At 41.6% G+C, this 135554-nt stretch overlaps 5 protein-coding genes across 15 annotated transcripts; 3 read left to right on the top strand and 2 right to left on the bottom strand.

Moving 5' to 3' along the window:
* Nucleotides 1-7912: 7912 nt before the first annotated feature.
* On the bottom strand, nucleotides 7913-27668 carry ZMAT3 (zinc finger matrin-type 3). 3 transcript variants are annotated; one of them, XM_071566396.1, is made up of 6 exons: nucleotides 27579-27668; nucleotides 18066-18392; nucleotides 16403-16522; nucleotides 14495-14661; nucleotides 14285-14385; nucleotides 7913-13278 (listed from the first exon to the last, which is right to left on the bottom strand). In XM_071566396.1, exons 2-6 carry the CDS (start codon nucleotides 18333-18335, stop codon nucleotides 13067-13069), a joined length of 870 nt encoding a protein of 289 aa, XP_071422497.1. In that variant the 5' UTR covers nucleotides 18336-18392; nucleotides 27579-27668; the 3' UTR covers nucleotides 7913-13066. The 3 variants fall into 3 exon arrangements, with proteins under 3 accessions (XP_071422497.1, XP_071422496.1, XP_071422494.1); XM_071566395.1 differs by lacking the exon at nucleotides 27579-27668 and adding an exon at nucleotides 23376-23551; XM_071566393.1 differs by lacking the exon at nucleotides 27579-27668 and adding an exon at nucleotides 22121-22720.
* On the top strand, nucleotides 23233-62927 carry PIK3CA (phosphatidylinositol-4,5-bisphosphate 3-kinase catalytic subunit alpha). Of its 3 annotated transcripts, none has more exons than XM_071566392.1 (21): nucleotides 23233-23287; nucleotides 40338-40754; nucleotides 42258-42467; nucleotides 43138-43388; nucleotides 44994-45239; nucleotides 46103-46188; nucleotides 48061-48166; nucleotides 49212-49364; nucleotides 49469-49603; nucleotides 52190-52314; nucleotides 52702-52783; nucleotides 53206-53370; nucleotides 53930-54033; nucleotides 54821-54992; nucleotides 55352-55458; nucleotides 55953-56074; nucleotides 56593-56671; nucleotides 57511-57681; nucleotides 57911-58028; nucleotides 58195-58346; nucleotides 59538-62927. In XM_071566392.1, the coding sequence occupies exons 2-21, from the start codon at nucleotides 40403-40405 to the stop codon at nucleotides 59806-59808; spliced, it is 3207 nt and encodes a 1068-aa protein (XP_071422493.1). In that variant the 5' UTR covers nucleotides 23233-23287; nucleotides 40338-40402; the 3' UTR covers nucleotides 59809-62927. The 3 variants fall into 3 exon arrangements, with proteins under 3 accessions (XP_071422493.1, XP_071422491.1, XP_071422492.1); XM_071566390.1 differs by lacking the exon at nucleotides 23233-23287 and adding an exon at nucleotides 23562-23724; XM_071566391.1 differs by lacking the exon at nucleotides 23233-23287 and adding an exon at nucleotides 33394-33578.
* A 9701-nt stretch (nucleotides 62928-72628) lies between these two features.
* ZNF639 (zinc finger protein 639) lies at nucleotides 72629-80572 on the top strand. 6 transcript variants are annotated; one of them, XM_071566738.1, is made up of 6 exons: nucleotides 72629-72856; nucleotides 73835-73938; nucleotides 74267-74343; nucleotides 75214-75309; nucleotides 76136-76279; nucleotides 76533-80572. In XM_071566738.1, the coding sequence occupies exons 3-6, from the start codon at nucleotides 74286-74288 to the stop codon at nucleotides 77678-77680; spliced, it is 1446 nt and encodes a 481-aa protein (XP_071422839.1). In that variant the 5' UTR covers nucleotides 72629-72856; nucleotides 73835-73938; nucleotides 74267-74285; the 3' UTR covers nucleotides 77681-80572. The 6 variants fall into 6 exon arrangements, with proteins under 6 accessions (XP_071422839.1, XP_071422843.1, XP_071422842.1 ...); XM_071566742.1 differs by having other exon boundaries at nucleotides 72631-72856; nucleotides 76136-76273; XM_071566741.1 differs by lacking the exon at nucleotides 72629-72856 and adding an exon at nucleotides 72864-73313.
* A 345-nt stretch (nucleotides 80573-80917) lies between these two features.
* On the top strand, nucleotides 80918-103379 carry MFN1 (mitofusin 1). Of its 2 annotated transcripts, none has more exons than XM_071566305.1 (18): nucleotides 80918-81007; nucleotides 81452-81574; nucleotides 82700-82835; nucleotides 84071-84233; nucleotides 84860-84984; nucleotides 86460-86568; nucleotides 88946-89053; nucleotides 89704-89857; nucleotides 89987-90054; nucleotides 94461-94582; nucleotides 96018-96144; nucleotides 96403-96507; nucleotides 97340-97442; nucleotides 98384-98613; nucleotides 99104-99259; nucleotides 99748-99944; nucleotides 101167-101301; nucleotides 101944-103379. In XM_071566305.1, the coding sequence occupies exons 2-18, from the start codon at nucleotides 81460-81462 to the stop codon at nucleotides 102011-102013; spliced, it is 2223 nt and encodes a 740-aa protein (XP_071422406.1). In that variant the 5' UTR covers nucleotides 80918-81007; nucleotides 81452-81459; the 3' UTR covers nucleotides 102014-103379. The 2 variants fall into 2 exon arrangements, with proteins under 2 accessions (XP_071422406.1, XP_071422407.1); XM_071566306.1 differs by having other exon boundaries at nucleotides 80918-81046.
* Nucleotides 103380-103540: 161 nt separating this feature from the next.
* Nucleotides 103541-135340, bottom strand: GNB4 (G protein subunit beta 4). Its single transcript, XM_071566307.1, has 10 exons — nucleotides 135249-135340; nucleotides 118542-118641; nucleotides 114190-114228; nucleotides 113384-113490; nucleotides 112594-112657; nucleotides 111687-111849; nucleotides 111423-111489; nucleotides 111090-111291; nucleotides 109669-109885; nucleotides 103541-108331 (listed from the first exon to the last, which is right to left on the bottom strand). The coding sequence occupies exons 2-10, from the start codon at nucleotides 118596-118598 to the stop codon at nucleotides 108225-108227; spliced, it is 1023 nt and encodes a 340-aa protein (XP_071422408.1). The 5' UTR covers nucleotides 118599-118641; nucleotides 135249-135340; the 3' UTR covers nucleotides 103541-108224.
* Nucleotides 135341-135554: the final 214 nt, after the last annotated feature.

Raw genomic sequence — 135554 nt, 5'->3', positions numbered from 1 at the left:
CCAAAAAATGGGTGTACAGGCTTAGAGGGCAAGGCAAGCTGGGGCTGCTGCCAGAGCAGAGCTGTTCTGGGGCTAAAATTAGGGCTCAGGGCTCTGCAACAGAGCAGCTGCGGGGGGTTCAGATAAATATTTGCCAGGAAATAAAGATTTGGATGGACTTAACCTCATGGTAAACTCCTGTCAAACTCATGTAAATGTTTTCACTGGGAATTGAAGTTTGAAAAATTCAGATGCCTTATTTTGGATTATAAAAAAAAATCATTCCAGAAGGATGTTTTACCTTAGAATTTATGCATATGTTGTTTCATGCAAATTGAAAACATCTTTCAATTAAAAAAAATGCATTTGGAGGGTTGCATAACCTTTACTGAATCTTATTTATCCATATTTTTCCATACATACAGATAATTCAGAGCATTTTTTTTCCTTTGGGCAGTAAACAAAGAAACTGGCTCTTAATCCAGTGAGCTGCCGAATGCTTTTTACTCTGTCTGATGCCAAACATCTCTGATGACTGAATTCTCTATTCCCTTGGTTACTTTTTAATTACATTGCAATAAAATTGCACAGAATCTAATTTTGCCAGATGAAGCCCAGGGACTCTGTGGAAGGTGATGGGGGTCCAGCTATTTCACACACTAATTACATTCATACAGGCCCTGCAATACTGTGCTATTTTTATTCATTCATGAAAAAAAAAACCCTTTCTCATCTAGATCTGAGTGACTGCTTTTTCATTCTCAAAAATAGTCAACACACTCTTCCTTTCCCAAAAAACAGCTGCCCTCTTCCGTTTCCAGGGAATATTACCACCTTACAAAATCCTAATGGGTGTGCTGTTGAAATCAAAATAAAATACCATCACTCTGCCTGCCTCAAAACAACAACCCGATCTCAGTAAAGCACTGCCACCTTTCTTAAAACCTCTGAAAAGGGGGCAATATTAAATAAGAGCTTGATATATGGGTCTAAGGAGGGAATTGTTTGGGATTTCTAAAAGTATGTCTGCAGTGCCATCAGGAGGTGTGATCACAGCATAGGAAGGCTTGACTGAGCTGAGACCAAGCTGGCTGGGTTAGGCAGTACAACCATCAGGACAGATGGACACTGATGCATGGATGTGGGGACAGGCATCCCACACACATCCTTCCAGGGACAGCGGCGTCCTGATGGCTCCAGACACCTGTAAGGGCCACCATAACGTGCAGCCACTTCTGCCACCACCCTTCCTGCTGCAGCCAGAACTTCAGAGCTTTAACCCACCTGAGGACTGATGGGAATTCTGCATCCAGGAGGCTCAAACACATGGAAACATGTAGGCTTCCAAGGGGCTACAAGACTTTTGTATTTTCCCTTGATTTTTTTGGTAGTCAATTAGGAAACCATGGCCTGAATCTGCAACAGATGTGAGGCTGGCCAGTGCTGCCCAAGTAGCACAACACAGCCCACAGCAAAGCTACTGGACCTGCAGGGATGTGGCAAAAATGGAGCCTGGGAAGGTGAATACCACCTAATATGAGTTATTTTTGAGTTATGAATTACTGTGACCTATTTCCTCCAAAACTGGCTTCAGTTCTCTATTGTTCTCAATTTTGCACTTACTAAAGTCATTCAGGGAATAGAGATTAAACACTTGTTAGAGCATTTCAGGATGGTAACTCATCATCTCACACCATGATTGCTCACTTGTCTCCTCTATCCCATAAAATGCATCATAAAAATGCCTGAGCTGCCCTAGCAAAGCAAGATCAAACAGATGACTGCATTTACATGAACATTCAGCACAGTCAGATTTGCCACTCACATATTGCACCTTGAATATTATTTACTTCCTTGAAATAGTAACGAACTCAGTCACCTCACACCTGTTCTTTCCCTAGAGGGATAGAAAAATGCCCCTGAGACAGAGAAACGTTAGGGCTTCTCTAAGGTCCCATGAAAAAAAGCAGTGCCTCAAATTGGTGAAGATGGAGCAAACAGCTGCTCTCCATTCTCTGCTCCCAGGGAAGGTTGGGTGTAAGGATGCTGATAAAAAACTGGTCTCTAGTTGTGAATGTGCAAATCTTTGCCAAGTAATAGAGCCTGCCTGGACTTACAGTACCTGGTTTTGTACATGTCCTCCAAATGAACAAGATTGCCCTGCAAAATACTACATTTCACCACCAGTTTAACCTCAGAACCTCTACTGCACCTGGCTATTTGGGTTTCGAAAGGTAAAACCATAAAGGTGGAAAAAAGAGGAGTGAATCTAGATAGCTGTACCTCTCCTTAGGTCAGCTCTGGACTGGCACAGCCATGGCATCTCACAGATCCTGTTTTGCTTTTCCTTCCGTGGGCTTTCCACCTACACCTTTCAACACCTCCCGGCAGTCTCAGCAATAGATTTCCATGCTTTGAGGATGTAAAAGTTAAACTCTTTGGAAAGGGCCCCAAAGCACACAAAGCAGATGAAGAGCTAACACTCGTTTAGCCTTTCAAAGACTTAATTTCTGCAAGGTGACAGTTTTCTTTGGTCATATATCAAGTCCAGGGAAGCAAAATGCTGCAGACATGAATCTTCCACAGTACTGTAGGTACTGTAGGTGGAACAAGCTGTATTGGGTTAAAGGCAGCACTCTCAACATAGATAAGTAATTTCTAATAAACAGAAATTGGAAAATCCTCCAGCATCTAAACAATATTAAAGATTGAATCCTTCTGGGAAAGACATGTGATATTTGTCTGGCAAAACTGCTACCAGCCACCCAACACTATAATTGCAATTTCATCCCAAATGCCAAACATTAAGTGATGCTTCTGTGTGATGTGACACAGTTTCACTTCCTTCTGGAGGAAATCTAGATCATCTTCAGCAGCACCTGTTAAGCACAAGGTGACCTCAACCAGTCACTAGGAGACATTCAGATATTTGCCATTTGACTACAGCACTGCAGCATTGAGATGATGGGTTTCTATACAGAATATGTAGCTGAGACTGGAACCAGTAGTGCAACCCTGGGAGCTACAGGGGACTATAGTCTTTAATTTTGGTGTGGGCAGTTCAGGTAATCCCAGATCTGTGCAGGGAATTGCTCTGGATATTTCTAGCCAGGTTCAAAGGCTACAACTGCACTTGCTGCTGTTGCAAAACCACATGCTGATGACTGTCCTTACCGGGTTCAATTCTGTAAAAGACTAACTCACTTGGGGGTTTAAGCCTTGTTTTCAAAGATAACTTGCAATCAGATTTACAAACATGTATAACAATTTAAAATGTCTGCTGAGAGTATGAAAATACTCAAGAAGATTAAGGTGACAAATGTTTTTAAACGTTACTCATGACTGCTGCTTGTGTCTGAGGGTTGGCAGGATCACCCACAGGAACTTCACATTTTCTGTATCTTTGTTTCTATTCTTGTTTCTTTTGCTGATTATTACTTTGCCTTCTGCGATGTGTATATTCTCTTTTAAGTATCTCAGTCTATGATCTGGACCCAAGGTGTATCTTTGGGTCCTGAAGTTTTAGGGACACATGCTGTGATTTGGAAAACCCATGCTGCATTCACTATGGGAATATTATGCTATATGCCAATGACAATAAATACTGGCTGGCATTTTATAACCTCAAAGCTCTCATGAACCATTGCAGGGAGCTTGGCTGCTCATCCATTTACCATGCAGTTTGTTAAATGGGCAGCCTGACAGTCACAATAATACAGCTTCATTTTCTCCTAACAGCTTTAGGACATCATTTCTTAAATCAAGACAAAGCCTTTGAAGTTAGTGAGTGGAGAAGGCAATGCTGGCTTTGTTACCTCAATCAGAAAAGCAAGTTGAAAATATGCATGCTAATTGCCAGGACTGCTGTCATATAATTAGCATAAATAGTCTGTACCCAAATTAAGAACAACTCCCTTGGAAGCTTATTATGCCCTAATATACAGCCAGCACGTGTATACACAGGGCTGTGCTCTGCCCCACCTTTGCATCTCTCAGCAGCTGTGAGGAGCTGTGTGAAGATCAATGCTAATCTAGATTAACAAGGTGTCTGCAGAAATCTGAACCATGTGTTAGATACTGGGCAATGCATGAAAGGACTCCAGGCTGATTAAATGTCTGTCAAGAAAACTGTTAAGAGGAAAGATGCCATTCCATGCACCCACATCCATCCCGAACTCCCAATGCCTCTCTTCATGCTCTGTTCCCCCGCAGCCTCCGACACTTCCTTCAAAGCTTCAGGTACGTGGCTACATCTTACATTTTAAGAATGGTTGTCATGTCTGCTGTGCTGACACCAGGCTAACACACAGCCCACTCCAAGGACAAGGGCTCAACCCAGCCTGCTGCATTTCGCTTTTCTCGGAAGAGAGTGCAGCGGAAGACTCAGCCTGCTTGGCTGTGCAGAATGATCCCTGAGCCTCCTGCATCCTGCCTTTTGCCTGGAACTGCAGGAGATCAGCCTCGAGGGAAGGCTAATACAAGTGGTCAGCAGCACAACTCAGATTTAATCAGACATTATTTCAAGGGTATAATTGCAATACGGCAGCTGAACGTCCAGTGTGTATCTTGGGACCGTGGGATTGGCAAAAGACAGAATGCTGCTATCCACTGCTGCCTCCCACTTCTACCCCCTCAGTTTTGTGTGCCTGGGGACACCACAACCTTGAAACATCTCTCTCATTTTTATTTATATTCCTCTTCTGTTACCACTTTTCTTTGTACTTTTCAATAACATTCATTAGAAATTATTTGGGGGTTGCACAATAAAAATCTGTGCTTCACACAAGTAAACAGACTTTAAGTCAAACTGGTTAAACAAACATTATAAAAGGTGTCCTATTACACTTCTGTGACTGTGTGGTGAGGTAAACTAAAGACAGACTAGTCAGAAACAGACCCTCAAAGACATAGTCACTGAAAGCAGTCACAAGAAGAGGCAAGAGAAGCATCCAGCCTTTGTGCCTGGGTACCACAGACCAGTAGAAAGTACAGCAACCTGTAATCTCATCTGACATAAATAAATGCAATATCCTTGAGACAAATGGCATTGTTCCTCTGTCTGAATTCAGACCTGCTAATCCAAACATGCTATGAATATCACTGCTCTACAAGTAGCAAATGCTCACCAGCTTTTACAAACAGAACTTACTTGTCCAAGACTCCCACGTATTGGGTAGTTTGGCCATTTCCTAATTAAGTCCAGCATGCTGCTGCTGAGATGCTGCAAAATGTTAGAGGTAGTTGCAATAAGGAGCTACTGGAAAATTATCTCTGATAACTAATGGACAATACTAAGGAAGAAGAGTCCTTAAAGGGACATGCAAGTACATACATGGCAGGTGAGAGCAGAGAGGAATGAACCCCTCAAAGCTGCTGAGACCACAACCAGCCCTGCCTTGCACAGGAACCTCCCTCCTTGCTGAAGCAATTCCCACCTATACAAATTCACACAGACCAGAAGGAGCTAAAGTAATCAATGTCATCTTAGTCCTCAAACTCTCTAGTCAGCTGCAATCAGATATTTTTGGCATCATGTTGTTGTTTACACAAGTCCCTTAATTCTGAAACATTCTTTCCAGACTCCCTAAAATATCAGGTGTTAATCCATGTCATCATCTCTTCTGTTGCACATTTGACTTTCCAGAGTTTTATTCATACCTACATTTTAACTTTTGTGTTTTTTACATCATCAGTCTTATTGCATTTCATTAGATACATAGTCTGGCTTCTTCAGACAAACACTGAAATCCTGCACAGAATTTCAAAAACACACCAAATGCAGTATATTTTATTTATCACACAACTGTGTTCATTTTTTCTCATAACCCTGCACCTTCTTCTTTCCCTCACAGTACCCCTCTGTACCTTGATACCAAGAAACAAGCCTTAGATTAATATTTCTTTTAACATCTTTATATGTACTGCAAACACCTGCCACATTCTGTAGTCCCAGATAATACACTGTGGATAATCTTCCTCTCTCTCTTTACACTCATGTAATTCCACTGACTTTAAACAGCTCTGCTCCTGTTTCCCACAGGTAGAGAGGTGAAGGAAGCCCAGTGGAATAAGGCCAGTCGAGAGTGTGCCATTTGCTGAAGGATAGGCCAATGAATCCTTGGTATTACCTGTTACAGCAGCTCATTACTTTTCCAAACCAGAGATGTAGCATTCAATCCAAACACTCTAGAACGAGAAGTAAGAATAAAGAGAATTTATGTGAAGGGGACATAAATGAATACTGAAGAGCCTCCAAACCTGTACTTCGCAAACCTGCACCCTTTACAATCCTCCTAAAAGCTTGTTCTTCCACTTCTCTACTAAGGTTTAATAGCAGAGCAATATTGGAAGATCTCTCTGCCAGCATTCATTATTTAAACCACATGCTCAAGTCCATTTCCTAATGCATTATAAAGCCACTATATAAACAATGAAAGTCCAACCATTATTAATCAAATTTATTTTAAAATCCAGTCATTTTCATCATCCTGTGAACAGGGAGGCTGGATGGAGATGAAACAAGGTCAGCAGTCTGGTATTTAAAGGCCTTGAGTTCAATCTTCCTGTTCAGTCACAGACTTTCTGGGCAGTCACTTTTTTTCCTCCCCAAACTTTACTTCCTCAGCTGTAAAATGTTGCAAGACAATTAAATGAGATCCTCAGACAACAGGATAATTGTAGAAGCAGACAGAAGGCTATTTATGCTTTCAAATCCTACATTTAGTCTTAAGATTTTCATCTCTTTTTTATAATAATTCATTTGCTGCCTGATTTAAGCAAAAGCCTGTGACTCTGAATTGGGTTGCCCAGGTATCTCTGTGTGTCACTATGGTTTTTGGCTGTACCAAATTGTTATAGAATTGATAGAAAATAGAATTAACACATGTAAGGATTAAAGAGGCAGTGCTTTAACATGGGGGACATGCTGCTCTGCAGAGGTTTACTCTTCTCTCTTTCGTGGGATGACTGAACACAACACAGCCTGTATGGGCATAAGACAGTGAAGGGCTGGGCTCAGATTTAACACTAAACTGCATTTACAAGTTTTTACGACTCTATTTACTATAAGTGAGAACACAAAGCCTCCTGCTTTGTTAGAATAGACGTCACCTAAGCACTGATGCAGCTCTCATCCCAAATAGTAAATCAGGGTAATTCCACCAGTGTCAGTATTCTCTGTAATGGTCTGATGCCTTGAATAAGAGAGGACAGGGGAGTGCAGGGACATGTCCCTGTTCACAGCTGCTCATACACTCAGAGTTGTGCCTCAACAGCAGCCACATACCCCACATGTCACCAGGACGCTGCCCTTGAGGTCAACAGTTCACTGCACCAACAGCATGGCTGCAGCACCAAGGAAGGGCAATGCTTCTTTCTTACCTTAGCTGAACTCAAAACCACCAGATTTTCTCTGCTCCCAAGGCTCCAGTTCAGAATGTCCTTTCTGTTTGGAAAGTCATCTATGCTGCATAAGCATACGCTCTTCTGGAGCCCTCAAGTAATGAAAGAGGGAAAGAGCACACTGGTAAAAAAATGTGCAAATGTAAGTATCAGGCTCAGCTTGTCTCCATCTTTTCACAGCAAAGAGTTGAAAGTCAGTCCGTGGTTCAGCCTGGGGCTATTGCAGAGCTTGTGATGTCTCCTCAAGGGGAGAGCACAGACGGAAACAAAACCTTTCCTGTACCTTCTGGCTCCCATCCTGCCAGATGCTGAGCACTTCCAACGCCTTCTGAAGCCAAGACAGCAATCAGCTGGCTTTCACTAACAGCAGAAAGTAAATGACCCTCCTCCAGAGCTATAAATTCCACCCTGAACTTTACCAGTTTATCAATGTGTTAAAACATATTCATGTAGTAGCACGCAATCCTAGGCTAAAATCAACTCTGTCATGCAGTCCAGCCACAAGCAGTAGCAATACCAAACATTAAGGCTGTACAATGGTAAGAGCAAGATGATTTATTATATAATGAAGAAGAAAAAAAAAATCATTTTCATCAAGTATTCCCTCACAAAGGTCAGTACAATATAAAGAAAATACAGAAAAATGTACAAAACAACAAAGCAACCTGACAAGAAGGCTCTAGATGAAACATGTTCAAAGCACTTGCAAATGTTGTTGCTGTACAGATGCAGAAGGAAATTTAATGAAGTAATTTTTCCCCTGCAAAACACAGACTGATTTTATTGTAAAAAAAGTCCACAGTCCTGCCTTTACCAGCAGATATTTCAGATAAAAAGACAGTTGTGATACATTTTTAAAAGGAGAGATCCCAGAACTACTGTTTGATCACATTTATTTCAGAGTGGATTTTATTTTCCCTTCCAATTTTATGCAGGTGGCAAAGAAGCCAGCCCGGCTCAAAATAATAGAAGCTTAGCCACTAACTTCAAAGAAGCCAGATCCCTATTTCTCTATTTTCTGTTACTCTTTGGCAACCATGCCATTTGTTTTTCCATAACCAGCAGCAGATGTTCATCTCATCCAGAGCATTCTTGTATACATGGTTGCAAAATATTTTAAAACAAAAAAAACACACATAAAATATCAGCAGTATGAAATTCCTGAAGGTTTTCAAGGCTTGCTCCTACTCAATTATTAAGTCAACGTACTTCAAACTATTTTAGTGGGAGCAAGACCAAATCCTTACAGAATCAGATACTCAGTCCTCAAAAAGCAAAACCTTTCAAGTGTTGTAATCCAAACACAGGAGTAAAAGACAAATTTTAGCAAAGTACCTTGCCTGGCCCTAGCCAACATAACATCTTTGGCTTGGGTATTTCATTTACTCCTGACCTGGGCAAAATTCCCAGTGGTTACAGTGACAGCATTACTTGAGTAATGTAGCAAAAGGACATCATGCATTAATAAGCTAAAATATGAATCCATGCTTATGGCAATAGCTTTCCCTTCTAATGCCCTATAATGGGCATCCAGGAAAAGGAAAAAGACAAGCAGCTTTACAGAAAAAAATCTGCATTTTGTTACATTGATGACCATCCTAAGCAACTCCACAGAAGTCTTCAGGGTTCCTTTCAATGTACAAGGAAGCAAAAGTCAAAAATAGACCAGTGTTAGGCAAGATTATAACACATTTGCTCATTAGTGCAGAATGCAAAACAACAGCTAATGCTTAATATAAACAAAACAGTATCGCTTTCGTACTCCTCACAAATTCATGGATTCCACACAGTTTACTTCCTTGCCTTAAAAGAAATGTTTAAATGAAGCATGAACTTCGTGTCTCTAAAAATACCATCCCAAGCTAGTAAAGGAACCATTGGAGGAAAAAGAAATTGGAAATAGACATTCAAAACAAGTTGCAAGGAAATCCCCATTTTGTTTGGTTTGAAAAGAAACAGAGATCCACTGGTTGGATTTGGTTCAGGGGTTTGGGGTGGGTTTTCCTGTTTGAGTTTGGCAGATTTTTTTGCATCAAGGGAAAGAAAACAATATTTATCTGGGAGAAAAATATTTTCACAAATATAATAAATAATTGTTCTGATCCAAAAGCAAAGTGCGATATAGAATTTTCCTACTTAAAAAAAACAACCTACAGCATAATGCCTTAAATATTAACAAATTAATTAGTGGTCAGTACAGTAAAATAAATATGAATACATTGATTTACATTTTATTTCTAGCAGCAAAGGTCATTAACCTACTGGCCAATGTGACAGCTTCACAGAAGTCCTGTTTCTTGGGTTTGGTACTTCGTTTAACATGAGAAAAAGACTAATTGGGTCTGGAAAATGGTACTTCAGCTGTACAGTGCTCTCCCCAGCCCACCTATGTCAAATAGGGTTTGCTCAGGACATGTTTTCAATCCATATTTTGAACACTGATTTGGAGAACACCTTCCACAAAAAATAATAAAATTAGGATCCCCTCAGTTTCTCAAGCTGTGACAAGTATGAGTTTGGATTGTCCTGAACCCTAATGATAATAGTGAGGTGGAATGTTTTCTCTTTGCAATCAAGAACTTCCCAAGCTGAACGGAGAGTGGGAAGATCACAAGCTGTTTAGCAATGCTGAAGAGGGAGAGGAAAGCCTTGGTCACTTGTAGGAAGGGCCACAACAGAGCACTGGGGCAAAGTGAGTCTCAGCTGCTTCTCCCAGCAAGACATCTTTCCTCCTACATAGGAAACCTGTCTTGCTCTTGCCACTTGAGTCCAACTATCTGCTTTATACCTGCTATATAACCCACCACTTTGAAATTCCCAGGATGATCACATTGTTGTACTCACTTGAACAAAACAAAGCAGACTGAGGCCTCTCAGTTCAGGGCAGACTGAACCCAAACCTCAAAACCACACTAAGCCCCACACAGAGAGGAGCCTGCAAGAACAGACCCCTGCACCTCCTTCCTACACCTTCCCAAAAGGACCAGTACACTGATGTGCTGTGGCACGTTTGCATCAGCTGGAACAAACTCAGTTTTGACACCTCTAGCAGTCTCTGGAAATGCCAAATGAGGAGCAGATGGTTGGGCTGGAAGCAGGAGCAGCAACCAAAGCGAAGTGGTGAAAGCTGACTTTTGGGACACATGAAACCAACTAAAAATGCCTCCTCGTCCCGAGCAATAAGCTACACAGCACCAGTACCTATAGCTCCTCCAGCTCCTATTTCACAAAGTGTTGTTTTTATGCTGCTAATTGCAGCCTGTGGGAAATGCCATGCTTTAATTTACAGCCAGAGGGATGTTTAACCATAATGCAAGGATCACCCTGGTAGAGCACATCGTGGTAAGGCTCATCTAACTCCTCCTGTCCCTCTGCACAGTGGTGTCAGACTGGCAACCCAAGGGAGAGAACACAAGGAGAAAACTGAAGCCCTTCTGTGACTGCAAACAATGAAGGGGGAAAGGCTGATGAGAGATTTTGCCAAGGGGAATAATCTTAAAGGCTACACAGAAGGTGAGGCAGGGGCAGGAAAGCACAGAAGAAATAGACTTACAGGCTGTCAAAACTGCTCAACGAGTGCTCCACAACCTGGGCACCTGAACCTTCTGGCGTGCTCCAGTGCACAAACCCCATTTAATTGAGTTTTGCACAAAAGAAGAGAGGAAATCCCACTCATGAGGACATCCATTGCTCTGTCTGTATCTGCAGGGCAAGGATCAGCAAGGAATGATCTAGGGGGTTGTTTCTGGCGACTGTGCAAGAGCTCATCGTGCCTGGATTTAGGAAGGTTGCATTAAGGTTGTATAACTGCCTGAGCTCAGTAGCCAAACAAAACAGTACTCAATTTCTGAGGAGCAGCCAACTGCAAGAAACCTTTTGAAGGTGGACTAGAAAGAGGAATAAAATCTATCTGGATTTTTTGTTAGTTTACTCATTTTTCATTTTTTAAGGCAAGCAGAAAGTCCTTCTGGAATGCAAGAGGCAGGATCAGAATGGCAAATAAAAGGAGGTGGGGGACTTACCTTCAAGATTATGCACTAGGTACAACTTATCCCTGGTAAAATGCTACTGAAACCAATGGAGCTGCACCTAATTCTCCGAAGAGGGGTGAGAGATGAGCCATGATGCTTCCTGTACCCTCTGTCTGTACCTGCCAGTGAAGTCATTGAAGCTACACCAGTGCACAGCTGAGGCAGAACAGTGAGGAATCAGGTCTAACAAAGGCCACCTACGGACTGCACTTGCCACTGGAGCCAGTGTTTTAGAAACACTGAACTGGATTCCAATCATAAGTCCTCACATCTACGCAAAAAAGCAGAAGAATAATAAATGTCAGCCCTACTTCTGCTCTTTATCCCTTTTCTACTTTTGCTAAGGAATATCAAAAAAACACACACGCTTTATCTACACTTAAAAAGTTGCTTAGCAAATTTCATGAATAATTCTATGTAACCAGAAAGCTGTTACTCAAACAATCATCACCCCTGCCATTTAAATCTTACCTAACTTTGGATTTTTTGATGGTCCCTAAAACAGTCAAAGTCACATCAAGGAATGGAATTAAAACCCATCCTGAGACAGAAAAATAAAGAGGTGGAGGGAAACTATCCAGTATTGGTAGTTCTAGTTCAAATGAGCATTTCAGCTTTGCTCTATAACACCCACTGGGCTTTATCCAGGGAATGGTATGGAAGTGGGACACACCAGTATCTGCTACCCATGGTCCAGGTAGCCCTGCTCTCCCAGAGCAAGAGCTGCAGGCCAGAAACCACTTGCTCTCTTCTACTTCAGTATGCAAAGAAATTACAGCTGACAGTCCCAGTCTATTTCCAACCCTGCTCAGTCTAAGGCAGAATCAGAGCAAAGCACATCCCACCTGAGCAGGTTTGCTTTCCAATTCACTTCATTAGCCACTGAGATCCCCAGACTCTCCTCAAGGAGATGAGCTACACCCATGGTGCATTAAGGTGTCCAGGCAACAACATTGAGAACCTTTTTTCACTGTTAACTGGTAGAAGACAGTATTTCTGAATGGGGCTAATCAGCTGAAATCAATGTCAGATATTCAGAATGAAATCTGCATTGCAGAGGAAGCGGTAAGAGACTAGACCCTCCAAGGAGGACAGGTATGCAGAGCCTTTCTACAAGGATGTGGAAAGAACCTACTCTGGGCTGTAATGGGGGCCAGAAGCAGCAATGTGCAGACAAGTACACCACCTAATTCACACATTCACAGGCCCTATTCCTGCCCCTCTTTTACAAGCTGCCCAGAGATTCAGTCTGCTGTAGGGAGGCATTCTGGAGCACTGCTCTGCGGTGTGCAAAGAGGGGACTGGGCTTTGCACATGGTCCACCTGTGTGGTTGAACCACAGAAGTTCCCAGCACTTCTTGGGCTTTGCATATTCATGCAGAAGGCTAGGGAGAAGACAAAGTCCTCCCTGGCACTCAATATAACAAAGAGCCATAGGTAATTAGCAAACAAACATCAAAAACACTTCATGTCCTGCACAGCGTCATCCTGCCAACTATGACAGAAAAAAAATCTAACCATACCATTAAGTTTGCAGGTGTTACATGTATAGCTCAAGAGCATACTCCTATCAAATGGAGCACAAAGCAGGGCATGTGGCAAACAGCAGGCGAGACAAGCTGCTCTAGTTGCAAACTACGGCCGAGGGTGGCGCGTCATTGTACATAGCCCAGGTTCTCCATCTCATTCCTGTACCGCTGCTCGGACACCTTGCTTTTATGCTGTTTGCTCTCCAAGTGCTGCCTGAACTCCATCTCCTCACTGGCGCCGGCGTTGCACATGGAGCAGTAGAACTGGCCACTGGGCGTGACACACATCGCCAGATCCCGAGGAATCCTCTGGCGCGAGCGGGGGTTGAAGTAGGGACCTGAGGAGTCAACAGAAAGCCTCCTTTATCTATTAGAAAGAAAAGCTTGAGGCAGCTCAGCGAAAATTTCCTAAGTCCAGTGAATGAATAAAAAGCAGAAAAAGATTTGCTTTTCTAACTGATTACTGAACCTTATTTTCCCACAACTTCTCCACTGATACCCAGATTTATCAGGGTGCAGCACACAGGGCAGCAGCACCTGATGAAATTTTATAAAGTAATAGAGTGGGCTTAGTGCCCCAGTTCTACAGAAAATCAATAGGGCTTGGAAAATTAGGACTCTAACCATTTAAGTAATGAATCAGTTCTTTTTTTTTCTTTAACCATTCAATTGCAGAATTAGAACTGTTTGATTAGAATAAGCTGCCTCAGTTTAAAACTCACAAAATGATTTTGAATAAAACTTTAAAAGATTTATCTTTTCCACATGACAGTAGTTAGAATGAAATTATTAAACCAAGCTTCAGTGGGTATCAGGGTTTCAGCTAATGTGTGCTCATAAAACAACTTAAAATGAAAAACAGAAATAGATGCTGGGCTGGAGACTATAACACACTCTTTAAATCATAGTAAAGAGGCAAAGTCAGTGTCTAACACCTGAGGAAGGACTCTAGGCTAGAACAGATGGTCTTAGAGGGAGGCTAACATGCTCTCTCATTCTGGTCATGGGAGTGCAAGTACAGGTTGATGTGCCTCAGTAGGAGTCAAAGCACCTGGCCACCTGCCAAGAAAATAAAGCAGGAAAATTGTCACCACTTAGAGCAGCCTTAGAGACCGGCAGATGGTAAATTAAGTTACAAACCGAGAAACAGAACTAACAAGCAGGCTGACAAAACAAAGCAACTTCAGCAGCTGGGAAAAAACATGCAGACATGAAGGATCAGCAGAGCTTGGACCAGTTCCTTTCACAACCTGTCTCTGCTAAAACAGACCTCGGAAGAAAAACAAGTCTTTTTTATTATTTGTTACTTATCCAATTATAGAACAGATGCAAGCTTCAAGTTACCTGTGTTGTTCTGAACTGTATACATATTTCTTCTATTCTGCATCATCTTATATTCATTCCCTTCTTTTCTTGCTCTTCTCTTGCCCAGCTCTGACGCATCCCTGAAGATTAAACAAATATGAATAGCTGCAATTCAGTTATCTGAGAAAAAGGCTTCCAGAGACACTGCCACATGCTTTGAGCCTGAGCATGAAGTTGAACAATACCTACGAGAATGAGTTATTCTGTGCTTCTGCAAGGCGCAGCCTTTTGGCATGATTTTTCCCTTGGTAGTGAGCCTGTGCCACGGCCGGAGAACTAAACGAGGCATCACAGAGCTTGCAGTAATCATTCTCTGTAGCCAAGATCACTCGGCCACCTGGTTTACTGGATCCCATCTAGCAGCAAAGGGAGAGACAGCATGTGAAACACAAGGTTAAATTGTTGAAATATTTCAATCACAGGGACTGAGACCAGCATCGTTGTCATCAGACAGCAAGAGAGCTGGAATTAAAGCATGTAGATTAGAACACTCAAGTTCTCTCTAAAGTGTTGTTAGAAGAACTTCACTTTTCCTGCTTCAGCCTCCAGGACAATCTGCAAATTCCTAGAGATGTGGGCAAATCCCTGGCCTCAGATGGAGGGGAAAGCAATTTGAACAAACACTCTGTATCTAGATCTGCAGTAGCCATAGAGACCTGTTTACATCACAGCAATGCTTTAACTCCTCTACTCCTGACTGCTGGGAGCTGATAAACAGTGACTCACACTGTGGAAGACCCAGAGAAAAGTAAAGTGCTCCTCCTGTCTTCTATTTACAGTGGACCTAATCTCTTCACAGTACCCTGTCTTTACACAGCTACCTGCGCACAGCAGGAGCTAAAAAAACCAGCAGAGCGGTCAAACCTCTGACCCTTACCCTTCAGGTAGGAGGACACCTGGATCCAGACTTCAAAGGAAGACCTCAGCCTCACATGAGTACCTTCTGCCACATGAAGGACACCTTGCCTATCGAGTCAGGTCACATACACTGATTGGGCCAACAATCTTAGCATGTAACATGCAGGGAAAATTGTTTTGTAAACAGTGCAGTGGCAGTGATTCATGCAGCCATGTCACTGCAGCACTTGCCAAATCGACTTACTTTCACATCTCCTTGGATTCTGTTCAAGCTTATAGACACACACAATTCTGACTTCTGTATTACAATATGGATCCTCACATGGCTGCACAGTGGTATTTTTATAGCCATGGAACGTTTAATCCATTAAAGAATGCATTATCAGAAACCCTGGCAAGTACAGTAGCCATGTCCCAGTACCTCGGACTGGACCCCACTGATCCCAGTGGAGATCTGAGAGCTGCAAGGCCAATTTACACAGGGCCAAGTCTCCTTCTGGAAGCTCCAGCAGCATCTGGAACAATCTGCCACTTTGTAAATGCTCTTTGCTTCCCTACAGACAACAGAGGTTTGGGAAGTGACAGGCCCAGCTGTGATTCCCTGCACAGTCACATGCAAAATCCAGGTTAGCTGTCATGTCCCATGACAACCCCATGGGATGAATTCTAGAAGAAAGCAAAAATCATCTCTTTTGCCTCTAATGTGACCAAAACAGAATTAATCTGGATCAGTGAGGGAACAATCCATTCATGCTACACACAGGAATGAGCACTTCAAAGGAACAACAAAAGAGGAATTAGCTAACAGCCCTGGGCAATGGGTGTAGAAGCACTAAAGCACTTTTTCCATGTAGGCTTCCCTCACACAACAGAGGGATGATTGTGTAGAGCTGATGCCACACCCTCACATCCAAATCCAGTTCCAACAGTGCTGTTTTATACCTGCCTTTAAACAACCATAATCAGCAGCACATCAGACTTACCTAAGAATCAAAGTATTTGCCAAGCAGAAATAGAACATTTGAAGTCCAATATTGTGCTGCAAGGGCAGATCAATATCTGCATTCTCAAAGAAAAGCAAATAGCTCACAACAGGCTATTTCCACCATCCTGTGCCATCAGAAGGAAAATACCTCCCCAATTCCTGCAGTAATCCTCAAAGTCTGAGATCTAATTACCCTTACTGGGGGTTAGGTGACAAGTAAGTAGCATGATCTCAGTCCCTTTCCCAGGCCTTACCTGAGTTGGAAGGGAGACAACCTGAGGTGGGGCAGGCTCAGCCACGTTACTCATCCGGGCAGGTGCTGGACAGCTGTTGGCAGCATAGTAATTTCGGAGTTTCTTACTGTGGTTTTTACCCTGTAAAGAGAACTCAGATTAATCACTGTCCTAATAATAGTACCTTACACAGAATGAAAAACAATAGAGAAACGAAAATGAGAAAGTAGTCATGAAGATGGCAACTCAAAGGAGCTGTCATTTAGAAAATAACACCATGAACTCGAGAGATGCTGGCATCCCTCCCTTTCTCATCACCTAGCATGACTGGACCCCACCTTCAACTGATTTTCTCATTAAGGTTACAATTACTTTCTCAATCTGTTTCTATTTCACTTAAACCCAGTATTTGGTATGTTAACCATGAAACATTAACTGCTTTGCATGTTTTTTTGACAAGCCTGAACACAGACACACACACACACACAGACACACACACATATTTCTGCATGAGATTGCAAACATGAGTTTGAACATGAGATTAAATGTAAAAAATCCCCTGTTTCATATTTTATTTTCTCTTGGAAAACATGTATCATAGTTTTTTTTGGTGTTCTGGAAACCTGATAGACCTACATAAGAGTATGTATATGCACTGTGGATGCATAGTAAGTTACATGCATAAATGCAAGTTTGTACTATAAATGCTCATCTGCACCCCCATGGCAGAAATCAGACATTTAAAGTGTAACACCAATTCAACCTACTCCTTCACTAGCAGGATAATACTTTCACAGGGCCAACAGCAAACCAGAGATCTGGGTCTGGTGTCCTGAGGATATGGACAATCACCCTTTTGGGTTCATTGGTGGAGAAAGCTACTATTTCCACATCTAACACAAATACTGCACTGGGCAGAGGGGGTGCTAATAAAATGGGGTAATGCAAGACTGACATATTCAATCTCTCAGCAAGAAGCATAGGCAGAGTCTCTATGCTGTTTCAGACAAGTCTACCAGATCGGCTCAAACAAATGAATTTAGTCTGAGCTGACCCAGCTGATGAGAACATTTGCATAAATGGCCCCACCAGATCAGTGTTGGGCATAGTCTCAGAAAGTAGACAGTGACAAACACATGGCAGCAGCCCCTTTCCTAATAACACAGCTGGATTCAGCAGAAAACACCAGTCCAAGCCTTACAAAATCATGCTTGCAATCAAGTACTAATGTAAACGTGAAATATAGGTCATATAAAACACAGGAAAAATCAGAAGTGTGTGCTTTTTCACCTAAGCCATCTCAGTACCTCTTCTCTGTCCCTGTGGACAAAGCTTTTGCAAAAAGCTCCAGTGATGACACCTTAAATGAAAGCACTGCAGCATGTCTGGACAATCAGAAAATCCAAGCAGGGTGAAGAGAGGTCTACAAAGCAGTTTGAGTCCATTAGATGATGCAGAGGTAGCTCCAGAGAAGTCAACTCAAATGCTGCTGGTGTGCAGTCACCCCAACGCAGCACTCAAAACCCCCTCAAGAAGCTGAGTTAGTCCTTGTGCATTAGCCCACACTTCCCTCTGTGCTGCCACAGCAACGCTGCTGGCAGTGCTCATGCTGGCACAGGAAAGTCTACACAAGCTGCAGATGCAGCAGAGCCCCAAAAGCTGTCCCTTCTGCTGCTCTGCTTACCTGGTAATGAGCCTGGGCTTGCTGGGCCGAATTCAGAGTGACATTGCAAAGCTTACAGCACAAGGGCTTACATAGTTCCTCCAGCATAGGGTCCTGCTCCACCACCTTGGCAAGTTCTCCTTCTTGTGTGTGATGGAAGGAAGGCCCCAGTCCGAGAGACTTTGGTGGGGACAGTGGTGAGCTGGCTCTTGGCCTTGTAGCCACTGACATAGGAAGAGATGAAGGCTTCTCAGGATGAGGAAGAAGTGCTGCTTGCTGTAGAAGAATCATTGGCCAGGAAGACTGTGGGCATGCTACTTCTGAAGGAGGAGGCAGTTGTCGTCAGACCTAGACCAGAGAGACACAAATGCTGAAACAAATGGCACTAACAGGATCACTGACAATCCAGGGGCAACTTCTGTAACTCTACTGCCCCCACTTTATGCCTTTTCACAATGCCAAGCAGGATAAGGTCAGTTTATAACACTTTATTTCACAGGAACAGCAGCATCTCAGGCAACCAGAGCCAGATTAAAAGATATTGTGTAACAAGTGGATCCCATGGCACCCTCCTGGCCAGGTGAAGATTCCTGACTGACAGTATACACCCCTCACAGCTCCATGACCATGAGAAGTGGTGAGACACAACATGCACAGCACATAAAGCTGTGCTAAAGGAGGGATACAACCACTGGCCACGTTCTCTTTTGGAAGCCTAAGGACAAACTCATACTTCAAGACCTAAACAAGTATTACAGTATATTACTGCAATGATGACTTACAAAGAATCCAAATAGTTCAAACACATTTTTTGTATATAGGTGGATACAAAATACATAAACATATCCACCCCACAAATACAAAAACTTTTCAGAGGAAAGATATTCTACATCTAACTTTTCTCCAGTAAGTCAGCAAAAGAGGAAGAGTGGGAATCACCTGGGGCACATCTTGGTGTACACAGTCCTCTCCCAAGGGCTCTCTTGCATTCTCGTTGAATGACCCTGAGCTATTTCTCACATTTCCTTTACTAACTACAACCAGTGCAGCATTTAAAGCTACATCTTCTGCTACAAAATGGAGAACTTATCTCATATTAACCTTTATTCAATTACTTCTCAGTTAATTCAAGTTATTAGAATTAGCCCTACATTTCTAACAAGAGGTTCTGAGAGATTTATTTAATTAATGTTTATAACTCACATCTAAAGCCTGGACGAACATCCCTATAATAATGCAGAACAGTTACATTATGAATCAAAGCACAGCTACTTTTGTTAATGTCTTATTAGCTTCTTATTATAACAAATTCTGTTCACTGCTACCCTGGGATCAAGGGAAGCATTATCTTGGCCTTTGCAGATCACTTCCAGCTAGGACTGCATTGGTAGCAACGATGTTTATGCTATGGACTTTGTTCATTTGTTTAAGCAAATAACGAGACCCGTGTGCCTTTTAAAACAACACTTCTAGAAAATTACAGAAAGGTAAACAAAATGCCACCTAGGAATTTTGTTCTTCAGTCACTTTCGAAAACAGAGTTCAAATTCAAAGGCATTTAGGAAACTGGAGAAGCAAATAGCATTTATCTGGGATAACTTCCGGGATTTTCAATCTAAAATTAGCTGGGCGTAAATACCTTGTACACTAAAGCTATGGAAAATCCCAGTTGATGCCTGCAATTTTAGGTACTGTACTCTCTTTGAAAGTCCGCCCAGAGAGGTCTATGTTCTATTAGGAAAAGGATAATAATAAAAAAAGATCAATGGGAGAAAGGCGCTCAAGTGAAAAAAAACATTTCTGAAATGTTCACCTCAAACCCAGACTTACACTGATACAAGACTGGAGGCAGTTGAATTAATACCAGTAACTACAGGTAAGGAAAAAATTTAGAATTAAAATTTTTAAAAAAGAGCAGCATGCAATGCCTTGGGGACAAGGTTTCAATAGAGTAACAGAACCAGCAGAAGTTTTCATGTTTATAATAGTCTTCTACCACCAAGGCTCTGTGAAATTCCAGGATAACTATAACTAACCTGATGTGACTATAAAAACAAAATCAAAATCAATGTAGTGAAAAATAGCTGGAATCTACTACAATGAAGGAAGAGGAGACACAGTAACTGTGTGCTGCAAATCATCCATCAGCAGTGTAAATTCTGGAGTGTTACCTAACTTCTCTCCTACTTTCAGCATACATGTTCCTGGTTAAACAGAACAGGAGACAACTTTTTTATCTTAAGTTTCCTCAACTCGTACTCTGTAGACAGTCTTAATTAATTTCAGTGTGACTACAGATGGACCAGGTTCATATTCTTGATGGTTTAATATACCATAACACAGGCCTATCAAGGCCATTTAGGACAACTGTGCAAGCAGGTAAGCATGCCAGCTAATTTCAGAGTTTTATTACACCAGTATAATGGGCCTCTTACTTTAAAATGGGAGTAAAGTACAGCCAAATACTTCATAAAGCAACATAAATAGATGTACAGTAAATGGCAATTGAGATTCACCTGCTCAATTTTGCATGAGCGTTTGTTGCATCACATCTTCTTGCAACGATTACGAATGGGATTTGTCATATACAAGACAGGACTCAGTGCTTACAGGATCTGTATCCACAGGGGAAAGGATATAATGCATTATTCTTAGAAAATCTTTAATTGTAAGGTCATTTACTGTTTCTTAAAGTCAGCAGTAGTCTGAAGACAAAATTAAGGCTGCATGGGCAATTTCAATATTTGAACTTCTTGACTTGGCATACGCAGCTCTATCTTCTGACAGTGCCCTTTGATTGTTGAAATTGCTTAAATTATGTCCATTTCTTTCTCTCCGGTATTATTGACAGAAAAAAAAATCACTAATTTAGCTTATTTACATGTCCCTTTAATTCTCCATTGTGGGTTGTTACAGACACCCTGTCCAGGAGAGGGTGAAGGGACGTTTATAACTCCTTTCCTTTCACATGAGAAGCCACAAATTCTTTACAGTACGACACAGCAAAGGAATGAGGAACCTCCATCACCAAGGACTCCTAACAGCACAGACCAAGGCAGGTAAGGACCTGCAGTTCTCCAGGGCAAGCTGAGGAGACATTCTGCCTCAAGACAGCATTTCTCAGGACTCAGCCATGCCTCCTCCAACACAGTTTGGGCCAGGACATCACTCCATGCAAGCTGTCCTTGGGTGGATGCAAGGGCAACAGATACACAGCCCTTCTCCCAGCTTTCAGGATGGGGCATCCCAAGGGCAGCACTGAAGGAGGAGACCCAGCCTTCATGTCCCAAGTACCACAGCCTGGCAGTGCACAGATAACAGAGAGCAGCCTCTGAGAACAGCACAGTACTGGGAAAGGAGCTGCTCTGCCCTCAAATCTGAGCACCACTTGAAGGGGAAGGCACAATGTGACCTTCCTTGGCCATAAGCGTAAACCACAGTGCAGAAACCTGTGTTCCCACCACAATAAGTTTTTAGATGCAGTGGAGGCAACTAACAACAGTAATGAAATCTATAGAAATGATGAACAAGCTGTAAATGTCACTGTTTATTTTCAGGACAGAGAAATGTTTCTTCTCAAAGAACACAAAACATGGGTATCACTTGTCACCGTGCCAGAAAGTTTCCTCTGGCCATGGGCTGGGCCTACAGACCTCACCCCAAAGGCAGGTTGTTTTATAATACTGCAGGGATTGAAGGCAGCACTACACACACAGACACAGACACACCATGCACAGCTCTACCTCAGGGTACACTGATGTTCGCTCTCATCTGCACGCATTCAGTAACCCAGAACCATCTCTTGCGTCAATGGGGTATCAGAAACCCCGGTGTAAATCCCGACTCCCAGCAGACATTCCAGCCAAGCTGCCTGCCTGCAGTCTGGGGGATGGAGAAAACGGGAAAAAACAAGCCCTGCTATCGACTGCCTTGGAAACAACCGCAGACCGAGCGAGCAGAGCTCACGACACCGCCGCACCAGTCTGGAAGCGCAGAGCCCAGCGCGGCTCCACACGCGCACTCCCGGGGGCACCGCGGCACGACCCGCCACCCGCCCGCGCTCACTCCGCACCTACCGCGGGTCGGGCCCCCCTCGGTGTCGGATCCCCGCTCGGCGTCCCGGGGCAGGGCCGGGGCCGGCGGACTCAGCGCCGGCAGCTGCGGGAAGTGACGGCGGGCGCGGGGCGGGCGCGGGGCGGGCCGAGCTCGGAACAGCCTCCCAGGAACACCCGCTTTATGGCGCTCCGGGCTGGAAGCGCCGTTGGAGAGTTGCTCCGAATATTCTGCGATGCTCAGCTGTGGTTGTGCATAAGGCCATTTAAATTTTTTTTTATTTTTTTAAATCCTGTTTTTCACAGCAGGAATTACAATTAGCCCGATTTGCATATATAAACATCTTCAGCTTATTCATGCTGCTCGTAGCCAAAGTGAGTAATAATTTCCCCTCGAGCCACCGAGCCTCACCCGTACAGCTACGCCACCCTGTTTCAAAGCATATGGAGTTTCTGCTGATTTTTCTCCCTTTTTGTTGGAGCAGGAAAGTGCTGAGAAGTCACTACGAGCTGAAACCATCACCCAGACTTCACAACAGACATCAGCCAACCTACCCGAAAATCCATCAGTTAGATGTACTCATTGTTACTAATTTTTGTGAGATCTTAATACCCTTTATCAGTCATAGAACCACAGATCATTGCAGATTTGGGTTGGAAAGTACTTTAAAGATGACCTCATTCAATCCCCTGCCATGAGCTGGACCACCTTACACTATCGCAGGCTGCTACAGCCCCACCCAGCCTGGCCTTGGACACTCCCAGGGATGGGACAGCCACAGCTTCTCTGGGCACCCTGTGCCAGGGTCTCACCAGCTTCACAGTAAAGAATTTCTTTCTAATATCCGATCTAATACCCTCTTTCAGTTTTAAGCCATTGCCCCTTGTTCTACCACTCCATGCCGTGTAAAATGTTCCTTTCCAGCTCTCCTGTTGCTCCCTTCAGATCAGCACAGGAAGATAATTCACCAACACCCTCACCATGTTCACACCTGGCTCCAAAACTTGCTTATGCCACCTCTGCTGATGAAAGGATAAATACCCCTTGAAAACAGAGCGATTAACCAAGAAGATGCCTTAGCGATTAATCACTCGGGTTATCCCCGTCCCTCCTTCCTGTCACCACCTCATCACCATCCTCACTTGCTGCGCCAGCTTGGCGCTCACCAAGGTGCCCCAAACCAGCTGGGAGTGAGTATTTCAAACGTTATTTTTCTTCGATCTCCACTTTGTACAGCACTCCCTTGGCAGGGCACTCCGACAACACAGACTCACGTACAGCGACTCGATCCCAGTGGCAGCTCAGAGCGTAAGGAAAGCTCGGGAGGGAGAAGGGTCAGGGCTGGATCAGACCCGCTCTGATGCGCACGGGGGTGTTTGCGCCGTGCCCGGGGCAGGCCGAGCCCCCGATCCACCTCCCCCCGCCGCGGTTCCCGTTCCGGCGGGCGGTGCCTTCCCCATCCGGGGTCAGCCCCGCTCCCTTCCTGTTATTCCTGTGCGGGAGGCGGCGGCTCTCGGGAGCGGCTCCGACGCCGCTGCCGCCCGCGCCCGGGGCACAGGCACGGGCCGAGCGGAGCGGAGCGGCCGGAGGGGCTGCGGGCGCTGCCCGGCGGGGCGGCGGGCCCGAGGTGAGTGAGCGGTGCGTGAGCGGTGCGTGCGGGGTCGGTGCGGGGCCACTCCCGGAGCGCCGCTGTCCGAGCGCTCCGCACCCGCGGGGGCAGCGCGGCCCGGGGCGCTGAGCTCGGCCCGGGGCTCCTCCGGCACAGCCCGAGCTCCCGGTGCTGCTCGGGACGCGAGCCGGGAGAGGAGGAATAGCGGGTGGTTGTTTTGCAGTGTGGGTCCCTCCACCCGTGAGACAGAGCTGCTCTCTGTCCGTGTGTTCCAGCAGCTCTTGGGATGGGCTCTGTGCGGGCTCCCGGTGGTTCGTGGGCGCAGAGCCTCTCCCGATGGGTGTGTGTGGATCCTGGCATGGAACCTCCCGCTCCAGAGGCTGTCAGGGGCAGTGTCTCATCTGTGCCACCTACAAAATCTTCTTTCCTAGTTCGTGCTATCCAGAGATCTGTTTTTACTGATGTTAAATATAAAACTGCTATTCCTTACCAGTAGTTGTGTGTTTTCCAGTAGGCTGAATATTAGCAAAACTTTGGCCAAACTGATACAAACTGCCTGGTTGTTCTTTGGGTGTTTCATGGCTGTTTTCAGTGGTCCTGAAGTTATTAAGGTATCAGGCTTGTTACATCTGATGCTGTTATGGGTATGTCTCTGATTTTCTGTTTGCCTGTAGTTCTTTTCTGGTTCACTAAAGATGTGATTGAATAGAGCTTACTTTATAAACACTGCTTATTCAGAGCAAATAAGAGTAAAGTATGTGTTTAAAAGTAAACGGTAGGGACTGTGATGCTTTTCTTGATTTAATTCTGCAGCAGAATTGTAAAAAAGTGCTAAACTGGATTCTGAATCTGGATTTTGTAGTACTTAGTAGATGAAATCGATTCTGTTGTGTTCGTTTTTTTGTACCCTCACATCCCTGCTTTGAGCTATAGCAGGCATTCAGATTGTTACACTGGATAAAGTTAGGAACTTTCCCATCATGATCTGAGTAATTGTTTTGCTTCCCCCACCTCACAGTTAATTTATAGAGATGTTCTCATCCTTGTTGCTTCCATGCTGTAATTCTGTATTGCAATGTAATAATCAAAGTCCAATTCTTGTGTGCAAACTTCATTACTTCCTAGGAATGTTCCAGTAGTGAAGGTGATGGGATTTAATGGTTAGTCTGCTATGAGGAACTGACTGGATAAGCTGTTCTAAAATAAAGTGCCGTGTGAAATTAAAGCTTCCCAATAAATAGCTTTATTCTCAAACAGCAGCATTGACCAGCTTTTTCAGAGTGGTCACTTGGAAGTGCAGACAAACTTGGAAGTGTAGACAAACCACTCATCAACCACACTCATAGTGTTCACAGAGGAATTTGTGAAACCACACAATTCCTTGTGGGATCTATGACATATTCTGCTTTTTCATTAAGATGATAAATACAGCAGCTTCAGGGCTGCAGTTGTAATTTGACTGCTCAGATGCCCTGCATTTCCTTAGCTGTTAACCTGGTGCCATTCTTAGCAACCTGGAGATGGCGTTTAGTGATTTTCCAGAGCAGGCAAAGCCCAGCCTACAAATCTGTGCCAAAGTGTTTTTATTGTTTGGCTGCTTCAAATTGTCATTCTGAGTTAATGGCAAGTTTTTTCCATTTCTTGTTACAGTTTACCACATGAATGATGACTCTGAGAGGGATATGGGGGTTTTGTTTAGGTTTTTTTTTCCTCTTTCTGGAGTATTCTTAGGGAAAGGTGGTGTAGCTGAGCTGTTTACAAAGCAATTGTGCTTTATTGGAAGTCATAAAGTAGGTCAATACTTAGTTAACTGTTTCTCTGATAATTAGGCCATTCCTGCTTTTTGGGAGCAAATGGACGATACTTTTTCCTGGATAATTCACTTTTTAAAAGTTGTCGAAAAAGCTTTAGAACATGAATTTCTGCAGCCAGCAAGGGTTTAATGCTTTATCATGACAAGATCAAATATATCACAAGAGGTTGCTAGTTATTGGAAGAAAATAACACCTTTAAAAGGTGTTACCACGTAAGGAATGGACTTCCTGCTCACAGTTGTTCCCTGGATTCTAGTGTGGGGTGTCCTTTTTAATGGCTTGCTCATGTGTAATACAACTTTGAACAACCTTGATGATCATCCTAGTTTTAACTCAGAAAGAAAGTTATATATAAATTCCCAGACAACAAGCCTAAGGCTGACATTCAGTCTGCAAAAAACTCCTTTCTTGAAAGTTTTGCACGTAAAAAGTCAACTCATTGTGTGGTCTTTGAGACTTCTGGTGAGGATTCTCTGGGTACCAGGAGTTCTCTAAGCACTTTGCAAATATCAGTCACTTCCAAATAGAAATATGTTCACACTGCTTTTGGATGCCTGTTTTGGGGGAAAGGACATTGGGATGATGATACTTAAATTCCAAATCATTCAAGAAATACCAGCACCTCTAGACTGGTATCATGTCGGTTTGCTTTGCCATGTTGAGTACATTAATGAAGGTTAAGAAAAGCTGTAGTTAATAGGATATTAGAGGAATGTTGTATTAGTGTGAGGGGAAGTTGTTTACTTTTTTTTTACTTCAGTACTGATGCAGAAACTGATTTTTTATATTTATAACTGGAATAATACAGCGAAACTCAACTTTCCAGTTTAGTCTTAAAATACCATTATAAAGCTAAGTTTTGCCTAGTTACTGGTATGTAATTACTAAAAACTGTGTGAGATCTAGTAAATCCTCCCTGTTGAGGAAAAAGTGGGTCATATGTGTGTTTTTTGTGTGCTTGATGGAGTTGGAGGGGGAGCATTAGGGAAAGAATAGGAGTTTGCATTTTGGCTGACTGAAGAACAGACTGGCTTCTAGTGTTAGCTAAAGTTTGGGGGTTTTGCAGCTTTTCATGCATTACATTCCATACTTGTGGGAGTTTTGTCTCATCCTTTTAAAAAGCCAGACATCCAGCTGCTCCAAGTGGATGATGCTCGTCTGAAATTGTAACTATGACTAGAACAGGCCACAAAAATATTTATGCTAAAACTGGTTGAGTATTTCCTTTTGCTGTTTAATGTGTCATAGCAAAGAATTGTGTTACAAGTGTCTCTTCCTCGTATCCTAATTCAAATGGTAGCAGTGGAGAAAGAAAATAGATTTGTTTCTCTCTATATTTAATTGGACAGCAAATGTATGTGAATTGTTTTGAGTGCATGGTTGGTCATGATAATCTCCAGTTTCCTCCCAGCTGGATTTGTTCTATAGATCTATTTCTGAATGGTTAATGAAGTGTTAAATGAACCAGAAATAATACTCTGAGTATTAACTGGTGGGGTTTTTTTGATCCTTGCAGCACTGGTATAGTATTAACTTTAACAAAATCAAAACAAACAACCCAACACAAAACCAGGCCCAGCAGGAGGAGGAGGGGTAGAGGGAATTAAACTGTTTTAAAAAAGGAAAAAAGGCATTTTTATAAATCCTGCATATTAACTTGTAGTTAAATGAAAATGCAGCAGGTTGAGCACAGTTTATGTAATTCTGAATCTGACTTCTCAGTCTAAGCAATACTTAATGATTTTGCAGCACATACGTTGTTTTATAGAGCATGTATTTACACTTGAAATCTAGAAAAGTAATTAATTCTAGGCACAAATTTTGTGAAAAGCAGTCTAAGAAGCCCACATGTTTTAAACAAGAAATGCGAGTAGACATCATCACTTTTTCTCTATTAAGAGTATTCTTAAAGCCATCAAAGCAGGGAATAAAAGCACTTGGTCAATTATCCCTGCTAAGTAAACTCCATGGGAATGTTTGTAGTCTCTCTTTGAAAAACTCTGCTCACATACCTGAGCTCCAGAAATGTAAAAATTAAAGTGTAAGAAGCCAGCTTACCTTTGTCATGTTGAAGGGGAGAAATGATGGAGTGCTGGAGAAGCTGCTGTCCCTCTGGCGTGTTGCTGACTTGCAGCAACAGAAGTAAATGACTCCTTCAGTCTAGTTTAAGAACAAACAGTTAGGTCAAACAGAACTTAAGGTTCAGTGATCTATGGTTTCATGCCCCATTGCTTTTTACCAGAAGAGGGTTAGGTAAACCTTAGAGAGACTGTTTTTCATTGTTTGTGTTTTTGTCTGCCAGTTAACACATTTCCTTAATTTACCTTCTTGGATTTTTATGTAGAAGAACTTTGGCAGTTTTGCCTACAACTTCTGATTAAAGAAACACAAATGTAGCTTTTGAGGGTTGTGAACCACAGAGCATATTTCTCGAACACAGGAGACTTACTGGATTGACTAAGACTGACTAAATTCCCTGAAATTTCAAGACAACTGAGTCACATTATTGACTGTACATTATGACCCTCTTCTAAGGCAGAAATGTAGAGAAACATCCCTTGGGTTATTTTCCCTCAAATGGTAAGGAAAGAAAACTGAAAGGTTGTCTCCCAGATTGTACAACATGTCAAAAACTTATCTGTCATTAAGACTTATCTGGATTTGTTTTTTCCATACTCATTACTCAGTCTTCTGTCAATACTTAAATAGCAGTTAATGGTGATGAATGACTCCAAGACTGTTCCTGATTTTTGAGTCTTGCTGTTAATTTGAGTCATGCTCCTTCCAGAAACATGGATTTTCTGCTGAGATTACATTTGTTGTCTTCAAAAAGTGTCTTAAACTGTTTAGCTGTGGATCCTTTCAGAGAATACTAAATTGATGAATAAAAAAATTAAACCTTTCTGCAGCCTTATTCCTGCTTTTAGCTATTAGCAATCAACAAAGAAACAAGTTCCTGAACATCCTCAAAATGCAAGGAACTTTGAAAATTACTGAAAACAAAATGATCAAGATTCAGCATTTCTTCTGAGACTAACCAGCCATAAGTAGAAATATCTGCCTGTTCTGTGATCTGAATCTATTGGACGAAAATTTCCTGTTCTTGGGACTTTCACATCTAACTTGCTGGAAGAGTGAGGAGACTGATCTCTGCAAAGATGTTGGTAAACTAAACACTGAGTGCTTGAAAATACAACACAAAATAGGGAGAATAAGCAGGAGGTAAAGGCTTATTTACCAAGCAAGCACAGTGGAGATTAGTTGTTTCTTTCTCAAACTCAATGTGCTTTCTGTGATGGCATCCAACTTTGCTGCTTGTGCCATTAAGTTACTTTTCATTAAAGCTGGAAAACACTAACTTGACTACAGGCATAATTTGAAAGATTGAAGTTAATAGTGCTGACATAAGAAGAAGTTTCTATATAGGGCTAACTTCCTTTGGGAAGAGGGAAGTCAAAATTATCATTCCAAATACCATAAAATATGCTTGTGGTGTCATTAAACTGCTTAGATTATAAAACATACCACTTACTCTTCATTTTTGTATTTACATTCCCAGCTCACAACAGAATAATCAGGAAATTCTGCAACTGGATTATAAAAGTGGAAGTGATACTAATAAAACTGAAAATTGCTCTTCTGTCTTTGTGGATGTTGTACAACCAGTTCCACTCACCAGCTTATCAAGGCAGTCTCCACTGGTGGGAGGAAAGTGATTAATATGTTGTATTTTATCTTCTTGCAGTTTCATGCTGTCTCCTCTGAAACCTTCAATTTTGATGTTAAGTACTGTAAAAGAGCACTTGTCCCAAAAAAGCCTCTAGTGTCTAAATGAAAGAGCTAATTTTTAAGCAACAACCAGACATCTTAGTCTTGATTGTGGTGTATAATTGAGGATGTGCCTGTGAGTGCCACTGTTAGTCTAGAAAGTTTGTTACAAAGATTGATTTATAATAAATTATCTTTGTACTTTGGTGTAAAATAGTAGTATGTGAAATTATAATGCTGTCATTGTAGATGAAAGACTCAACCAGTTACGTGAATTTTTGGATGTGTTTTCTAGGTAAAAAACATGCTTAAATCAATTTTAACACTTTATTTGAGAAAGTAAAGTTTAATGTTTTTTCTCATGTTTATCTTCTCACCCAGTTTGTAGTTAGTAAAATTCTAATAACTTGCCTTCCTCTTCAACTTGCTCTGAAATGGAGGATAAAGCACTGATGTTGTTATCACTGCTCAGCAGCACTCCCTTGATCTCAGATACCTCCAAGCTGGAAGGTTTTGACATGTTAGGGAGCAATGGCAAAACTACCACCAAGAGATAAAGATGGAAACTGAAAACAGAAGCCAACGAGCAATAAAACGGGAGAGTTGATACACAAAGAGAAGGATATTAAAACCTGGCTATGGAAACTCTTCTTAAATATGTTGTCAAGTTGTTTTGCAATCCAGTTCTTCAACTACTTTCATCACCTCTTTTCCAAGCTTTTCGTTGTTATATCAGCAGGTAGCCAGTATCACAAACAACTTCAGGATGATAAGAGAAGTGTAACTGTAATTATAGATTCCAATCTCTTGTTGTCCTGATATGTGAGCAGGTTATTTATTTAAACAACAAAGAGGATGATTTGCAAGATAGTTACCCTTCCCTAATTGATGTTTTTTATGGGTGGAAATTAAATCCAAAACACTTAAGCTTTTGTGATTTTCTATTCTATTCTGGGGTTAAACTCCACCAGGCTGAAAACTGCTTTGAGGTTTTTTTAATACACACACCTACAAAAACATTAACAAAATGTTTCCAATGAACTATCCATGTATTAAAAAAGTACTTCCTTATTTGTGCAGATGTGTAAAGTTCTCTTAATAGCCAGTATCTTTTTGGCTTTTTAAAAATAAAAGTCTTTCTATTTAATGTATCCTTCTTACATAGCTCTGACTGTAAGAGTGGGCTGCAATGTGCTTTAGTCTCAGAGCCTTTAATCTGGATATGAAAGTGACTTCCCAAACTGGGAATCTGGGAAATGTTTAAACCATTGCAGAGATGCGGGTGATAGTCACTGCCTAAATACCTTTGAGCTTATGTCACTTCTTTGGAAGCTCATGGTAACTACAAACATTATTTAGGCAAACATTACCCATGTCTTTCAGATGTATTGAACACAAATTGTTGGTACCCTGACTTCGTTAGAGAAACAGTTTGGGTTACAGCTTGAAGTAGAGGAAAAAGAGATGCCCAGCAAACAGCTTAATGACTCCACAGCCCCACACATGAATCTCATGCTTTTGTGTGGTTTGCAGAGGAGGGGGTAAGGAAGGGGTTAATAATGTTTACAGTATATGCCTTAAACATCAAGCTCAGTGGTGAAAGGTGTTAGAGAAACACCCCGGATGCCTCTGCACAGGCCCCAAGAAGGGACAGTTTCAGTTCTGGCCTTGCAGAGGCAGGACTGGACACTTTTCACACCAACACTCCATTGTGGTGTGTTATGCAATGAGTGCAAGAAGTGGGGTCACAAATAGGACACTTGATTTTGGGGGGTTGCCTCGTATGACCTCCAGAGCAGATCCCTGACCACTCCCGAGTTAAAACCTGAGCATGTACAGTAGTGAGACCACCTGCTCTTGCCTCTCACACTAATGAGGGAAAGCCACTCCCACTCTCGCCTCTCCTGCTAACGAGGGATGGTGTAAATGTGACTCTGAGAGTGAACTGGGAGGGATCCCATCACCACAAGGAAGCCCAGGGCCCTGAAGGACCAAGGGGAAGCCACTGGATCCTCGACAATGACTATCTTCTGCTTGCACTTTCTGTCTTCTCTTTGTTTCTCTTTCTCACTCTTCCTCTCTCTCTTTATTTTTCCCCCGTACACTTAATGTTGCAAAGCAAACTCAGTATTGTTGACCTGGCATTTGGTGTTGTTTGCATCTTAATTTGGGCTGAGGACTTTCAACATTGAATTGTAACAGATGTTTCCAACAGACATGTACAAGAATGATAAACATTTGGATAAAGTTGCTGAAGAACCATTTGTCACGGTTCACCAGAGCTGGTTTTGTACTTTAAGCGGAAGCTTGCAGGACCTAATGACATACACAGTCACAAGGAATCATGTTTGTTTGCACTTGTTGATCACAAATGCAAATGGATTAGTGTCTCAAGCATCGTGATTGTGGCATCCAACCTGTAAATGCAGAGAAAAACTGCTGTTCTACCAGGGTCAACAGCCAGAACAGGAATCAATGCTCCTTCAGAAACTTTGGTTTGTAACTTATATGACACAGTCATATACTCTTACAAAATCAGGAATTCAGTCTTCAGTGTTGTTTTACACAGAAGGCCCAGTTTTCTGAGGTGCTGTGACCTTTAGGGAGATGAAGTCTAATGGAACCAATTAGTGGTGCCAAATGCTTTGCAGCTGAACAGCCTCCCCACTTGGTGTGTGGGGTAGGCAGGACAGTCTCCATCTGTTGCTGGAGTAAATAAAGGTCTGTTGATAATATTCTATGGAAAAGTGTTGCTTACCTTTCAGCAGGGTTATCATCTACTGCTAAATAAATGTTTGGTTAATCACCATTGACCCTGTGTCACAAACAAGTTTACTAGGGAGTAGGACTCCAGTATTTCTAACCCACCCTTGGAAGAGCCGTAGTGTTTTCCAGTTGTGGTTGTAGCTTGTGTAGAATAGACAACAGCTTCTACAGGGCAGTGTTTGCAAGGAACCAGATTTGTTTGCTTGCTATTTTATTTCTTGTGTCTTTGTATAGGATCATTTACTAAGAACTGTCTTAATTTCAGCTCTTTATAGGGCAAGTGTATTTAGCTGCAGAATTGAATTTCGTTCATTACAGTGGCTGTGGCTTTGTGTTAACTCTGCCACAAACTTCCTTCTCTCAACAAACGGTTTTGAAAAGGGAGCTAAGAAATAGCTCAATGGAGAATGTATTGTTTCAGTTTTTCAGTTAAGGAGCTTAAACAAAGAGAAAAATAAAACAACCTACTTCCACAGCTTTTGCTGAGGCACGTGGTTCCTTACAAATGCTCTGACAGAAATGAAGTTGCATCCCATCCTCTGTTTGCCAGTAAATAAAAGATAATGATTTCTGCTAAGTGAATTCAGTAAGTCCATGTAGACTAAACTCATGCTTCTGTAAATACTGTTTGGCTGCAGAACTCAGTTAAGATACAATAAATGGAAAGCTAATTTTTGTTTGGATTACAGAACAGAAACTTCAGTCTTCTGGTTCACTGTTCTAGGCTTAATATTAAAAATCTGTGAAGATGCAAAAAACAGTGCAATCCACTGCCACTCCAGAAGTATTTGGTTTTACACATTAGTTGTTTTCAGGCTCTGGAGTAACTTAATACAGCAGAAAACCATTATCTCAATTTTAAGTTGCTGGCAGACTCCATCCTAAGAAATGTTACGTGGGAAGTACACAAGATACTGTAAGTTGGTCTGATGTCTTTCTCAGCTGTTTCTTAGTCAAGAAAGGGCTTACAGGGTAAATACTTTGTGTGAAGATGAATGTAAATTAATAAACAGAATTGGGCCTAATCTCAGTCACATTTCCTTGGGAACACAGTGCCCTCTGTGCCTTCCATCCAGAGAAGCTGGCCAGGTGAACCTTGTAGGTCGAACCCTCTTAATGCTGTTGCTTGTATTAGAGAGGTAAGTGTAGCTGTGTGAAGTCTGCAGAACCTCCGGAGTTTTACTGCAGTTCTGGATATGGACAGTGGGAGAGGAAATCTTTCCTCTTCCTCAATACAACTGGAGGTTTATCTTGCTGCAGCAGAACGTGTTCCTTCCAAAAGCCAAGGTGACGTGCCTGGGGCGGTCAGCACCTGTCCCAGTTCCAGGTCTGCTCCTCAGCTGCTCCCACCGGGTGGAGAGTCAGACTCTGCCAACACCTGGATTAACTCTGCTCTGGTTCCTTGTCTGTGTGCCAGCACTTCCTGTTTTTAAAGATCCTGTTTACTGTCTGCGGTCCAAATATCCCAGGAAGGTGGGAGGATGGGAAGAAACATGGAAAGAAAACTAAACAGCATTATTTAAGGTGGAGTTATTTTGTATTTTTAGTTATGTATTCAGCATTTGTTACTTCACAAGTATAGCTTAATGAATTATGTTCTAGAGTGATCTTTTGCTTGCATTGTTTTGCACTAACTTCCAAAAGCAGAACTGCCTGCAAAAGCTGATATTGAAGCCCTTAATATTTATAGCAACAAGCAGAGTATGGTTTGTGGTGTGCTTTTGCTTGCTGTTCTTTCTGATGTCCACATAAAACAGTGTTTGTCAGCCATATGAAATGGGGTATTAAAGAAAAATATGTAATCAGAGGAAAACCTTTCTATGGGTACAACATGGCACGTTGCTCTGATTTTGTTGCCAAACTTTAAGGCTTTTTATCTAATGAGCTTGAAAGAATTTGAGTGGTGCTCACTGAGCTCCAGAGCTCACACCTTGCTGTGGAGGAACAGCTTCACCCAGAACAGAGCCAGGTGGGAGAGAAATTCTCATCCTGCTACCGAGCAAGCCAAGCTAATTGCTGAAGTAATGAGTAAGCAAATATGTGAAGCATAAAAAGATGCATCGCTTTTCTAATTCGTTGTTGTCCTTTATGACTATTAGTCCTCTATAAATAACAAAATCCTGTCGTTTGAGGTGAATCTAGAAATGGAATTACTGAATGATTTTGGACTAAAAAGGAAGATTTAATTCTAGGCTTTCCTTTGTTTAACATGAGAAAAAATTCTGCCTTTAACTGGAAGAAAATGTTCTAGGACAGACATTCTGCCTTTGGAATGTCATGGGATCCCTGGGGAAAAAGCACAGTCGTAGTGGGAATTGTAGAGGTCACCAGCAACTTGCAAATGTTTCTTTCTCGTGATCCTGTTTTCATGGCTCCCAGACAGTGAGCGAAGCTATAAACACTATGAGGGAGGGTGAGCAAGGGGATTTGAATATAAGAATTCACAAAGCTCTTTTGGTTTTCTTGGAGAGAAAAAAAATATTCCAGCAATAGTAAATCTTTTTAAAATGTTCATCTTGGTTTTGTTTCAGCTTTTTGATCCTGTGTTTTATTCACTAACATAAAACACGTCTTGCCTCTTGGGCAGCACTTTACAGTGAGTTCTTTTTTTTTTCAGGATGACCTCACCATTAATTTTATTAATGGTATGTGAAAGTCACTATGAGAATATTGACTTCTGAAATTTAAAAAAAAAATTGGACATAATATAACTTTAAAGAAAACAGCTCTGAGATGTAGTTGACCCTCATATCTAACTAACCTGTGTTCTCATATCTAACCTGAAACTGCTTTTCACTAATTTCCAATGAGGTTTTACATTCTCAGGAAAGAGTGATCTTGTATTTCTTCTGCACTGTAATTCTATGGATGCTACCAATAATTTTAGAGTCTTTTTAGCTCTGCCTAGAACAAGGCAAATGTACTTGGCCTGTTTTTGGAGGGGGGAATAAGTAGGTAACTACAAATAAAATTGGTAACGTTTGGAACTATTAGCCTGTTTCAGGAAAAAACAAATTGCTACGATGTTTTTGACAGTGTTAAACCCTTCTGTTTGCTTCCCTTGAGCTGCTGTTTGTGATCAGATAAGCAATTCTGCGTATCCATGCGTTTTCTGGGAAACAAGCATGAAAGTAATACGTAAGAAATGAGACACGACTGCAATGCAACAGTCTTCTGTTTTCTGTTCTAAAAAAAGCAATATTTCTACCACTCAAATCTGTGTGTAATAGTGTTTTCATGGAGGACAGCTTCAGACATCTTTGTACTAGTCTTCCTGGATTTTGGAAAAGTGCCAGCTTGGCAAGCAGGAAGAACAAAAGGACAGTACTGAAAATACCAAGTCTGGGGCGGTCTTACTGTCACCACACAGCAGTTTGGACAGCAGCAAAATTAGACAACTCTGCCCAGTTTTCTTCATGTTTTGGAGTGCCTGATGTGTCTGAAGATGAGGATAAAACATTGTGGCATTTAGGAAGGTTGAAATGTCCCTTGCATTCTGAAAAGTGTTGTTCTTGTTCCAGGAACTTTTTTATCTGCACAAACCCTCTGTTTTGGGGATTCCACAGTACTTTATAAAAGTTTATTTGGGGGTCATATCTGTACTTGATAATTCTGTCAGGGTAATAGAGAATCAAGACTGTTTAATGAATAGAAGCCTTTTTCTTAAGGCAAAGCCAGGATTCTAGAGGAAACTTCTGCTTGGAAAAGAAATCAAATTAGACACAAATCCTAATGAGCTGCTCTCTGATACCGAAGATACCACAAATTATTATAAAACATTGCTACATCCTCTCTATAAAAACAGTGTAATGGGATTTGTCTTGTGACTGGAAAAACTAATGGTCTTCAATTAAAGTGTAGCAGTTTACTGAATGACTCATTCAGTTTCAAATATGGACTGATAAAATTATACTGAGTGTTTAGTCTGTCCTTTTGAATGGATTTTGAAACATTAGCTGATGTTTATAGCAATGCAAAATTACTCAGTTCTCAGTCACTGGAATGTGTGCACCTCTTTGCATAAGCATCCCATACTTTATACATTCCATACAATATTACAGCACAGTACACTTCTTGCTTCCTTCTGTGCTTGCTAGATTTCTGGCTAGTTGGTGTATCAGAGATGGAAACATTTCCTTGCAGAGCCTTAAGAGTAACTGCAGGTGCTTGTGCTGATGAAAGCGAGCTTTAACCATACGTCTCCTAGAGGGAGCAATAATTATTTTTCCCCATAAGTTGACCCACTTAAATGCACAGTGTGTTCTTACCTGTGGGGTGATTAAACTGTCATAGTTTACTTAAGCCAAACTTTCTAAACTTGGTATCTCTTAATAAGGGACTATATCAGCTATATCAGATGATGGCTAGTTTATATTAAGAAAACAAACTATATAAATTAGCATTAATATGGTAAGTGTATCTGGAATCAAGTAGGAATCTGTATTATAGTAGGTATGTTGTTTATCTTCTCATTTTCTCCCACCATGTATGTTTACTCTCTTTGAATGGAATCTCAAAACTTGATCACTTTTGGGTTGGGTACTCAGCAAGGTCAGTGGGCTACTCTCAATCCATTCTCCTCCCAGCCTGTGTTTGTGCTCGGGATTGCCCTGATCCAGGTGCAGGCCTTGTTGAAGTTCATGAGGTTTGCACAGTCTCACCTCTCCAGCCTGTCCAGCTCCCTCTGGATGGCATCCCTTCCCTCCAGCCTGGTGTCCCCACCACGCAGTCTGGTGTCACCAGCAAACCTTTCTGGGGGTGCCCTTGATCCCACTGTCCCTGTCACCAGCTGGTGGTAAACAGTGCCAGTCCCAACACCAACCCCTGAGGATACCACTTGTCACTGGGCTCCACCTGGACATGGAGTCATTGTCTGCAACTCTGAGTGCGACCATCCAGCCAATTCCTTATCCACTGAGCAGTCCATCTGTTGTATCCATGTCTTCAGTTTAGAGACAAGGATGCCATACAGGACACTGTCAAGTGTTTTGCACAAGTCCAAGTGTCCCAAAGCTTTTGGCAGGGGAAAAATGTTTAAGGTGCTTGTGGAAGGTCAGGGATTGCAGGTGTGATGCCGTGTTCGTTTGAAGTGTTTGCCTGTACCCTCAGTTTGACTCAAATAACATCTCTCTAGAATTCCCTTAAAATTATAGTCCTTTAACTGTCGAAGAACATAATTGATTCTATTTATTCCAGGCAGCCTTCCAGATTTGAAAGTGTACACAGAAACACAAGCTGCCAGCTATACTTCAGAACTGTTTCTGTTTACATTTTTGCTTTCCAAATCCAAACCCTGGAGGCGTGATTACATGTGTAAGTGAAATTAATGTGCACACAGAATGACTGCACCGTTCCAGCACGTCTGTATCCCAGTTTAAAACAAAAGCTGCTGTCTTTGTGCAGTTGTCTAAAAAGTGTAGATTTTGGGATGTCACTTTTGGACCGTTTGCAAGTTTTTGAAGAAATGGTATTGAGTTGTCATTTAACATTTGAATTATTTAAGAAGCCAAGGTTGATACTTATTTTGAAGAGATAAAAGACATTTACTTTGAAGAGGTAAAAGGATTTGATATTTATGTGTGTGTCCCTCACTCCTGCTTCTGTTTCTTAGCTGGCAATTGTTGGTGGGGAGGCAGGAAGATTTACAGTGGAACAAGCCCCTCTTGCAGTGAAAATGGGCTCTTATAGTTCAGAGGAGTCTCAACTGGATTGTGAACTGAAAGATTTCTGGTATAAACTCAGTCAGTGTTGTAAATATTTAATTTGATTGTGGTCCATCTACACTATCATTGTGGGGACAGGAAAAGTTCATATAACTGCATATTCTTGTTTATTTGGGGCTTTTGGGCCGGTTTATGCCATAACAGTGATGTGTTTGTCTGTGCTTGTAATTAAGGAATGTAAATAGGCACTCGATGCAGTGATGTGGGGAGGGAGTCTTGTTCATGCTTTCACAGATCAAAAAGATGCCATTTAACGTGTATGTTTCTTTTTATTTGTAAGCTGAGAATAGTTATCAGTAATGTGAAATCCTCCAAGTTACTCTGAATGGTGTTATTTGGGCTCACTGGTAATGTTTTGTCATTGGTAAGCTTCCCAAGTTTGCCTCTTTAAATACACTCTGTGTGCTTAGAACTTTCCATTTCAGCATCCGCTCACTGAGACTATCACAATGATGAGGGAAATGAAACAGCTTCTTTAAGCTCTCTTTGAAAAAGAAGTCAGTTGCAAAGCCTTTCTAAATATGCATGACGTGTTAGTGGGAAAGCATTTTTTCTAAATCTGCAGTGGCATTTCAATACTTCTGTGGATATTTTTAAAAGCCCAAACTACAACTACAAAGGAGGGATTAAAAAGCACAACCGAGTTGCTTAGGAAGCAGTGGATTTGGGGAAACATCATTTTCATTCTAATGCTTCTTTGTAAGAACTGAAGTGTGGCAAAAGCAGGTACTGGATGTACTTGGAAGAAAACTTTACAGAAAGTACCAAGACATAGAGGTGCAGAATTAAGGATCATTGTTTTATTTTTTAACTTATATTTAAAAATTTTACATAAGATTTATATATTTATAATTTTGTTTTTATATACACAAAATGTACATTTATATCAATATATTTTAAAAATTTGCTGAGCAAGGAGCAAGCATCATATTAATTGCTTTTCCAAGATCTTTAAGAAAGCTGGTCAAACAGAAGTGATGTGAAGCTGTTGGTTTGGGGGTTTCCCTTTCTTTCTGGTATTAAGAAAGCTAAGATAAAGGGAGAGCCCAAAGAGGGTTTGTGACTAGTGAGGGGACGAGGAGCAATGGGTGCAGACTGAAAGAGGGGAAATTTAGGCTAGGTAAATATTAGGAAATAATTCCTCCCTGTGAGGGTGTTGAGGCCCTGGCACAGGTTGCCCAGAGAAGCTGTGGCTGCCCTATCCCTGGGAGTGTCCAAGGCCAAGTCGGACAAAGCCTTGAGCAACCTGGTCTAGTGGGAGGTGCCCCTGCCCATGACACGGAGTTGGAACTAAATGATTTTAAAGTCCCTTCCAACCCCTAACATTTGATGGTGCTATGATGGATCTCTGTAAAATTAAAAGCAGAGAATGCAGAGATAAGGAACTTCATTTCATTACAGAAATCTGAGATATTGGGTGAAAGTAGCAGGCTTCAGAACAAAGCAGAGCAAATGTATTGCAACATGGAGCTTTCCTCCCTCTTGTCACAGGGTGCCAACAGTTTGTGTGCGAAAAACCCTGAGCAAACTCAGCAGCTCTTGATGGATTTCTTTTGCAAATACACAAATACGTGGTTAAGAAAATTAAAATTAAGTAAAAATTATGAGTGTTTGTTGTTGAAGTATCACCAGGTGCCTGCCTGGTGGTTCTCCTCTTTGTTGGCATCTGCCCTTGGCCCCTGGGTTGTGAGACATCTCTGCTTGGTCCAGACAATATTTTTCTTGTAGCTGCTCTAGGCTGTCATGAGCAGCACAGCTGGAAGGTCAGACGTGTGTTCCCCTCCTTTCCTTTGGCTTGGCAAAGACATTCATGCAGCTGCCAAAGGGAACTAGAACAGGGAATCAATGCTAAATAAAACAAGTCCAACTAAAAGGTGTTAATGGAGCTCTCAATTCTTCTGTCTCATTCGTGGCAAAAAGGTTGTGTTGCAAAAAGTAGCTTATACTGATCTACAAGAGCCACAGCCAATCTTGTGTGTACATGGATTCTTAGAATCAAACTTAGAAGTTTTAGTAAATATTTATAACTATTATGTTAGTGTTGCTTGAATACTTTAGAGATTTGAAATAAAAACATTTCTTTAAAAAAATATGAAAGCATTGGTTTTGGCTAAACTTCACAGCTGATGGTTTGTATCATCCAAATGATAATTTGTTTCTCTTTCCAAATTAAAATGTGAAGAACCAGGTTTGAGATTGGATTAAAATTTCTGTAATAATTTGAATAGTACATATTTTCATCTCCCATGCTATTGAAGTGTTCTAATAATGAATTATAAAGTTCAGGTAAAATAAAAATCCTCTATTTTTAAGACCATATGTATATTGGCATTTTTCCCCAACTAATGTGATTCTACTATTAACTGTTTTGCTTCAGTAGATATTTAGATCAAATGCTAGTCCTTAGGTGTCAGTTTTATCAAATCATTTTTAATGAATGTAAAATATAGCCATGAATATTCATCTGTAGTTATAAGTGGTGTATAAACAATTTTATCCAAAAGTCCTGGTACTGTTTGTATTTTAAATTTTAATATTTAAATTTCTGATTTTTACTCAGGCTTGCACGTACGAGTCACTGCTTGAAAAGCTTGGAGTACAAAGTTATTATCTCAAGCCTCAAAAATGCCTCCACGACCCTCATCTGGTGAACTATGGGGCATCCACTTGATGCCACCGAGGATCCTTGTGGAATGTCTTCTCCCAAATGGAATGATAGTGACACTAGAATGCCTCCGTGAGGCCACCTTACTGACTATTAAACATGAACTCTTCAAAGAAGCAAGAAAATACCCCCTCTCTCAGCTCCTTCAGGATGAATCTTCTTACATTTTTGTAAGTGTTACACAAGAAGCAGAAAGAGAAGAATTTTTTGATGAAACGCGGAGACTTTGTGACCTGCGACTATTTCAGCCTTTTCTAAAAGTTATTGAACCAGTAGGTAACAGAGAAGAAAAGATTCTGAATAGAGAAATAGGTGAGACCATCTTTTATTTAAACACAGTTAATATGTTTAATTAACTTCTCCTCTTCACAATGTAAAGAATTCAAACAGGTTGTTTTCATCACATTTGCATTTCATAACTGTCAGTTGTTCCATCAAATGTCCAAAGGTGCTGATCATAGTAAAGCCAGTATTTGTAAGCTGTGAGTTAAATTTATTTTGCTGTTCTGTTTGTTTCACATGTAAAGCCTTGGCTTTATAAAACTTAATTGCAGTTGCTTGAGAGTTAGACGATATCTTTTTGCTTGTCTCTTACTAGCAGGATGTCGTGTTTTTACAGAGCAAAGCCTGTTCTGTTTTTTGGGAAGACAATCATAATTTGCTTTGAAATTTACACAATTATAAATTCTGGATTTAACTACGAATCTTAAACCATATTTGTGGTGACATGTTTGCTCTAGCTTGCTTAGAAAGTGAAATTTCAAATATTAGGTGGTTTTTGCCTTCCCTTTTCCCCTTTGGACAAAAGAACATGGAAGAGGAGGGAAACAAACACCTTAGGCTGGAGAATCGGATGGAAGAGAAACTGTGATGTTTTGAATTATCTCTGAGTGGTATATTTTCCATGATCCATTGAGGAAGTATAGGGAGATTGGCATGTATTCCAGCATGTTGGTTAAGTATTACTATCAGGGAGTACAAACCTATACCCACTCCTGTTTTGTTGCTAACAAGTGCGTACTGCAGTGGCAGAGACTTGTCATCTGGAAATACTTGTTCTGGGGTGCTCCTAGTTGTTAAATTATTTAATTGTTATGGCTGCATCATAAGGAAACTCAACCTGCTCAGTACTAGGGGAGACTCGTGGTTGGGTAACCCTGCAACACGACAATTGAAAGTTTCCATTTGAACATTCATGCATAAATAATGATTTATCCAAGTAATCTCATTAAAGTAAATGGAATTACATCTGAGACTGAGGACCTGAGAGAAATGGACTGTTATTACATGAATCAGTGCCAAAGAGCTTAAGTTCAGTATCCCTTGGAATGCTTGTTGCATTTCTTAAATAATGTAAGTAATTAAAAAAAATTAATAGCTGTCATTCAATTGTAAGTTGATTCCGGTCCTGATAGCTCCCAATAATCCTGCCTGGGCTTTAGAAAAAATCAGGTGTCACAGCTCCTCTGGTTCCCTTTTAGGAAACTTTGTGCTGACTTTAAAGGAAGTTTAGTACTGGTCCTTTTCCTCCAGGAGGAATGTCAGCTGTAAGAGCAGTGACTTAAGTCTTCCAGGATCTTCAAGGAGCGTACACCTGTTTTCTAACCTTTTCTGTGTCTGTGAGTGCACTTTAGAACTGTGTGGTTCTTGAATGATATAAAACAATTATGTATACAAGTAGAAGCTCATGGTTAACACAAATATTTTAGGTTGTGTTTTGCTTAAAACATGCTTTTTTTGTGACCGATAGAAGAAATCTTTAGCTCTAATTGCCAGTTACAATTATTTCCTCCTCATGCTGCTTCCATGCTGTAGGTTTTGCTATTGGTATGCCTGTCTGTGAATTTGACATGGTCAAGGATCCAGAAGTACAGGACTTCAGAAGAAACATTCTTAATGTTTGTAAAGAAGCAGTGGATCTTCGAGATGCCAACGCACCGCACAGCAGAGCACTGTATGTGTATCCTCCCAATGTAGAGTCTTCAGCTGAACTACCCAAACACATATACAACAAACTAGACAAAGGTAAGATCAGTATTTACAGTAGAAACAGTGTTTGAAATCAAAGAGTGCAGCTGGTGACTTCGGTAAATCACTGTTTTATGTACTGTATTTTGTACACTCTAGCAATACCTTACACCTGAAGTTCTTCAGAATAATTTTCTTGATAGAGTGTAGGTTCAAAAGGATAATTAAAATCACACTTTTTATTATTGTGATAAATAAATTTTGAAATATAACTCAGTAAATAGAGGTGACCTTTTAATGAATAGGAACAACTTGTTGGTTTTACAGTTTTCTGTGACGTTCAGAAATTTGGAATTAAATGATGCTAAATCACTGAGTTACCTTGCAGTCCTGAAATATTAAAGAGTTACTGCTGTTTTCTTGAAGTCCAAATAGTCAGTAGTATTCAGTTAATAAAAATATTCTTAACCTCAGGGCTAAAAGTTGGAATTTACACTAGAGTCAAAAATAAACTCAGTGCACCCAGTTCCTTGAAGAAGTTATAAACCCTCTGTCAGTTTGGACTATGAATCTTGCTTACATCTGTTTTTTTAATACTGAAAGCAATTCCCTGTGTTGGGGAAGGGGTGGGAGTTGTTTGGTGTAGAGTTTTTTGCAGGGATTGTGCTTTTTGTTTTGCAGCTGCATTAAAAATAATAGACCTAACATGATTTTACATTTATTCTAGGGCAAATTATAGTGGTGATATGGGTAATAGTCTCACCAAACAATGATAAGCAGAAATACACCTTAAAAATCAATCATGACTGTGTACCTGAGCAAGTTATTGCTGAAGCAATTAGGAAGAAAACACGAAGTATGTTGCTGTCATCTGAACAACTGAAACTTTGTGTCTTGGAGTACCAGGGCAAATATATCTTAAAAGTGTGTGGCTGTGATGAATACTTGCTAGAAAAATGTCCACTGAGCCAGTACAAGGTAAGTAACACAAAGAAGGTATTTTGAACTCCACTAAAATAGTCCACATTTGTGGGGGGAAAAAGGGATCAATATTAGGTCTGGCTTTTTCATTAAATTAATCCAAGTCATTGGAAGTAACAGTGTATGCCCCTTGAAACAGATTGGCAAATGTGTGTAGTGTGCATATTTGTTGCCTCATGAGCTTCAAAAGAGTGGGGAGGAAGGATAATTTAAACTAGAATTTGTATCACTAGTGTGATTTTTTTCTTCCTCTTTCTTACATCTAATGTTAGTGATAAATCAGTTGCAGGTACTTTCAGAAATATTCTAGATTTTTGACGACAAGAGATTAGTTAGATTTGAATGGTGCTAGTGCAGTACAAAAGGAAATTTGATCGGATTGTAAATCATGAGACAACCATTGTTGCTGTAAATCTTGTTCTAAAGAGGTGGAAAAAGAGAAAACTCTTTTCCTGTTACTTAAAGCTTTATCCCTTCTTTAGTGAGATAAAAGATGTAAATTTCCAGCACCACAGAAAGCATTGCTAAGCCTTCCTTGTGTCTGTCTGTCCTTCACTGCCTGGGTTTTTGTTAGTACTGAGAGTGTGAGACAGAACATCTGACAGAAGAGCATCTGAGCAGCCCTCTCTGGAACAGACAACAATGTCACCCTGTAGATTTCCTGACAGATTGCTGCTGCTTCCTCTCTGAGGAATGAATTGTTGTAATAAACAGCTTCCATTTCTTCAGCTAAAATGGTTGACAGTCTGATCTTCAGAGCAGTGGAGGAGAGGAGGAGGGGTGGGGGATCCTGAGTAATGGGAAAAGCAGCTTTGTACTGTGGGAGCTGGGGAACAAGTGCAGGCATACATGAATAATTTTGTATAGTCATCCTAAGATCAAACACTAGACCTATTTGATCTAGCGTGGCTTCTTCAGAAGCATCTGGTTTGCCTTTGCTGTGCCACAGCAGAGCTTGCTCATTAACTCCAGGGCTGGACCTGTCTTAACACTGTATTTTGTGGTACAGTTGCCAGGCTAAATACTCTCAGCACTCAAGCCTGACTCAACACCAACAGCCTTACAGCTAAAGTCTGTGAGGATCAGTCTGTCAGGATCAGTGCTGAATGTAAGGTAATAAGCACAACTGAACCAAAACTGAGTCTGTTGTTTGCCTCATGCCCCTGTCTGTGCCCAGGAGTATCAGTCACCTGTGCCTGGGCTGCACAGCAGGCTGGTACAACACTTGCTTCTTCAAAAACAGCTCAGCTGCTTCCAGGAACAGCTCAAATCTGACTGCTTTGTGCTGGCAGAGCTAAGGAGCTGTGCAAGAAACCTGACCAGTCTTTTTGTTAGCTCCATTGTCTCGCTCCACTTCAACCTTCTGTTCTTGTAGACATTGTTCATATCTCAAAATCTGTACGAAGTGTGACTGTGTGACCCTACTCAATATGTATGGAAACTGTTGGATGCTGTAACTATATAAACACTGTAAAGGGTGTACATAGAGGAACATGACAAGCCCTTCAAATACTTTTTTTGATTCCTGAATATATTTAGGTTTAGATTACCAAGACTGCAGATTTTTGAAACACTCAGCATTTTGGATCTGTGTTGTTGCAGTATATAAGGAGCTGTATAATGCTTGGTCGCATGCCCAACCTGATGCTGATGGCGAAGGAAAGCCTGTACACGCAGCTGCCCCTGGACACCTTCACAATGCCGTCCTATTCCAGGCGTATCTCTACAGCCACACCCTACATGAATGGAGAAGCTACAACCAAATCCCTCTGGACTATAAATAGTGCTCTCAGAATCAGAATCCTCTGTGCAACCTATGTAAATGTAAATATTAGAGACATAGACAAGGTAAGGCAAGTGTTGTACAGCATCATGTGATTTCTGGCAAGTCATGGTTTCCCTCCTGAGTTTTCTGTTCTGTGTTGACTATGGAAAAGAAGTGCTACTTAACATGCTATAAAATTATACGATTTTTTTATTTAAGTTGAAGTACTCAATTCTAAAGAATTCATCCATATCTGGAAACTTGTATACTGCTTAAAAAGTGCAAGTTGTGGTAATTAGATGAATATTCTGCCTAGAAGGAGCAGGATTAAGTTTGCATAGTTCCCTTCAGCAGGGTATGTAATGGCTAGAAAAAGAAAACCCATGTTGCTACCTGTCTTCTAAATAATTCTGTTTAAGAGTAAGTAATTGACAGTAGTTTTGGTGAGGGGATGCTGGACAGTGTGCTGCTGCCTGTGTTTATGAGAAGAGAAGTGTGGGGTGATAACGGAGAAAAAGCAGGTGTAGCGTTAAGTCCTATTCATGACATATACAACCCTGGCTCTCCTTCCTCAGAATTTGTTGTCTTTCTTTTCACTGTACCTTGGCCCAGGAAGAATTGATAATAAATTCCAGGGTTTGGGGGTTTTTTTAGTGTTCAAGTTTGTTACTGCGTTTTTTAAGAAAGTTTTGCAATTAATGAGAAAAAGACCAGAACACTGTTTCTGGAAGGGTTTGCTTAAATACTGGGCTTCACACCTGACAGAACATGAATTAATTTGGACTGGGGAGTGTTGAGGCTGTTTAGTTTTCAGTTTTGTTTTTGTTTTTCACTAGCTGAAAATGAAAGGCTAATGGGTTGTAATCATGGTATGTGTTGATAGCAATTGAAAAATTTGTTTACAGTAACATGTCAGAGACAGTACTAATACCTCTGTTGTTTTCAGATCTATGTTAGAACAGGGATCTACCATGGAGGGGAACCTTTGTGTGACAACGTGAATACTCAGAGGGTACCATGTTCTAATCCCAGGTAAGTTAAATACCTGAGTGACTACAGAGAACCTGATTTCCAGGGCACCATAAATGGTAGCACTGAAGGAGTAAAGGCTCGACTTAGCCAATACTCAGGTAGAGCTCCTTGCTGGGAATCCTTGCCTCAAGTTGTGTAAAAATGTATTACATAACCCTATATATAAATAACAGTTTAATTCAAACACAAGCACTTTGTCTTGCAAATAATAGTATAGTTTCTTCACTGAACAGGTCTGTTTTACATGAGCACTTACAGTTGTCTCTGAAACAGCAATATCATTCTCACATATATATATATAAAATATTCATAATTCACTCCTTAATATTGTGAAATCAGCATAGCTCTAGAAAACTGAGCTCTGATTTCACCCCTAGATCAGCAGCAGGTGTTCCAGCTGCAGGCTCAGATTTCACTTTCAGCACGAGGCAGTGTGATGTCATGTAACCTGCCAGTTGGTTTTGATGAGGTTGCACAGTGTGTCCTAAAGGAGACCCATGGGGATGTGGAGAGATAAATATCACCTGCTAACATGGAAGTGACTGCCAGAGCTGGGCTGATTTTTCAAGATGTTTGATGTACTGTCAATTTCATCTGGAAAAATAAATCACCTGAACTTAGGAGGGCAAAAAGAAGTTTGATACATATAAATATGTAAACATTGGAGACATCTTTTAGCTGCCTGTTCTCATAACTCCAGCGAATGAGAAGGTGTGAAGTTCCAGCACCTGCATCTAAGATTAGATAATAAGTATGTGTACTGAAGTAATTCTTGCCTTTCATCTTCTGACTTCATGTCTTTATTAATACATTTTGAAACTTTTTTTTTTGTCTGTACATTTCCTAAGAATATGATTATGTTTTATAATTAGAGGGATAATAATACATGATTTTTATATAATTAGAGGGATAATAATACACATAGTTGTTGAAAAAGAGACTCTCCTTCTGAGTTGCCATGAATATAGCTGTACTTGAATTGGTAGTTTAAACTGTTTTAGAGAGAAAATCTTAGAAAGGTGGTGAAGGTTATGGCTTAAAACCATTAATCTAATCAGACAGATCTGTATTATATGAAATGAACACATAAGAAAAGCAAATTAAAGTTTATCTGCCAATTTCTTCATTCTTAGAGAAAGGCTTTCACAGTTATTTCTTTGTTAAACTGCTTCTAGTAGCTACAGACACATTGAAAAAATTAATGCTGTCCTTGGAAGCTGCTGCCTCTTTTAGCTGAGAAAATTCAACGTGACAATCTGCTTAGAAGAAGAAGCTGTATTCAGAAGTTTCTCTTCAAAAGCTCAATTCTACCAACTGAGAGCTAAATTCTACTTTAAAAAGTTCATGAAACCAAAACCAAGTTATTCCAATAGAACCAATCTGTTCCCTTATTACTATGGTAAATACGATAATACTTGAGTTAAGACTGTAGCTTTGAGTTTCCATGTTATATCCCCATCTTGCAATTATCTTTTCCAGCAGTTCAAGTTCAATTCAGTTCTGAAAGCTATGCCACATTTTCCAGTTTCTTTTTTTCCCTGAAGTGAAAAACATTTCACAAGCTAAACCTTACATCAGTGTAGCATATATGAAAATCCATTATGTTTAGGTTGCAGGAATTGAACTTGCTGTGATTTTTCAGACAGTGTTGATGCTAGAAGGCCACTGGGGAAGTTTCCATTTCCAAAAGGAGTGGATGTGGTCAAATGTGTTATATGAAAACCCTTTTTCAGTAAGAAACTGTATTCTTTATGCACATATACAGTGTAGGTAGGAATATAACAAATGCCTTTTCATATAACTGTTGATTGATTGCAGTTATCTCCATGCTGTCCTTTAACCTGGTTTCATTCTGCTTCCTGAACCTCACAGGTGGAACGAGTGGCTGTTGTATGACATGTACATTCCTGATCTCCCACGTGCTGCTCGGCTTTGCCTCTCTATCTGCTCTGTCAAAGGCCGGAAGGGAGCTAAAGAGGTAAAATACTTCATGGATTTAATGCACTAATGAGCAAAAGCTGCTTAAATCAATTTTGGGAAAATATTGGGTAAATGCTGTCCTGGCAATGAGTCTTAGTGCAATGTTTGATTTGAATCTGATTAAAATAGGGGGGTTTCTTTCCTTGTATCTTATTCAGACTGCCACTATTTTTCTGTTTGGAAATTCAACAACAGAGAAAATTATCAGTTGAGTACAGGAAGTCACGTCTATGCTACATTGCCAGACATTAAAACCAATGTTAGTGTTTTGAGGTGGAAGTGCATTTGGACAATTTTCTAAGCCCATGTAACTGACCTATTTATTTTTAAGGGACAATATTTATACTTTTAGTTCAAGTAAAGAAAATCTATGTTTCTTTAGCCTTTGATGCAAGATCTCCAAATAGTAATTTTTAAGAATCTACGTGCAGCATCTCATTGTAGCCCAGCATCCTTACATTCTGGGTTTGAGTGTGTGTCACAGGGACTATATCGGGGGGTTTTGTCTGCAGACAGGTTTATGAGTCTTGTAGAATGGTTTGGGCTAGAAGGGATCTTTAAAGATCATCTAGTCCAGCCCCCTGCCATGGGGAGGGACACCTTATACTATCCCAGGTTGCTCAGAGCCCCACCCAACTTGGCCTTGAACACTTTCAGGGATGGGGGGCAGCCGCAGCTTCTCTGGGCAGCCTGTGCCATTGTCTGACCACCCTTATAACTATTTGCTTTCAGTTTAAAACTGTTGCCCTTGTTCTGTCACTACAGGCCTTGGTAAAATGTCTCTGTGTCAAAAAAGCTTTCTCCATCATCTTGACTTACTCTGGTGTGAGGAAGGTGTTAGCATGTGTTTGCAATTCTTTTGATATCATTTTGTAAAGTGACTGCTTTGCCAGTCATTCACAGAAAAATATGGTACAGCTTCCTGCTTTCTGCTAATCTGGGAATGTAACAACTTGATCTGGGAGGAAAATGTTATTTTTCCTGAATCGCTCTGCAGAAATTCACGATGACACTGAAAAAAATCATATTTTAATCTCTTTAAGGAGCACTGTCCATTGGCTTGGGGAAATATAAACATGTTCGATTACACAGACACTCTTGTATCTGGGAAAATGGCTTTGAATCTTTGGGCAGTACCTCATGGGCTGGAGGATTTGTTGAATCCTATTGGTGTTACTGGATCAAATCCAAATAAGGTATTTGCATGCCAGCTTTCTCCTTAAGAGTGTATTTTCAAAATAAGCTGTATTCTACTGAGTATCATTCAACAGAAAAAGTAATTTGAATTCTCTTTACCCAGGAAACTCCATGTTTAGAGCTGGAATTTGATTGGTTTAGCAATCCTGTAAAGTTTCCAGATATGGCAGTGATAGAAGAACATGCCAATTGGAGTATATCACGTGAACTGGGATTCAACTACAGCTATGCAGGACAGGTGAGGCAAACCCCCTTCCAAGATTAGCTCTTCAAGTAGGAAAGTATTATTTACTGCTTTATTTTCCTCAGTATGTTAGTTATATCTTTTTTCATATATTTATTGTAAAATAAATGGTTTATTGTAAATCGTAATCATTTTTTTGTTGTGTGTTTAGTAAAGTGGGTAATACATTCTCCTTTCTTTATATTTACCAGTAAACTGACCTAATGCTTCACTGACCAACCAAAACACTTCAAAGGGAAGCTGTCTTACAGTGTAAACTGTTGGGGCATTGTTGACATTTTCGTGTGGCTAATTCAGGTGTCTGAACTATTTAGTTTAACTTTTCCAAAGCTCTCATTCTCTATCAGTGATAGTGGGTTTTTTTGTTGCAGTTTCATGTTTATAGGTGGGCTTTCCTGTGTAACCCAAAGACGCTTAAACTCTTTACTCTCTGTTTTATGGGCTAGTTATGACCATAAGTAGAGGGAATTTTAAGGGAATTGACTGGCATAGACATGGGTGTAGTCCTTTATCTCTTCTCTTCCAAGGAAAAGAGCTTGGGTGTTGATGGCTGGCTTTTTGGTGAGGTTTGGAGCTTTCTTCAAAGCACTTGTTGGATGATTAAAAGAAGTAAAAAAAGAAAAGCAGTAAAGCTAAAATTGCTCTGTATTTAAAGCCATGGCTGTGAAATTAGTTGTATGTTTTACATTTTCTTCTGGAGGCTGGTTCAAAGACTGGAGAGTTTCCCCAAGAGAGCTCTGCGGTCTGTGTGAAGAAGAGTCTCGTGGTGGAAAGTTTCACTGTGCCAGAAACTGCACAGGTGGTAGTGAGCTTCCAGTTTGGGAATTCTGGTGATATTTATAACACATCAACATACCTTGAACAACAGGCTGTAGGCATTTGATTTCTCTTGATACTCCAGGAAGTCCATTCGTAGAGTAGCAAATCTGCTCTGTTTTGTGCTGTGGCAGAGCAGTCCTGCAGGGCTTTGAATAAATGTCTATGGGCAGCTGGCTTCTTGGTAAATAACATTCCTTTGCTATAACACAGCCTGTTACCTGGGCTTCTATATGCTCAACGCGTTTTTTTCATCTGAAGGCAAAAATAAAAAATAGTGGGGATGATAAACTCACTTCACTGGAAAAGTAGTGAGCAACTTACACTTTACAATTAAGACAAAACAAAACAAGAGGTAGAATAATGTCTCAGATTATAATCTTGTCTTTTTTTGTGATAATCCATACAACACCATAGAAGAAGGTCATACTGGTTAAATAGGGAAAAGCATGTTTATATCACTGATGCAGTTGACAGAGAAACAAACTAACATTGCCTTGGTCTAACTTCCTCCTTGTTGGTGCTACTTTTCTTTCAGCCTCCCCTGCTTGTTGTCTGCCAAAATCCTCTTACTACTTACCATTTCTTAAATCATAGTTAATTAAATGCCTGATCAGTTTGAACATCACTAGTTATCTCTTAGTGTTGTATTTGTTCACTTTATCTGTCAGTGTGTGGTATCTTCAGGTCTGAAGCCAAATTCTCCATGTTCAGGTACCACACATATTATAACTATTCGTGACATTAGCTATATTTAGGGAGTTAAAAGGCAATGTGGTTTTACTAATTCAAAAATTGGATACCAAATTGCTGTATATTATTCACCATAGCTGAAAGAGTTAAACATTCCTTCTCTGAAATGGTCAAACCCAGCAAAGCAGTCACAGAGGTACAGTTTTATATAATGTGTTTGTTATGATACAAAACACGTAACTTGTTAGTTTAACCTCGAAAAGGATTACATTACATTTAAAATCAAGCAGAATCTAAGAGAGCATTTATGAGTCCATTCATATCTAAAGTATGAAAAAATTTTCAAATACTAAGTCTAATTTACTGTTCCACAATTAATAGAATTTCAAGTTTTTGTTGTTGACTGCAGCAGGTTATAAATGCATTTTCTTTCTGGGCTTGATCTAAACTGTGATCTTTCTGACCCACTACAGGTGCATGTTATATTTCCTTGATTTTCACTTACTATTTAGGATGACTTTTTCAGAGTAGAGATGAATAGGTACAATTCATCACTCATTCAGTATGAACTATTTGACCATATGTCAGGAGCAGGGTAATTATAAAATCATTTATCTATTAACTTCCTTACACAGTGACTCTGACTTTGCTGTTTGCACCATATCCATGGCCAAAATATCTAAGAAGGTGTTAAAAAAAAATTCTGTGCCACATGGACAGTAGTCGCTTTTTAAGGACTATCTTATACTAATTCTGCTTAATTTTTTTAGTCTTCCTGTTACTCAGGCTTTCCTACACTGTTCTGTTATTTACTTAGCTTCATCCCCCATGTACTGCTTTTTTAGTTCTGAATCTTTCTCACTCCTTTCAGCAGCTCTCAGCAATCTCAAGCTGGGAGTAGAAATGACTGGTTTCATTTTATGCTGCATTATGTTGCTCATCAGATATCAGTTGCTGCCATTTCTCCACACAGCTGACTTAGTTGAAATGTTAAAATACTGTGTTTCTTGTGTGCTGTATAGCAACAGAAGGAACTGTGTGGAGGGTTAATGTACCACTTTCTCTCTGCAGAGTAACAGAATAGCCAGAGACAGTGAATTAACAGAGAGTGACAAGGAGCAGTTGCGAGCCATATGTACACGAGACCCTTTGTCTGAAATCACTGAGCAAGAGAAGGACTTCCTCTGGAGACACAGGTATTGAAAATCAAAAACCAAACCTAAGAAAAACCCTTGTTGGCATAATCAAACTTCACCCAGTTCCTTCCAAATTTTTCGTGGCTGTCTTGGGTTTTCTCCATTTTCTTCCGTATTGTGGAGTTGGTGTTTTACACAAGGCTTGCAAAGCATTCTGCATTGGATGTCTTGGTTCATAAGCCCATGGAGAAAAGTAAGGTGCTGAATAAGTTCACATTTTCCCTGTTACTGCAGCCTTACCTGCATGCATGGATCATGACAGCCCCTCATGGTATCATGGGATTCTGCTGACAAAGGAATTAAAAGGTGCAAGACTGTGGGGACATAGTAGATGGTTATCAAAGCAGGAATTATGTTTTTTACATGCAACTCTTTTCTCTTTCACAGACACTATTGCGTGAATACTCCAGAGATTCTGCCCAAATTACTTTTGGCTGTAAAATGGAATTCTAGAGATGAAGTAGCCCAGGTAACGTAAAGCACTGGAGAAGTTTTAAGTTTTGAAGGAGCTTTAAAATATGCTATTTTAAAGAAAAGTCTTGGAAGTTAAAAACATGTTATGTGTGCATGATACATTGAATGATTCAAGTTGCCACTTTAATTGACAGATGTCTCTGCTCCATAGTTGTTCTTAATATTTTCTCTTGGTGGCATTACTTGAATACCTCCTATATTGCCAACTTACCAATCATGGTTATATGTGAGGGGTTTTTTTCTTTCGTTTTCTAGGGGGTAATCCAACAAAATCAACTGGCAACTAATATCAAAGTGTTGATTGAGAGGACTAGCAAGTAAATTGCTTCTACTCAGATGCGATTTATGTCTGACAATACCTGCTGATGGCTGTGTATTACAGCTTCTTCCTAATCAGTGCAAACTTCTTGCCCACAGATGTACTGTTTGGTAAAAGATTGGCCTTCAATCAAGCCAGAGCAAGCAATGGAGCTCTTGGACTGTAATTACCCAGATCCAATGGTGCGAGCGTTTGCAGTTCGGTGTCTGGAGAAATCCTTGACAGATGACAAACTGTCTCAGTATCTAATCCAGCTGGTGCAGGTATATAACATAGTTTGTTGTATTTGTTGTGTATATTCAGTGATCACAGAGGCTTAAAATATAAGTTAAGATGTTGTGAGAAAGGGATCAGCAAAAATACCTGTTTGCTTTGCGGATTATTTAGGAGGAGAAGATGAAATGTGGTTTGTTTTCTGTAGTGCTGTGGTTTTGCTTGTTGATACTAAATGCCAGAATTTTTCAGAGATGCAAAACTGTTCTACCAACTGGAATAGGCAACTATTTCAGCTGTCCTAACATATGGGAAAGTATAAGCAGAAGCATCTTCTCAAAATTTTCAGCAAGTTCAGGCTAAAATATTTGATAACAGTAAAGGAGGCATCAGATGGCAAGTTCCTGAAATAGAGGCAGCCAGTGCACAGTTAGCATATATTGTCCAAATCCTAGCACAAGCAAGTATTAATACCAAGATCAGTCATTCTCCAAAAATTAATGCAAAACATAGATTGCTTTTTATTTAACTGCCTTTAATCTGTATATTGTTCTTAGAAATAATAACTGCAGCTGATTTTTTTTTGATTTTCTCTTTATCCTTAACTAGGTTCTGAAATACGAACAGTATCTGGATAACCAGCTTGTGAGATTTCTACTCAAGAAAGCACTGACCAATCAAAGGATAGGACACTTCTTCTTTTGGCATCTAAAGTAAGCTTAATGTCATGCTAAGGGGTGGTGGGATTCCTATTAGCTATAAACAGTTGTTCTAAAGGCTTGATATACTAAATATCCTTTTTTAGGAAAATATTAAAATTTAAAATAAAGATTAGTTTGCATTGGTTAAGAGTTTGAATGCATAGTTTGGTGGTAGAAGTCATGCCTTGCAATTTCAAAAGCTAGTTAATAACAGATACTTACGCTTTATGTAATGATGATTATTGTAAAAAACACATAGTCTGACGCTGCACGAAGCCTCCCATAGTTTTTGCTGCCTGGTTCTCTCTAAGTTTTTTCCAGAAAATTTTACAAATATATGAGACCTAATGAAATCTACTCAATTTGACCAGATAAAACTTTGAAAAAACTTACTAGAACTGTTTTTCTTGCCTATTAAAGGCTTATTCTAGAGCTTGATAGCCCGAATAGCTCACTGTTCTTCCTTACTAAGTATAACATGGACTTTTATAATGCTTAGTGTTGAGAAGACTGAGTATAGATCAGTCTACACCATACAGGGTTGTAGCTGGGTCTCACCTAAAAGGGCTGCTCTGAGCTAGTGTGATCAGACACAGAAAGAGAAGCAACACATCTTTGTTGTGCTTTCAGTTTTCTACTTTCTTTGGTAACCAGCAAGGACAACGGAATAAGTTGCCTGATTAACTTGTTCAAGGGGATGTGTTTTAGTACTGTTGAAGATGTTGCAAGTGTAGCTTCATTTTTGGCACTTTTAAGTGGTCTTGTTTCTAAGCTGTAACTGTTCTTCCTCTCTGTGTAGGTCTGAAATGCACAATAAAACTGTCAGTCAGAGGTTTGGTTTACTTCTGGAGTCCTACTGTCGAGCGTGTGGAATGTACCTAAAGCATCTGAGCAGGCAGGTGGAGGCTATGGAGAAGCTGATTAACCTCACAGATATTCTCAAGCAGGAAAAGAAAGATGAGACCCAAAAGGTATAATATGTCCATAATTCAAATCTGTTGCTGTTTTGTTGTAGGAATTACTTAGAACTGTTCTCTCTTATTAACTAGGAAAGTGTTAATGCTAACTTCAGTAGATTTATGTTATCCTAGAATAAGATAACTAGGATGCTGCCCTGTGAGTTGTAATATTTTCTATGCAATGCCACTGTCTACCTGTTAAGGCAATAGAACTAAAGTTAAATGTTTCAACTTCTGTAATATGTGGCTGAGCAAGGTTATTTATATTAAAACTGGGCAAAGCCACTCTTGAAACCAAAGCTAAAATCTGATGCTTACCTTCATTCACATGTGATCAGTGCTCTCAAGACCTGAATGTGATTATTTATCAGGTACAGATGAAGTTTCTTGTTGAACAAATGAGACGACCAGATTATATGGATGCTTTGCAAGGTTTTATCTCTCCTCTTAATCCTGCGCATCAGCTGGGAAATCTTCGGTATTGTATCCAGTTTTACAGTTTGTCTGGATAATTAAGTAAATGTTTAGCAATTGTAACAGTGGCAGTGTTGAGGTTAAGTGGTAACACATTAAGGGTTAGTATCTTCAGAGTTCACTGAATAATCTCTCTAGCAGAGTAATGCATAGAGTACAGTCCTATCAATCTAATGGTTTAACAAATTAGGGAACAACATGACCCTTAGCTGTTCCTTTAAGGTGATGAGAACTGCAGTCTTTTCCAGTTGTAAGGAACACACAGTGCCAAAGGAATACTTGCAATATAGCCAGTCTTCTGTTGGTCTTAGCAAATGTTTAACATTACATTTTACTAATTTAAGTTTGAGTCTGAAAAAACTCACAGATTGTCAGTTACTTGTGCATCTTTAATTTGGTACTAGTTCAGATATTGGGGGAACAGAATTATACAGTATTACTGAAACATAGTATGAGAATGAAATTATGCCTATTTCATGGAAATCTTGTCTCTTTTAGGCTTGAGGAATGCAGGATAATGTCATCTGCAAAAAGGCCGCTGTGGTTGAACTGGGAAAACCCAGATATTATGTCTGAATTGTTATTTCAGAACAATGAGATAATATTTAAAAATGGAGATGGTAAGGAAAAATAAGTGTAATTCAAAAGCTACATATCTGTTTATTTTCTTAATCTATTGTTTAGTGGAGTTTTTAAGTATATAAAATACATATATATAAAAAAATAAAAATCAACTGAGCACAGTCATTTTCTTTTCCAGAAGAATTAAGCATGGACAAATACGTATTTATTTCATTCAAGTACAAATTTTGAATGTTCTAAGATGTTCTATCTGTCAAGGTGGAACATGATTCTATTTAATATTTGTTCTTTTTACTTGCAAATTGCTTCACAATACTACAGATGTGCAATCAATAATTCCATTTTCATGAGTTTAGTGTATATTTCTAAAATCACCACCACAGGTTTATAGTGATATTTAAAACATGCTCTTCTCCATTGAGAGGATAAACCCTACAGTAAACTATGCAAACATTGTTACTTTTAGACATATTGAGACATACTTTTGGGGGAAAAGTAAAGTAAGATCTAACCAAGTATTCTGGTGTTACAAAATTTGCAATCTTGACTATTTCAGACTTGCGTCAGGACATGCTGACACTTCAGATAATTAGAATTATGGAAAACATCTGGCAAAATCAGGGTCTTGATCTTCGGTAAGCATTAGAGGTCATTTCCAAGCAATACTGTTCTTAATGGATTTTGCACTGTTTTTTTTCCCAGAGATTGCTCCTGTTTTCCCAAGGGTAATAAATGAAATGCTGTAAATAGGCATATTTGTACATGTTGGAGCGATATTTAATTTTTTAATAACCTTCAGTTAACTAAACTGCTGGATTTTCTAAACTTTTGAGAAATACTTCAGTCTTATTCAAGTGGGTAAGAGTGATTTATGTACCAGGAGTGGATACAAGAGCTAATGCTCAGCAGCCACATGGTCAGCCGTGTCTGTGGGTTTGCCTTTGAACAAGTTGCCAAACCCACGGCCCTTTTGAGCGATGACTCTTTGTAGCTGGTATTGTCATTTCAGTACACACAGTAGATATTGCCCAGTGTGACCTGTGTGCAGCTTCTCCGCATGTAGAGAGCTGTGAGTGCAGCAGCTTCTGCAGGGCATTCAGTATAAACTATTCTGGTTCTGGGAGACTGATACTGGACAGGATACACCTTTAAACTTGTGTTGGCTGTGTGGTGGATTTTTAGGTGGGGGGGGGTAACAGCTGTCACTGCATTGTCAAGAAACCCTCAGTTTTCATTTTCTTATCTAGACAAAAGGGCCTATTGGTCTGCATCATTTCTCCTGGGACACACTTTTGTCTCCAGTACTGTAATGACTGACAGAATTATGGCTTTGTCCAAGAATGGTTTGCAGGGTTACAGTTGCCCGTGTCTTAAAGAGTAGCCAAATACAGAAATCAGCAAAAATATATCTTCTCTCACCTCTTGCCACCATTCTCTATAAAGGAAAAACAGAGAACTAATCTTTGTCTTTCAGGATGTTGCCTTATGGTTGTTTGTCAATTGGTGACTGTGTGGGACTCATCGAGGTCGTGAGGAGCTCTCACACGATCATGCAGATACAGTGTAAAGGAGGCTTAAAAGGAGCACTGCAGTTCAACAGCCATACATTGCACCAGTGGCTCAAGGACAAGAACAAAGGAGACATGTGAGATTTCCTGTTGCCTGTTTTTCTTGTCCACGTGCTTGTTTTTGATGGAAACTTCAAGAGAATTACAGTTCATCAAGTGGGAAATTATGTCCATAATTATGTCCATCTCGTTTTGGTTTTGTTTCCCTGGTATTCCTGCTTGTAGCTCTTTTAATGAAAAGGAAAATTTGCACTTCTGTATTATTACAATATCTGAGGACAGTGTCTCCTTTGATGTTTTGAATAGGTATGATGCAGCTATTGACTTGTTTACACGTTCTTGTGCTGGCTACTGTGTTGCCACCTTTATACTGGGCATTGGTGATCGCCACAACAGTAACATCATGGTCAAAGATGATGGACAGGTAAGATACGTTTTTCTAAAACCATACCCCAAGGTCCTCCTCACTTTGGTACAAGTTTGTTTTCCAAAAAGAAATCTATCAGAAATATGAGTAAATGATCAATTTTACTATGACTTCATTTAAAAAAGGAATTACTAATCTTAAAATACCTTTCTGTCTTCCCAAGCTGTTTCACATTGACTTTGGGCACTTCCTCGATCACAAGAAGAAAAAATTTGGTTATAAAAGAGAGCGTGTGCCATTTGTCTTAACACAAGACTTTCTAATAGTGATTAGTAAAGGAGCCCAAGAATGTACCAAAACAAGGGAGTTTGAAAGGTGAGCCTTCTTTTAAGCATTTAAACTCTAGAGTATTTTGTACCTAAAATTCACTTCACTATGGAGACATTTAATAATTAGACCTTTTAACTTAAAATCAGTATTTTAATTGGCTTGCAGTGGGAATGTTCTAATTCTTTAGTTGAAGATCAGCCACCACTTGTGAACCAGTAGGTCATCTTAGCACTTACGTGACCTTTTGTCCAAGAAATGTCACTGAGATTGGCAGGGTCAGCATACATGTGATTAAAAGTGGTAATTTTTTAAACATCTGAAATTTCTTTGACTTGGCACTTAAAATCCTCTTGAGATTGCAAAACTGCTAGTACTGAGAATTCTTAACCGTTGGGTGTTAATGTGCATCAGAGCCCTGCTGGTCACTCAGCCATACTTCTGTCTTCAGTAGCTGCTGTGATATCAGCTCTTCAGCTGGCCTCTGTAGTCTGTGACATTGCCCAGAACCTGCTGAGAAAGGAGAACTTTAAAAAAAAAAAAGTGTTGCTGTAGTCATTCTTAATACCTCTTTCCAGCAATCCAGCCTTTGAGAGGTTTCAATTTTAATCTTAATTTCATTATGTTGAGGGCAGGGGAAGACAGATTTGGAATTGCAGTGTCTGTCTGAATGCTGCAGTGAAGCCGTTTTTCAATTTTCCCCTTAACCTGACTTAAGTTAGTGATTTCAGCATAAATGTGTATTTCTCATCCAGTGTGATACAGCAAATGCTCCTGTTTTCAATGCATTCTTCAGAGTATCTAAGGAGCAACAACTACTGCCCTTGCAAAACTACAGGAGAAATGTGTCTCTGATGATAACCAGGAAAGCACTGTTTGCATCAGTGTATCTGGAAACATGTTTTGAAACCTGAAATGTCAGTAACAATCACTAAAATGGTTCTGTGAACTCCATAAATTTGTGCTGAACAGTTGGATGAGTGGCAAATGAGGTTTCAGGCTAGAAGGCCTGACTTTAGTTTGGCTTTTGTTAGTGTGATCACTACTAATTCTTACAGAAATGAAAATAAACTAAGTAGGAAGATGAGTGTATCTTCCCAGCAACATTATGGTGTTCTTAGTAGTCTAAAACTGTCCAATTTTTAGTGTCTGGTTACCTGAAAACTGTTTTGGCAGTGAAAAAATAATATTCATCTAGTAGGGAAATACACTGAGCTTTTTTCCCCCGGTCTCTTCCAGGTTTCAGGAGATGTGTTATAAGGCTTACCTAGCAATTCGGCAGCATGCCAATCTCTTCATCAATCTGTTCTCCATGATGCTTGGCTCAGGAATGCCAGAACTGCAGTCCTTTGACGATATCGCGTACATTCGAAAGACCCTTGCCTTGGACAAAACTGAGCAGGAAGCTCTTGAGTACTTCATGAAGCAAATGAATGATGCTCACCATGGTGGCTGGACAACAAAAATGGACTGGATCTTCCACACAATAAAGCAACATGCTTTGAACTGAACTGACAGTGAAGAAAGCAAGAACTGATACCCCGCTTTGTGGGTACTGCACTGTTAATACCCGTTCGCAGCAAAGGAATTGCATAGGAATTGCAAAGGAATTGCACAAACCATGAACAACACTAGAATTTATGGCAAGAAAAGAGACGAATTGTTCAGACAACTGTTGGAAAATAAAACAGGGTTTCAGATAGCACTAAAACTGTACAATTCAAAAATTGAGCTTTAGAATGATGTGTGCAGAGAGACCTCGACAAATTAGAGATGGGCAATCACCAACTGTATGAAGTTTAACAGGGGCAAGTGCTGGATTCTGCACCTGGGATGGGGCAACCCTGATTGTGTGTATAGACTGGGGAATGAGAGGCTGGAGAGCAGCTGTGGAAAGGGACTTAGGGGTCCTGGTCAGTAGCAAATTGGATGAGTCAGCAGTGCCCTGACAGCCAGGAGGGCAAAGCATCACCAGCCGGTCGAGGGAGAGGATTGTCCCACTCTGCTCTGCACTGGGGTGGCCTCACCTTGAGTTCTGTGGGCAGTTTTGGGCACAGCAATGTAAAAATGACATTAAGCCATTAGAGAGCATCCAAAGGAGGGCCACAAAGATGGTAAAGGGTCTGAAGGGGAAGCTGTGTGAGGAGCAGCTGAGGGCACTTGGTCTGTTCAGCCTGGAGGAGACTGAGGGGAGACCTCATTGCAATCACAACTTCCTTGTGAGGGGAAGAGGAGGGACAGGCACTGATCTCTTCTTGTTGGTGGCCAGTGACAAAGGCTCAAGGAAATGGCTTGAAGCTGAGTCAAGGGAGGTTTAGGCTGGAAATCAGGAAAAGATTTTTCACAGAAAGAGTGGTTAGGTACTGGAACAGGCTCCTCAGGAAAGTGGTTACAGCATCAAGTCTGACAGAGTTCCAGAAGCATTTGGACAAGGCTCTCCAGGCACATGCTGTGACTCCTGGACTGTCCTGTGCAAGGCTGGGAGTCGGACTCAGTGATCCTTGTAGGTCACTTCCAGTTCAGCATATTGTGTGATTCTGTGATTCATGTTATGCCTTAAGCCCAAAAAGGTAAACTTGGAAGATTTTTTCATTTGGTAGGATAAAGAAAATAGCTCTAGCATGAACATAGGAGTCCATCACATATTGTCTTAGATCTGGTACAGCAGGTAGACACTATGCTGGATTGAGGAGTGGAAAGAGATTTCAAATGGTAACAAATCTTTAATGCAGCATAGTTTAAAGAGGAGTTTTAAGCTCAAAAATCTAAAAATAATAGTGAGAGGACAGTGCCTTTTAAATGTGCTCAGAGGTGTTAACATTTGGGGGTTTAGGTGACCCTTTGATTTCTGGGTCCGTCATCTGCAGTTTCTGAAAGCAGTAGGAAATAGGCCCACTCAGTATGGTGTTTATTCTGCTCAGTGTTTCTAGGGGTGCAATTGATACCTTCACAAAGAAACTCCCTATCATCCTCCAAAACTGACTAACCTGGAAATTGAATGGTCAGAATTGGGTTTAGTGCAACAGAGAGCTGTAGTGTTCATCTTAGGTTTGCTTTAATCTAACTTGAACTGAATAGATTTTTTTCATACATGTTTTCCAGAACCTAAAGAAAGGTGAGTTATTAAAATTATTGAAAGATTATTTTTTTATAAAGGCTATTTATATAATAGGAACTGTTATTAATATATATTCTTGATTTACATGATTTGTCCCATATTCACTCTTTTAATTTTGCAGCCCAGTTCTATCTGTCCAAGACTCCCGTTTTCATTAATGTCACTTAAGGTGACCAGATATACTCCTAGGACCAAATTCAGCCCTAGTGAAGGAGGACACAAGTATCAGTGAAGTAGTGGGGAATATACCCACTAATGCCAGAGTGAACTTGGCCTAAGTCTCTTAAAAAAATTTTGGGAATCACTCTTCACGTTACTGAAGGGATATGCTGGCTATTCAAAGAAGATACATTTAAACCTTCCATTTTTGGGTCTACCATTTCTCCTCTTTCCTCCTCCTTTGGAAGTGGTCGTTGAATCCAGTAAGATACATCAGAAATAGCAATTTAGATTTTCAATATGATCAATAATAAGCAGTTCAACATGCAGCAGATATGTTGGCTAGCTCAAAGCATGTGGAGTTACCAAACATTTTAAAGCTTTGTCTGTTTTGTGCCTGTGTGTAATATATATTTGTAAATCTAGTTGTTGTCCTTTAACACAATTACGATGTGTGCAATCAGTGAAATTGGCACCACTTTTTGAAACTGTTCAGAGTACAGAGGATTTCAGATTGCCCTTAAGCACAACTTCAGGTAGGACTGTTTTTCTAATTATTAAACAGGGGTTTTTAATTAGTGAAGCCCATAATTCTGCAGGTGATGTTCACCCTAACATTTTAAACTTGCTAGATTGGCAGCACTTGGAGTGAATTCCAAAGGTTTGGGGCTTTCGGGGGTTCAGCTTTCTCACTTGCAAACACGCACCGAGGTGCCACTCAGAAAGTGCAATACCACATGTAATATAAAATATGCTGACAGTTGGTGTTAGATTAGAATTTAAGTATATAATAAACTGTACTTTGTGCAGGCTGTACTGATGAGGTAATGAGTGGTTGGCTTCATTTAGCAAATTGTAATATATTAAAAATGTGCAATCGATTACGTTATGAAAGACTTTGGGGATTGTAAAGCCAAGGCTTTGGTGTTTCAAGACACTTTCATGGTCAGGATCCTGCAGTTGATGACTGCACACATGGACTCTTGATGTTGTGGGGGAAAAACTGGTTTTGTGAACACTAAAGAAGCTCCAAGAACAGTATGGGAAATGTGAAGTTTTATTTCCTTAGTTCTACTAAATATTTTGGAGTAGCCCAATGGACTTCCCATTACTCTTTTTATTGACTGTTACATATTCCTTTTTGTTTATATGGATATTTTAACTCCTGCTAACCTTGGTTGTACTTTCTAGAGCAAAGTTTCCTTTGTATCTATGACTTGGCAGTCAACACACACTAATGGTTTAGCTCTTAAAACATGGTTTAGTTTCAGTTTAAGTTTAGTTCACAAAATCTGAAACCCTGTTGGCTCTATCTCTTATTTTAACTGAGTAAAACTGTTGCACAAACATCACATTAGGTGCTATTTTATCCTTATTTATCTGGTGTTAAAACAATGGTTTACCTCATTTATCTAAGAGATGGTCAGCTTTTTCCAGCCTGGATGAAAAGATCAACTCAAATTTATTGGATGTTATGAGCCCAATTTTCTTTGTACTTTGCCCCTTCCTAGCCCTTTACTGCTGTAAATATGAGTATAAATGTCTTTCACTTCAAGCACACAGTGTTCTGCACCCTTTTTGCCCAGACAGAGGTATGTTACTGCAATTAAATGTTGTGCATAAGCCGTAGAAGTTATTATGAAAATCCAGTAGTAAAAGAAAGGAAACTTCATAGTGATGCAGACTATACAATTCAGGATAATTACAGCCCTTAAATAAACTTTTTTTAAAAGTAGGAGGAGCTTATGAGCTTTAAGCAGTTCTTACCATAACCAGGATGGGCATTTGAAAAGCATTCTGCCCGTGTTTCAGGAAAAAACAAATCCTTTTGTCAGCTTCAAAGTGTTCAGCCCTAATTCCTGTATCCTGTTACGCCAGTTCTGTGCTGATGTAACTTCACTGCAGATGGTGGAGGTTATGTTTGCTTACATTGGTGTAAATAGGAGGATGTCACCTGCTCACAGTATCAGAAATAAGACCTGCTTACAGACCATGAAAGCACCTGTAACTGAGCTCTAGAGTTTCACAGAGATAGCTTGGAATTTGGCTTAACTTTATCTATTCCCATTTCATGGAGATTGGAAAATGTTCCCTTTGTTTTGAGAATCAGCTGCACAAAACACTAAAGTAGCTTATTTTGAGCCTGAATTGAATCTGAACACCTTGCTCCTGCAGAACTTGAAGAACACCAGAGCAAGGAGCCCAGGACTGGGCCGTGTGTTGTGTCACAAAGTATTAGGAAATGGAGGTTTAATGAAACACAAATTTAAAGCTAGTAACTTTTTCAACTGTGAAACTACATTTGATTTAATGACAGAACAGGCTGCTGCTGATTAGTTTTACTTAGAATTACATTCTTTGCTTTCTTAAAGGTAGCAGAAAAAGCACCTGTACTGACTTTATATATGCATACTTCTCTGTTCTGAAAGGGTGCATTGGTAGTTTTTTCATAGGTGAAACATTTTCAGTATGTTTTAAACTTTTTAAAAAGGCATTTAAATAAAGCCAAAATTGTAAGTGGTTTGGCACCTTGTGGAAAAGATATGAACCTGCATATTAAGGACAATGTAGAAATTACCATGTTGGTAAGAACTTTGTATGTTATGACCCTGCTGGTGGTGGTTTGGCAAGTTGTTTGTGGGGTTTTATGCCAACTTTCTTTTTTGTGTAAAATATTAAATGCCCTTCAGTGGTCAGTAGCCCACATTTGTTGACAATTTGAAGGTATTTTCTTTGCTTTGTCATTATATAACTGACATGCTCAACGTCTGTTCTCAATAGTAGTTATGAATTCCTCCTGTTTTGGATGTCTGTACGGGTTGCAGACTTGGGCTGGACCCATTCAAAAAACAAATATTAGAAAAGCCACTTGAAATTACTATTTTGTTGATGTCTTTGACATCTTGAAAATGCTTCAAGTTAATGAAAATGGTGTGATATTACAGAAAGAATTGTAACTTGCTGCTTCTGAGATTTTTTTTTAAACTTCTTTCTCTTGTTTTAGTTTTACTTGAATGGAAGAACCACACTTTTTTTTTAAAATACTATATAGCTGTGGATGTTGTTGCAGACTGTTGAATCCCAATTTAATTTTGCAATACATGTTTCATACAAATAATGATTTTGTATCCTTTTATTTTGTGCTGAAAGTTGTCTCAGTCTAGGTAAGGCTCTGTGTGTCCAGAATGATGTGTAGCTCACCACCCGTGCAGCTGGTGTTGGTTTGTTGGTTTTTTTAATTTTCTACTTTTTACATCTGTGTTAATGAAGAGAAGCCAACTGGAAACTGGCTATAGAAGTTCTCTATGTGCACACGTAACCAAACCTATAGGTGCTTTCCTCTTTGAGAAATTCTGATTTCACTTTATGCTGATACAACACTGACTTCATCAGAATCACTCTGGATTCACAACAGCATATGAAATCAGAATTAGACTATATGTGTATTAGAGTTCCAGATCTGTTGTTGCTATGATTCGGTATGAAAGGTGTTCTCATAATGAATGTTCACTAGCAGCCCAGTTAAGCACTCTACAATTTTACTTGGAAATACTGAATTTTATTAACTAGCCTTTTCCCTCCAAAACTACCATAATTTTGTCTGTAGTTTGTTTTATTCTTGAGACTTCCAGGATTTTAGTTGCTTGCCAGCTCAAATCTTTCCTCTTCCTACACTTTTATAGCATACAAACTTGTTGAACCCACACTCAGGAAAAATCATTGTTCTTAATTGTCAATAGGGTGTTCTTGACTTCTGAGCTTCATGTGTTAGACTCTGAAAAGTTTGAGATCTTAGTGTTTGTACTCCTGACTCTAAGCCAGAGGTGAATCCCTCTGTCTCTTCCCTCTCCGACAGCCCTCTCCCCTAAACAGGGACATGCCCATTTGTAAGAAAATCATACAATATTTGTAAGAGAAGAGCAGTTGAAACAATGCTCTACCTGTACTTTGAAGCTACTGTCCCCACTGGTTTGTAAGAGTGTGTCTTAAGTGTCCTTAGTGTCACTTCTGTATGTGATGCAATATTCCTTCGGCATAAGGAAGGCAAAAATACACGATTTTGTCTTGATTCTTTCTAAAATTCTGTTGCCCGATTCCCAGTAGTTATTTAACTGCTTCAGGAACCATTCAGTTCAATCTAACTGCACCAATTTTCTTAGGAACCTCTTCCTCCAGTCATAAGATTAATCACAGTTAAGGCTGGCTTAATTCTATTGCTGAAATTACCAAAAGCCTAATTCAGGCAGAAGCTATTTCTTTCTGTTGTAGTTTAGTTAATCCTTGAGAGCCAAAACACAGATATTCGTAGTTGCAATCTCATTCTGCCTTGTTTCTTTAACTACTTTTAATCCGTTTTCAAGCTCTATTAATAGTGTTCTATATCCTGAATTACCAACTGCCCCAGGCTGTCCAAAGTTGTCTTACTGTTTCATTTGGGGCTGGGAAAGAAAAGGAATGGATTAATCCTCTTGTCTTACAGTAGCTGGGGTCCAAATTCATCTTCTCTTGTAAATATAAACATGTAATTCATCATCTGGCAGTATCATCCTTTTCCCTTGCCCCCTCATACCTCTTGAAGTTTTATCTGTAAATATCCACATACAGTATCAAAATCTACTTCCCTGGTGGAGAAAAGGATTTAAAATATATATGGGTGTGTACTGATGTCCTGGATTCTCAGGCTTGAAATTTTGAAAGTATTGTCATTGTAAATAGCACCACAACTGCAGAATTTTCATAGAATTGTGGAGGTTGGCAAAGGGCTTTGGAGCTCATTTAGCCCAGGCACCCTGTTCAAGGCAGGGTCAGCAGCAGAGCAAGTTGCACAGGACATCACCCAGCTGGGTTTAGGGCCTGTCCGAGAAAGAAGAATCCACAGTCAAAATTTTGTCTTAATGTTTATATGAAATATCTTCTATTTCATTGCCTGATATCCTGTCAGTGGGCAGCACTGAGAGGAGTCTTGCCTGTCTTTACTCCTCCCTATGTCAAGTTGCCCCCTGAGCTTTCTCTTTGACAAACAGTCCCAGCTCTCTCAGCCTCCTTTTCTATCCATCATCTTTATAGCCCATCATGGACCCATTCCAGTACATCCATGTCAGGCTTCTGCTGGAGACCCCAGTACTCCAGGTGTGGCCTCACCAGTGCTGAGCAGAGGGGCAGGATGAAGGCTCACCTCCCTTAACCTGCTCCTCCAAAGGCAGCCTGAGATCTTGTTGGCATTTTGAGTAAATGGAGCCCAGGATGGTGTCACCTCTTGATGCTTCCATGTAACATCACTGAAGCTGGTAGCAGTTACATGTCTGCATCAAAAGGAGAGTATAAACACCTACCAGTGCTTGAAATACCTTTTAAAACTGATACAATTACCTTTGAAATAACCACTACTTGGGGTGGGAGGGGGGTGTTGCCATTTGTGTGTCATTCTGTGATAAAGGTCTGTGGTAAAGTAGGTAGAAAGCAAGACATTTTTAGTAATAATGGGCCAAAAAGTATTAAGATGCAGCAAGATGCATGTGTTGTCATACTGAGAATAGTCTTGCAGTACTTTAAATAAAAAAAAGAACCACAACCCCTTTTTTACCCCTTCTGCTGTGCTACTCAAGTAACAAAAGTTTGGCCTATGATACTTATTGTAGTTATGTTCATGGGAAACTGTAAAAAGTCTGCTTTTTATTTATCTTCGCGATCTGTATCATGCTGTTTATTAAAAAACTACTTTTGTTTGGTTTTTATCACACTTTTGAGTGTCAATGTATATACTAACAACTAAATTAAAATGATATGGTTGATACATTTGTGAATTCTGAAGTGAGAATTTAAGAAATCTTCAGCCATGGAGTGTGATTTGGTGTTGCAGCTCTGCCTTTGAAAAAGGCTGGAAGAAAGGAGATGGAAATTGCACACATTGGTTAATGATGGGGAACAGCAACAGAATTTGCATTATTTTGTGGGTGGGAAGTCCCAGATGCACATGGCATTTGTTCCTGCACACATTGATCCTCAAAATCAGTATTTTAGAGATGGGCTGTAAAAAGTTGCGATAAGAGAGCAGATACTATTGGAGTGTTTCAGCTGGATGGTTTTACAGCTCCTTCTGAATCAATCTTGTTTGGTTTTGAAAAATATCCTTCATGTTTTCTTTACCAAAATTTTATTTTAAACAAACAAACAGGGTTGTACTTTTGCATCCAATACTGATTTTGGAAGAGTGAGAAACATATTTAGGGAAATTACTCAGTGGCAAATATAAGAGCATGAGGCTGCAATAGAAGCGCTTTGTGGACATATTGGTCTACTTTGGATTTCAGTTGCTAACAAATTTATTGTGGAAGGGATTGGAGACCTCTTGCTGAGGATTTCAATTTTTTTGAAGGGATAAGGGAAGTGTCACAGTTTTTAGTCAGGCCTCTTCAACACATTGTCCCCAGTAAGTTGTAAACTTTGTATGCTGGCCAGTTCTGTTTCAGATCACACTAACCAGCTTTGCACTGAACCAACTCCATCATAAAAGGTGGGCATCATCATCCTTACATTTATTTTGAAGCTTCAGCTGAGCTCAAGCCTGGAGAGAGGAAATCCAACTGTGGCTAAGGGTTTGGAAGCAGCTACTTCAGTAACATGAACTAGCAGGTTAAACTGTTTATTATAGCATAAGGTGAATTTTACCTTTTCTAGTAACTGTGAAATGGTTATGAGTGGTTACTGCTGTGGGTTAAATGCACAGGATGATTCAGGGAAAGGGGATCGTCTGTTCTTGTTCAAATTTAAATTCTAGATTTTGCTACAATTACTGTGGTGGGATTTTCTGTGGCAGTTCTAAGTCTCAATACCTAAACATGAGAAGTTTATGGGAAACTTGCTGGTGAAACAGAAGAAAGATTTGCTATGGGGGCAGTTTACTTTAGCATAGGAATCTCAGTGAGCCCTCCTGATTGTATGCTCAGAAATTAGTCTGCTTTCTAATCTACCTTGGAAAGATTTGATCCAAAATCTGAGCCCATGTAACAAAAGAGCGAGCAACCTGATGCTATATACTGGATACCTCAGGTAACCTCCTATATCTCCTTTTAAACACTAAAAAATCTAACTCTAGCAAAGGTTATCATAATGAGCTATGCTTCTTGCTTTCATTGAAGAAGGGGCTTACTCCATTCTTATTTTGGAGAAGATACATTACTGCTAATTGAAATGAGCATCATTTGTGTTGCCCATTTACACAAGAATGTGAATATCACATGGACTTTTCTGTATTTCCAGTTGGAACTGGTTCTGAGTGATTAAAACCTGGCCGAGAGCTGTCTGAACATCCCAAGCACTTGATAGGTTAGAAAACAAGACTCATTTAGACTTTTCTGTCCTAAGCATTTGATAGCTCTGTTTGATGCCTGTGGCTTTGAACTGGATCTGCAGCTTCAAAGGGGATCCTCCTCAGATGTTGTTCTTTCACTTAAAGCCTTGTCTTTTTATCTGACATAAGTGATGTTGGGCCGTGCCGCTTTGGGTGGAGAAGAAATCAGCCAAAAGGGATAGAAGATGTGCTTTAGTTCACCAGAGTTTGCCTCATCAAACAGGACTGAATTCAAAGCAAAGGACTTGCGTTTGGGTTTTTTTTCTTTCCTTTCCTTTCATTTCCCTTGGCAAAGTATATGGTTTTTAAGTTCTCATCACTGCCCTCTTCTGGGAACTGGGGAAAGTGCTTTTTTGGAATATTTATATGGAAAACATTTTGGTAAATAGAGGGAGAGGTATGTGAGCTTCCACCCATTTGGGTGGCTATAGCCAATTTATGAGAGCTTTAACACAAGCTGTTCTGGAGAAACCTCAGCAACCGTGACTGGCATAAACAGCAGAGAACAAACCGAACTGGGATGCCAGGATCCTGTTCGTTTGGTAACTCAGCTAAGATCATAGATACAACACATTTATTTCATTTCTGAGGGCTCAGCAGTTTGCCAGTAAAAGGACACCTTCAGTTCTACTTGTGCTGCTTTACCACCAAAACTCCTGTGTGATCATAAGATGAAGCTCTTTTCCATGTGGCTCTAAGCAAATCACATCTCCCTAAAGACATGCTTCCATCTTCAGAACAAAGGCTAAAGGTAGGATTTTATAGGCAATAAGTCCAGTCTCACCTGATAGCTAATGAATAAAACCAAGGCCAGAAGCAGGGTATAAGTTTTTTTACTAATCCCTGGAACAACACCATTAGGGATGTTGTAGATTCTCTGCTGACTGAAAGCTTGTTCATAAAATCAGGTAAACTCAGCGTAAGTCACAGCAGAATAATTCCATGAATTAAATACTTGGGAAAATTCCATAAGCTGTTCTATGTCATGGAAATAAGTGGCCGTAATGGCCTCCCTTGTGTCTTCAACATAAATGAGTAATTTTTCAAAATAATAAGATGCTGTTTGAAATGTTCTGCTTTGTGGACAAACACAACTTGGTGCCTTGTGGTGTGATGGACCCTGATAAGGCCTGATGGGCTGAGGAATTCGCCTCAGCCCCTGGAGGGATGCTCCTGGCCGAGGACAAAGGCTTTCAAACTGGTAAGATTAACATAGGGTGGAGTGTTGTTTAAGGAATGACATGGCCCCCCTTTTCGATATCTTCTATGACTGCTCAAAGGAGCCACCTCCCCTCAGGCATCTGCATCACCATCACCCCCCCCCAATACATTGACTATTGGTCACAAAACCACACGAAGGGAAAAAAAGGTATAAAAAGTGTTTGGAGTTTAAACTCCAGCAGAGAGGAGTGGGAGAGGGGAAAATGCCAGCCTCTGTGAGGGTAACTGCTGCAACTTGTCCTGCCTTCTCCTCCTCCTGGAACAATGTAAGAGGGTGAGACCATATGCTTTCTATTTTTTTTCTAACTATATTTTCTTTACTTTCTTCCTTTCTTACTTTGATTCTTACTTTATAAGCATTTCTTTTACTAAATGTGTTTGATACCTTAATACTAATAACAGTAACTTGCTTCACACTTTGCTATTTTATAGTGGTTATTGCTTTTTGCTATTCTTGCTTTATAAGACCAGCTCTGTTTTGCAACTACAGTAACTTGCTTTACTTTCAATGTGCATTTTCTTTTTCAACACGTATGTTGATAAGAAGCAGCTCTGCTCTTCCCTTTTGTTTTGTGTCACAGAGAGAGTGGTGTGCAAGATATTGCATTGTCCTATGTTATTGGCAGAGTGTCTGGATAAGTGTTTTAGGTGGCTGTGTTTTAGTTAGTAGTTCTTTGTTGCTAGTTTCTGTCTGTTGTGAAAATGAGATACATTGCTGTATTGTAACTTGAGTTTAGTGTGTTTGTCTCTGTAGAATGTGTTTGTGCTGGTTTCTTTTGGGGTCTTTTATTATCAATTAAATACAATCTTGCAGCTGAACATTATCACCGGCAAAGCAGAACCCACAATAACTGTCACATAGTTGTATTAATAAATGTTATCTCGGGAGCTGTTGTGAGAAAAGTTCTTTTTTGGCTTAAGTGTGGCTTCATATTAGAAGTCAGAAAATCTTCCAACCTGTGGGCTGTCAGTTAAAAGACAGTGTTGAGGAACAAAAGGCTCTGATTGTCTAGAAGCGCTTATTGCTAATAATTTTCTCCCTGGCTTAATTGTGGTCCTCATATCAGGGGTTAGAATACCTTCCAGCCTGTGTTCTGTCCTAGTTCACCAGGCAGTGCTGGGTTCATAAGGCTCTAATTTTTCTGGAGGCACTTAGTGCTAATTTTTCTCCCTGGCTGAAGTGTGGCTGCATATCAGAGGTCAGAACCCCTTCCAACCTGTGGGCTGCCCGGTAGTTGGCAGACAGTGTTGGGGACATAAGGATCTGATTGTCTGGGAGCGCTTACAGCTAATAACTTTTAATTAGTGCAGTTAAGACTAGAAATCTTTGTATTTCTGTCTCCGTCCTCCCTTTCACTTGACAGTGCCTTTTTCTGTGGCATGATACAAAGTGAAGACAAAATGGGCAAAAAGGGGGATTCCTTTCTGAGTATCAAACTGGGAGAAGGGGACAGTTGCTTATTTTAATTTTCAAACCCTTATTTATACATGTATGATAGAATCACAGAGTTTTTAGGGTTGAAAGGGACCCCTGGGGATCATCCAGTCCAACTCTATAAGTACCTGAAGGGAAGTTCTAACCAGGTGGGGGTTGGTCTCTTCTCCCAGGCACTCAGCAATAGGACAAGAGGGCACGGGCTCAAGCTCTGCCAGGGGAAATTTAAGTTGGATATTGGAAAAAAATTCTTTAGAGAGAGAGTGCTCAGGCATTGGAATGGCCTGCCCAGAGAGGGGTTGGATTCCCCATCCCTGAAGGTTTTTAAACTGAGATTGGACGTGGCACTGAGTGCCATGATCTGGTAAAGGGACTGGAGTTGGACAAAGGGGTGGATTTGATGGTCTCTGAGGTCTTTTCCAACCCAATCAATTCTATGATTCTACGATAACCCCCCTGCCAAGGCAGGGTCACCTGGAGCAGGTTACACAGGAATGTGTCCAGGTGTGTTTGGAATGTCTCCAGACAGGGAGAATCCACACCCTCCCTGGGCAGCTGTTCCAGTGCTCTGACACTCTCAAGGTACAGAATTTGAGGTGGAACTTCTTGTGGTTTAGTTCATGGCCATTGATCTACATCCTGCCACTGGGCACCACTGAAGAGAGACTGGCACCATCCTCTTGGCATCCCCTTTGAGACATTTACGTGCATTAATGGGATCCTCTCGGACTCCTCTAACCATGCCCAGCTCCCACAGTCTCATGGCAGAGATGCTCCAGACCCTCCATCATCTCTGTGACCCTCTCCAGTAGCCCCTTGTCTTTCTTGCACTGTATATATCGCTTTCTTGTACTGTATTTGTTTATAATGCACTTTCTATTGATTCTCCTATTTTCCTATACTTTTTTTTGTTTTTATTCCCCTATACATTAGCTCTAAGGTACAGCTTATAAACTGACACAAAAAGCAAATTCGAGCTTTATGAGGCTCTGCCTCCCACACCACGCCCTCATTTATGTAAAACCTGAACATCTGACTTTGGGCACGGTATCGGACACAGATGGAAATATAAATCAAATATAAATTAAAGGCCGATTTTGTGCCCCCCCACCCCCCCCCGTTGCTATGGCGACGGGCGGGGTGAGGCGGCGCCTGAGCCGGCAGGGGGCGCTGTGGGCGGCGGGCGCGCGCCCTTCCCGCGGGAGCGGCGGGGCCGGGACAAGGACTGGGAGCAGCACCGGGAGCGGCGGGGTAGGGCCGGGCCCAGGCGGCAGGTGAGTCCCGCCTGCAGCGCCCGGGGAGCCGCCCGTGCGCCGTGACTCACGGACGGGTCCGCGGCGCTCCGGGGCGGCTCCGGGCCGGGAGCTGTCCCTCCGCCCCAGCCGGGCCGGGCGTTCTCCGTCCGCCCCAGCCGGGCCTCGCCCCCGCCCGCGGCTGCCCCGTGGCGGTCTCTCCGCGGTGCTGCGGGGCCCGAGCGCCGCCTTTGGCCGCTCCCGCACGGGGTCCCTGCGCGGCCTCCGCACAGGCCGCGGGCAGCGCGATCCCCTTCCCGGCGCCGGGATTCGCGGCCTCGGGGCCGGGCAGAGCCGCTGGGAGAGAACACCCCGCGCTGCTGCCTCGCGGCCCCATCCGGGGGCAAAGGTTGAGCTTTTCGGCTGCCTTACCTGGGGTGAGACTCGTCGTGCCAGGGCGCTGTCAGTGCCTCCCGTGCCATCGGAGAAAGCCATGAGGGTATACTTCTGGACCGTGATGTAATGTTAAAAACACGGTTTGTTTTGTGGTGTTTTTTCTTTCCCAGCCCTTAAAGTAAAATTTTAGTTCAGAGAAATTGTTTCATATCGTGAGAACAGAATTGATTAGATGAGGGCCCTTATCTCGCTGCTTTCTCCTCTGGTGCACGGCACTGACTTCAGAGGACCCTGGGCCCATAAGTGCTCTGGAATTACATGTTGTTTGCAACCTTTTCTTCTTCAAAACTGTTTGGTCCCATATATAGCTCAAATATTTTTGTGTCATTTTCAAATATATTTTTATTTCCAAGTGCAACAAAAGACAACTACCCTGAGACAAAAGGAAAAACACTCCTTATTAATTTTTATACTCTAAACCAAAATTAATATTGACTTATTACATTGCTTTCTAGCTTTAATTTCCATAGCTTCATTCTTTATATTACTTATATCACTTGTGTCTGATTATGAGTTATTTTGTGCTCGAGTTTTAAAGTGGTTTAAAATGCTCTCACCCCATAGGTGAAAATCATCGTGAGCTGATGGTTTCCCTACATTTGGAAGTTGTACAGCCATCAGCTTCTTAGCTGCTCACCTTCCTTGTACTGAAGACTCTCAGATTTTTGGTAAGACAGCATGACTTTGTTAGTATTTTAAACATTAAAACTTATTTCTGAAGGACTCAGAATATCCAGTCTCTGACAGATGACAGCAGGGTGCTGAAGAGCTGCCTTGTGGGTGACCCTGAGTGCCGGAGTGCCTGGACCTCAGCAGTTGGGTGCTCATTATGGGTTTTTAACTGTATCAAAATGGATGGGGGGCAAGAAGAGGGAGTAGGAAAAAAACTGTTGGATTTAATATGTAGGTTTTCAAGTTGCTCGTATTGTTCCATAAGGTCCTGAAATATAAATTAGATACAAAAAAGTCTAATTCTTGAATGTTGTTACTTTACAGTTACTTCAGACTGTTCAAAATGAATGAACATCCTAAAAAGAGGAAAAGAAAGACTCTACATCCTTCTCGATACTCAGGTCAGTCTAGAGCTTGAGTTATGTACACTTCAGTAAAGTTTATCTTTTTTCTCAGAATAATAACTTTATGAGAAGGGACCACATGCTAATACATGGAAAATCAGTGACACAAAGGGTGGGATGAGGTCGTGGCTCGAATGCACCAAGCACCGGCTCTGCGGGCCCCCTTGCTGGGTTACTGTGAGTCAGAGTCACAGAATATGCTGAGCTGGAAGGGACTCCCAGGATCATTGAGTCCAGCTCCTGGCCCTGCACAGGACAACCCCAAGGGTCCCACCCCGTGCATGAGAGTATCATCCAAATGCTTCTTGAACTCCGTCAGGGTTGGTGCTGTGACCACTGCCCTGGAGAGCCTGTTCCAGTGCCCAACCACGCTCTGGGTGAAGAACCTTTTTCTAATATGCAGCCTAAACACCCCAGACACAACTTGAGGCCATTCCCTCGGATCCTGTCACTGGTCACCCCAGAAAAGAGATCAGTGTCAATGCACCTGAACAGTTTTGTTCTGTACTCCCTTCAGATAAGGGTAACTGGCTCAAGCTACAAATGAAGGTGATTGTGCTTACACACAGGGGAGGAATTCGTAAAAGTTGAGATGGTGAATCCAGAAGTGTTCGGCACTGATGGACTCTGCTCCTGTCACTGTGCTCAGCAGGAGCAGAGTTTGAGAATGATTGTAACTGGTACTTGAAACATCAGGGGCGCTGCTGGAAGGTGTAAGTCACAACAGGAGTGTTGTCAGGTCAGCACAGAATTCTCCCAAAATAGGGGGAAATGGGAAGAGAATGTTGATGAATATTAAATATATCTTTAGCTACATCAATGTGTTAGTATTTAAACTTACTTTTTTTTTTGTTTGTTTTGCTCTAGATTCTTCGGGTGCAAGCAGATACATAGACAACAGTGGCATTTTTTCTGACCACTGCTACAGTGTCTGTTCTATGAGACAGCCAGATACAAACAGAGGTAACATTTTGCGGTCTTATTCTGCAATTCTTTAGTAAGTGTGTCGTGCTCCTTTTCACAGAAGTAAATAGAATGCACAGTATATAGTAGGTGATTTCTGAGCATCGTTGTGATCGGATAGGCCTTGGACTGGTGGAAGGTTGTTCCATCCTTATAATGGAAATACAGTTTTCAAAGTAGAAACAATGACAACAGAAAGATCCTTCAATTTTACATTTGTAATAGTGATTAAACTACTTCAAATACCCACTAGCTAGGTAATGTAAAGCTGATGAGTTCAGATGGAATTTACCAGCAGTTGCATTGAATTGTACTTGCACTTACGGAAAACAAAAGGACTTTTAATAAAACATCCAGTAGTGGATGGAAAGTTTAGCAGAGCAAATACTATGGTGGATTTTTATTAGATTTATTTTTTTCACTCTAATAACTTATTCAGTAAGTCTCCAGAAGTCTTAGAAATTATTATATTTTAAAATGCAATGTTCAGAAATATTTAAGGATAATTTTTTAATTGTGTCTCTTAAATGTAAAGTTTCATTTAAGAATTTTAAGAGTTTTTTCCATTATAATCAGCTGACTGCTGCTGAAATTTTAAAGACAGAGTTGCCAACTTTTGAATTCTTTTTTCCTCTGCATGTATGGAAATAATTTCTAAGCTATTTATTCTTACTTAATGTAGGTTATGATGTGCTTAGTATATTAAGATAAATTGATGCAAGTAGAATAATTAAACCGTAAATAAGATGTATGACTAAATCAAGGAATTACAACGATGCTCATATGAACAAATGATGACAAGAAAATCCTTCTGTGTCCTTTGCAGGCAGATTCCACAGTCCTGTGCAGAGCCTGGACACTGATGATGACGGGAGTCCGGTGCATGCCGGGAGTTCTCACTGGAGTGGGGCACATTCAAACTTTGTGGGGCTGCACTGTGCAGACCCTAAAAAGAAGGATAAAGGTAAAGGTCAGTGTGTTTGCAGCTGAGGTGCTGGGAAGGTGGAGAGCACGGCTGCTGGCTTTTGGTGTTACTGCTTTGCTTTGACAGAAGATGTGAGGGATATGTAGTTTCTGGTATTCCTTTGTTAGCTGAACATACAGCATAGTCTGGCAGGGGGAAAATAACTGCTTTTTGCATTTTTAAGCTGCAGTTGACTGAAAGGTTAAATATAGACTCAGGTGGGGTTTTTCAATGTTTTGTTATGTATTTTCTCCTGCAGATAAAGGTACTAACAATGGAATGTGCAGAGACTTCTGTGATTCACCAGTATTCAGTGACAGCCCTACGGAAGAAGAGAAACCTCTAGATATCCAAACTGTAGAAATTTCTACAACAGAAGTGAATGCTGTAGAAGTTCATGATATAGAAACACAAACTGTGTCACCTGAGAAGCTGGAAGCTGAAGACCTGGAGGAAATCCCTCTAGAGACCTGTAAAATCTTTGAGAAGAACCAGGCTTTGAATATCACAGCTCAACAGAAGTGGCCCCTGCTGAGAGCCAACAGCAGTGGCTTGTACAAGTGTGAGCTCTGTGAGTTCAACAGCAAGTACTTCTCTGATTTGAAGCAGCACATGATCCTGAAGCATAAGACATGCACAGACACTCACGTCTGCAAAGTTTGTAAAGAAAGCTTCTCCAGCAAAGTGCAGCTCATTGAACATGTCAAACTGCATGAGGAGGACCCATACATCTGTAAATACTGCAATTACAAAACGGTGATATTTGAGAATCTGAGTCAGCACATAGCAGACACTCACTTCAACGATCACCTGTACTGGTGTGAGCAGTGTGACGTGCAGTTCTCCTCCAGCAGCGAGCTGTACCTGCACTTCCAGGAGCACAGCTGTGACGAGCAGTACCTGTGCCAGTTCTGTGAGCACGAAACCAACGACCCAGAGGATCTGCACAGCCACGTGGTGAACGAACACGCCTGTCGGCTGATAGAGCTGAGCGACAGCTACAACAACAAGGAGCGGGGGCAGTACAGTCTCATAAACAAAATCAGTTTTGACAAATGCAAAAACTTCTTTGTGTGCCAAGTGTGCGGCTTTAGGAGCAGGCTGCACACAAATGTCAATAGGCACGTAGCTATTGAGCACACCAAAATACTCCCTCATGTTTGTGATGACTGTGGGAAGGGATTTTCAGGTATGTTGGAATATTGCAAGCACCTCAGCTCTCATTTATCTGAAGGGATTTACTTGTGTCAATACTGTGAATATTCAACAGGACAGATTGAAGACCTTAAAACTCATTTGGATTTCAGGCATTCAGCAGATTTGCCTCATAAGTGTACTGATTGTTTAATGAGGTTTGGGAATGAAAAAGATCTTTTAAGTCATCTTCAGATACATGAGACAGTGTGATTGCTTCCCTTCCCTGTAATCAATTTGTTAAATTGGAACTAACTTTTAGTCACTGAAATTAAATACAATTTTAACAGCAATTGTATAATTCTATTGTTTTCATCTTTGTATCAGCAAAGCATGTGTAACAACTTGGTGTTGTGGATTTCCTTGTCTAGGAGTTTCAGTGGGAATAATCACATTTACAGTGTGATGGATCAATATGTTGGGGGAGGGACACTGGGAGTAGTTGCATGCTGGGATAGCAGTTTTGATGGTCATCCCACTCTTTCATGTTTAATGTACAGGACCAGCTCTCCTGATAAAAGGGACAGAACCAAATCCAGTACCTAGTTCTATGCCCAAGTAAGACAATACAGATCCCAGTTCACATCCAGCTCACATTGCCCTGGGTGGCAGCAGGTCATTGCACTGATGTTCAGCAAATTGCACCAGCCTGCCCAAGATAAGGGTGTTCCAAAAATTCTCAGGCATGGACATCTCCAAATTCACATACCAGCCTTCAATTCCCACCTCATACTCTTGATAAGCTTTTAAAATTGTCCACTTGGGGTATGTATCCAACCTCCTTGTTTGTTTTGTTTGTTGAATGGTCCAAGTCCCATCTGTGGAACTATTCAACAACTCTCTCTTCCACACATTTACTACAGGGTTCCTTTTATTTACCTTCAGTTCTTGTCTTTTAATGCACTGAGGGGACACACATTGCTTGTGTGTGGATTGGATCACGTTCTAAAGAGTAACTGCAAAGGGAATTTGCAGTGACCCAGATGAGAATGCACAAAGTGAATTTCTTACATAAAATTCTAATTTACCTGTCACTGAAATTTTGTATGTCACCAGCCTCTGAATAGAGCAAACCTCTGGCAGTCTATGTTGCTACAACTCTGTATATTTATAAATAGCTTTCCACCACTGGTAATTTGAGGACTGTTTTTTTTAATTCTGTAAATTTTAAACTTCTGTATACTGGCTTAAAACACTGATACATTACAAAATTTTTACTAATCACTTACAAATTATTCCATGTATTTGTTTATATTAGATAGTGCTGTCCTGCCACTGTAATCACTGGAAGTGAATTTTTACAGTTCTTTCTGTAGCTGTATTTCCAAGGGGATACTCGGACAGATTAAAAAGAAGTCATGTAGACTGTGCGAGTTACTAGGGTGAAAATACCCATAAATTGCTGGTGAAGTTTACATTTCTTTCTGCATTGATTGTAAATTTGTAAGGTAAGATTGTCTAATGCAAGCTTTGTACAGAGATAATTAATGTATAAAACGTTTCTTGATCAGTGAGATTTGGCGTTATCAGCATCAAGGTGTGCAAAGGTCTTTGCGTTGGATTTTTAAAGCTCAGGATAAAAATTGGCTAAATGTTGTTAACTTACGGAAGTTCTGATTTCCAGGGAAGTACATCTGGAAAGTCTGTGGACCAGTTAGAGTATATTTCACTGGAGGAGGCAAGACCATTTGAAATGGTGATTTACTACTAAATCTTCCTTGTTGTCATGGAAAGGGCAACTTGAGAGTGTCCTGCTGTATTTTATTAGCCCCTTGTATAGAGAATTACAGTATCTGTGGTAGAATTGCTGATTTCCTATTTTGAGCACATTCTTCCTGCTGGCATATAATGGTAGAATGATATAGTTCACAAAATAATAAGAATTGTTTTCTAGATGAAAAGTTAATTTGGGTCATATATCTGAGAGAGGGAATGCTGCTTCTCTTGGAACCCTGCTCCTGATGGTGGCACACAGGTGGAATGGCACGGCTGAGCTGTGGAGAGAAGCTGCTTCAGGGGACAGTGACAAGAAGTGGAAAAAAAGGCATTTTAAAAACAGCCAAAAAATTAAAAAAAATGGGCTTAAAAAGTATGTATATTTCTGTAGACCAGGACTGTGTCCCCAACAGGAGAGGTGGTGTCTTGTACCAGCACAGAGCCCTGTGATACAGCAAACATGCTTGTTGATCCCTGAATAACCTCATGTCTATCTTGGAGCTGGTTTATTTCTAATCTCTAAACTGGGAATGAAAATAACACCCCATAGGAATGTCCTGAAGCCAAATCATTCCAAAAAACACAATGTCTAAATAGGAATTGTATCTGAGGTCATCTTAGATCAGATTTTATAAATGAGGGACTGATGTATTTTCTTTTTAATTCCTATCAGAGTGTAAAGGGAAGTGTTCAGGATTAGCTTGTCTCACTTTAGAGTTTTAAAAAGGAGCAGAAGTAGACAGGATCAGCATGTTAAAGGATGAAAGAAATTAAATAATAGGAAAAACAGGTAATGAGTCTGGAAGTTGGGAGGCTGGCAGGAATGTCTGCCCGCCAAGGACAGTGTGGTGTTCCCATCCAAGGGCAGTGGGTTATTTAGGGCGCTGTTCGGAGCCCCGATGGCTGTGCCGGGGTGAGTGGGGGCACCCGGGGGGGCTGCTGTGACACCGCCACACTCTGGCACCTGTGCCCATCCCATCCCTGGAGAGGTGAAATGAGCTGTGCCAGCCGGGAGCACGCTGGCAGTGATGGCTTTTCTCCAAGTCAAGAAGTGTAACAAATGCAGCTGCTCCAGAACAGCAGAACATGAGACTGGACTGAGAACTGTTTTGTGTGTGAGAGAAATTTGTATTTGATTCTTCGCTCTTCTTTAAACCTTTGGGTTTGATGTGGGTCCTGGTATTTTTAGGGGTAATTTCCAGCCTTCACAAGTCTAATTTCTGTATTTTCAGATTCCTGGATCATGTTTGTTACTGAGCAAACGAACCTTTTTATATGAAAGATTTTTGGTTCCAAAAACCAAAACTTACATCCCAGAAACTACTGCGAGAACTTAGACTATAGCGGATTAGCAACCCCCAAATGATGTGTTCTCTATAAAGCTTATTGTGGCCGATTTTCACTGTGGTTCTCATTTTCAAGTGCATGAATTGGTGCTCCTGAACTCTTGAAGGGTGGCACTTTGGCTGCCTTTGGTTAAGTCGTGGTGCTGCAGCCTCGCTCCGTGGGCGGGTATCCCGCTGTTTATCCCTTGGGTGGTTATCCCGCTGTTTATCCCTTGGGTGGTTATCCCGCTGTTTATCCCTTGCGTGGTTATCCCGGCGCTTCCCGACCTCTGCCCGGCTCCATTTCGCGACCCGCCCGCGCTCAAGATGGCGGCCTCCACCCTCAGCCCGCAGTAAAGATGGCGGAGCCTCGGGCGGGTCGCGAGCGGGTCAGAGAGGAGGAAGCGGAAGTGACGCCCGCCCGTCCCAGCGGCGGCGGCGGGTACCGCCGGGCCAGTGGGGCCCGTAAGGGAGCGGGGTCAGCGAGAGACCGGAGCCTGTAAGGGACTGGGGTCAGCGGGCTCCGTGGGGCAGCGAGGTCAGCGGCACCGTGAGGGATCGGGGCCAGCCTGGCTTCGTGAGAGGCTGGGGCTCCGTGAGGGACGCGGCCCAGCCCTCGCTGACCGGGGCACCCGCGGGTGGTGGCGGGGCTGGAGCCGCGTGTGACGAGGGGAAGGTCTCGTGTTTGCAGGACGGGTCTCACCGGGGTCGTTCGAGCTGTGCCCGAGCTTCGCCAGCCTCTCGCGGGGCGTGCGGTGAGGGCAGGAGGTGGGAACAAACAGCACACACTGGGCTTCCTGCCCTTCGTCTGGGTTTGGGAGATTTGGGGTTGGTTTAGTTTGGTTTGGTTGGTTTTGTGGGTTTTTTTTAATGGCGGTGTGAGCAGTGTATGACTTCTCGTTAGTACCGAGTGTTGGTCACTCCCCCGCACCTTTCCCTGCAGCAGGAGCAATGGCAGAAGCCTCCGTGTCCCCGCTGAAGCACTTTGTGCTGGCCAAAAAGACCATCACTGCCATCTTCGACCGGCTGCTGGACTATGTCACTGAGGGGGCAGCGTTTGTGGAAGGTGAGCTTTCCCCTTAATCACGAGAGCCTTGTCATTTGCTGTGTGTTTTACAGCAGCACCACATACATTGTGTTACCTGTTCCCGTGTTGTTTGTATAAATATGTGCCTTCAGAAATAGCCACGTTTTTCATGTGGCACTGTTGAGTTTTTTGCAGTGTGGGCTGGCAGGAATGCCTGGCATGGTTACATCCATGAAAAGCTGATTAAGTCACTCTGGCTGGCAGCCTGGCCTCCTTTCCATGAGGGTGAAAGCTTAACCACTCTGGCCTTACAGTCCTGTTGTGGTTTCTTTTGCATAGAGAAAAGGACAAACAGGTTCTCCCATTATTCAGTAGGAAAGTAGATCAACATGATGTCATGCTGGGAGCCGGTGGTCACACCCTCAGGTGTGAGGTGTATGTTTGGCCACATGGAGGTTGTTCCTCGTCACCCCAGAGAGCTCTGCTGGGAGAAGACAGCCCAGTTTGGCTGGTGTATCCATGAGGACTCCTGGCTTTCCTTTCTGAAGGAAGCAGGTGTCCCAAAGAGCTGGGCAGGTGAGGACAGCAGGCTGTGTTCACAGGGTTACTGCATCAACAGATTAGTGATTGATACGAAGGGAACTTCTGGCCAGGTGGGGCTTGGTCTCTTCTCCCAGGCACTCAGAATAGGACAAGGGGGCACAGGCTCAAGCTCTGCCAGGGGAAATTTAAGTTGGAGATCAGAAAAAAATTCTGTCCAAAGACAGTAATCAGGCATTGGAATGGGCTGCCCAGAGAGGGGGTGGATTCCCCATCCCTGGAGGTTTCTAAACTGAGATTGGCCGTGGCACTGAGTGCCATGATCTGGTAAAGGGACTGGAGTTGGACCAAGGGTTGGACTTGATGATCTTGGTCTTTTCCAACCCAATCCATTCTATGATTCTATATAGTGATTTATGTCATGATTTCACAAATGCTTGTGGTGGAACTTTCAATTTACAAGGGCTGATGCCACTTTCTGTAGTGGGGTTTTGCTTGGTTTGTTTTACCACTATAATTAAAATTTACACAGATCTTTATTGGCATGTGAAGTGTTGATTGCCTGTACCATGGAGCAGGTACTCTATATGTGATTGCTTTTCTGTTTTTCTTTTCTGTGTGTAGCCACATACAGGAACCCAGAGCTCGAGCATGTAGCAACAGAAGATGAACTAGCAAAAATACAAGCATATAAAAACAAGTTGGCAGTCATTGGTGAGGTGCTTTCACGGAGACACATGAAAGTGGCATTTTTTGGCAGGTAATGAACTGAGTTACCAGAATTTTATCTGATTTTTTTGCCTTTCTCTTGTAAGGTTTAGTGTTTGTATTTCTAATTTAAATGGATTAGAATTAGTGCTTCATTATAAAATTACTCTTTGAAGTTTAACATATAAAACCATGTTCACTGTATTGATGTTGGATATTTCTTTGATGCCTTCTTGTTTCCTGACTGTATTGATTACCTATGTGATTTTCTTTGATAAACATTGGAAAATAGTTATCCTGTCTAGATCCTTTATTTGGCTTGGGAAGGCCTGAGCTTGTGGTCTTCTTCTCCAGAATGGCTGGGGTTTTTTTAAAGTGGTGGTTTTGTTTGTTTACTTTTTTCCCAGACTATTTCCCTTGGTAAGTTTTGTTTGTGTTTGATCACAAGTACTGAAGAGTTGAACTTCCAGGTGTTCATGTTTTTGTTTATAAGCAACTGAAGAGAAATAGACAGAGACTGTTGCCTTGTTGGTGTTATCATTAGTGTGATAGATCTGTGTGATGATTTCAGGGATAACAGTATCGGGGGTCTGTTACTCCACTTTGCTTCAGGGAGATGGATTTTTCTGGGTTTACACTGAAGCGTGTGGTTACATATTTTTATGAAGTAGGAATCCTCATGGTTTAATTCTAAAAACCCCATAAGTGTAGTGGAAAACGTGTATACAATGGTGGTCTTGCCTTCATTTTGCTAAAAATTGTTCAGTTATTTAAAGAAAAACTTAAAACTTCTGGAATAAACAAAATTAATTTTATCTCAGCCTGGATATTTCACAGAGTTAAGAGCATTTACAAGCTGTGGTGTGTGATAAAAGTCACTTTTGCAAAGGCGAGAAATTCAGAGCGGGAGGAAGAGAATTCAGCTCTCCCTCAGACATTCTGAATGTTGTACAGGGAGCACTGAACTTTTTCTAGAAGAAGCAGCTCAAAAATTACTTACAGTCTCTTCATGCTGTTGTGTAATAGTTAAACCTCAGATATTTATGGGTGAGGGGTAGAGGGTGAATGTGAAGTTGGACTTTGCTGAGAACCAGAAGTTCTTGCAGAATGTGGAGTCGATGGCCACAGTCCCTGCTCTCCCTGGGCAGCTGTGCTGGCCTGGAGCTCTGTAACAGCTGGTGCTGTGTGGGGATGGTACACCTGAGTGGGAACACATTCAGTTCAGGACAAAGGTGTGTTTATGCTGCTGTGCTCCCCTGAAACTGTTTTTATTTCCTATCCCTCTAGAACAAGCAGTGGAAAAAGTTCAGTGATTAATGCAATGCTGTGGGATAAGGTACTTCCCAGTGGGATTGGCCACACAACAAACTGCTTCCTCAGCGTGGAAGGGACTGATGGAGATAAGGCTTATCTTATGACAGAAGGATCAGATGAAAAGAAGAGTGTCAAGGTACATTTCTTCAATGATTTCATGCTCATTTTCGTAGGATTTTTTTCTCAAAGGGTCTGTCTCTTAACAATGATTTCAAGTCTAACAAAAGTAGAAGTCTAACTTGTTCTGCATTTTAAAGTTGTTAATTAGGAGGGAAGAATAAACAAAGTAAAATGGACTACTGTTTCAGAGAAATGGCTAACATGTCTCATTGTAGCGTAGCACATGTTGGACGATTTATTTTGGTGGGACTAAGAGTAAGTTCTGTTACTTGTTAAGGATTTGGAAGAGCTCCTCAGTCTGACTTGCAGTGCTTACCTTACTGAGCTGCTCACATTGGTATGTTAGACCCCTGAGGCAGATTCATGATTATTCTCAGTGTCACACACTCCAGCCCTGCAGAGAATTTACCACTTTGTGTCTCCAAAGAAACTCTTGTCTGAGTTTCAAGGCACTTGTTCTTTAGATGCTGGGAAGTTGAAGAGCTTAAAAAAGAAAAATGGCAACTATTCACCAGAACAAAGTGTGAACTCTGGTACCCTTTTCAGGGGAGATCCTGTCCAGCTTTGCTGGAAAACTGAGTCAGACTGTTTATAGACTTGTCACGCATATTCATATTTGTCTTCTCTTTATGCTCTTTACAGACTGTCAATCAGCTTGCTCATGCCCTTCACATGGATAAGGATTTGAAGGCTGGCTGTCTCGTCCATGTCTTTTGGCCCAAGTCAAAGTGTGCACTGCTGAGAGATGATTTGGTTTTAGTGGACAGGTTTGTTTCCTGTTTCAGCAAATGATTTCTTAAAGAAATTACTCATTATAATGTTTAGAAAAGAGTCTGGTTTAGGTTCAAAATTATTGAAAGACTTTTTTTTTTGAAAGTACAGAGTTTGTTCTTTTGTATACACTGCTGCCTGTCATCACCCCCTTGATTTTGGCCTTGTAGCAGTTGAAACAGTCAAGTGTCTTGTGACTGAGCTGAATAAGGGACCAGCTTTTGGCTGAAGATGCTTTACCTTCACAACAACCAGTATGAAAGTGTGACTGGGGTTGCTGCAGCAACAACCTTTTGCCCATTTCTTTAAGTGCTTCAGACTGATCATGTGAATTCTAAAGCAATCTGGAATTCATTTTTAAAAGCTTCTGATAAGAGTTGCAAAGTAATGGGTGACCTCAAAATGTGGTTGTGACTCTGCCAGCTGCGTGTGGCCTGTGTGGGGCTGGCATTTCCTGCACTTGGTGTGTTTAAAGAATTCTGAAAGCTGTTGCTTTGTCTATGTCAAATGCCCTTATTTCTGGCTACTGAGGTACAACCTGACAATAGTTTTTAAATTTTTGGGTGATCTGTACCTAATGTGTGAATTAATATAGACTGAGGTCAGTCTATAGACTCAGGTCTAAGTGAATCAGGTCTTAGACTCAGGTCTAAGTGAATTTTTAGGTATAATTTCTTTATGTGCAACAAAGTGACACCCAGAGTGCATTCTGTTAAGCTGCAGTGCTTTTGTTTCTATCTCTAATCTTGTACCAATGAAATCACCCCGAGTTTCTCGTTATTTTCTTGGGTACATGATTTGATCTGCACAGTCTCAGTTGCTAAAGGTGAAATGTAAAGGGAGAAGAAAAGAGCCCAAAGTCTGACAGAGCAATACTTGGAGGGAGTAGATAATCTCTTTACTGTAAATTGAGAAAATTTGAAACAGCAATAATTTAAGTGTTGCAAACATGACTTAATGCTTGAATTTCACTTCTATTCTTTTTAATCTGACAGCACTATACTTTTTAACTTCATTTTAGTTTCTTATTAAATCTATGCACAGCTTGCATAGCATATAATTTTAAAGTAGGGCTTCATTAATGGAAGAAATATTTTATGAACAACTGTCTCTTCTGATTAAACTCTAAATGTTAGGATACAGGGAGGGGAACCATTCTGTGAGGCTGTCTGGGTTTCTGATGGACTGCCTGTCACTTTCCCTGGCAATTCTGCTCTGCATACCTATGAAACAGAAATGACATTTTGGAATGAGTAGATGGGCTAATAAGCAAATGATTGATAAAATGCTAGAGGGTAATTAGCTCTTGCTGTGTTTACTTAGAGCTTGGTGTAGGCAGCAGCCTCAAGGTAAAAAGCTTCCTATCTTCTTACAAGGCCTTTAGGCAATCCCACTGTATTTTTATCAGTTTGTAAATATCAAATACTCCTTTGCTGTGTAAATAAGACTTTGTGTTTTTTGTTCTTGACAGCCCTGGCACAGATGTAACCACAGAACTGGACAGCTGGATTGACAAGTTCTGCTTAGATGCTGATGTGTTTGTCTTGGTTGCCAATTCAGAATCAACTCTCATGAACACGGTATGATGTGCAATTATTTTATGCTACTTCTTCATTTAAATATTCAGCAGTTCCATAACCAGAATAGCTGAGACCTTTATGTAGGTGAATCACTGCACTTGGATCTTGTGAGTAGGATTTGGGGTGGAAGGCAAGAAACAATGTATGTCCCTCACCAGGGAGAGGAGAATCAAGCCTCTTACCACTTTTGCATGCTGACCCTTGAGGATCACAATTGTCCTTTTACTTTAAGCTGCTTTTTAGCTAAATGGATGTCACAGTGCTTGTCCTGCTTTGTAATTTGTCAGTATTTGTCACATGAAGGACACTTGTATTATCCAGAAGTTCAGTGCAATGCACAAAGTAGGTGAAGGAAGTTGCATTTCTGTCTTGTTCCTCATGTGTTCCTGTCTCCAGAGAGTGTGAATTCCCTTTATTTTTAATACAATAGAGAACTGAATGTACTAAGAGAGTATTTCTTTACATTCTTACAAATAAGAATAATTTGGTAGAAATCATAAACTCATGAGTTTAAAAACATGACAGTCCTCAGCTGAATCCACAAAAGTCTCAAATACAAGGGAAAAGGAAAATTCTGACAACATCCAAGGCAAAGAGAGGATTTGGCATAACTGTGGCTTTACATTTCCCATATCTCACAAGTGACACTTTTTGGCTTTTAGTATGGACAAAATCTAGAAGTTGTTCACATTGTGACCATACCATAATTGTTGGGGTTTTTAATTAATGGCAGAAGAAGGGAAAAAGATGTGTTTCAGATGTGTCTCCTTGCCTTGTAGAAATATGGAAACAACAGGGACTTAAGTGCCATATTTCAGTTTGGTGTGATGAAATAACAGAGAAAAGGCCAAATTTGTTCTGTTTCACTTGTTTGCTCAGAAAAATGAACCACTAAAAACAATCTGACTGAAATAATAAATATGCAGGAAAGACAAAAAGCCTCTAAGCCTACAGGAAAATGCTGTTAATTTTGTATTTATCTGCTCCTAAACACCCAGACACAAAAGTGCTCCTCTGCTTTCTAATGTGATTTTTGGCCAGTCTTTGTTCCTGTCAGGCATGGCCAAAAGCTGCTGAGTAGAGGTAGGGTAGTCTGGCAATTAAAGTCATGCTGGGTTTTTTGGTTGCCCTGCCTATAAATCCTCTCTTGATGTTGAGCACCTTGTGTTTATTAGAATCTGGAAATCACCAGTGTACAGGATGTCTATCAGAAGGAAAGGAAGTAGATTTTATTTGTGATTGAGGTTTGGGCTCAGTAAACAGCTCTCTTGCTCTTTTTCTCAGCATGGTGGGCACAAATGAATTGCCTTTAGCAAATAAAAACTACTGTAAAGCATTTGTACTTTGCTTTGCATTGTGGCAAATGGTAGTTTCTTCATCTACACCAGTTTATGCTGCAGGTAAAGCACGTGACAATGATGTTCTCATCCTCCTTGGGCATTATTTTTGCTTCTTACCATAACAGGTTTGAGAACAGTTGGTGATATTCTGTCGTACTACTACAGATCGTAGAATCATAGAATGGTTGGGTTGGAAAAGACCTCCGAGATCATCAAGTCCAACCCTTGGTCCAACTCCAGTCCCTTTACCAGATCATGGCACTCAGTGCCATGTCCAATCTCAGTTTAAAAACCTCCAGGGATGGGGAATCCACCCCCTCTCTGGGCAGCCCATTCCAATGCCTGATTACTCTCTCTGGAAAGAATTTTTTTCTCATCTCCAACTTCAATTTCCCTGGCAGAGCTTGAGCCTGTGCCCCCTTGTCCTATTGCTGAGTGCCTGGGAGAAGAGACCAAACCCCACCTGGCTAGAACTTCCCTTCAGGTAGTTCTAGACAGTGATGAGGTCACCTCTGAGCCTCCTCTTCTCCAGGCTAAACACCCCCAGCTCCCTTTTTTGTGAAAATGTGATTGTTCTAATATTTCATCACAAATTCTTCTCAGATAACGATCTAATTTCTGCAGCAGGGATCTTGTTTGCACATGTTTACTCCTGGCTGATGGAGACTAATGGATCTCCAGTGCTGTGTCCAGGTCATGTGGTGTTGTCCTGCTGCCTGAAAAAGCTTCTGGCAGCACAGAGACCTTTTCTATTTCAGCTGTGCTCAGTGGGGATTTGCTCCATCACAACTTACCCATTATGACTGTGAAAACAGCAGTGATGGGTGGTAGGTACAGGCAAGGGATCAGTTTTAAGACATTTGATGACTTGAACTATCAAAAGCCTTTTTGTGTTGGATATCTGTGTATTTTAATGCTGATGAATTCTTTTTAATAAACTCTTAAAAAGCTGTATTAACTTTAGAACCTGTTACAGAAGAATGTGTGACTTGGGTTTGGGTGTCTGAGGAGTTTTCTGTTTGTGCTTTAATTCTTAGGAGAAGCACTTTTTCCATAAAGTGAACGAAAGACTTTCGAAGCCAAACATCTTCATCTTGAATAACAGATGGGATGCCTCTGCTTCAGAACCAGAATACATGGAAGATGTGAGTGAATTGGTAACTCTTATTTGCGTTAATGGTTAATTCATACATATTAATATGAAAACACCAGCTTTGTCTTATTAATAAAAGGATAAGTTATATAGTCAGAAAATGGGAATAACTTATTTGTTGTTCCACACAAAAAGCAATCTACAATTCAAATGATGATATGCAGGCAGCTAATACAATGGGAAACTTCTTTAGAACATTTTTCCTCAACAGTTAAGCTTGTTTTTTAATCTTCTTTGTGTTTTTATTTGTGTAGTGGTAGTTGCAGCCTGAGGGTACATTTTATATATCTGTGCCTGTGCAGAGTAGCTGGTAAAGTGCAGTGTTAGATGGGAACAGTCAGGAGTGCTCTGCAGATCTTCCCAACAGCAGCCAGTTTGCAGTGGGATTTATTTCTCTCTGTCTGGGGAATGAAGTGTTTACCCCAGTAACTGGCTGAGATCTGTGACTTACACAAATACAGTTGTAGCAGGAAATATTGTTGCATTCAGGTCTGTTTAAATGAGTAGGAACAGCTGCTGCCTCAGTAGGATTTGCAAACATGTCTAAGGGGAGGTTCAGCATCTGTTCCTGACTCTCATGCTCTAATTTGTTGACAGCTCCATTTTTGCCTTTTCCTCATGAGCTTTTTCCCTTTTCCTCAGGTGCGCAGGCAGCACATGGAGCGCTGTCTGACTTTCCTGGTTGATGAGCTCAAAGTTATTGATCCCGTAGAAGCAAGGAATCGCATCTTTTTTGTTTCAGCAAAAGAAGTTCTGAGTGCCAGGAGACAGAAGGCTCAAGGAATGCCAGAGGGTGGTGTGTAGGAACTCCTGCTTTTCCTCAAATACAGAAAAATACCATAAAACTTGATAAACAAAAGTATTTAAGCTGCAGTCCCTGCTGTGAGGTATTGCTGTCTCCCTTATGGTCCGTTATGTTTTACAGGTGGAGCACTTGCTGAAGGATTTCAAACAAGATTCCAGGAATTTCAGCATTTTGAGCAGATATTTGAGGTATTTATGATGAGCTTTTTAGACTGCTCGGGGTTTATTGCAAAGGTACCTTTTGCTTATGCTTAGCTTAATTTTACTGAGCATTACACACATTAGCAAGTGAAGGAGTGTAAGGTATTTACACCATCTGCTGCTTTGCCTTTTCTGTGGGTTCTGTTCATCTCTTCTCACCTTTACTAGTTGTTGGAAAGGAGTATGTTTCAGTGAGGGAAGGGACCAAAATTCTTAGGTTTTGGTTGAGATTTCAATAGCAATATAGTCTATATAAAAAGAGACAATGCTCTTGAGGTGTGTACCCATTACAGCTGTGTACTGGTGAATGTTGCAGTAAGGAATTTAGTTTAACCAGTGTAAATTTGAATCAATCACCATTATGTACCTCTTAGCTCTGTTACTCTGAGCATTAACACTGGGTTTGCATCCTTTGTGCTGTACAGAATCCACCTGTCCAGCCATATTAATAGTTGGAGTTTACAGTTCCTGCAGGAGCAGGACTGGCTAGACAGTTGAGTGAGTTCTTTGTGATAGGATCCATTTGACTTGCTGAATTTAATAACTAATTATTGAAAGCCATTCTTGGAGATCTTTAGGAGGCATCTTGGGTGTGCCTCAATGGTTTTGTGTATGAGTATATTAAAAAAAATAAACTGTCTCTGAAAAGTACTTCTTGCATTACAGCAAACCTATTTGACCTCAGCAAAATGGAGTAATGTGTGTATATCAAAAAGGTTATAAAACAATAGCTTGATTCAGCCTTGCTTAAGCAAGAAAATGTCAGACTAAAGTTTAAATTTAATCCTTGTCCATGCTCTTACAACATATGACTGAATGGTTGAAATGATGGTTTCAGAGTACTGGCAGGGCCTGAGTCCACGAGGCATGACATTTCTTGTTTGTGTCCCTGGCTGTACTCAAACATGCATTTCTGTTTGTAATTTTTGTCCTTAGAATTACAGTAGGAAAGTTGGAGCCAACAAAGAAAAAGTGGAAATTGTGCTCCTAAATCAGTTGTTGTTCTTCATAATTTTTTGCCACGTGCTGTCAACCCCCCCCATTTTTTGACAAAAATCTCTTGTAATTACAGTTAAGCTTTCAACACGTAGAATTAAGATGAATTACTTATTAAATGATGTAGTGTGCGTGCTCAGCACATACATAAATCAGATGTCACAGGTTGGCCACCACAATGGGAAGCATCAACACAAGGTCGTAGCCATGACAAGTTTCTGTATGAGAGACTGGGACAAATAACAATTCTGTGACAACACTGTATGGCCTCAAAACAACCTTTTTTTCTTCTCTCATACTGTGTTTCATTTGCTGCACACCTGACTCCAGCAAGGAGAGTGGATTCTGGAGTGTTTTCCCTGCTTAGCTGTGTTTCATCTGAAATCACAATGAATGACTTTAAATAAGAGTGTGATCCCACCATTTAAAGAGACTGACAGCTGTGCTATATTAAGATTGCCAAAGCAATTTAAATTTTGACTGTTTGCTGTTGCAGCCTCTTTCACATTCAGGTTTTGTGGGCAGCTTCTTGAGTTACAGTGGCATCTTACGTGCTTTTAAAGCAAGGCTGATACTAAAATGGTTCACCAGGACTGAAATCTTCAGACCTAGTACTCAAATTACTGTAATTTGGGCTGATAAAGTAGCTGACAGCAGCTGCTTTGGTTACTGGATACTGCTGGTCATCAGTTATGTTTGTCAGCTCTAGGCTGTATATTAATGAGGAATATCATGCATCAGGTAGAACTTTTTGTGTTCAGTTGGGAACAAAGTCCTAACTGATGCCACGCTTTGTGCACTGCCAGGCCAAGTTCAGGTGCTGTACAGCCCAAACACTTCTGCCTAAAGCACTTTCCATTTACTCTGTTTCCTGACAGAGGAGCAGCAAGTCCCAAGACTCTTGGATTACACCAGTGTGTGAAAAGGAAGGAATGAGAGCACAGATGCTTCTGTCTGTCCTTGTCAGGCACTGACCCCTCCCCTGCCTCAGTCTGTCTGTCTTGCCTGTAGCGCCTTGTCCCTGTCCAGGTGCCCTGCTCAGACTTCCCAAACATCTCTCACACCTTTGCTCAGAGATGTGAGCTGGAAAAATCTCATCACCTCATTTATAAACCTGTCCACATGTGCCATGTTCCTCCTGGCTGTATCTGCTGGGTTTGCTTCTCCTGGATTCTCTCACCCTGCTTGTCTTCACTAAAATTGGACAGCTCCTTCCTCTTTTCCAAGAGGAACTGTTACTGCTCCAGTACTTCTACATTGCTGAGTTTAGTATCAGTACCCTGGTGGGAAAACATGTTCATTCCAGAACTGAGAGGAGCTCAGTGTGGCTGGAATCTTAAAAAAAACCCCAAAATCTAGAAACAACCCATTAGTGCTCGTTTGTTGTGATATGAGAAAAAATCTGACTGTTTTTGAAAGGTTTGTAACTACATTTATGCTACAGACTTTTGTGTGAGGGCAAAAATCATTCCAAAACACATGAAACATGTTTTTTGTGCAAAGCAGGGTGTGGTTAAACTTGCTAAAAGGAAAACTGGTACAGGCATTACTAAAAGCACTTGTAAGCAGTGGGGAAAATAATTTTAGAAAGTCATGTAGTAGCTTTAAAAATAATGCTACTATATGTCATCTGTATTGCAATAAGGGAAAAGAGGCAGTCTTAAAGAGTTGAATTCTTGGATCAGTTCTGAATTTTATGTTGTGGAGTAACAGAATTCTGTATCTTCTGAAATTTTACAATGAGTACATAGAAATAACCTTGGCAAACAAGAAAGAAGTGCCTGACACTGCACTGTGGGCAGCAATCCTTAGTGGATATCCTGCATGAAACCAATCTCAACGTGCCTCAACTTGTGGTGTTTCCCACGTTTCTTAGAAAAACTGATGACAGAAGTGGTGTGGGAGGCAGAGTGGAACACCCCTGTGAATTCACCCCTGGGAGTTTCTGGCAGTGTCAGAATGAGCCTCCCCAGCCCTGCTCAGAAATGGAATAATCTGTGCACTTAATGACTGTCCTTAATGACTGTCCTGCTGTCCTGGAAGTTGACTGGAAGGCAGCTGGTTTGGGTTACACTGTTGAAACACCTTTTATCTTTGTTTCAGTAAATACTTATTTACAGACTAACAGCAAAAACGCTGCTGTCCCCCTTTTACCTTTCCCCATTGTTTAACTAACCTTTGTGTTTTTCCTAGTGCTCTAACTTGGATTTTCTGATTGTGTTGTGAGTGCCTGTCATCCTTTTATCTACCACATACTAATGTTGGGAAGACTCTTTGCTCTGAGCCCAGTCTAGCTCTTACAATGTGCTGATATTTATGAAACTCTGGCCTTTCATTGCTGATTTCTAGATCTGCTTCGTCGAGGAACAGGGAATATTTTACCCGTTTATTTTGTTTTGATTTATTATTTTTACATAGCTAAAATCTATTATTACAGTGTATGCAAAGGTCATTGACAAGTCTTTTAAAAGCAGCCCAAACCTGTTTGTGCTCTGAAAGGTGCATCCACAGGTGGAGGATGATTTAGGAATCCCATAGATCTGGATTAAGGGAGCTATCTGCGTGCTTTGTTCCCCTCAAACACAGATGGTGTTGCTACTTTTGGGTGACTTAGTGCAGGTTGAATTCTGACATTTAATTGGCTTCATAACTCAGGATGTGCAGTTGCTTGAAAAGAAATTAAAGTCTTAATTTATGACTTACTGCAACTGATCTGCTTTTGCCCAAATTTAACATTTGTAGATCTCTTCAGTCACTGTTCTGAATCACTGTTCAATATTCAAGATTGATTAAAATTCTGTCTTTAGAGCTTTCTCCACTCATTTAACACTTCAGTAATCTGCAAATAAGTTACTATTTTAAAGGCTACTTAACTTGTTTTTATCCTGTGAGAAAACCCTTGTTTTGTATTCCTAATTGTGTATTTTGTTCCTGGATGGTCAGTATTGACCTGAGCATGCCAAATTTCATTGACAGAACTGTTCCTTAAAACTAAGACAGACTGTGTATTGCAACAAAGAAAACGCAAGTCAGTCTGTACTGCCAGCATTCATGTTTGACATTTTTAATTCTGAAGAGGTAGTTTGGAAAATTTCCTGAAGAGATAGATTTATTATGTATTCATCAGTTTTCTTTTTTCTTTACCTTTTTAATTTATTTTAAAAGAATTAAAACCAATGCACATTACTGTGAATGAACATGAAGGCAGATTTGCTGCTAATAGACTCATTTGATATTTCAGTTCTGTTGTCTTTTAATTTCTCTATACTTTCTCCCTTTTTATTTCCCGTTGGTTTAAGTTCTTGGTAAAATTGGCAGCATGTGCTTTCTGACAGTGAAATTCCTGAATGTGTTGGCGTGGAATTGCAGTAATGTGTTGTGGCTTGGGCCCCTCGCAGGAGTGTATCTCGCAGTCAGCCGTGAAAACCAAGTTTGAGCAGCACACTATCAGAGCTAAACAGATTATAGATACTGTGAAAAACATTATGGACACCATAAACGTGGCAGCAGCAGAGAAAAGGTAGGTGGGCTGGAGGGCTGGCTGGCTTTGGTTTGTCCAGATCATCGGAGGAGCCATTTCTGTGCTGGTGATTTTCTTGGGCCATTTGTATCGACTTTAAAATTCACTTTTCTTGCTTGGTAAGGAACAGAAAATTTCTCTGGTGTGTCGGTCTGATCACTGTTCATTTGCTCAGTTTTGTCCTTGGTCTCTGACTTCTGTACAGGGATTATGGTTTACTTTGTTGATCTTTTTTACTGATTTACAATCTTTGGGTTTTCAAATCTTTCTTGAGGAATATGTGAAATTTTAAGTTTTTCCAGCATTTCAGAGGTGATGTTTGGGCCTGTTTAACCTAAGTTTTCTGTTAACAGTAACACTGAGAAAATAAATGGAAGGATGTGGACACTAATTTGTAAGTTATTAGAATATTGTAAGGGATGAGATGAGCCCAGGCTAACAGAGGCTTGGCCTCTGGCCCTTTCCAGATTGTATCCTTAAATACCTTTATTCTCTCTTTGCTCATGTAATCCTGTAGTGCTAATGATAGCAGCTCATCTGCTCTGTCTGATAGTTTTGTGTATCCTTGGAGGTTTGCATAGTGTGGGGTTTTTCCTCACTTTTGTGCTACCCCTTGTCTCTTAGACACAGTGAACTTGCTGTAATGTTTAACCTTTCCATCTCCTTTCTGCCTGTCAATAGTGTGTCTTTATGTTCCAACAGACTCCACTGTGCTGTCAGACACTCCTCCTCCTGAATATGTCAGCTTTTGCAAACTGTTTACACACTGACTTGTCTCACGTTGTCAGATCCCGTGAAAACGTGCTGTGAAATGTTTGAAAATACTCTGATATTCTGCTTATTTCTGCCAGTTGATTCACCAAATGTCTGTGGTCACCCCTCTTAGCCTGAATTGCTGTTTGTTGTTTCTGCTGGGCCTTCAAGATATGACTGCTTTATATTTTCGGGAATTTTTGCTTAAAAGATAGGTCAGGGAATTCTGAGGAGTGTTTGTGATGAGGTTGGTTTCTGCCACATCCCCTTTGCTTTGCAGGGTCATCAGGCCCATGTCACTCTTAAGGAGTACTTGAGTGCTGCAGTTTTATCAGATTTACCTTATTTTTTTTTAACCAGGATAGACAAAGTATTGAAGGCCTCTGATTTCCTTCACCGTTTGTAGTTGTTATTATGTACAGTGGTAACAATTCAGCTTGAAATGCTGGTTTTGTAAGCACATCAAAGCGCAGTAATTTAAGTTATGTTTAAATGCACCTGCCCGTGTGTAACACCCACACGGCAGCCCCTCTGGGTCAGTGTCTTGGTCACTCAGGGGCACTCTGGATTCTTTCTGGCTGCTCAGCAGCCATCAGCTGGGTGATCCATGCCTGGTGATGGGTTTGTTTCATTCCTGGAGAATTCCAGCTGGTGACAGTGCTTTCCTTTCTGCTACATTAAGAGTCCATTCCATGGAAGAGCGAGAAGATCAGAAGGACAGACTGGACTTTGTTAGAAACCAACTGAACATTTTGACAGAAGATACAAAGGAAAAAATCAAACGTGTTACTGAGGAAGTTGAAAATAAAGTAAGTAATGGCAGTGTGAAAAACCTCCCAGATCCAAGTGTTGCCTCTCCTGTCACATCAGGCAGCTCCTTTTGGAGCCCACCCATCTTACAAAGTGTGTTTGAAATGTCCAGTATGTTTCTTTTCCAATAGAAAAAAAAAGCAAAATGTCTGTCATGTAATTGAATCATTTCTTATGACAGTCCATGCAGTAGTCTGTTTTTACTCTGGCTGGAAAAGGTAGGAGAAACATTTCATTCATTTCCTGTGTTCTTCCAGGTCTCCTCTGCCATGACTGATGAGATTTGCCGACTTTCAGTTTTAGTTGATGAATTTTATTCAGATTTTCACCCTTCTCCTCAAGTACTGAAAATCTATAAGACAGTAAGTTTTCTTGTATGGTTTAAGTCAGGCTCTTTGGCTTTCCCTTAATTTTTACTTCTGTATTTTCCTAATTTATGTTCCATTTTATCTGACACTTTAAGCATTGTAAGATTTTTGCTTTCAGACGTATGCATATCTCTGCCCAAAACTGGAAAAGGTTAAAATATTTTCTGCTTTGTGTTCTTTGAAACAGCTTTTTAGTAGTGTGGCTCCTAATTTGTAGCCTTCACTTCTAGTACATAAAGACGTTGCATAAATAGTTTTCACTACTCCTAAAATCAAATAGATCCAGCAATAAAATGAGCTTTCAAATATGCAATACTTTTAATAAAAACTAGAGGGTTTTTTTTAAGTTCTATAAATTCCTCCTCAAACTTAGTGTTTTAAAGGCATGGGAACTCCTGTTTGCCTCTTATGCTCAGACTGATTGCTGTAGCTCCAGCCTGGCTGATCACCTGGGAACGCTGCGTTTTCAGGACAGTCTGTGGTGTCCCAGCTCAGCTGGTAGGATCAGTTTGTCTCTGCAGAGCAGTGAAATCAGCCCCATCAAATGACACAGTAAGGGCTTTGTAGGGCAGTAGATACTGGTTTGCTTCTCAGTGTCACAGGTTATTGAACGTACAGACTTTTCTGTGTGCCTTTTGATGATTGCAGTCCTAGGGAAGTCTTTCCTGCATCACTTCAGTTAGGTTTGCAGTGTGCAGTTGGAAAGCATGGTACTTCCATGGTAACAGTGCTGAGTGTGTAACATATCTTTGCTCTGTGTAATGTAACTGTAAATTAAATGAGTTAAATACAAATTGATGAGCATGTATTCCTTATAAAACTGCAGGAACTGAACAAACATGTAGAGGACGGTTTGGGAAAGAACTTGGCTGAGCGCTGCTCCAGTGAAGTCAATCAGTCAATGCACCAGTCCCAGCAGGAGATGATTGGTAAGAAGAGGGAGGAGGGATGTTAACACTTTTAATTTAAGGGAAAACAATCTAAGAAAACTTGGGTTTAACATCATTTTCTTTCTGATCATGATTTAACATGGATGCTATAAATGGTAAAGGAAAAACAACATAGATTAGGACTGTGTGTTCAGCTCAGTCCCATCTTTGATACTGACCAGTAACAGATGCTAGGGGAGAAGAATAATGAATGAGGGTAAATATAGTAATCCCTCCCAATTTTAGGGACATCTGAGCTGAGATACCACATCTGGACTAATGGCTTAAGCAAGTACTAATGCATCTGTCCCCTGCAACTTGTCTAGTCCTTTTATAAACCCATGTAAACTTTCTGCTTTCACAACATACACATGAAATATACTAATTGTTAGTAATGTTTCTGTAGTACAGTCCTCTCCCTGGGTCCCTCCAGATCCTGAATGCAAAGCAGATCATTTCACAAAGGATTTGTGCACTCCCTTTTCTTTCTTTTAAGTAGTAACTTCATCTCACATCCTTTGCTGCTGATCTGTTCCTGATAATAAAAGAACGAAATCACGAAATTACATTAATCCTTCTGTCCTGTTAATGCAATAATGTTGCCTTTTCTGCATGGTACCACAGAACTGCTGGATAAATCAATTCTTTCTTAGTCTATTCTTATCTTTTGACCATTAATAGAGGTCTCTCAGTTAATTTGCCCCTTTTTCTAGCAGTGCTAACTTGGTGAGTTTATCTTCATGACTGTTTTTTTATATCAGAGCAATAAATTGCCTGCTCTGTAAGGGGCAATCCTGCAGAAATGCCATCAATTTTATGAATAAATAAATAATGATCAGTTTAGATTCCTGAAGTTGACAAAGTTGGTCAGCAGTGCAAGGATGCTGCTTGTGAACATGCTCTACTTTTAAATCATCTTTACTATTTGTTTTTACTTCTAGAAAATCTGAAACCATTGTTGCCTTCTAGTGCTCAGAATCAGCTCCACTTGCTAATTCCATGCAGGAAGTTCGACCTTAGCTATGATCTAAACTGCCATAGCCTGTGTGCAGATTTTCAAGAGGATATCATGTTCCACTTTTCTTTGGGATGGACTTCACTTGTAAACCGTTTCTTGGGTCATAAACAAGCTCAGAAAGTACTTTTGGGACTAGCAGATCCAAACCTACAAGTGAGTGCTTTGGAGCTTAGGCTGCCATTGAGTGCCTTGTTTTACCTTGGTCAGAATATGTTGATTTTTACTCTTTCCCTGTGCTATTTACACACTTGCTGCTGCCTTCCCCTAGGCCCTTTGTGTGAAATACTTCAGTGAGGGGTGTTTTTATTGGATTATATTCAGGGTTAGAATGGAACTGAAAATCTCTCATAAACTTTCTGCAGCTCTTACACGAGTTTGTTCTCCTTTGGGGAGCCTGTTCCATTTGTAACTTTTGGATCCTCAGGCTAGAGCCAGCCCTACACAGAACCCTTCTTTGAACCTCATGTCCACTGGGCCAGGACATGTCAAAATCTCTACTGCTCCTCAGGAGTCTTGTTCAGGTTTCTGTGCTGAAGGGTTTTCTTCAAGTCGATCAAACCCTGAATATATGAAAATAAAACAAAATCCATCTGTGTAGTTCCTTAATGCTTTTTACTCAGGCTGCCCTGTTCCCATCTTCTAGATCCCTCGTCCTTTAGCCACCACCCCGTGCACCACCAGCCTTCCTGCCACAACTCCAGAGAACGCGCCCCAGGATGACTTTATGGTTCCTTTGGTATTGAGTTTAGCCTCGCTGACGTCACGGACCTCCATGAGCATCATCCTTGTTGGCGGAGTGGCAAGTAGCACTGGCAGCATTCCCTGTGCTGGAAGGGATGGCAGAGGCTCAGCTGGGCTGTCCTGGTTGGTTGGGGTGCAATATGGAGCCTGTCATGGCCTTGACGCTGGGCCAGATGTGCACATGCAGTGCCCTGGGTACCCACAGTCAGTTCATAGTGAGAAAATCAGTTTAATTAAAAAGCTGGGCATAATCTCTATGCCATAGGTCTGTGTGCAGTGTCTGAATTAAATGGTGATTTAATTGATCATTCAGTTTGGACTTAGAGGGAAGTTTGCTTCCTTCTTCATGCAAGAGTAGCAAGGCTTCTGTAACCTGCACATTCTCCATGCCAGTGGGGACCAGCTCATGTGACTGTAGCCATGTTGCTCTGCAGCAATATCATGGAAATAATGCACTTTCTTAAACTGCTCCAGTGAAAGGGCCACGGAATTGTATTTAATTCTTTAGGGCCATTTATTTAAGCTAATGAAGATTTTCCTTTTCAGATTTGGAAAACTGTAGGCTGGAAACTCATCTCGGTTTCCCTGAGCATGTACGGGCTGTTGTACCTGTACGAGAGGCTGTCCTGGACCACGCGGGCGAAGGAGAGAGCCTTCAAGCAGCAGTTTGTGAACTACGCCACCGAGAAGCTGCAGATGATCGTCAGCCTCACGAGCGCCAACTGCAGCCACCAAGTGCAGCAGTGAGTGTCACATGGGGTGTCCCCAGGGTGGGGCTGTGGGGACTGACTGGCTGTGCATGGTGTGCGAAGGCAGCTTTAGTGTCCCTGGGCATTTATTATGAGGGAGTTGGAAGAAAGTATAAAATTACCACCTGAAAAGGCCAGTACGTGCATTTATTTCTGTGTGTGCCTGTGCAAGCTGCTCTGAATATGGTGGCTCTCTTTGTCCAGCACCTTATGGTGGAGATGGGGGAGTTTGCTCTAGTGGAGGCTGAGTTGTTCTGTCCTTGCAGTCCCTGTAAGGGTGAGCAGAGCTTCTGCCCCAAGGGCTGGAATGGGCAAGTTCTGAGTAGCCAGTCCTGGCTCTTCTGCACTGCAGAAGAGGAACTTGACAGCATTTCTGAACTGTTTGATTTTTTTGTGTGTTCTCTTTCTCAAATACTTTCCCACCTGTCTCTGCAAAGTAATGTCTGGCTGATTGTCTCCCTTGGACTCTTTTGTTGAAACTATTTGTTTTGATTAAATTATTTCAGAAAATGAGGCCTGCTGATGAGACCTCTAACCCCCAGGGTTACACTTCTCCTGTGTAGCTCAGGGAATACTTTACTAGTACAAAGTTCAGCTTCAGCAGAGGAAAGAGACTCATCCCCGTGTCCAGCAGCCGTGTGTCTCTGTGAGGACATGGAAGAGCTGGACTCAAACCAGTGCTCCAGTGAGGTGAAGTAGTGAGGGGAGAAGGTGTCTCCTCTCCTGGGGCACAGCCTGGGTGCTGGCCCAGAGTGGTAACTGGGTTTGTTTTCTGTTTGTGTAAGGACGAGTCTTGGAACTGGGGCTGGGAGCATGTGGCTGAGGAGGCAAATAGGATGGGGTGCCACAGTGGGCAGGTCTGGGGCACTGGACACCCTGCACAGGGTGCTGAGTGTGGGGGCACAGGGCTGCTCCAGCACTTCTTACTGTAGCCAGAGCCCCTTCTCAAACTTGTACCTGTTGATGCTCTGTGAAAAATGGCCAGACATAATGTTGGCATAGACTGAGGTGCTTCGGGGATGTTTAAGGTTTCTTTTCCTAATTTAAAAAAATACACAGTTCTGCTTTCTGCTATTCTGTAATCCCTTAAGAGCTGGAGGCTTTGATTGTTGTGTTCTGCACACTCCAATGGCACATAATTTGGGGGGTCTTTACTTCTTAATTTGTTTTGGTATCACAGAATTCTTTACATCATAATTACTTGTTTTGCTTTTAGGGAAATGGCCACTACCTTTGCTCGGCTCTGTCAGCAAGTGGATATTACCCAGAAAAACCTGGAAAAAGAAATTGCTAGGCTTTCCAAAGAAATAGATCAGCTGGAGAGCATACAGAACAACTCCAAGCAGCTGAGGTAGGTCTGGGTGTGACTGGCCACATCTCTTAGCCCTGCTGCCTTCAGAGCAGTCACTGCCAGCTGAAGGAGGTTGGCTCAGGTCCAGAAGGGTGTGCAGATACCCTGAGAAGCTCTGGGTAAGTTAAACAAATGTTTGCTGCTGCCTTGGTGAATCAGTAAAGCCTCAAAAACACTCTCCAATCATCTTTACCCTTGTCTCCAGTGTAGGGGGCAGAAGACTCTAGAATTTTAATCTCCTGTAGGTAACTGAGGTTGGCACCTTCCCAAAGCTCTGTCCCCACAGCAGAGCAGGAGCAGCTGTGCTGTGTTGAGTCACTCCGTGCAGTACTGGTGTTCTAGTGCCAGTAGTCGGTGTTTGCAGAGGAGAAACTTCCAGCAGTTGGTGGTTCAGGGACTGGGAAGCCGCCTCAGCCATAGTTACTGCTCTTTCCCCCCTGCCCTGGCTTTGGGCTGCTGCCTCTTGGCCCTGAGCATCCACCACCAGGGTCTGCCAACCCCTACAAACCCCTGCTAAAGACCTGCATTTAGGTTTTGTTAGTGCTGTAGGTCTCAGCAGAATAGAAACAATGAAACACAGATGTTGATTCTGCTTTTGGGATGTTCCTGCACTGAAGCAAATCCCTTGCTTTTGTTTTGCAGAAACAAAGCCATTCACCTTGAGAATGAACTAGATCGCTTCACAAAACATTTCCTTCAAAAGAGTAAATAAAATGTCCTTGCAAACCCTCCCAGTGATCCTTTGTAGGGCAAAGTAGAAATTTTACAGGTGACACTTCTCCTCTGTGGAGCCACATGAAATGATTTATATTTTAAATGTTACTCTGATTACACTTATTATTGTAAAACTTGGACTCTGCTGGTGAACCAGACTGAAGAGCTGTGGTACTATGACATGTTACGTTTATTTTGCAGATTTTGGGTTAAAAATTATCTTTAAACACTAAATTTCTTTGGGCACTTGACAATAAAAACCCAAATCCTCACTGGTTTTCATTACTATGTAGCAGTGGCAATTCTCACTTCCTGGCATCCAGGAGCTTATGCAGGGAGAGCTGATCACAGTCATCACTGTCTCCTTTCAGCTGCTTAGGAATGAGCCAGGGATGATGGAGGGTGCTGTTTTTAACATGTGGGTGTGATTCTATTTAGTGAAGAGAAATACAAATTCTGACATGGGGAAAGGACTCCTGACTTGTTGGAAAGCAGGTACAAGTGTGTTGGGCAGCAGCTCCTGGAAGGATAGTGAAAGATGAGGGCAAACAGCACTAACAAAGTGCAGTGGGCTTGAGGCTCCTCTGGCCACATTTAGCCAAGAGGATGTTGGTTAAGTGAAAATGAACTTGTTGCAGTTGGTAAAGCAGTGAAATGGCCCTTTGTCTGTGAGGGCATGACTGGGAACACGTTCAGGTGAGCTACAGTGTCAGTGCTGAGCTCACAGCTGGGCCTGGGAGGGTTTGCTGAGATGGTCTGGACTGGGTTAGTGCAGGTGTCAGGACTGACCTGGAGCTCCGGCTGCTGCATGTCCTGACCTGTCCCTTGGTTCAGCTGTAGAACAGGTCTCTCTCTCCTCTAGATGTGCTCAAGTCCTTTTCCTTTGCTCACCTCCAGCAATGAAAAGCTGCTTCTATAAAAGGAACAGTTTCTGCTGTTGCCAGCTGCAATCATTCAACACCTACGTTTTTCTAACTAGACTTTTTAAAATTAACTTATTTTGAAAGCAAACCCTTCTCAGAGTATTTATATATTTTTATGGCAGTGTTAACATGACTAAATGAAATACTCAGCTCTAAGGTGTAGGAATTTGCTATTTTCCAGTAACTAAGGGCTATCTTCCCAGGAAATGGATGTGGGTGTAAGGTATAATGCTAGAGGAGTTAAGGGAAGACAGAGAACAGTTCCACCAGTGGTTGGGGTGTTTGTTTCCAACTGTGCCAGGGTCATCTCGGGGGTTTGAGGGTAACTGAACTCCAGCTGTAAGAGCCTGGCTGTGGGGTTGTGAGGGCAAGGCTGTGTATCAGTGCTCTGTTTCTGGAGCATTTTTATTGACATTGTATCAAAATAAAACTTTACCTGCATGTGTTCTACAGTTATTTATTGAAAAAAGTACTACCCCTGTGCACTCCTGAGTTCTTTGGCAGCTCAGTCCAAGGTGAAGACTTGCACCTCCCTCCCCCAGGCATGCAGATCCACGATCAGACCAAGCTGCTCTAACACAACACTCACAGATGACCCAGGCTGGTTAAAAGCACTTGTTTATTGGTTACAATATCAACTCATGGCAACATCTTTCACTGAGCCACTGTACAAATACAAAGAAAAAGATCCATCCTGGAAAAAAAAAAAAGCTATAAACAGAGTTCATAGCAAGTGATTTTTTGTCACAGGGAAGTCTTTTTACAACAGCACTGTTAAAGAACAAATGGCACAAGTCCCTGGTTTTTTAATAGCTTAAATAAAAGCTTTAAGACTGTTTCTGAATACATACACAATCCAAAGGCAGTGCAGAATCACTTCAAAATTGGTAACATTACCAAAGTTTTCCAAAGTAGTCAGCAACAAGTAAAAAAACAAAAAAGCTGATGAGAGATGCTGGGAACTAAAAGGCAAAGTAAAATCAATGTTTAGAAGCACTTTGCTTTGGACTCCTTTGGATGTAATATGTACTACAAGTGTTCAGATGCTTTTATTTAAAAAAAAAGGAGAAAAACACAAAGAGAGCACCATTGTGTAAGTAAAACAAAGGCTTGAATATCTAAGACTATTCCACTGAAGTCCATATTAGTTAAAACCTAAACATACTGTGTGGTATAAGAATGTCAGGCACATGTAATTTGTTATCAGTTATATCAATTAGTAACACTGTTCACACATTTACCATAACAACACTGCATTAACATTCTGCATGTATTTTACATAACCAGCAATTGGATAAAAGGCTCTGGTGCCTCTGAAGTGTAGGAGGAGTGTGACCAGCATGCATGCCAGAGTACTGATACACAGTGCACCATCAACCCATGCTAAGTACTTGTACAGGAAATGCTATCTCAAAACCAGCCATTCTGCTACACAACCATCAATACCAACTAGTCCAATTAGCCAATACTCTCACCAACATCTTAAAGCACAGCACTAAACCTAGTGGAGGTGACAGTGCCCTCAAAGAGGACAGACTACAACTCTTGGAATGTTTTAACAATGTTTTCATTCCACCTTAAAGTAATTAATGTGAACTTCATCGTGGGACAAGCGGTTACACAACTGAAGTAAAGAGTTAACTATTTCCAACCCATGCATTACAGTAAGGACAGATGGGACCTGCTGCTGCACCAGCTCAGCTTTGCCAAGGCAAGGTCAGGCCCTGTCCATAGGCAGGGAAAGCCTATTTATTCTGGGCTCCGTTTCCAGTGGTAAAAATCTTGTCAACACACTGACCATCAGCTCTGCCAGATGATGCCCCTTGTTGAGCATGGCAGAGGACAGCGATGTTTGGAAGGAAAAGGTCTGGAGGCCACAGACTGGGGTACACAAGTGCACATCAGCAAAATGCCACAGCAGCTTTTTGTGGTTTCCAGAATCTCAACCCCTTTCTCCACCAATGCAACAGATGTCCAAGTCTACACAGGAACAAGCCCAGGCTGGGCACTTGCCTGGAGGGAGAACTCTATTGCAAAGTTACATCATCATCATCATCATGAGAACTCTATTGCAAAGTTACAAATCTCATTAGAAAGCGCTGACAAACTACCTGAATAAAATAAATTGTTACACCAAGCACGTGGTTCTGCTTCCCAAGCCATAACCAACAGCCTTCAGAAGAGAGACTGGGCAAGAGCAACCCTTTGGCACAGCGCTCTTGGCTACTCCATTTCTGCAATGACACAACTTCAAATTCAGCTAAGGATGAAGTTTGGCAACAAACTTTTAAAGCCAGTGACGATGTGCCACTAGTGCTGCCAGAGCTGCTGTGAGTGAGTTTGCAGTCATGGTGCAGTCAGGAATCCCACCAGCTGCACACCTGAGCCCACAGCAAGCACACACCAGTTTCTCTGAGATTCAAAGCTGGGGTAAAAGGGTCATTTTATTACCTTCCTTGTATTAGGAGGAGTTTCAGCTTTTCCCATTGAAGCAACATGTACTTTAGCAGGGGGCATCGAGCTCCAAAGCTCAGCCAGCCGCTTAAAGGGAACGCCATGGCCTGTGCGAGTCACTAGGTGGCCTCACACAGCACCTGTGGTACTTGTATCTGCAGGCTTAAAAAAATAACCCACATCCAGGACAGGAATGAAACAGCAAACATCACCTGGGCAGGATCTATCACAGGCTTTCTCTGAGGTCCCAAGATGCACCAGATGCTGTTTTTCCCACCATGCTCAGGCTTCTCCTAGGTCTCCTCATACGCCGACAGAGGAGCCCACTCAGATCTGAGACACTCCAGACCTGGGGTGACCAAGGAGCAGAGGCAGGCAGGGCTCTATGATGCCTTTGGACACCTCACAAGTAGTTGGCATTCCTTGGTATTTATTTTAAAAGCAGCTGAATCCAACAGACAGCAGCCATCCAACAATGACAGTGAAGTTATTTGCAGTAATACCTGTACGAGAGCCATTACCACGGTTACAGGCGACCTGAACTGGTAAGAAAAGTTATATACAGCTGTAAAATTAGTTTTGCAGTTTCACAAGTAGAAACCAGTTTTAATACCAGAATGTAAAAATGGCACCTGTTTTGGCAAAGGTGTTGACTAGGAAATTGGTTCAAAACACACTTCTATGGAAAAAAAATTTTTTAGAAAAAGAATATTTTCTCAAAATTCCTTAGTAACAAATTTCCAGAATGATTCTCTCAAGGCAGCTGTGAGTTAAAAAAAAATAATCAAGTGCACCACTAAAAAATAAACCGAGTCTGCAAGATCCCAAAGAGCTGCTCACTTAAGAGTTACAGGAATTCCATAATTCTATTAATGCAGACATCATAAAGCAAAATGCTGCGGAATTCCTATGAAACAGAATACAGTGGGATTTTGGTCCTACACCACAGGCTGCTGTTAGGAAATGTTCCTTCTCCAGCACAGGAGGTGCCTTTATTTTAAAAGTGAATTTACTGTGATTGACTGGTACACTTATTGGCACCTTCACCATTATAGACATGGCAAGTTTACAGGCACAGTTTGGAAGTACTGAAATTTAGGATTAAAAATGTCAGCAACTTGACAAATAGTCATCTCAGCCAGAAATCCATTTGGATATATTACAGGATCCCAGGCCCTTATCTTCACTAGCTGACCCAGAGACACCCAGACTCCCCATCAGTTCTGATGAGCGATGACTAATATCATCTTCCAACGTGATGATTTAAAATTCATATTATTTTTAAAATAAGTCATTTAAGAGAAGCCAATAGACTTAATCCCCCATTTCCAAAAAAGCCACAGACGTCAGATTCCCAAGGGAACATCCATTCCAAGTTTAGCCAGGCTGCCAGGCACCAAAAAGTTAAGGAACCTCCCCCAGCAGTTTCAAATGGACACCATGATGTCACTTGATTTTCCTCTCTCTACACTCAGCTGTACCTGATCAGATTTACAGGCAACTGACATCAAAATCAGAATAAAAGGAGAGGAAATGGCATTTACAGTGTCAGAGCTGCAGAACAATTGGCATCCAGTAACTCCCCGGCACAGCCCTCAGTGACCACAGAACAAGCACTGTCAAGGTTATCAAAGCAAGTTCTCGGGGGTCACAGAGGAGCATTTCAGTTGCACAATTCCTTTGATAATTCACTGCACAGAACTGACAAGTGCTTTTGGCTGTGCTGTGCTCTGGCAACCCCCAAATGTGGAGGGGATTAAAGGCGATTAACTGCACAGTTAAATCCTCTTTAGAAATTTAAGCAAAGTCCTCCTGAATTTCTCAGCTGGTGTGGAACTGAGCAAGATCTGCAGGGACTGCTCTGGGCAGCAGCTGAATCACTGTCAGTGCAGGTCAGCTGGAGCCCGAGATGGGCCAAACCCACCCTGTGCAGCCAGAGCTGAGCACTCGGCCATGCACAACAGCAGTGACTGACCCTTGGCTTCCGTACCCACGGACTGCATGGAACAACTGATGCAAAAAGCTGCAGGAAGGAAGCTAAAACTTCTGTAAGTGGATTTATTTTATATTGTTTTTGCTGTTGTTGCAAGTCTGCCTGGCATTAACTCCTTGGTGTTTGGAGGCCATGACTGCCAATGGATGAACCAGGAACCACTGGCTTGAAGGAAGAACCCCCTGATTAAAAATAGGCAAGCAGGTCAAGAAGTGAGTGAATAAGGCAGTGGGTATTAACTGGGAGTCTCCAGGGCCTTTAAAAAAAATTCAAATGCCTTCCATTATAAAAAACACATACATACCATTGGCTTCACTTTATCTACAGTAAATTCACAAAAACATTTAAAACAGCAATCTATTCAACCCACTACAAAACTCAGAAGTGACATCTCAGGTTAAAAGCAAAGCTATAAATGTAGTTCCTTAAAAAATGCAAACATATTTCTTTACATACAGACAAATGTTACATGGTTGGCTGCTATAATGTGTATATTCGTTATGTACAAAAAAAAGTACAGGATTAGCAGACTGAGCACAAGGAAAAACCCTTCAAGGACAATCTAACCAAACCACCAAAAACAAAAGGACTGGCTCTTAGTTTGTCGGTCACCATGATAATGTGTGCTGGCCCCTTTTAAAAAGTCAGTGATTTCTTCCCCCCTCCCCTATTTCTTCACTTGAATTTTTTCTAGTTTACAGAAAGCCTTTTTGTGTAATAATCAGTGAATAGAAAAACTTCACCTGCAAATACAAGGTAGAAATGTTATTTCACAGCTATAGGCTGCAGCATTGATCTCTCCAGATCTCAAATGGAGAATGTACATGTTTGACTCCCAGTTAATTCCAGATTCTGAGAAAACTGTCCCAAGACCCTGTAGCTACAGCCATGCCGTCATCAGTGACACCTAAACAGCTGACACGGTTGTCATGGCCAGCAAGGACACCTGGAAAAGAAGAAGCAGTGGAAGTCAGTGACTGCAGGATGTCAAGGTCTTCAGCTGTTACTCTGCTCTCCCAGGCAAGTCTTAAATTTACTAAAAAAGCTGTAATGAAAGATTTTCATTATTCTTCTTGTCTTTACCCTGAAGAACCATAGACCACCACAGCCTGAACAAGAAACTCATGGTTCTTAAAAATCTGCACACAGCATCATCTCCATTTTCCTCTCTGCCTTTAAAAAGTCTCCTTCCTGCTCCAAAGATGTCCTCATCCCTAATCAGCTTTTCCCTTGTTTTCAGCAACACTGTCCACAGTTTCAGCCATCAAGTACTTCCAAAATCAAATGTGATGTCTCCTGCCAATGTCCTGGATACAGGAACCACCTTGGGTTTCCCAAGTTTGGCCAACCCTAGGGATTACAAATCCCTCGGGTTTCCCAAATTTGGCCAACCCTAGGGATTACAAATCCCTCGGGTTTCCCAAGTTTGGCCAACCCTAGGGATTACAAATCCCTCGGGTTTCCCAAGTTTGGCCAACCCTAGGGATTACAAATCCCTCATGTATCATGTCAGACTGTCGGAAGACCAGCACTATTCTGCCTCTTCCTGTTTTAGTTTTGCTTTCCCTCTACCTGTTCTTGACTTTGTCAGCTCTGCCAGCATTCCACATCCAGGTCCATTAGAACTCAGCTCCCACATCCCTTAAGGAAAAGGATCTATTTGCAGTGTGAATAGCAGAATTGATGTTCAGAACTGAACTAGGCCTCAGCATTTCAGTTACTCTAAGAAGTGACAAACAGCTGTGCTATAACCATGCTGTGTCCTGACAGAAGTGATTAATTCAAGGACCATTCCCCTCTCTCCCACCAGGAGGAAATCATGGGCCCCAATGCAAAGAGACTATTGGAACCACATCTACTGCCTCTGATGGGTGCAAAAGTCAAAGCAAATGGGTAATTCTGTATTACTTAAGTTCACATACTTCAGTGAAATGCGTTTTCTGCAGATGTGGCATCATTGTGTAGGCTGTTCCTCAGCCCCAAGAGCCAGGATCTCCCAGCACAGAGATCTGTAATGCCCAAAACCAGGCCTGTTCCCCTGATTGGAGCATTTGCTGCACACATCATAGAGATGGAGCTGAAATGCAGTGTAACTACTGGAACATAAACCCAAATGCAATGAAAGGATGCCAATCCAAAAGCAAACAGCATTAGAAGGAAGGAAGCAGATTCCACAACACCAGCAGCAGCACTGACAGTGAACTGGCTCTGCTTCTTGCACAGACTGAACATCCCTGCACTGCTGAGGCCTCGGGACAGCTCCCAGCACTTGTGTGTCCTCACCTGCCCTCTCCCCCTTCAGGGTGTCCCACACGTTGCAGTTGAAGTCATCGTAACCCGCGAGCAGGAGGCGCCCGCTCTTGGAGAAGGCGACAGAGGTGATCCCACAGATGATGTTGTCGTGGGAATACATCATCAGCTCCTGGTCTGCACGGAGGTCAAAGAGTCGGCAGGTGGCATCATCAGATCCAGTGGCAAACGCGTGTCCGTTAGGGAAGAACTGGAAGTTTTCATTAAGAGACAAGAGTTTGATACCAGGAAAATACACTGTTCATGTACTACTTAAGAACATCAGAGGATTATCTTGCCAGGGTGACCAAAGGCAGAATAATTTATTTTAAAGAAATAACTGCAAGTTAAAAAATACATATAAAAAACTATGCAAGGAAATGCCTCTGGAATAGTACTGGTGACACCTGAGTGACTGGAATGTACCCAGGCAGTTCCTGTGGGTGGGATAACAGGAGTCACAGGGGATGCAACTGCCTCCTCCAGAACAGAGCAAACCCCAGGTCTGCACATCCTGACTGAGGGCCAGGAAGGCCCGGGAGAAGCACAAAACAATGTTCCATCCTGAGCTGGTCAGCCAGGTTGGCTCAGCCATGATAGAAGAGTGTAGGCAATTCAATTTCCAAAAAAAAATCTACTCCAAATCCGAGTCATTCTCTCAAATATCCACATTGATTGAAATGGGAATGGAGAGCTCAGCACATCTCAAGGTCCAGGTCTAAGTATAGGATCTGCATTTTTGTACTGGTCATGCGTTTGGCATTTTCTCAGCCTTAATAGTATTTCATGTTTATCAAAAACAGATGCAGCATAGACTTAGATTTCATTCCCTATTTACCAGAGCTTGTATCTTGCAGATCAGAACATAGTGTTACTATGACAGAGAGGAAATATAATCCAGTTTATAAATATTACCAAATTATTCTAGAGAATATTCAACATTAGTCCTGATTTTAACTCTGCCTTCAAGAGCATTTCGCTGAAAGCTCTTTTCAAATGAAAATATTGCTTCTGTTCAACAAAAAACTTTTAAGATGAGGACACTTCACTGTTTTGCACCCTCTGAGTATACTGCATTTATCTACAGTTTTTGGTTTTTAACACATTGCCACACTGAAAAAAGTTTTCCTAATCCATTCTTCAGTTCTTAAAAAAGGTGACGTCTCAGTTACTGAACAAAAATGCAGCTGAAACTATTCCAAGAACAGCTCAATGTATCACAGATAATGCCAATAATAACTCACTTACAAACTAGATCATAATTTATTAGACAACCTACTCCATTTCATACAATTTTGCAGTCCCTACCCTAACTAATTGATTTTAAATCAAGGTAACTCAGTAGCTAAACTCATGTAAATGTAGCCTTTATCCTCCCCCTTTCTTCCCACGTGGAAACAAAAAGGATCACTTACACAAACTGCATTAATATCTGACACATGCCCTGTGAACGACTGCCTGCACATTCCATCTCGGATATCCCAAAGCTTCGAGGAGGCATCGCAGGCACCCGAAACAAAAGTCCTCATGTCTGGACTGAGAGAGAGACTCATCACATCTCCAGTGTGCCCACTGAACGTGGTGGTCTGCTGACCAGTTTCAATGTCCCACAAAGCGCTGCAGATAAAGTGACAACATTAACACCATGTCTGTGATTATTTCAGAGTTCAAGTTTCCAATACAAATAAGGGCACTGGAGAGAGGAAAAAAAAGGAAAAAGAGGGGGTGAGCAGAGCTCAAACACTCACCAAGTGGTGTCTCCTGAGCTAGTGACAATTTGGTTGTCATCGAGAAAGCGACAACAGGACAAGTATCCTAAAAACAAAACAGCGACATTAAGCTTCTGACCCAGGAGTTATAACTGAAGTTTAAAACCCAAGAACAGCATCAAAATTCTCCCACAGCCACTCTGTAACCAACAGAACTATCTCACAGCTCACAACACACCTCACAGTGAGATGGTTCCCTCTGGAGCAGAAACGAACCCAAGCGGAAGCAAGAGCATGGCTGACCTGTGTGTCCCGGCAGCTCCCGGCTCACCCTCACGTTGCCCTCCCTGGTTTTCAGGTTGTATATGGAGCAGATGTTGTCCAAGCCACCACAGGCCACGTAGTTCCCAGAGGGAGCGTAGGCACAGGTCATGACCCAGGAGGACCTCAGGGGAATGGCGTGCATCTTGGGAGAGACACAGCTGGTGAGGGCACCGAGGGCAGCCCCGCTTCTCACCCAGGTCCCTCACTCAGCCAGTGAATCACAGCAGCTCAAACACACCCTGGCCACAGTGACAGCACATCACAACTCATTCCATATTCACACATCCACACACTCTGGGGTGACAGATACCAGCAGGATCGGCAGGGTAGACACACAGACCTTGAGCACATTATTTCATAGCAAAGCCATCCTAAACTTAAAACATTTACAACATTTGTTTATTCTACTTAGATTTCTTTGTCCAACTCTTTTACATTTTTGAGCTGTAGGTTACAGGACAGGAGAGCTGTACCCATGGAGACTGCACAGCTTACAGAATCACAGCTTTTTTAATTCCTTCTCCTTTCTCTGCCCTCAAACCCAAAATATTCCTGTAAATTCTGAGGCTGTATATTTCTACAATTAAAACCAAGTTAGTTTCAGAAGCAACACCACACAGGCAGAGAGCAACAGCTGTGAGCTCCTGCACTGGCAAATTAAGAGTGAAAATGTCACCTATTACCTATGTAACTAACTATTGCTTCAGAGACACAACTACAACACGTCACCAGTAATCAGCTAGTCAGGAAAGGAACAAAAAAAAAGTCTGAATTAGAAACACTGCTGCTTTTCATTTTTGACTTGCAACCATAGAAAAAACAGACGTAAGCCTTCTCAAACACAGAAATTCTACATTAATGGTTGATAAAGATTATAAATAACTACCTTATTTGTTGTATAACTATCCCAGATAATTAATTTTCCATCTTGAGAAGCACTGACTAGTAGCCTAAATATAAACACAAAATAAAACACATTAATATAAACCAAACAAAAATCAATCTCAAAATACACATACATCATTCATGATTACCAAGTGATGTAGAGTAAGTTTCATGATTTCTCTATAACCCTCTGCTTTTTCTTTTCTATTGGAGGGGTGCACTCGTTGGAAGAAGTCTGCAAAGATCCAGATCTACACAAGACCTGGCTGAATAATCACATGTCCATGGGGACTCATGATTAACAAACACAACCACACAACTTGCTGAAAACACATTTTATGAACTCTCTCCACTGGTGCTTTCATTATTCATATACTAATATTTTAACTACAGCAGTCACACAAAACCAAGTAAGGAATTCAGGTGAAAATAAGTCCTGAGAGCAGATTCCAGATGTTCCACTCTCTGGATGACACTACTCAGAGACATGAGGCACTGTTATACCTGACTATCAGTTGCTCTAAAGGCAGCACAGCAAAATTTCAAGTTACTTTTCCCACTATGTACAAAAGGATCTTCAAGCAAAGTAACTCTTCTCTCCATCAAGGCTTCTCTATTACTCTTTTGCAGTTTTAAGAAGGCAAACTATGACTCAAAACAAAAAATCTGTGATGTCCCTGCAAGAGCACCAACATCGCTGGGTAAGGCTCCCAAAACCTGACATCAAACCTGAACTGGACAATCTGATTTCCAGCCCTCAAACTGCAGGTTTAAGCCTCCCCTGCACCAACCTTGAGTCAGATCCCCAGTGCATGGCATAGATTTTGGCTAAGTGACCTCTAAGCGTGCGCCGAGTCCGCATTTGGATCCGACCCACAGAGTCCAGACTTGTTGTGATCTGAAAATAAATAAAACAAACCCCTGAGATACTGAGAACTATTTTTAATATACACGACAACAAAAATACATGTGAACTTTGATAGAATATAATCTGTCTTGGCACTCAACAAAATCAAACAAAAAAAGGATGGGTACACCCAGGATTAGGTCCTTGCAGTACTGACAAAACAGATTTTACAGTGCACAGACTGTAACACAATTCACGATGACCACACCTGAAACTTCAGAGAACTTTTTAAAAATACAGCTCTGTAATAGTAAGGTTATTTCAGATTATCAAATCTGAAGGTTCATTTAAAACCAATGAAAGAAAATCCTCCAATATTTACTGCACTGTTACTTTTTAAAGCACAGCAGAACTTTAAATGCAAAGTCCTTTTGTTTCCAACATACAGCCAAAGACATTTTAGTCTTTCTAAATATATTAAACACAATAAATGTACTGTAATTAAAAGGTAAATTGGAAGCAGGATCCATTAAGATGGCAGGGTAGTTTTAACTGGTTGAGTTTTTTCCTGTTTTTTATTTGGGGTTTTTTGGTGGTGCTGTTTTGTTCTGTTTTAAATAACTGTCTCAATACACAGCACATTTCCAAAAGTTTCTTTCACTTTATTTTTTCAGTTATTGAACAGGAACATGCTATAGTCATAAACTGGTATTTTTATTGTTTTACATATACAAAGAAGCAGGAACATACCTGAGCAAGAGTTGTGTCACTACATGCTTTCCTGGCATCCTGAAACAGAGGAAGAGAACAAGTTGACTTGGAAAGGCAACACTGAGCATCAACTGGGAGAGTGTCTAAAGGAAAAGGAACTTGAGTTCGGCTTCAACACACTCAAAAAGCCACACATCACCAACAACTGACATGCCAATACAGCTTCTGTCACCCTAATTTATCTGTTTGACTGTTCGGGGGATCTAAAGCACTGGCACACAACGAGGGGTGGTGGAGGAAAAGGGACTCAGGAAGGGCTGTGCCCCAGCAGCCTTTGAATCTCCCTTTCTACAGACTATGGGATTCAAAGGCATTTGGAGCCATCCTGAAGTCCCAGTGCCTACCCTGCTCCCTGTATTCCTTCCCTGGGGTGGATGTGCTTGCTCAGGGTGTGCTGAGCACAAGGGAAGAACTGATCCACCTGGAAAAGCAACCATATATTACACATGATTAGCAAGCTCTGTGCTACACGAGGCTGTGCATCAATGAACCCACCCCTCTGGCACCACAGGGGTGACAGTGCCAGTGGGGACAGACAGGATGGGAACGAACAGGCAGGATCCAGGGACAGGCAGGATCCAGGGACAGGCAGGAGGATTACCAAAGCTTAAGCTGATGATGCACTTGACACAAAATGAAGGGGAAAAAAATAGTCTTGTAATGCTCTTACTCATTTAATTGAACAGGTGGTGCTCAGCTCTTCATAAAAACATTCCATCTTTTTTGCCTTATTTCAGACATAGGACTTATTTTCTGCATATGATGCAAGCTGACCTAGAAACCACCTTCCTCTCATTCACATAATCCGTCACAGACTGAACACCTGCCACAGGTGAGCCCCACTGAGCCTGGGCCAAACAATTTGAGCTTGCAAAGCCTGGTTTTAGTTACAGCTGCGGCTGCAACTCGGGCCCCTGTCCCTGGAAAACTGAAACAAGCACAGGGTCAGCAGCTCCTGAGAAACACGGCTTAAAACTGGCTTAAAATTAGACAGGAACTGCATGGCACAAGTTAAGTTCAGACCACTGACAGCCCTATTGAAGGATCAGCCACAGAACCCTCCTGAGCTTCCTGCAATTTCTCCAGTGTCCCAAAACTGATGGTTTTCAGCACCTATTTGTGCATCCCCCACCCCACCAGGGTTCAATCTGTGCACCAATGGCCACGTCCTCTCTGTGAGGAGGAACGGAAACATTTACTCACACATTCTGGAACTGCATCAACACATTCAGAGCAGGATCCTCATTTTTTTTCAAGCTCTTGCTTGAGAGTTACTTGACATTGCAACTTTAACATTTCTTAAGTACATGTTTATTTTGACCACACTTTATAGCTCTCCTCCCAAAAAGCAAGCCTGAGAGTGGATTAAGTCATCTCAACTTATTTTTATAATGTCCGAACTGTAGAAATATTTATAAAATGTTGACGTCTGGAATCAGGAGGGGTTTAAAATACCAGAGCAGCAAATCCCTCAGCACTCAGGACTTATTTCATCCACAGGAAGAAACACACTGGATTTTAAACAACTTTACTTGTTTGGTTTAGCTGAAATATTCAAAGATGTTCAACATAAAATGATTTCTGAATGCAGTCTGAATGAAACAAAGCATTTTTTCCTCTTTAAGAAAGTGCTATGAGCAACACTTATACTTGAGGCTGTCCAATACTTGCCTTACGATTGGTAAAGCTGCAGGAAAAGGACAGTTTCAACAGACTATTTTAATTCTTACATTGAAACTGTCATTTCTACATAAGCATCACTGTAACAGAATCATTAGTGTCAAAAGATAAAAAAGCTCCTCCATGTAATTGCAGATTTTTTTTTCCAGTTCATGCAGTAGACAATGCAAAATTTTTGAGAAAAATCCATCTGCTTGATCAGTGTGCAGCCCTCATGATTTGCAAGCACAGACACTTCAGATTGCACATTTTTCCCCAAACTACATGTATTTTTTCTAAATGTGTGTCTTATTTGTTCAAAATGTCTGGTTCAAATGACACTGTGCCAAGTAAGCAACACTTCCAAAAATCATTACCCTCAATTTCAGTTCTCAAAGTGAGGACACAGATCCCATGGGAACTTTATTACAGAGAGAACTAGGAATTAACTTTAACCATAAAATCATCTGACAGATCTGACAGTTCAGTGTTCAAACCTCCTGCACTAAAAATTCATGCAGTCTTAGTTTATTCCTCCAACACTGTCTGCAGAACTACAGCTGCAGTAACTGCATGAGGAGACACAGGTACCCACATCCCTGAGATACTGTAAAACAATCAGAAGTCATCAAACATTTCTAAAATACTGCAGGCTAAAGAAAGAGGAATCTCCAGCTACACATTGCAGTTTACACACTTTAGGAAGCTGGTAGGTACAATCTGATCTGGACCTCGCTCCTAAGTACAGAGCTGATTTTTATGATTACATTGTTAGAGGAAATACCATACAAAACCCAAGAACTGTAAACAACTAGGACAGCAAAATATATGAAACATCAAATGCTGGTGGTGACCTCACCTATTTCAGGTGTGCATTAAAAATAATTCCTGAAAATTAACGGTCCAGGAGATATTCCAGACACTTAAAAAATTTATTTTTTTTAGATCCTCTATCTATCCTCATCCCCAACCCAAACAAACACCTATTTAGAAAGAAAACTGCAACGATTTAATAAGCAAGATAAACAGTCATCTGTGCAAATATGAAAATAAATTGTTTGGTCAGAAAGTTTCTTGGATATTAAGTCTTCAGAAGCATTTGTAATTGTATATTCATATGAAGTCAGAACTGAGCATAAGGTACCCAACCCAGCACTCTGATCAGAGGCAATCACTGATTGCCACTGCTGAGCCAAAGAACTGCAAAGGTGGTACAGCCTTGGCTACTCAGCCACACCTGACAGACCCAGCTGCAAGTTTGGGTGATAAGAGTTATAAGGGAAACGTTAAATTGACCTAAAGCTACAAAATGAAATCATTATACAAAGGGCCAATCAGCTTTTTATGCTCCAAAATTTAAAAAAGCAGCAAATATTTCCTGCAGCACAGTCGAGCTTCCCTTCCATGCCTGGCAGCTCTTTCTTCCCACAATTTTGCCCCAAACCTAAAACCAATCTAACTGATTACTAAGACTGAACAAAGACTTCACTGGTTCATCCTGATGTAACAACAGTCTTTATTTTTACACATCAGGCCAAGGAAAAACTGAAAAATTATGCACAGCTTTTATTTGTGCAACACTGTAATAAAGCTTAAATTGAAAAAAAAAGTACTTTAAAATTTATTTGTATCCTCTACAGAGCTGCTGGAAGGGGCACCCAGGGGCACTGAGTGATCCCATCCTTGTCTCTCTGTAGTGTCTGAAGTGGAGGTGACAGGACACAGAACTCACACAGAGCTCCCCTTGGACCAGCTGAATGAGCAGCAGGAAAGTAACACTTGCCCCCAACACAACTCCTAAAATAAAGTGTGTTCACCACGTGGCTGACACCAACAAACAGCCTCACACTAAGCAGGAGACACCACACAACAACTGCTGCCAGCAGATGCCGTGCTAAAAAAAGTCAGTGTGCAACATATTCCAAGCAACTTGTACTCCTCACTGACAGGAATGCCTGCAAATAATGCATTCCCATATAAATCAGGTCTATGAATGCTTCATGTTCAGAAAATTCTGACTAAAAACAAACAGACTTTGAATATCCGTATTATACTTCATACTTTCCTGAAAACTGCATCACTGGAATGTACAGGCATGTTGCAAGATTCCTGGAAAACTGACTTTGGGCCTGACAGCTCAGGTTTGGTTTATCTTCAGTGAGTAAATACAACAAAAAAATAGAACATATGGGGGGATCAGCATTTAAAAAAATAAATTCAGCAGAAAACAAAGAAAGAGCTTGTAGAAATGACATCCCTCCTGGAAGGGTCTCTCTCACTCCCCACACTGTGACCTGCAGGCTGGTCACTCCCAACCCACAAACAACCTTTACTAACACCCTTAAGCCCAGCTCGTCATGCCAAGGTTCTGTAAACTTGCTGTTCCCTTCTTGTTTTAAACCCCCAAAAAATAAATAAAAAAAATCAGAGACAAATACACCTCTAGTACCAAAACTTAGCAGAGTTCAACAGGAAATAAAACCTTTTGTTCAAGAGATACTATGAGTGCATTTCATTACACCAGTGGCTTTTCTGATTTTTAAACAAATATGCTGAAAACATTTTATGCTCTGCACAACCTAAACGGGAGCAAGTGACAGGTGAGATCTTTACAACTTAGTCCCTTAAAGGTGAAACCTTGTAATGAAAAATAAGTAATTAGCAATTCTCACTCTGATTTGGTTTCGCAGCTGCTCCGCCTCCTGCCGTAACTGTTCCAGCTCACTCATCTTCTTCAGTCTCTATTTCTCACAATTCACTGCTGAAAAAAGCCTGCCAATGAGAGGGAAGAAAAGTAAGTTTCGGAATCACTTTCTCCTCTTAAAAAAAAAAAACAAAACCCCCACAAACCTATTTATCCTGCCTTTACAGAAGGTTTCCAAATAGATATTTCCCTTTAGTACTCTGTCTCAATGAATTTGGCAAGACTTAAATGATTTCAATTCCTGAATTGCCACAAAAAGGAGAATTAAGTGAAGTCTGTTTTGAATATAGAAGCAACTGTCAACAGAACCACCCACTGTACTTTAAAAACCTGTTTTGCAGCAGAGCTCTGCTCACCCACCCAGAAAACTCCACCAAATTCTGAGCCCCAAGATGGCAACAGAGAGCAAAGGCTGCAGGACCCCTCAGTGTTCACTCTGGGCTCAAGAGGGGCCCGATCCAGGCACCTCGCACGGGACATCCAGGACATGTTTGGTTTTACTGCAGAGGAAATCTTTGAATCATTGACCACAGCTGAAATAGCAGTTTTCTCCAATTTCTTCCCATATTTTCCCTGGGCAAGGCACCACGCTGGTTTTGTTTCAAAGGCTCCCTCACGGTGAGAAGGGATGGCAAACACTGACCCGTGTCTAAAGCAGCACCGTGCTGATACACCCTCAGCTGCCTGAGGCACTTCCCATCACAAGGATGACTCAAAGCAACCTTAAAAAGATCAATTAGCAGTGAGACCTCATGCAGGCACACTTTCAGGTTAGTAATTTTTTTTTTCAAATCAGATTTTGCATCTCATTTTTTCACTGTGTTGAACAAAGTTTCCTCAGATCAATTCTCCTCTTTATCCCAGCACAGCAGGGCAACCCCTACAGAGCCCTCTGGAGCCTCTTCACACACAGGGAGACTTCAATGGCCTTGCAGCAAAAGGAACATCAGAAAGTAACTTGCTCACAAACAAGACAGGCACCTATTTGTCATTTTTTATGACAGAAAAAGCACACCAGAAGTGATGGGGGTCGTCCCATGACATGATCTAAAAAGCTAAAACACTTCTAAGCTTACAGAAGAAGAAAGACAGAAGTTTGTGAGTACTGCTCACAAAATGACAACTGAGGAAGGAAGGAAAAGAAGGGGGAAGAAGAACATATTCAAAATATTCTTCTATGCTTATTTAGTCCACTGAAAAATGGCCAAAAAAACAGAGGAAGAAGGGTCACAGGGTTATAGGGAAGCCCCTCTCTGTCTGGTCCAGGTACTGACTGGCTCTGTGCAGCTCAGCAGTGATGTGCTCTAAAAACTGACTCTGCAAAGCTTTTGGCCACCGATAAAACATGACACTTCATAGACTAAGAATCAGTGGTAAGTTTGGGTTCAGAGCAATTTCCTAATAAGATAAACATCCTTGGATTAACAGTTTAAACAAGCGTTTGAGCGCTACAAAATTTCTGGCTACTCAAGGAGGAAAGTATCTTTGTTCATCATCCATCTACTCTTTCTATCAATCTGAACCTTGGTGCTTCCCACAGGTATCACTGCAAAGTCCAGAACAAACTCACAAACACATAAATGGGATCATCTCCAGAACAAAATACATCCAAATCAGTAAGAGAAGTGGTGACTTAGGCCTAACTAGTTATTTTCAGCTATATGTGAACAAAATAGGAGGTTCACACCTTTCCCTTCCTAAACCTGTGCTCTGTTCAACTACAAAGACGTTATAATTCCTATGTGAGTACTCTGGGAGACAACTCCATTTACTAGTGTGTCCCTATTTCAGATGCCCAGACTACCAAACACTTTAATGCACAGCAGGTGTAACACAGAAGCCATCAACACTCATGTCCAATTTTAAAAATAAAGCATTAAAACCATCACTTTAGTATGCAAATTAATCACATACCTTTACAGTCTGTCAAATTCAATTACAATCTTAATGCACTTAATGGGTGTACCACTACAAAATACAGCCCCACTTTCAGTTCTGACAGTGTCAAATTAACCTTTTCATCATGATTTTCCTTTTTTTATTGTAGAACCTACTCAAAGCTAACACAGACAAAACAACAGTCTCAAAGGTCTTAACCCAGCCAGCCATGCTGCTTGCCAATGCTCACTGGTCTTGTGTGCTATTTTTAACAGAAGACAATGATTCCAAACAGAGAAGTTGATATCTCTCATTTTCTGAGAAGGGAAGTCAGCTTCTGCCCTCTGATGTGCCACACATTGAGTCCTCTGTAAGCAGTCACTTCAACAGAGAGAATTATTGATCATAAAGAAAGTGACATTATTCACAACTGGAAGCACACATGGCCAGTCACAGCCACAAAGTCAGGGGATTTTTTTATTCACAGGTAAAACTGTGAGTATATCAGGAAATGAGCCCTGGCATTGCAGTGGCACTCAAAGTCCATCAATGACCATCATGAAGTCACTGTTAATGACAAACATGAAGCCACTGTTAATGACTTTAATGTCACTTGTCTCAGCGCTGTTCACCATTAATGCCATTCCTGCACCAGCACCTACAGAGCTGTTAAACTTCACAGCTTTAAATCGTGTTACACTTCTCCAAGTTCCTACATGGACAAAATCCAGCTCCAGAAGCCTTCTTGCCCACCCACATACCTTTAGCTATAATTCCAAAGCAAATAAAAGGACAATGATTTTTTATTATTTTTTGAAAGAAATATTTTTTGGTAGTGGAAAAGCCCCAGTAGCACCAGTATGTTTTAAATCTGCACAGCTTTGGCACTGCTGCTCATCAAAACTGTGTCAGTGGTTCAAGGTCAAGCTATACCTCAATAAACAGAATGGCCAGCATACATTCCCACAAAATCCAGGTTCCTTTTAGAAGTGGATTATTCCAGCTCTAAGCATTAAGTTCCTTTCCAGTACACAGCAGCTGAAGGGCAAGCTCTGAGATATTCTTAAGCTGTGCATAAACACCAGGATACCACAATAAACAGACTAAGTGCAGAGTTTAACTATTAAACTGAAGTGTATCAACAGCTCCCAGTGCCAAGGCCTGGATGTTCAGATCACCACCCACCATGAAGTGTTTAGAAGAACGGGGAGAAAGATGCTTCCACTTGGGATTTTACTTTTTTTTTCTAAGTACTACTTTGATGTGCCCACAGGGAAGTACAGAAATTGAGTGGGTAGGGAGGAAGCTCTCACAGATGCCTCTGCACATTCACACTAACTCTGCAAGCAGCATCTCTGAACTCCTGTCAAATTCCTGTGTGAATATCTTACTCATGTCAGCAGACTCACGACAGCAACAGAAGATAAACACCTGCTTGGAGGCTTCTTGCTTGTGAATGCATCTCTGTTTTAACAGTTCTCAGACTACAGTGATGTGGTTAAGGAGGTAGTTGCATCCAGAGAACACTGTCCAGACCAGATTTATTTGCTGGATGTTTTTATCAGTGAGGTGACCAGGGAAGCACAGCAAGAACTCAGGACTGAGGTGCCTGGCAGCACTGGCAAAGCAGGGGCTGCATCCTATAAACCTGTTCTCAGTGCACAGAAGCAGCTCAGCACCACAACCTCCAAGTGTGCTATTTCCCAACGCTACCAGGCATCAGATAAACAACTTGGGTTTCATCAGATTAAATGCTGGGACTGCTTTTGCAGGGCTTACAGGGATTGCCAAGAACAGAGGTCATCTCTATATTGCAAATTTTTCCTCACACAAATTACTGAAAACCTCAGTGGATTCAACGTCAACCCTTGCCAGGTTACACAGGACACACACCTGTTCATTCGCCCCTCCAGGAAGATCAAAATACAACAGCCAGCAAGGAATGCAGCTTCACAGCCTGGAAAAAAGTCTTTATTCCAAACATGAATTTCCCCAGGAGCCCTCACTCATGCACACAGAGAAGACATCAGCTCTTGCACTTGCATGGGCAGAAAGAGTGAGGATTCTTCCTGTTATCTCAGGAGACTGGGGTAATGCAATGTCCACCTCCCTGACTTATTCATGTTTTTAATAAATGTTGAGTCAGAGAAGAAATATTAAGTTCCCTTAGATGCAGAACACGAGTGTTATCTACTTTTCAGCATTCAGAGGCAGCACCTCTGATGAAGAACCAGATGCTTCTCTCCAAATGCAATTCATGATGTGCACCCTGTACTATGAATGGCATCACTTGCTGTGGCAAAGAGGCCTGGAGTGGATGAGGAACAGGAGGCGGAAGAACTTTTTAACACCTTTGGTAGCTGGGGGTGTCCCATGGCAGGACAGCCAAGCCACCCGGAAAGGGGAGCAAGGACATGAGATGCTTCCATCAGAAGCACCAACACAGGCTGGAGATTGCTGTGAGCAGGAACTCCTGTGCAGCCGAGGCAGCAGCTCCTCTTTGCCCTCGGTCACTCACAGGCTGAGCCGTCCCCTCCGTGCGATTCCTGCTCAGTGCACTTGGACAAGTGAATTTACTGACACCAAAACAAAGTGCCTCCCCAGGCAAAATAATTAACTAAGATTCCAAAGCATATCCAGCAACAAGAAAGCCACTGGCAGGCTTGAGTGCTCCACAGACAAATTACCCCTCACATCATCCCTGATTCAGGAGCAGCACCATTTGCTAAGAGTTTAATTCTTCATTATACAGGCAGGCAGTGACAAACTACCACAGGTTTTCATCTCCAAAGTACTTTCTCTGCAAACTGTGGACTCAGAACACTGTGGCTGGAAAAACACCCTTTTCTCTGCAAAAACTCCCTCCAGTTGCACTCAAGGTCACACTTTGGGAAGATTCAGAGCCCAGGCCCCCTGTGACACCCTGGCTGGCACGGGGCAGGACACGGTGCTGCACAATCCAGGAGGCAGCGAGTTCATCAGATGGGACCTGCTGCCCCCGTGGCACTGAGCAGGAGGCTGGCACAGGGACAGAGCTGACCGAGGTCTGGAAAGCCAGGAAATAGGATGGTATTTGCAGGTTATTTGAAGCAGAATAGCCCAGTGTTTAGTGATAGGAATCTTTACTTCTATTTCTAGCTATTTCTGTGTCAGAGAAGATTACAGTTTACAAACTACGCAACTTAGTATCTTAAAAATAAAAAAAGAATTTTTTAAAAGAGGCATTTTCACTTGCCTTGGCAATCTTAGCCCATTCCTGTGTAAAACCACCATATACACAGAAGGATAAAAAAAATTACTAGACAAGTGTAAATAGGCCCCTCCCCACAACAAAGCCCTGCTATTTTTGTGCCAAATATATAAGGGACTGCAAAAAGAACAGTCTGCCAGACTGGATTCTTAAGAGCTATCAACTAAAGAGTTGCTCAGGTAAAAATTTCATTTTGTACCAAAAAATCAGTCCTTCAGAACTGAAATTAGTGCTTCCCTATACATGTCAGCCCTAGTTTTTCAACTCATATGCAGCAATCTCTCTCTCACAAGGGATCAACAGACAGCGGCAGAGAGAGAGAAGGTTTCATGTAACTTTCACGTGATCCTCCCGACCAAGTGATCACACAGGTGGCTGAACATAAGGAATGCTCACTACAGCACTTTACTAATTATAGAAAAAAAGACACCAAGACATACTCCAGCTCTCTGCCAGGGGAGATATATCGGTAACTCACACCCATTCAGGCTTTGGACCACAAAACCTTTCTATGCTGTAGTTGCTTGTGTCAATTTACCTGCTTGTGTCCTGTGAGTGCTGAGTGTTTGCAGGGGGGGACAGGGGGGGTTCTGGCTCTGAGCTCTGACAGCACACACAGACCAATATTTTGTGTATTCAGGATGTGTCAAGGAAGATTTTTCATAAAATATTTCTTCATTTAGTACTAAACAAGTCTTTGGCAGCTTTGTCCACTCATTTATGTCTCCCCAAATCCATGAATAGGGAAATAAAACATAGAAAGGTTTTGTTTCTTGCAGGCTGAAGGAAATGTGTTTGACATATTGGAGAATGGTTCAAAATCTACAAACTTGGACACGGTTGACAAAGCCTTATATAAAGAGAAATCTCTGCCTGCACAATGGTCACTTAAAATAAATGCATTAATGCTGTGCTGCAGTTACAGACCTTCATATAGAAAGCCTTTCAGCTGGAATTTTACATAATTTATTTTCTACAGTAGAGCTGTTTGAGGACCACACATACACTCAGCTCTCCACTGAGGAAAATGAAACATTTAATGGCTTTTTTTGCTATGTTGTCACTCCTCTGTTTCTCAAAGAGACCTTTCCAGCTATCCATTCTCCCAACCACCCTTTGCTCTGACTTGTAGCTCTACTGCATCAATAAACACAGACAACAAAGCAAGGAGCTGTTATATTGGTTAACTAATACTTAAATAACAGAAGAGAGAGGCTGTGATAAGTTGAAAAAACAGCACCTAAGGGCTGCAATTCTGCCATTGTGTACCTTGCTCTTTCTCTCTCCTCTCAAACCTCTTCAGTTCATCTCCTTCCTTTCTTTCTCTTTAATATATACTTTTGAGGGGTGCACTAATTGCAGAACATCTTACACATTTCAGCAGAGAAAAAGAATGGTTATAACTTTAAAAGTAGTTAACATTTAGAAAATAAGCCGGGACATTCTAACAGAGTATTTTCCTCAAGTTGTTTTAAATCTAATTTTGCAAGATGGAATTAATAGTCACTGATTTCCGAGCCCCAGGCAGAAGCACAGGAGCTCTCCCACATTCAGGGCTCTGGTCTCCCCAAGCAGAAAACAGGAAGCAGCCTGGGTGTGACCCCGCTCGCTGAGGTCAGCGCTATTGTTGCACTTCTGCACATTTTGGAAGTGTTTTAAAGTGATATGTCTCCATTATAGCTTGGGTACAAAAACAGGAAATAATCAACCAACGCCTCTCAAGAGGAAGGGTATGAGCAGAGCTGACTTAAACACCCATTTCTCCAACAGAGACCATCCCCAGTTTTAAGGAACCGATGGATGTGTGTGCTCAAAACTGAATGCACAGCTCGAAGGTCAGAAGAGACTCACAAGCACAGAAGGGAACAGCAGGATTTGAGTGAGTTGCCTCCTCGTGTGCCCACATGCCCCGTGCAGTTACACCAGAACACAACCCCACCCACCATCTGGGTGGCAAAAGCAGTTTCAAGACAACAATATTGCTCCTTCCTTCCTTGGGCAAAACACCTCGTACGGACACATCGTGAACAGAAATATGTGCCACTTTATAGCGACCCAGCTGGTGCTTTTCATAGGACTCTGAAACAAAGTCTGCCACATTGAAACGCTTCTATTTACTACAATAACTACTTGTTAGTAACTGCTGTGAAACAGAAGTGATTTCAATGAGACAAATGCAAACATCTGCGTTCACCTTCAGGTTTCAGCACTCTCAGGATCAGCCTCTGCTGTTTTTCAGTCACAGAGGTGAGTTTGATGCCTGGCTTGATTACAGTTGCCATGGAAGACAAACAGACCGACAAATACTGACCTTGTTAACAGCAGTCACAAAACAGGCAAAGGAAATCACAGCTGAGAAATTTGAGTGAAATAATTCTTAAGTCTACTAGCAAAAACCCCATCTGTACCTTTAGACTTTTCTATCCTTCTTTATGCAGTAGGCTGACATTTCATGACTGGTGTCTTAAGCTCAGAAATATGAGAGTTTATTTCTAAAATTCAACTTAAAAGTCTAAGCCAAGTACATTCATAAAACACAGACAGAAAGACCCTACTCTTCTTTGCCCACACACAGATTCTAGAAAAAGAAAACCACAAGAAATTCAGTGTTAAGCATAAGGCTGAGAAAAGCACAGGCAAGAATTTTTAAAAGTCATGAATATTTCACAGTTCAAAAAGAGTGATTTTTCCAAAATTAACATCTTTGCATCTTATACTAATTATGTTTGTTTCCAGGTCAAAATGTTTTGGTACATAAGCACAGATTTATTTTTATCACACTCCCTGTCAACAGAACTTCATGTGAAATTCAAATTATCTTGTCTTTAATGACTATGATTCCCCAGTAAAAATTTGTTTCACTGACCTCAGGATACCATCACTGAACCAATTATCTGGTTTTGCAATTCAAACCATCTAAGAAGTGGCAAGAAAGATCTTCATGAATCAGAAGGACACAAACCCAAGTAAGAAGAGAGAGATGGTTCCAGTCCAATTTCTTCCTTGGGGACAGACTGGTGGACACACAGAGTGAGCTGAGGTTTTTTGTCCCTTCAAATACCCAGCCATACCCAGAGGCTATTCCAACGTTTTACCAGGAAAAATGTACTGCAGGGGACAATTCAAAGCCATTTTGAAAGACTCATTTACATTTAAATCCATCTCTAAACAAGTTTGATTTGGCTTTGTTTTTCAGGGCTAGTACACTGGTATTTACTGAAGTGGCACCTTGTAGGGCTGAGCAGTTCTGGGCTTATAAACCTGGTCTGACACCTACAGGCACAAAGGATTTCTGGAGCAGCCTCCTGTTATCTGGGAGTGAGCAGATTGCACAGTGGGCATAAAAGGCACCAAGCACACAGAAAATTTTAGATTTAAAGTCAATGGAGAAGACAAATAGTAAGAGAAACTAATACTGTCTAGAGGAAAAGTAACTCGATTCACCTCAGACACTACTCACTCAACTGTAGTAACTTCTGGATGACAGTTTTTGAAAGAGGAGCCTCCTCTCACACCTGAGGAGCAGAAAGCCCAGCAGTCCCAGTTACACACACGTTGCAACCCCTCACATGTACCATCAGCTCGGGAAAAACCACGGATTTGATCCATCCATAGTCCCCAGCACCCTTCACTCCCCCTCCCCATTCAGCGCCGCACACGCCCTTGGTGCGAACAGCGAGGCTTTATGTGCTCCCATCACCCCCCGCAGCTGTAACTCAGCACTCAGCTGGACTCCTTCCTAAGGAAACAAGGCAAGAGAAACATTTGCACTTCGTTTTTATACCAATTATCCAAAGATCAGATAAAACGACTGCACTCAGGTCCAATTTTAATTTTGCTTTTGGTTCACAATACGTTACTTGTCAATTTGTAATTCAAGCCAGAAAAATTAATTTCTCTTTCAGACCAGAATTCAGGCGACTTGAGTAGGGTTTTCACATGGGTTTTTTTGAGATGCATATTGTCATAGGCCTTTAAAAAAATCTATCAAAAGCCTCACTTTACAGAATGATTAGAAATCCCATGCTAGAAAGTAAATCCCCTATATTTTTATACATACATACATATAATATGTGCTGTTTCACCCCTACTGATGCAAGAATGAGATTAAGAGTATACGGGCTGTTTAACTACTTCACATACCACTTGTGCTGAGACTGATGTATCTCATCTGTTCTCTTTTGAACTGTTTTTGATGTTTCTCAAGCAGCAATGCCTGTTTTCAAACCTTTGCTCTTTAAAGAAGATACTACATTCAATATTTAAGAAAGATGTTAGGGAAATAGGCAGTATTGTGTTCCTGACTATCTCCACGCTTGCAGGATTCTCAAAATAAAGGGTGTCTTTGTAGTAGGAGTAATTTTTAGCTGCCCAAAAATCAGAAATCATCTACCTGCCTACCCTAGATGAAGTTTCCAACAGACGAGGATAAAAGACAAACAAAATGCTGCTGCAAAGAAATACAACATCCCCACCTGTAGCAGCCTTCCACAAAGTATCAATTCATGATTTCTATATGAAAACAGCTTAAAAAACAGACAAAGCCTAAGGTTTTAGACAGGAATAATTAGTCAGGCACCACGGCCACGAGAGAGCTCATGGCTCCAACAACCTGCTTTGCTGAAGGGTGTATTTCCAACCCACTGGAGCTGCTGTTCTTGTAATGCTTCCCCACATGTCCTGATGTAACAGAGAGCAGAGAGAACAGCAGCTCAGCTGGAAGCAGCATCTCTGCTCGAGCCTTCACCACAGACCAGACACTGCTCTTGCAAGACTTTTGGTTTTGATGTCTGAGATACACATACTACCATTTTTGGAGTTTTTCTCAGCGATGGTGACTGAAAGATTAGTAAAAATGGTTAAATAGTCTTGAAGTCCTGCTTCCAAAAGCCAAGAGCAAAGCGCAGTGGTATCTGACCCAATGAAAGGGCAAACATCAGCTCTAACTCTGAAACCCTCCAACAATTTAACTCTTTGCTAAGGCTGTCACCTTGTCAAAGTTACCAGCAAGGGCTACAGACTGAGAACAGAAAATTGCTCAAGTTTCTGAAGCAGCACCACTAACAGAAGTCAACTTTCTTCACTTCACCCCTTTACAATGAGTGTGTCTGGCTTTTGATGCCCATCAATCTGCATTTTTAATGATGTCTAATAGACGAGCAGGGAAAAAACCCTTAATCACTTCCCGTCCCCAGGTACCTCCCCTTCCCAACTAGCTGCTTTGTCCTGAAGTGTGGGGAACAGCAGCTGAGTGCTCACATCATTAAATACTCATTTACAGTGCATTTAGTTTGGAGCTGAATTTTATTTTTTCTGTGCTGCACAAAAATAAAGAAATAACCTGGCTCCCTCTGTTGGGCTGCTTCCAAAACAAAAAGGGTTTTCCCTTCCCACTGCACATCTTAGAAATTAAGGTTCTGTTTGTAGCACCCAAAATCATAGTTTTACTTCCTGGTCACCTTATTCTCCACATTTTGGACTGGTTTTGTATTTAGACAGCTTGTATCCAAACTACTTGGAAGAGCAATGGAGACGTTTCTTGCCCTACAAGTGTCAGTAAGATTATAAAGGAGCATTTAATATCCTATAAAATGCTGTAACACTTCCCTGTGGACCACTCTAACCCAACACTCCTGCTGTGTCCTTCCCATCATTCCAATGGAAGGAAAATGGTGATAACATCATTATCAGTTTCTTGACATTTTAGGGCATCTGTACTTGATGCTGTCATGGAAACTTTGCTGTGCTATTTTCTCTGCCTAATGTTGAGATTGCAACAAAACTTGATCAGATCTTCCACCACCTCCCCTCCCATCAGCACAAGCAAAGGAAAGGGCTCCACTTTGCATTTCAACAGTAACACAAGACAAATACTTGTGCCTAAACCTCATTTTTTTCCCAGGGGGGTGGGGGGAAGCTTTTATATAATAAAACTACCCAAGACCCAGCATACCCCAATTTGCTAATTTTTAGCACTCTGACAATACATTGCACTGCCAAAATCTGGAAGTGAAATCCCCAAAACTTAACAGAATCGTTAGATACACATGGAGGCTCTAAACTTAGTGTGTGAAATCAGATTTTGACAAACAGAGCATCTATATATGGAATCTGAATAATTTTTTCAGCTCAACAGTAACTAAGGTTGACTTAAATCAAGAATCTGAAAGAAGAAAAATGTCTCCTTTCCCAGCCTAGGAATAACACTGGTTACATGAACAATCACTCAAAGCAATCAATTATGACAGAAAGGGTCACCAGAAAAACACTCAGATCAAATATTTCTTTTAAACAGACCAATTTTAAATACCACATGTGTTTCAACAATGTATGGCCAAACTTCACGAAGGAAGATTTGGGCAGGGCTGTCCCCACGTGGGTGTGCCCTTCCAGCCTGCGCAGTGGATTTTAGGTGAGGCTCAGTGTGCGCAGAACTGGCCCCACCGTTTAAATCCTGAGGTTCATCTGCCACGGCCGAGCGAGCTTGGACAGTGCCAGTGAAGTCCTCAGGACTAGAACCTACAGCACCCGGCATTTCCCAGGAGGTCTCCCATCCAAGTACTAATCCGGGGCTGACCCTGCTGAGCTTCCGAGATCTGACGGGATCGGATGTCAGGGAGGCATTTAACTGCCCTGTTTCAACAATAGATAGTAAATAATAATCTTTAATTTCAATGCAAGACTTCAAATGTGTACAAATACCACACAAACTGCATTTTAATACAAAAACAGAAAATGACACAGGTGCAACATGTTAGAAATGATTACTACATTAAAAATAAATTTTAAAAACCCCAAATAAATAAATATATGGCAGCAAAAGCACATACAAAAATGAAGTCAATAGGATTGAAATCATCAAGTTATCCTGAAACTGCCCGGGCGCTCCGTGCTAGATGAGATGCTGACCACCTGAACCAATAACTGCACAGTGAAAACAAACCAGGCAGGTCCAAGAGTTCCCACTGCTGATTGGGAGGAGGTGATTTGTTCTTGTAAAGCTGCCAAAACTGTCACTGAGAGCAGCTCCAAGACCTTCAATCTCATTTAAGAAGCACATTCAATCATGGGATTGATTTTATGATTTCGTTTTGTTCTACTCCCCTCATCTGAAAATTAAAATCTTATAAAATTATTTTAATCTTAAGATTACTCAGCTCTTTTAATGTTTCAAAACATTGGGATTCACAATTACTCAAACATTTGGCTTCAACTGAGAATCCATATGATTAATATTTGTCTGAGATCCATTATAAGACGGAGGGGGAAAATACAGTTTCTCCAACAGTTTCTGCAAACTGACAAACCTTTTTTGGCTCAAAGCAACTAATTTTATGTAATAGGTAGAACTTAAAGTGCCTTTTGTTCTACAGTACAATCAGGCATTTCTATCTTTCCCCTTCTTTCCAGTTTAAGTCCTTTCAGAAGGCAACAGATTGCAAGAGTTACAGTAGATGAATCAAAACTCGATTGACTGTCATCATTTCACTTACTTTTGGAAGCCAAGACATCTTAAGGGAAACGAAACTGTCATCAATGAACTGCAGAACCATTTGCTGGCAAATACCCATCTATATCTGTATTAATTATGTCTTTTATAAACCTCCAACCAGTTCTCACTATGGTATTTCCCACACCAACTACAGCAATTCACAACAATCAGAATATCAGAGTATCACTGATAAGCTGACATTCATTCAAAGCATTAAGAAGTTCCCCCCTTGGTCTTCTGTTTCAGTCTCTCTGCAAAAACAGTTTCATTAATCAAACCCCACTGAACACAAGAACCCAGGCCTAAGCCTGAACAACACCATATTTTTAATTAAAGCTGCAGCCTCGTGCCACCCAGAAAGCTCCAAGACACTCCCTGCACTTATCTCAGGTACCAACCACAGAGAACAGCACAGTCGATGTTTTTTGTGATCATTTGCTTAGTTCTGTTTCAAATCCTTCCCATAAATTCTATTACAAAACTCTGGGTTGCAAAACACAGAAGTTTCATACAAGGACGAAACAATAACAACCAAATTTAACTGCACACTTCAGAAGATGAAGTGAGTGACAGGTCTGCATCTAATTAGAGGAGAGAAAAATTTTGGTGGAACTTAAAAAATATTTTGTGGATTAGCAATACCATGACTTTCTAACCAGCCAGTTCTGGGCTCTCGGGAGCTGCCTTAATCTGAGCATTGATATTCCCAGACAGTATGAAGCACAAAACACAATCACTGCATTATCACTGTCTCTGAGCATTCACATTCCAGGAGCATGCACTGCATGTCAAGTTCAGAGATTACGAATTTCTTACTAGTTTGATAAGACATTTTAAAGTGACTCCTGAGATATAAAAAAAAATAAATTATCACCTTCAGTGACACAAATCCTAAATTAAGACACTGGGAGAGCAGACAGTAAATGAGGAAGATCACCACTTCACTACTTACTGTGGGGCTTTTTTGTATTTTTATTTCTTCAAAATCTTATATTCATAAATTTTGTGGCATTTTTGAAAATTCCACAATAGGCTGGAAGAGAACTATGTGGTTCTGTATTCAAAAATAATTTTGCAAGGTTTTCTAGTCCCACGTTTTTCTTTAGAAACTGTTTTGAAAATTAAAATACTGGGACAAATTAAACACAAGATATAGGAGCACTCGACTAAGCAACATGAAGATAAAGTTGAAACTTGCATTATCCAACATAATACATGACATTTGTGGCCAACAATTTTTACTGAAGATTTAAATGACCTGAGCAGTCCATCTAGACCAATTTTCCAACCACTCAGGAAAGGGCTAAACTCAGGAGAGCAGCAGCTTTTTGCTGTAGCACTTTAACAATACAGAATAGAGAATGAACCACCCCTGTAACCTGAAACTCAGGGTTTTCATGATTAACAGATGAAAGATATTATTATATATTATAGAAGTCTTGGTTCTCAATCTATTGAATCTGTATAAGCCTTCTACATTATCCATGGCAAAAACTGCTCATTTTAAAGAAATAATAATTTAATGCTGCCTACAGTTTGCCTTAGTAGACTCACAGTGAGATATACCCATACATTTATGATCTCTCTCATCTTCCTAGCCCCTTTCTTCCAAGATACCATCAGTCTGTTCTTTGGAAGCACAAATTAACTTCACCACAGCTATCACTTTTACGAGTCACAAACAAACACTGCACAAACCCACTGAGGACTCCCATCCCATGGGCTCTCAGGGCTGTAAGGGCTTGTTGTGTGGCTTGTTTCATTTCAGTTTGTTGATATAGTTATTATTTCTGTTAACAGGAGGCTTCAGCCTTCCCAACTCTAACCAGTAATTACACCTTCTGTTGCTGTCACTGCACTGTCAGATTAGTGACCACCCTTTGCATCACTTCCCGTAGCTCCAGTGGAAGTCAGGGAGCAGATTCAGGTTTTCCGATGACTTTGCAGACTCATGTTCCCCAATATTCCCACTGCTTCCCATAAGAACTGCCAAAAATTCCTGTATGCTTTACTGATATTTAGGGAAGTACATGAAATTCTGGAAAGCACATCAAATGCTCTTGTGGTAACTGTGGATGCTGCATGAGGCAAACCCTACGAGCACCCAACGACCAGAAAACCCCTTCCTTCTGAGAGCAATCCCTCTGAACCCTCCCCTCACATTCCCAGCAGGAAACGGACAGAATATTTTTCAAAGCAGAGACCAAACCACAACACAAAACTCCACTGAATATATAAATCCCACCAGACTCCGAAAGCTACAGTTTTCGTGTCTCCCAAAGCTTTTTTGGCAGGTTTCAGAGGCTGGTACCTCTCTCCCCTCTGAGCATCATTTCGCCCTTCTTCTCCCTTCTTTTCTCAATACTCTCTACCAAGCAGAAAACAACTGCTAGTGTTATTTCAGAAACTGATTACATACAATCAAATACTAATAATCAAAGCACTTTTCCCCTCAGCGCATACTGAGCTTTGAGATTCATCCTGCTTCTACTTCAGAATTGAAAACTGTCCTGGAAAACTGTGTGTTTTCCAAGCTACAATAATCAGTCTAATAGAAGACAACATGCCTATTCTCAAACTGTGTAATTAAAAGGACAGAACGGATCAGAGGCTTATTCTGCATTAGTTCAGGTAATATTACAGCATAAACTAAACTTGTCGTCTACCAGATTTATGTCTGGTAGCAATTTGGAAAAACAATTTGGATGCTTTTCACAATTTACAACAGAAATCAAACTAAAAATTAAAGAAGCTGATAACTTCAGCAATAAGTACAAAAATTAAAAAGTAGATTTTTGAGAAAAAAAATTAAATCTGGATGTGAAATACCTACAAAAGTACGACACAGAAAGCATCTAATGACTTTGCACTTTTCCTAAAGACGGGGAATACCTTCGGATCCACCCTTGTCAAATCAATTCATGACACCCAGACAAGCCCTAGGCAGGTATAGAAATGGAAAAGAAAGAGGAGAGTTTTCCTACGTATTCCATCCATAAGCCTGGGAACTGCCTGTTGCTGCCGGCAGGCTTCGGAACCTGAACTGCGGGTCCAGCCGATGCCGCTGGGATGGCAGGCGCGTCCCGCACTGCCCACGCCGGGGCTTCCAGCGCCAGGGCCGTCCTTGCCCACCCGCGGCAGGAGCAGCTGCTCCGCGGGCGAGGAGGGGTCCCGAGGCTGCCGGAGGGACCCGCAACCCGGCGGGACCTGCCGACACCGGGGGTCGGTGCCACCACCCCGCTCCCAGCCCCGCCCGGGATAACGAGCCTCTCTCTCCCTTCCGCTCCCCCGGCACCACCCCCGGGGTCCCTCCCCAGGCCCTGCCCCGGCCCGGCCGTCCCTGCCCGGCGGAGCCCCGGGCGCGGCCCCGCGCTGTGCCCGCGCTCCGGGGCAGGTAGGCGAGCGGCATCACCCGGCCCCGTCCCGTCCCGCCCGTACTCGCGCCGGCATCACCCGATCCCACCCGCCCATCCCCACCGGCATCACCCGGTCCCGTCCCGCCGGCCCGGCCGCTCCGGGCGGCCCCGGCCCCGGCCCCAGCCCCAGCCCCGTGCCCGCCCGCGGGGCTTCACCTGCGGGGATCAGCTCAGGGCGCTGCCGCCCTCCCTCCCGCGCCCCCCGCGCTGCGGTGGTGCCGCCCAAGCCCCCCCGCCCGGGATGGAGCCGTCCGCGGGGCGGGGCGGGCGCGGCGGCCCCGCGGGGGCAGCGCCGGACGCGGACGCGGCACCTCCCGGGGCGCTCCCCGAGCGCCGCACCCCGAGCCCGTCCCGCTAGGGCTGCCCCCGCTGCTGCGCTCCACGGCCCGGTCGGGACCCGCGCTAGAGCGCCCGGCCCGCCCGCCCGCGAACCCGCGGGGACAGCCGGCGCTGCTGCCGCACGGGAAGCGTGGCCAGCGAACCCCCCGGCCCCGCCCGGCCGAGGCGACGCGGCCCCGGCGCGGCGAGCGGACCCGCCGTGGGGACAGGGCGCCGGGCTGGGGCGGGCGCGGCGAGCGGTGGAGGCCAGGCCGGGCCGGGTGCGGGGCGGGTAGGGCGCGGGGCCCCCGGGCGCGGTACCTGCGGTCCGGGGCGCGGGCAGCGCGGTGTCACCGAGCCGCCGCCATGGCGCTGCTGGGCGGGCACGGCACCGCCCGCCCGCATGGGCCGCGCAACGTGACGGGCCGTTGCCATGGCAGCGCTGCGTGACGTCAGAGCACTTAAAGGGGCCGCGCCCCGAGGGTGACACCCGTGGGGGGCGGGGGACGCTGCGGGTGGTGGCCCTGTTGGCACCGGGGGTGGAGACCTTGTGGTGACCGCCGTGGGTGGGGGTGGGACACCAGGGCGTGGGGGCGCGGGACGGGTCACCAGGGTGAGACACAAAGG

This window comes from Pithys albifrons, chromosome 11, assembly GCF_047495875.1.
Source record: "Pithys albifrons albifrons isolate INPA30051 chromosome 11, PitAlb_v1, whole genome shotgun sequence".
NCBI lineage: Eukaryota > Metazoa > Chordata > Aves > Passeriformes > Thamnophilidae > Pithys > Pithys albifrons.
The sequence above is the reverse complement of the archived record's forward strand: the minus strand, read 5'-3'. Positions and strand labels throughout refer to the sequence as shown.

Coding starts and splice junctions, on each gene's coding strand:
- ZMAT3 (XM_071566396.1), bottom strand. CDS start 18,335: ATGATTCTTCTACAGCAAGCAGCACTTCTTCCTCATCCTGAGAAGCCT. Junction 16,523..18,065: donor AAGCCCAGGCTCATTACCAG/GTAAGCAGAGCA, acceptor TTCTCTTTACAG/GGTAAAAACCACAGTAAGAA. Junction 14,386..14,494: donor GCACAGAATAACTCATTCTC/GTAGGTATTGTT, acceptor TTTAATCTTCAG/GGATGCGTCAGAGCTGGGCA.
- PIK3CA (XM_071566392.1), top strand. CDS start 40,403: ATGCCTCCACGACCCTCATCTGGTGAACTATGGGGCATCCACTTGATG. Junction 49,604..52,189: donor ACTACAGCTATGCAGGACAG/GTGAGGCAAACC, acceptor TTCTCTCTGCAG/AGTAACAGAATAGCCAGAGA. Junction 52,315..52,701: donor GACTTCCTCTGGAGACACAG/GTATTGAAAATC, acceptor TCTCTTTCACAG/ACACTATTGCGTGAATACTC.
- ZNF639 (XM_071566737.1), top strand. CDS start 74,250: ATGTTGTTACTTTACAGTTACTTCAGACTGTTCAAAATGAATGAACAT. Junction 74,344..75,213: donor ACATCCTTCTCGATACTCAG/GTCAGTCTAGAG, acceptor GTTTTGCTCTAG/ATTCTTCGGGTGCAAGCAGA. Junction 75,310..76,135: donor ACAGCCAGATACAAACAGAG/GTAACATTTTGC, acceptor TGTCCTTTGCAG/GCAGATTCCACAGTCCTGTG.
- MFN1 (XM_071566305.1), top strand. CDS start 81,460: ATGGCAGAAGCCTCCGTGTCCCCGCTGAAGCACTTTGTGCTGGCCAAA. Junction 98,614..99,103: donor TAGCAGATCCAAACCTACAA/GTGAGTGCTTTG, acceptor CCCATCTTCTAG/ATCCCTCGTCCTTTAGCCAC. Junction 99,945..101,166: donor TGCAGCCACCAAGTGCAGCA/GTGAGTGTCACA, acceptor TTTTGCTTTTAG/GGAAATGGCCACTACCTTTG.
- GNB4 (XM_071566307.1), bottom strand. CDS start 118,598: ATGAGTGAGCTGGAACAGTTACGGCAGGAGGCGGAGCAGCTGCGAAAC. Junction 113,491..114,189: donor GTGACACAACTCTTGCTCAG/GTATGTTCCTGC, acceptor ATTTATTTTCAG/ATCACAACAAGTCTGGACTC. Junction 111,490..111,686: donor GGAGCTGCCGGGACACACAG/GTCAGCCATGCT, acceptor TTTTGTTTTTAG/GATACTTGTCCTGTTGTCGC.